We start from the raw sequence: 144,179 nt of genomic DNA, 5'->3' as shown, positions 1-144,179 counted from the left end.
TCAAAGATGTCAAGAGTCTTTCCAAAGGCAAATGTATAGAAGGTAGTGATAAATGGGACCAGCATTTATAATACATATACTTGCTAGGCATTCATATCTCCATATTTAGAGTTTGGCTTCAAGAATTACTAAGCATAAGGAAAGTTTATTAGCTTTCTTCAGAGCTTCCTCCGGAGAACTCATTCAGAATATAAATCCAAGCCTTTTTTTTCCCTTCAAGTCAGTGGCAATACCTTTATTTAGCACAAATAGGCACACAGTAGGTAACAATTGAGGAAAAAAAAATTTAAAAATCTAGATAGCCCTCAAAAAGCCTGCCCAAATCTTTGTGAGGATATTGAGTCAATTTATCACCAACATCCCTTTACTGTGTTTTTCTTATTTACCTTTTCTGTCTTGAGCATAATAAGAAAAAGGCAAAAAGCATTCCATAGAAAAAGGGGGGGAAAGGTGCAAAAAACATAGTCTGGGGAAAAAATCCTCATTTTGAATGTTCAATTTATATGTGTGTGAGACTGGTGTCTAACAAATTGAATATTCAACAGAGGAAGAAGCAAGCCTTCTGATTTTGCCAGTATTTCATAAGAACAACTTTTGTTCTGCTCTTCGTTCATTTCATTTTTGTATTCTTTCAAACGGTACTGTCACTAAAGAAAATTTCCTGAAAGAAACCACTAGGATAACATTCCAAGGCCACAGAATAGCTGAAGAAACAATCTGCAGTAGTACTTGCTCTCTTTTCACATCGAAAATTAGAAAGATAATTTGTTTCTGACAAGCATCTCCTTCACTTTCTTAGCAATTTTTATCACCAGTTTAATTCTTCCTTCAGCATTCTCTGATCTATTCAAATGAGATATTGTAGCAGTGTTTGTTTTGCAGTGTGTGGATCCCACACCACCCACCAACCAAATTTACAAAGCAAGTTAGCAAACTGAAGTAAACCCAAAGCAGGCAATACCCGCATGAAGTAAGCAGAAGCAACATTTGTGTCCTCTAGCTAGACAGTTAAAGAGTAGTTATGAAAAACACAAAGGAAGGCTGAGAATTGATCAGGAACTTTACTGAAAGCAAACAAAATAAAAGTCTAAATTCATTAGCACTGGTTTGACAATCATGACTTACTGCTCTTCAGGCTTTTGATTTGGGACTTTTAATTCCAATTAGAAGTACATGCTCTTCAGTGTTTTTCAAGACATTCTAGAAGACAAAGGTTCATATCTTACAATTTATTTACACATCTTTCAAAGTTCCTACTCAACCAACAGCACTTAATGTTGTTATATCTACATAAATTTCATCTGGTTGCAATGACATCAGAATTAGATTCTTCACAAGAACTTTTAAACTGTTGCTGAGGAAATTTTAAATTTATCTTTGGTAGGTGACAGATATACTTTTTCTTGCCCTTTCACTCCAACAAGTATGAGGAAATAAAGACACACCCCCCCCATAATTAAAAACAATAAATTAATTTCTCTATGAGTCAAAATCTAGACTTCTAAAATCTAAAAAAAACCATGTGCAATATAGTTCTTTTAAAATTGTGTTTTACAACCTCTTTTTCCTCTCTCTAACTCACCTTTTTTTTTTTTTTTAGATGTGATATCTGGAAAACTGTAGCAAACTGGCTATTTAATTCCAGTAAGCCCCCCTAGGAAAGCAGCTTTCAGTTCCAGGAGAAAATTTTTACTTAATGGCTAAAAGACTTCCAATTTCATGATCCAGAACAGGCCAAGAGCACTTAAAAGTCAACAATATCATAAATTAACCACGTAAAACTAAAGTGCTGAAGTATCTGAGGTTGATTTCAGGCATACCAAATCAGAAGTTAGCTCAGACTTCCAAACCCTGTTTAATTATCTTACAGAAATTCTGTCTCAAAAGACAGTCTGTACCAAAATACTACATCCCTCAAAACCCACCACTAAAACCTTGAACAGGTTTTTGCATTAAAACTCCAGACTTATTTTTTTTTCCCTTAACCACCCTTGTGCTAAATCAGACTTAAAATAGAGTTTTCGGGGAGAAATTAGAAGACGCTCATAAACTATCCCTATCTTAGATTGACTCTGGCATTTTACAAGGATGTTAGAGCTAAGTCTAGCCAACTCCTGGGTGGAAGATTTCCTGACGTGACCCATTATGAAAAAGGGTTCAACCACTTTGGAGTAGAGGCAAAAATGGTCCTTTACTGAGGGGAGAATCGGACTTAAATAGGGTCAGGAGGGAAGGAACTGGAAAAAGGGGAGGAGTTTGGGAGGAGCATGCAAATACAAACCAATGGAGGGACAATAAGGGCAGAGATATTCAAACAAGGGATTACTAACGAATTAGATACTGCAATGCAGCATTTTTGAGCCAATCACGAACAAGGGCGCAAATTGAGGTACCAAACTCTGAGGGCCATATGGTAAACTGACAATCAAAGGGATATGATAAGGCAATAACATTCCAAACATTCAACCTTAACATTAATGATGAGTATAAAGTACTTTAACAATCCAACTCATTAAACAAAGGTAGAAAAGGTGCATTCTTCTGGTGTTCCAAGAATTTCCTCACAGATTTCTATGTTTGCCTTCCACTGCTTGTAGACACAATCTTCCACAGCACACTTCTGGTCTCCCACAATTTCCAACCCAGGATTCTGCAGCGAGTAGGGCTGGTGAATAGGTCACATTTTTTCTTTCAGCCATACAAACTGATGTCCTAATATGGTGCTAGGTGGCGCTATTCTGTGAACAGATTCTTCTTCAAAAAAAATAACTCTTTATCACTGAATACCTCTGTACTGTTTGACAAAAGTGTGGCATTAACCCATTCTTTAGCAAATCCAGGGTATGAACTACCCTAGTCCCAAAGTAATTTCAACCAGTCTGTTCTGGTTCAGTTCATATATCAAACTTCTGCTGCTGCTGTTAGAGAGGATATAGGTCTTTATGTGTATTTAAAGGTGCTTTTGCTTTCAAAGTATGGTTACATTAAAGTTAATAAAGCCTTTGAAAACATTCAATAGAGAATTCATTTGTAAAAGTTCTATGAGAACTCTTAGAAGCAAGGCTCCAGATCTGTATGAAGATTTGTTTAATGAGAAAAAAAATTAAAATCTTTGCCCTGTGCCATAGTAATTCAGACTCATGCTGCCCTACTCCCTAATAGGATGATTCTTTCTTTGCAGTGTACCCTTCACACCTTCCTTCTTCCCCTTTCTTTGCAGGTATCACTTCTGTAAAAGGATTCATGAACAAGTATTCACCACAATAGGATGCCTATTTCTTTAGGGAACTGAAAGCAAGAAACTTGAAGTATAGTCCAAGTGTACCATTAACATGCTTTTACATTTTTTATCTATGTGCCTCAGTTTCATCTAGAAGAAATTTCACATTTTGACATAACTAAACTGTGGCATCCAAGTGTCTCTTATTATCCCTTCCCTGTTTCACTGATAGGCAAGCAGATCTGCCGTTTTTGCCAAAAAATGTAAAACAGCAAGGAGGGGAAAAAAAATCCAGTTCCTTATCTTGTGATCTTCCAAAATTTCTTTTAGTGTCTTGGTGTTGCTGTTTCTTAATGTAGTATCACTTTCAGATGACACTTCCATCTGTAGTTACTTGTAATTCCCGTGTCACCCCAGAATACCCTTGGGGTTACTAATCTCTTGTATTTACATCAACTTCTTAACTAAAGTCTGATATTTTTCATTTAATTCTTGCCATCCATTCTTACTGGCAATTTGATGACATTCTGGCATTAAGCACGCAACAGGACTGGGCTTACTAACAATGATGTTCTTAAGTACTGCGCTTTATTGAAAAAATCCTCTTAGAATAGGCAGCCGTTTTCATAACAGGAAACCCATGGAAATCTGTACATATTAAAGCTATATTTTCCCAAGCATTTCAGGCCTGGCTTACTACAATAGTAGTAAGGTTTTCACTGTCTTTACAGAAAGTATAAATACACTACAACAGAAAGGTATCAGATTTATCATGAATATATTTCATAAAAATGAGCCCCCTCTTTAATAAGCACAAAATGAAACAAAGAAAGAGTTCAAAATTGGAGGGAATGGCGGAAGGGGCAAGGTCAGAATGATTTTTGTTTTGTCCTTTTCCCACACCTCACCCACACCCCCTTTCTAGGTTGGCTGTTTACTTATATATTCTGTCCTGCGTAAGGGCCTTTTACATTCCTCTTCCCTGGTCTCCAATCTGTCCATCTCACATGAAAGATAACAAGAATGGGACAGGTAGCAAAGGCAGAGCTTGCTATGGCTTAGATAGCAGAATAATTAGCCATGCCTCCCCTCCATACGCTGCAGCCTGTGCAACTTTGCCTCCCTTTTAGAGGGGTAGGCTCAGGGCAGGAGGAGGAGGAGCAGGCCCCAAGGGATACATCTTCACGCTCCAGTCAGTTTGCAGACATCAGCCAGCATCATGGAGCTGCTGTACTAATAGGATCCCATTTGTTGTTGTCTTCAGCCCCAGAGTAAACGTCTGAGTAATGTTGAATTCACTTAGCTGTAGAGAGTTTCATGAACTTCAGTTCATTCTCAGGCCTGTTAATAGCAGGAAAAGTCCAGCCTACAGTTACACAGGATTCACTGCTTGATGACATTAATAAGATCCAGATCCAAGAGGTAGAGACAGATGTGATGTTCTGTATCCTCTGCCCTGCAGGGTGAGTATACTGAAGCTTTTCCTCCTCTTATAATGCTCCCTCTATCCACTCAAGTGCTCAGAGTGAGAGGAAAAAAAGGAGAAATAAGTGCCCTATTTTTGCATTAGTATGAACTTGTAAACCTCCACTGAGCAGATAAAGCTTAGAGAGACCGCTGCAAAGGTGCTCCAGACTCACCAACTTTTTAAACAGATACGCTCATTAAGACCAGAAAACGAGAAGCTACTTACAAATAGAAAAAGCTGAAAAAGATAAACACATGCATAAGGGGCTGACACAAGGGTTTTCTTTGATAAAGTCAAGATATTGGAAATACAAACTGCAGCAAAAAAAACCCCTGAGGGTGCATTAAGCTTCAAACATGCTTCATGAAAGTGACTTCTATGTCTACATTGTGTATTACACTAAAAATGAGTTTTTCATGAACAAACAGATGTTACCACAATGTTTAATGAAATGCCTTGGTATTTTTACAAAATATCAGCTTCACAACTGAAAAATAGAACAGAAGTATCTGATGAAAGAAGAACAAGTGCCTCTTTTCTACCTTTCTCTTTACAAAAAATTCTTCCGTTTCTAATGTGAGCAGTTACATTAAGAGCAACAGTTTGCTTAGTGCCAAATATAATTTCTGAGTTATACATAAAGTGCATGCCACAAGCTATTCAGACTAAACAATTTCCATTCTCTATTCAGAAAACAGTGAAAATCAGGTTTGTGGATAAGCACCTTTCACTGATGGTATTTCTTTGAACAGAGTTTAGCAGGATCAAGTCCTAATCTGTGCACCTGACATCACAACATCAAGACAAATCTGCATGCTTATCCTAAAATATAGCTGAAACACACACAAACCCCTTACAAACACAAAAGCCCTTACGAACTGTAGCTATTATTGTCAAAAAGTATATGCCTTTCATCTCATGTAATGGGATATTTTGGTTTATTAAATCTAACTTGAAAACATGAAACAGTAAGAAATAGTTAACCCAATAGCTTATCTACTAAATTCAGATGGCATTGCTATAGTTAAAGGGAATATCAATAGAAGGCACAAAAGATAAAATGAACTAAATTAATGAGAATGAAAAATATATTTGTTACTGCTTTAGACCAGTAGCTTCCACCAAGATGTTTCTTTGCTTACTGAGAGATGAAGAACAATTATCACTAGGACCTTTCTAGTCATGGGTTGCTTACTATCCTTATAAAAAGGATTAGTTATCTACTTTCAAAACAACCTTCATGTAATACATGTCTCCCTATGACAAAAATTGCATTTCCAAAATGTGCATGACCTACAGAGAGTTTTAGTAGCTTTTAGTTATTAGTTTAGCAGTTATTAGCTATTAGTTTTAGCAACTGTGCTGGTTTAAAGGCAAACTGACAGGGGAAATGAACCCAGCTCAAAAGAGAGATTATAAGTCAGAATAACAATTTAATAAAATAATACAATAAGTATGATAGGGGGCCCTCTGGTGGTCTAGTGGTTAGGATGCAGCGCTTTCACCGCCGCGGCCCGGGTTCGATTCCCGGTCAGAGGAGTCCCCCGGGCAGATGGAGCTCGTCAGCCCTGTAAGGCCATCCATCTAAGAGAAGGTCACTCTAAACAAACCTACGTCCTGAGGACCTCACTGCCACCGTCCAAGCTTGCTCGGCCCCAGCAGATGAACCTTAGGATTAAAGGGTGGGCTCAGCTCAGCGCACGCTGTGTCTCACCTAAAAAAAAAAAAATCCACTGCGCAGGCTCGAAGGGCAAAGACCCTTCCCAAATCTTCGTTCGCGAAGACTGGCCATACAAGTATGATTATACAGACATACAATTAGACTTAACCCACAAAACTCAAATGTATAACCCAGTACCCTGGGGCATGAACAGAGTGGTGTTTGTTGGGCCCCCTGAGTCCAAAGTAAAAGGAGAGGGGAAAACCTGTTGGTGAGAGTGCTGCTGCAGTCCGGTCGAGAGTGATGGTCGCAGTCTGGTTGAGAGTGTGGTCTGCAGTCTTCCTCTGGATCCCACAAGTGGTTAAAAAAGTCCCAAAACTCCAAGATTATATATCCTCAGGTTCAGGCAGGAATGCTCAGTACCTCCTTCAGGGCAGGGAGTTCCACAATGGGTATGAGGACAGGAGCATTCTCTTATCTCACAGGTCTCTTAACACCCAGTTTGTAGCCTGAGGAGTCAGGCTGCTCTGGGCAGAGGGTGCAAATAGTCTATTGATAACAGTTTCTGGGAAATGGCATGGAAGGCTCTAGAATACACAGTTCTGGGTTACACCCATACAGTGATGAACTGGTCCCAGCTGTTCTAACTAGGACAGCAACTAATTCAAAGTTGCTATGCAAGCTTGACCTTGACTTTAATCCTCTCTGTTGTGTGCCTGTATGATGCCGTAATGGAGGGATCTCATTTAGGTGCCGCATTGTTAACATTGGTAAAAAAAACATTGCTTTCAGAATGAAAGCAAAAGAATAAAAAAGTATTTCAACATGCAGAAAGTTCAAATGTTGCAGATGGTTCCTATCAAAATACTGATATCTGGATATAGTCTTATTGGAAAGCTAAATATTTATAAAATAATTTGGGCTTGGATTTAAAGGTCATCTAATTAAACAAAAAAGTAACATTTAATTAGTCACAAATGTTCTTAAAATACAGTTTGTGCCATTTGCAATTAGCCTGTGAAAAGCTGATTCATGCTTCTCACATCCGACAAAGTGTTACTTTTGATTTTTAAAGAAATAAATGGTTTTAAGCTGTATCAGGCTACCAATATTTAAATATAAATCGAGAATTGGCTTTGAGTCATATTTGGCATGATCTCTTACTTTTCTTCCCAATGGTCAAAATTATTGCTGAATTTCCCAATAACTCTCATAGCAATTCTCCTGGGACACAACCAAAAAAATTCTACACAGATTCATACTCTGGAATCCTAAGCAGAGCCAGTAGGATTGCAAGCTATCTGCCAAAAGGTGACACGCTGTGATGTGTCTGTTTGCCATCAGGACACTGCTGTGATAAAAACTAATATTACAGTTATCCCAAACACCTTTTCAAAGCCACTGCTCTTTGAACATTTAGGTGGCGTTACTTCAGAGAAACATTAATCAGAATGTATGGACAGTTAATTTGATCCCTGCAATTTAGAACCTTGGTTGCAGAGCATTTGTAAAGCAACAGGTAACTAGGTGGTTTCAGAGGAAGCTTTTTCATGAGACAAGGAGAGGCCTTTTTTTTTTTTAAAGGATGGAACTAGTTGTATCTAATCACTGTACTAACCACTGTCCTTCTGTTGGTGCTGACAACGTCTACAGGAAGGGTGATTACAGAGTCCTGCACTTAAATTTTTATCCAATTGACAAATGATGTGCAACTAATTAAAAAATGTATATTAACAAAAGTATTCCCCTAACTATAACAAGCACACAAGCTAACAGAAGTTCTTAGCCTGATAGAGCAACATTTTACAAAGCCTTAATAGCATAGTCGTGGCATGATTAAACACACGAGTTTCAATTAATGTAGAATTACTTTAACTTAAAAATAGTTTAAGCTAAGAGTGCATTCAGCTTTAGTTTGCAATGCTCAAATCTACAATCTGCAACAGGTGTGGGTTTTTTTTCATCTAAACCTCCTTCAGTTGTACTTTACTTCCCTTTTCCATTTTGGGCATAGCTCTGCTCCTGAAAAAGAACTAAATGACAAGGATGTACAACATATGCTCAAATCTTTTTCTTAAGCATATGCCCCATAGTAATACTTGAGTTCCAGTTCCTGCTCCAGTGATAGTCTGCAGCAAAATTCCCATGGGTAGAAAACCACTGCCTGGTGTCCTCTTGACACAATGTATAACAATATCCAGCAAGCTTAATACTCTGCATAATATATTTCAACAGCACAGCCACAATTATTTTAGACATCTAATTCTTTAAGGCTTTCTGTGTTATTGTAGGGAATTTTGGCCAACCCCTGCACCGCCAAAGTAAGCTTGAATAATTTCTGTCAAGAGTTCAGAACTCGCTACAGAGTAGGCTGGGAGTCTACAGAACTCCCAACAGTCTACAGAATTCCTCCTACTAGCGACACACAGAAAGAGGCTGAGATTTTTGGTCTGATACAAACAAACTTAATAGTCCTTAAAATATTTGCTGCAATTCATGCATTTAATAAAAATTTAAATCCATGTGTTACAGCAAAATATGCATGCCTATTAGGGCTGTGTCCCTCTTTCAAGGATTTCAGTCCCTACCTAATTAAAGGAAATTGCAAAACTCTTTCTCATTTCCCTGGGAGAAGAATTAGATCTTCTCTTATCTTTATCAGGGACTACAACATGTGATACATGTTTTAACATGAGAATTGTCCATATCCAAAAGTGGTTTTGCAGTGGAATTAACACAAAAAATGAGGCCCATAACACAGAATCCAGAGCAGACAGTCAGAACTATTCACTCAACCCTTAGCATTTGGCCATCTTATTTAGTCCCAACAGGCTTGTTATAATCCATTTCACAGGCTTTAGGATGTAGGAAAGATCCAACAGTCAACAACTGCTAGCTGAAAAAAATAACAAATGTGCAAGTGAAGCAGAGCATCCCACTTGTTTCATTAACAAGCCCAAAGCACTCGCGTGCTCGGCTGTCCTGCATGATCACACTGCAGGACATCACAGTAAGCAAAGCAGCTCTCACCCCAGTTGCTTTGTCTTTTATCAGACTGTGCTGTCCCTTCTTACCAGCAAAAATAGAAACATTCTCTGCTTGGACACACGTTATAAAACACTAAAATCTTGGTATACAACCATTTATAACACTTCCATAATTAGCTGGAGCTCTGGCTTGGAGGGTGTTGGGGAAGGAGCAGGAGGAAAGAAAAAGCTGTGTGTTAAATATTGTTAAGACTTCCGCTCTTTTATATGTAACATCAGAAAGAGAGAACTGCATAAAGTCGTTCTCATGGTTTTCATTATCGCATATAGTTAATCAAAAACACTTCAACCCCAGGCAACCAACACACTGCAAGGAGAATATTAAAAGGGTATAAAAGCATCCTACTCACTTGGAAACTAATTAACTTGGTTAAAAATGAAACAGTTTTTTAAAAAGTACTGTAGTGTCAGAAAGGGCTTGTTGATACCTCAGATTTACTATGTGCGCACACAAATTAAAGCCAATTTTGCTTCTATTGAAGCTAATGGCAAATGTCCGTCTCTAGGGCAGGCAGATCAGGCCTTCAGCATTAGACTTAAATCTTGAAATAAAGAGGATAACTACATAGTATTAAAAATTGGCTTAAGGTCCCTGATGGTAGTTTAAGAGCAATTTAGACACTTAATTCCAAAATAATAGTCCTGAAAATCTTTGCTCAACAACTTCCTAAATTTTGCAGTGCCTCTATTATTGTGAATATCTCTTTCCACTTTGGAGCAGACAAAACAGCTTCTTTCTTGTGTTATACATTGCTCCCTATTTAACTTACCCATGGCCAGATATAGACTGAACACCCTGGAGCCAAGACCCTTCCATTGAGCTGTGGAGGTCTACAGTGCAGGTGCCCCATTCTGACATTGTCATCAGAAATCTTTCTATGGCCAAGGGAGATCATGTCACTGTAGTTAAACGAGTTCAGGTACAACTTCCCTTCTCTCAAGATTTGCTCAGAAGAACTATGATATAGATTCTACTCATTCTCTTGAATGAGTAGACATTGATACTTAGAGGTGGGGAAGAACTCTATGTTTGGTGTCACTCTTCCTATTTCTGTTAGCAACCAGTCATTCTCTGAGCACATCTACTGAACACCAGTGGAAGCAGGATCTTCATAAAATGTAGTAACAAGTCCTTTCATTCAAAAGATGCATGGTATAACATCCCTTTTACTCTAAGAGATGAGAGCACATATGAAGATTATGAAAAAATAATTTCTATCTCAGAATATTTGAATTCATGTCCCCAGATGTGCCAAAGCCCTCCAGGTATTGGCTAGTCTGATGACTATGCGAGGTAAGGAATTGATGGTTTCAGACCCTCTTACTGGGACTGTTCCACAAACAAACAAACAAACAAACCAAAACTAGGAATTGATTGAGGTGGATGAAGACAGCAAGAAGCAGCAAGGCTTTTTGCAGCATGGTGTACAAAACCCCAGTCTCCTGAACAGGCTCCAGAAGTAAGCAAATGCACCCTTTCTTTTCTGCAGGAAACTTGTCTCTCAGCACAAGCCCATGTTCCCAGCTCTCATGAGGTGGTCGCCTCAGTGTCCCGTGCACTTGGCACTCGACAAGTTTTTCAAATTGAAATCCTAACTAAAATAAATAAAACATCCAAGAGCAGAGCAAACAGAGTAGTCAAGAACACTTTGTTCACCCCATTTCACCTAGACTAGCTCGGGTGACTCTAATCAGCTGGTTTGGATTCTATCTTGAGTTTTTTCTCTGTATGGAACCAATATTAATTCTGGGTTATTTTTCAGGCACCTGTTTGATAGAGGAATGCAGCTTCCTTAAGATGTGCTCAGCCTCTGCCGATCTTAGACCTGGCCTTGCACTGAAAGCCTCCTGTTCAGACCCCATTTATATGAGAAGCCAATGAAATTCTCAGCAAGGGCTTTAATATATTTTGAGAGTTTCTGAATAATGGAGGCCATAATTTGAAATTCTCCCTTGCTGACATAGATTAAAATTAGAATAGGCAAACTGAATAAATATCTATATTAAAAAAAAAAATCACATCAAATCCTACATTACAGGATTTTTAGACATAGCATCACAATTATTTAAACAGGGATCACAAGCAGTACAGAATAGGTCACAAGTCTAAAATTGTTACTGATGCCTGTTGAGTACTGGGATACTTTAAGAGTTATTCTGTTGCACTGATTAATAATAGAGCACATTACAGTGTTTTTATTTACTCAGCTTTCTCTCACATGAAACTAATCCACACATACATTATTGATAAATAATGCACACCTCTTCTGTTCACAACATCTAAATTATGCCGAATTAGGAACAGCTGACAAACAAATAGACATAACTGTTTATCCTAGTAGACATCACTATATTTGTAGCTAGCAGACTTGGTGTACTGCAGTTTTTAGTAAAACCTAAAGATAAATAAATAAATGGAGTATTTCACTAGATGCCACAACATTTGGCTTTCACATTGATACCTGTCTCATTACTCTTTTTTTTTTTTAGATAAAATATATTAGAATTAATTTAAATATATGCAGAAGAGGCTTTTGAAATAATGTACCCTGATAAAAAAAAAAAAAAAAAGACACTATTTTAGAGTAGATTAACTTGCAAATGTTTCAGTACTGCAGTGCACAATAGTTGTTCCATCAACAAGAAATAACCTTCTACCAGTGTTCACTCCTGCCCTGCTTTTACAAAGCAGTGTTTATTTTCATCTAGGAACTAAACACATCATTGTCAAGCAACATCTTTCAAGAGTCATGAAATATTTAGCACAATATTCACCTGAGAGCATCACCTAATACAGATTTTCAAAGCAATAATCTTAGGTTACATTTGCATTGGGTTTCCAAGAGGAAGTATGAGTTTTCCTGTGCAGATACACAAGGCCAAATTCACCACATCAGTTCACTTAATTCATGACTGGAATGAATTTGGGCTACCTGGAGCCGTCTGAAAATGGTGATATAGGAATTAGGCCTTATAACCCCCAAAAGATGGCAGGATCAATAGCGGAAGTGCAGCTACACCAATGGACACACAGCATGGACAACAAACAGGAGCCACTGTGCAGCAGGAAAACTATTACACAGTTGCCATCATGGTAAAGTCGTAGGAAGACTCGCACAGCTAGAGCGCTCTAACAGAGGGCTATAATTCATCTGAGTTAAACTATATCTGCATCTTCAACTTTATCTAGCAGAAAATAATTACCTGTGAAAAGCCCCACAGAATATTCATTGTTTAATAATACAGTATTACAGAGAAATAAGTTTGTTATATGCTATATGTTCTGCCATTTATGACTGGACAGCTTTGGTGAGCAATTCATAGGGCCAATGACGTATATTGTGGGGTTTGAGGCTTTTTTGATCACTGGGGCAATACAAGTATGAGACAAAAGCATAAAACCCTAAAAGCAAGCCATTCTTCAAATGCTGAAATCCAAATCCCATTTTATTATGCTGTCAATGAACTGCCGAGATTCTCCTTTGCTTGTTAACATGATAGCAGACAGATGAGAAGAAATAAAAAGTACTGGCGTGTGAAAGGTAAATCAAAAGGGGAGATTGAAGGGATTTCTCGAGTTACTCAGGTGAGTTTTTAAGCCCCAGCCAGTGACCCAGCCAGTGGTCAGAACGGTGCAGGTTCCGTTTGGTTGCTCCGAACGCTTAGACACGGTATCCAACTGTCTGCCCAAAAGGCTGAGAATTTGCAGTTTCTTTGTAAGCTTACTGCACAATTAACAAAAGAAGGGAATTTGATACTAACTAAACAGAGAATGAATAGTCAATAACATTGTATAAACTTTTTCAAGTCACAAATCTTTATGCAGCATGAGCAACTTCATGTTACTGGAGTCTTTAACTGCAAAGTTCCCTCCACTCATTTTTCAGCTGTAAAATGTATTTTTCTAAAATGAAACCCTCACTTGTTGGCAGATAATGGCATCAAATCCCTAACCTATAAAAAGAAAGGTAAACCATAGACTAGAATTTACTGTAAATTAATAAAATGAAGAAAACTGTGGTTAGAGAGATCCTTAAACATTCTGCAGAACGGCAAAATAATTATTTTATGACTTTCAACATGGGTGGCATAATATTTATGAAAGATATTATTCCAGTGGAAAAAAAAGAAGCATATTTTTTCATTGCTGGATTTCTAGTTCTTAAATTTGAAAAAGTAAAGTACCACAACCAGCAATTTGAACAGAAAATTAAAACATCTAACAAGTTCCATGCTAACATAACTAAACAACTATGAAACGAGGTGGCATGTGACAAAGAAACACAGCAGACAAAATGCAAACACAAGGATATTTGTACAACAAGTTTGAATGCAGTTAACTAGATTTTATAGACCTAAACCTGAATACTCTTGTAGTGGGAACATTATTGTTTGCATGATGGTGTATATTTCTCAGAATGCACTAGCTGTCAAGTTGAAGTAATACTTTACATACCGTTTTCATAACTGCAGAGTTAGCTTCAGGAAACCCAGCTGTTCAAAATAAAGCCTGGACTAGCAGTGCCATCTAGCATCTTTAAAAAAAAAAAAAAACAAACAACAAAAACAAAATCTCTGTGCACTTACAGAATCGGTAGGTTAGCATTTATTAAGACTATCAATCTTTGCAACAGATCTATGCATCAAATAGTAACCCTAAAGTGAGCAACAAGATATGTTTTGATAATCAGTGTATTACCAAATATAACATTTGTACACATCACAAACCATCTGGACAATAAAAGTGTCAGACAGAACTCTTCAGCCTTTGAAAGAGTTCAACAGAAACTGGGAAGAAGAGGGCTGCATTTACTTATGCAGTGTTGGGTTATAACACATGGATAGTGTGAAGCTGTGATTAAATGGGAAGAAGGAACAGCAAGAGGTTGTCTTCTGGGAACAGAGGCCAAATACGCAAACTGGATCCGCTTCTTAGGAAAGACTGCTTGCTGCCTGGGGCTTGGATTAAAGATGTGAAGAGAAATCTTCCTACTCTAGTACTGCTCTCAGATTATTATTCCGTTTTCTGGTAAGTAGTGACAAAGTTGCAACAGGAAGTCTGAGGGCAATCCGAAGAGACTTCAGGGCCCTGGGATGACTGGCTAAGGGATCAGAAGCACAAGTGGTTTTTTTCCTAAATCCTTCCATTTGCAGAAATTATGAGAGAAAAATCAGGGAAACACAGTAGAACAATACCTGCCTCCAAGCCTGGTGTCACCAGCAGAATTTTGGGGGTTTTGATCACAGGTCAGTCTGTGGCACCAGGTCTGCTGGAAACAGGTGGGGTACACCCATCTCAAAAGAGAAAAGGATCTTTGCTCAGGACTTAGCAGGACTCATTTCAGGACTTGATGAAAGACCTTTAAAGTAGATTTCAACAGTGAAAGGGTAAAACCAACTCACTAGGGATAAGCCTGGGAGTGGCATGCTGATGTTAGAGGGATGATGGTCTAGTGGAGTCCTTCAGTCTGCTGTCTAGGTGGAATTAGGGGATGGAGATCCATGTGACAGCAAACATGCAAGGGTCACTATGTGTGAGAAACTACAGAAGTGCCTGAAAATGGTGACACAGGAACTAGGACTTAGAACTCCCAAAAGGTGGTAGGATCAACAGCCCAGCAGAAGTGCAGCTACACCAATGCGCACAGCATGGACAACAAACAGGAGCCTTTGTGCAGCAGGAAAATTATTACACAACCACTATAATGGAAAAGTGGTGGGGAGACTTGCACAACTGGAGTGCCCCAATAGAGGGCTATAAACTCTTCAGAACGGATAGTGAAGGAAGAAGAGGCAGTGGGGTAGCCCTATATGTTAGGGCGTTTTTTGATAGTCTAGAGCTTAATGATGGTCACAATAGAGTTCAATGTTTATGGGTAAGGACTGGGGGAAGGTCAACAAGGCAGATATCCCAGTAGGAATCTGTTACAGAGCACCTAACTAAGACAGAGAAAAAGAGGAAATATTCTATAAGCAGCTGGGAGAAGTCTCACAGTTGCTAGCCCTTGTTCTCATGAGGGACTTACCAAGTTCTGCTAGAAATACAATACAAAGGAGAGGTAACAGTCTAGGAGGTTCCTGGAACATGTGGAACAGAAGTTCCTGTCATACTTTAGCCCAGTTGGCTGGTTTAGGCTAGAATATATAACTCTAACAAGGATTTAAATGAGGAGATCAAGTGCACCCTTTGCAAGTTTACCAACAACATCCAAGTCGGGCAGGAGTGTTGATCTGCTGGAGGACAGGAAGGCTCTGCAGAGGGATTAGGACAGGCTAGATCGATGCGATAAGGCCAACGGTATGAGGTTCAACAAGGCCAAGTGCTAGGTCCTGCCTGTGGGTCACAACTACCCCAGGCAGTGCTACAGGTTTGAAACAGAGTGGCTGAAAAGCTGCCTAGTGAAAAAGGACCTGGGAGTACTGGTCAACAGCAGTTGAAACATGAGCCAGCAGTGTGTCCAGGTGGCCAAGAAGGCCAATGGCATCCTGACCTGTATCAGCAATTGCATGACCAGCAGGACCAGGGAAATGAATCCAGTGTTGAATCTTGGGCCCCTCACTACAAGAAAGACACTGAGCTGCTGGAGCGTGTACAGAAAAGGGCAGTGAGGCTGGTGAAGGGTCTGGAGTAGAAGCCTTATGAGGAGCAGCTGAGGGAGCTGGGCGTGTTTAGCCTTGAGAAAAGGAGGTTCAGGGGAGACCTTATCACTCTCCACTACCTGAAAGGAGGTTGTAGTCAAGTGGGGGTTGGCCTCTTCTCCCACGTAACAAGTGACAGGACAAAAAGAAGAGTCTGATTGGATACTAGGAAAAATTGCTTCATGCCAAGTACTGGAACAGGCTGCCCAGAGACATGGTACTGTTGCTATCCCTAGAGGTCTTTAAAAGATGTGGGAAAGTGGCACTTAGAGACACAGTTTAGTGGTGGGCTTAGCAATGTTAGGTTTACAATGAGACTAAGTGATCTTAAAGGTCTTTTTTAATATAAACTATTTAATGATTCTATGATTCTATTATTTCTTAAGTAATATAAATACACAGAATAATATATATATATAATAATATATATAAAATACACAGAATGTTTCAGATGACAAAAAATTGCTTATGCCAGTAAAGAAAAACATCTGTTTTGCATGGCTTAATAAATGAATTTCTCATTCTGAAATTCAATAGACTTCTGCACAGGTATATATAGACATGTAACAATACATATGAAATACACTCATTTGATCCTTTCTATATGGAGTTAAAAGACTCTAGATTCTCAAAAGTGTAACTGAGCAAAATTTCACCCACTTTTGTTTGTTGAACAGAATGAATTGCTTGGCATTGCATAAGACAAAACATGAAAACAAATACTGCCTCTCAGAGCCTACAATGTAGAAGACAGGCTCTGAAATGGCAGGATGTACTGGAAAGCCTTGAAACACATTCATTAATTATTGTCATTGTTAGGAGCAAGCCTTTAGAAAGAACTTGAGTGCAAACAAGGATGGGAACACACTGTAGCATAAGAAGCTCAGAGAAAGAGAAATTAAATGAATTATTATACAAGTCCAGCCATGGTAGCCCCTTGGCAAAACAGTACAGATAAGAGATAGAGATATATGTAGATATAGATATAGGCACACAACTTAGCCCCATAGGTACAAATAATTTCTATATTGCATAAAACAGATGAACTAATTGTACCACAGTCTTGATAATGAGATTATGAATCTTTCCATTAAAGCCTCTGAAGAATCATTACATTCTTAAAAATAATTAAGGCCTCAGTGACTTTTAAACAGATTTCACTTGTCATTGTTTTCCCCTGTTCCAGGATTTTTGTGTGGACATTCCCTGAGAAAAGTTTCGTTGATCTAGAACTCTAAATTTAAGATACAGCTTGAAATACCTTATGTTATTCTACTGATGAAAGAAAATTCTTTCCCCATCCCAGCAAAGTTTTGTTGGGAGAGAAACAAAAATAAAACGCAAGGATTTAAACAAATACTTTTGGAGAAAAACTAACCCCAACAAACATAGATGCCAGTCTATGACACATCACCAGCAAACTTTCCCCAGAAAAACACACAAAACAATCAAGACAGCTTAATACACATTCTGGCTCACATCTCAAAACTAAAGTTATGTCAATGTAACTGTTAGGCAGCTACTGTAACATCCCCTCCACCTATATCAAAATCATTGACCTGTTAGAAGGCCTAACAGAAAATTGCTGTGTCTAGATATATATGTTAATGTTATTTTCTTTCAAGGAGCACATGTCTTTTTTCAGTCAAAAGTCACACTTTACTATTATCTACTTATTGCAACTGGTATTACTTAAGGTTCTGTGAGCTTCAGCTATGGCTCAGCATTCAAGTAAGATTCAAGTACTAGATAAATTTCTGTGATATTCTTATTTTCCATGTCAGGACTTGGACTGTTTGTTTATTTCCCAAAACATTTTCAGGGAAATCAACTCCGTAAAAACAGTTTTAAAACATAATGTATTTGCAGTTCTTTCAAAAAGACCAGCATGTCCTATGTAGAGAAGTGAAGCAGCAAACTGCCAACACTATAGTCTGATGTCTTTACCTTTGTAAAAAAAAAACAAACCAAATCAAACAAAAAAACCACAAAAACAAAAACCAAACCCAAAAATAAACAAACAAATAAAACCAAACAAAAAACCACAAACCAAATGGCAGCAGCATGCTATGTTTTTTCCAGTACAATCACACTAACTTTTGACCAACCAATAGAAAGGCACAACATGCATTTTGAAAGACCTTAAAGAAAATGTGGGGATGGAGACATGGCAGATGTTTTGCAAAGCTCCCTTCTGTCCTCAGTTGATTATTTCAAGTGTGCTAGAAAGGAAACACTGTGAGGTGGTAACCCACAGAACGTTTTCTTTTCACACTCACTTCAATTCTCCATTGAAATGTAAGTTAATATCTTAACTTTTTGCTGTGTTCTAATCAAGAAACTTTTCTTTTCCCTTCTTATTTTATTTCTGTTACAGCATGCTGGTGTGATTGGGAATTCATACCCACTGTGTGAGTCTCTGTTTATGGGCCTAGGGAGGCAAGGTCCCTTGTACACATTAGCATAGCTATTTATGCACATCATATCAGTTTATTCAGAAAACTCATCATATGCCTGCAGAGTTCAGGGCTTGATATGAGTGCGTGCTCCCATTTGTCAAGCATCATCTTTTTAATGATTAAATAGTAAGAATGTTTGCAAAAGAAACAACTAGTAGAGTTTAAAATGGTGGGTGGAGGGGTTGCAATACATTCAAACTAGACACACACACACACAAACTAACCCACTGGCACAAAACTGATTAGCTGCCTAAGGCCACTGAGAGCATAGGCACAGGATGTTTTCTTTAAGGAAGGAGGGGTGAGCTTGACCTTTTAATTTATAAAGGGAAACCACACACCCAGGTGCTGCAGCTCTGCTCACAAAGAGCAATTAGGACATAATCTGGGTTGTTTATTTTGTTGGGTTCAGAGGTCCACGCTGAAAGATCAAAAAAGTATTATAGTCCTTCACTAAGCTCCATGCATGTGATGTTTTTCAACTGCCTTCTGTGTTGGTACTGTTATTTGTTTGTTTGGAAAGAAAAAACTGTCTCTTTTAAGTAGGAAATCCCACTTGAGCTACAGCAAGGCAAATTGCCCCATTCATGTTAAAACTGGATTTTAAAGGAAAGAACAGCTTCCTTGAGAGGGAAAGTGGAGAGGCAGCCACTGACCCTTTCTCTTTTGCAACCAGTGACAGGATCTGGGGAAACAGTGTGAACTTGTGTAAGATGAAGTTTAGGTTGGATGTAAGAAAAAGGTTCTTCACCCAGAGGGTGGTTGGAGCACTAGAACAGGCTGCCCAGAGAAATGGTCAGAGCACCAAGCCTGACAGAGTTCAAGAAGCGTTTGTACAACGCTCTCAGGCATATGGTGGGATTCTTGGGGTGCCCTGGACTGGGCCAGGAGTTACACTTAATGATCCTGACAGGTCTCTTCCAACACAGTATATTCTATGAGTCTATAATTCAATGATAAAAGAAAACATTTAGCCATCGATTACAACACGTACTTTAAGGGACTCTTCTGGGCAACACTGACACCAATGTCACAGCCAAAGTTGCACAATTTCCTCTGCCACTTTCCCAGAATGAAAGAGTCAAGCTCACGTGGGTTTTTTGACCCAAACTGTGCCAGCACACTAAAGAAAGTTCAGCAGTGTTTTAAAAAAACAATAAAAAATTGTTTCTCAGGCTGTCAGCACAGATCAAATAGTGAGAGAAATAGTATATACCATGGTGTACCCAATCTCTGGTACCTTGAATCTCTCCAAAGATCTATAGGTGCTGTCCTGAAAGTGCTTCTGCCTATTAGCACAGTCTCAGGTTTCTTTAAAACAGTCCTGCATTGAAGATATGCACAGTAGACCCTTTGGCGGTGGTACTAGTTCAAGGACAAACTGGACTCTAACAGCTTATGTAACTTTCTATTCTCTTTCTTTTTCTTTCTTTTTTTTTTTTTTTTTTTTTAATGAAGGTGTAATAAAATACTTAAAGGACAAGTGCTTGTGTCATACACCCAGGAAATCTAAGGCCATCAGTAGGACAAAACCTGTCATTTATTATAGGGATATACAACTTTTAGCATACTGTAATGTCTTGGACAATCTTCAAGCAAGAAAAAGATTCTTCCCCTCTACTAAAGTGCTTCGTAGTTGATCTGTCATCAACTACCCACAAGAGAGTAGGAGGGTAAAAATAGACATTCTTCACAACAAATTTCTTTCCAAATCTTTCAGATTCCCTGTCAATGCCTTTTCTGTGGCTGCAGTTCTTGCAGCTACAGGGGACCTTGGCCAACAGGATAGCAGACAAGCCATACACTGGAAACACTCTGAAATCTTAAAACTGGCACAGAGAGATGTCAAAGCTCATCAACGGAGTTACTCTACTGCAACAACTAATCCCTGTTGGCTGGGATACTGCAATTTGGTCAGTACTCTTACAAAGACTTGTACAGAACCTCAAGTTAACACACCGTTAGCCTGATCCAGAAAACACAGATAATAATGGAGACCTTTTTCCAGCTGATGTGACAGGCTGCTGGCTCAGGAATTGTAAACAGCCGTGTTTGTATGAGTACCATTTCTTTCAGTGTGTGTGAATTTAAATCATGAAGGCTATGACAGCAGCACCTTCTTGGAATATGCTGGTATATGGCAGCCAAAAGCATTAGAAACAAACTAATAAAAGGTGTTTTTTTATTAAAATATTTGGTTTCATCACAGATTCTATGATTTCATCATAGAATCATAGAATCAGCTGGGTTGAAAAGGACCTCTGAGATCATCAAGTCCAGCCCTTGATCCAACACCACCGTGGTTACTAGACCATGGCACTAAGTGCCACATCCAGTCTCATCTTAAAAACCTCCAGGGATGGTGAATCCACCACTTCCCTGGGCAGCCCATTCTAATGCCTGATTACCCTCTCTGTAAAGAATTCCTTCCTAATATCCAACCTAAACCTCCCCTGGCAGAGCTTAAGACCATGCTCACTTGTCTTACTGACAGTTGCCTGGGAGGAGACCAACCCCCACCTGGCTACAACCTCCTTCCTAATGTTTGCTGAGATTTAAACTTACAACAACGAGAAATTTTAAATAAAGACAAACTGGCTGTTTGGTCTTGTCTTCATTATTTAGAAATTTCCTATCTCTCGAAGGTCTTCATGGGAAGAAAATAAAACCCAAGTCTAACATCTCAAACTTCCAGAATAGCCCGTAAGCCTGAACATGTCCATTTATTTTCTTTTTTTTTTTTATTTTGATTTTCCCACAGAATTGAAGCAAATTTGTTTTTCTGAAGGAAATGCATATTAAAAAAAATCAGCAGTGTGACATCTGATCCACTGCAACATTTTAACTAACACAAAGACCAGTGATGTAGAGATGTGAGCCCTCACTATATACGGCATTAATATTTTCCACAGATTTGATACTCTAAGACAAAAATTACAAAGGAATCAGTTCTGCTATCCTGAGCTTCAATTAAGAAAAACTACAGCATTCTGTAGGATTAAAACTAATTTTTCTTTCATCAGAGTTAAAAACTAATTTTATAGGGCACAAATAGAAAAGAAATATAAAATCTGTTTCTGAATGCATTTGTTGGTTATGAACACAAATTCAGCTAAGTTTTTGTTCTTTTTAATGGATGGAAAATATTAAAATCTCAAAAATACAGCAAGGGTAGAAACTAAAATATACAAGTTTCAACATTTCATCCAAAAATAAATGTACTAAGCTTCGATACCAATTGTTTCACTTTTAAATAACTGGAACATGATTTAATTGAACAAATGTTCATTTGTGGGGGGGGCGGGAGCAGGTAAGGCTATTGTACAAAAGCCAGTGGATGTCATACTCAAAGCATGTTCCTCCTCATAGTGTGGACTTGAATCACCGGGGCTTCTATACAGTCATATTTAACCATAAGTTACTGGATGCAGGAATTATGTGGAAGATAGATAAGGGTAAGAGGAACTTTCTGTAGCATACCTTAGAACAAAAGATGGATCTTGTAGCCATGATAGTGACTCCTGGCTCTTGTGTTCATGAAAAAAATGAAATCTTTATCAATACTGGCTATAAATCATTTCCATATTTTAAAGAAAGGCTACCACGTACAAAGCTAAAGAACTACAAAGCTGGTTATAACTTACAAAGACATAATTGAGAAACAGAGAAGCAAATTCAATGCTTTATTTCCTAAAATTTTAAACTACATCACATGAGTAGAAGAGCAAATTAACAAATATGCAGATGAGCAAAGTTTTATTTTGTCAGCTATTTTACAATCCCAAATAAATGGACATTGTACAAGAAAGAATTTGCTGCACAGATGAAGTAGCAGACTTGGATTCTGGAGATTTTACTCTTACATCTGCTACCGGCCTTCTGAGTTGCCTTCAACAAGTCACTTCCACAGCTTGGACCTCAATTTCATACCATATAACATAGATTTCCTCTGACAAGCATTTTGTCATGTCTTCGTAATGCTCTCAGTTAAATTGTATTGTTTACATCTTTTACTGATTAAAGGGTGGGTCCAGTTCTGCACATGCTGCATCTCACCTAAAAAACCCATTGAGCAGGCTAGAAGGCTATACCTACATTTGTAAAGCCCTGTAGTGACAGGTGAGGGTCGAAACGGCAAGTGAAAGGTGCACTGGAAGCTGCAGACCCAACCCTGCATGTGGGCAGTTCAGGACATTGGTCACCTGAGTCTGACCCCGGAGATGACAGTCTCGTTCGGCAGCACCCTGAATGACCAAGCAGCTTTTTCAAGGAGAGCACTGCTTGCTCCACATGGAGAGGGGCCTAGAAAAGGGGCCTAACCAAAGCTCATCTCCACCCTTCACCCAGTTGGTTAACCGCAGGCCAACGGGCATCTTCTGATGCGGTCAAACAAAGATTAAGAGACAAAGGCATACACCTGTCTTCAAAGGTGTACCCAAATTGAGACTCGCATGCTGGAACATCAGAACCATGCTTGATACTGCGGATAGTGGATGTCCTGAGCGTTGTTCTGCCCTAATTGCCCATGAACTGTCACGTCTCAACATCGACATTGCTGCTCTCAGTGAAGTTCATCTCCATGAAGAAGGCAGCCTTAGAGAACAAGGTGCTGGTTACACACTCTTTTGGTCAGGTAAACCCAGAACCAAAAGGCATCTTTCAGGAGTTGGCTTCATGTCTAATTGTCCCTAAACTCGAAAATCTGCCAACAGGTCATTCTGATCGCATTATCTCCGTACGCCTTCCACTACACAACAAGCAACATGTTGTCCTCTTTAGTATATATGCCCGAACTCTCCAAGCTGACCCTGACAAAAAAGATGGATTTTACCCAAAAGGTTCCCGCAGATGATAAGATCATTATCCTTGGTGATTTCAACACCAGAGTAGGAAAGAACTTTGAAGCCTGGAAAGGAGTATTAGGCAAGCATGGTGTTGGAAGCTGCAATGATAATGGTCAACTTCTGCTACAATTCTGTGCGGAGCAGCAGCTCACCATCACCAACAGTATCTTTCAGCAGAAAAATAGTCTGAAGACAACCTGGATGCATCCTAGATTCAAACATTGGCACCTCATTGATTATGTCTTGGTGTGACAGAGAGATGTTTGCGATGTCCATCACACCCGCATGGTGCCCAGTGCAGAATGTCAAACAGACCATCGACTTGTGTGCTGTAGACTTAACTTCAACCTTAAGTTCAAACCTAAAAGGGGCAGTATCCCAAGGAGGAGACTCCAAGTTAACAATCTTCAAACAGCTACAGTGAGAGACAGATTCCAGGCAAATCTTCAAACTGGGCTCGAAGATCATTCCATAGATCCCTCTCCTGAAGCACTTTGGCAACATATTAAAAATAGCATCCTGCAGTCCTCTGAAGAATCCTTAGGATTCTCCTTCAAGAAGAACAAGGACTAGTTTGATGAAAACAATCAAGAGATCCAGGAATTCTGGAGGAAGAAGAGAACTGCTCACCAAGCACACCTTGCTCAGCCATCCTGTCATAGAAGAAAAGCAGCCTTTCGTCTTGCATGCAGCAAGCTCCAACAGAAACTTTGTGACATCCAGAACAAGTGGTGGATCAATCTAGCAGGAAAAATTCAATTATGCGCAGATATGGGTGTTTACTGAGGATTCTATGAGGCCTTGAAAACAGAATACGGGCCTACAAATCAGGTCCAAAGCCCTCTACTCAGCACAGATGGTCAAATGCTTCTGACAGATAAAACCTCCATTCTGAATCGTTGGTCTGAACACTTTCAGACTCTTTTCAGTACCAGCCGTGTAGTTCAAGACTCAACAATTCAGTCCATTGCACAACAACCAGTGAAGAATGAATTGGATATTGCCCCTAGTATGGAAGAAACTCTTAAGGCCATACAGCAGGTGAAAACTGGCAAGGCAGCTGGGGTTGATGGAATTCCACCTGGAAGCACGGGGGCCAAGCACTCCATGCTAAAGTTCACGAGTTTGTGGTGCGCTGTTGGGAACTGGGCAAACTACCATCAGACCTTCGTGAGGCAGTCATCATCACTTTGTATAAGAAGAAAGGAGTTAAATCAGACTGCTCAAATTACCAAGGTATTACTCTGCTCTCCATTGCTGACAAAATCCTGGCAAGAATACTTTTGAACAGACTAATACCCGCTACAGTAGAAGGAATTCTACCTGAAAGCCAATGTGCTTTCAGAGCCAACAGGAGTACCACAGACATGGTGTTTGTTCTCAGACAACTGCAAGAGAAGTGTAGGGAACAGAACAAAGGTCTCTATGCAACCTTTGTTGATCTCACCAAGGCTTTTGATACTGTGAGCAGAAACGGTCTATGGTAGATTTTGGAACGTTTAGGTTGTCCCCCCAAGTTCCTTAAAATGATCATCTCACTTCATGAAGATCAACATGGCCAAGTCAGATATGGTAGTGCACTTTCTGAGCCCTTTCTAATAACCAACGGTGTGAAACAAGGCTGCGTTCTTGCACCAACCCTATTCACAATCTTTTTCAGCATGATGCTCCAAAGGGCCATGGCAGAGCTCGATGATCAGGACGGTATCTACATTTGATATTGTACTGATGGAAGCCTATTCCACCTAAGGCTACTGAAGGCCCACACCAAGACCTTAAACCATCTTGTCCAGGAGCTGCTTTATGCTGACAACAACACCCTCGTTGCCCACACAGAAGTAGCTCTGCAGCATTTAACATCCTGCTTTGCTGAGGCTGCTGAGCTTTTTGGGTTGGAAGTCAGTTTAAAGAAGACTGAAGTTCTCCATCAACCTGCACCTCAGGAAGTCTTCCATCATCCCCATATCACCATTGGCCAATCAGAGCCAAAATCAGTCCAGCAGTTTAATTACCTAGGTAGCCTCATCTCCTTGGATGGTAAGATTGATGGAGAGATAGACAACAGGTTAGCAAAGGCATATAGTGCTTTCAGAAAACTCCATAAAAGAGTCTGGCGAAATGAACACCTGAAGAAAAGTACCAAGATCAGTGTTTACAGAGCCATTGTGCTGTCTACTCTCTTATATGGATCCGAATCATGGGTCCTCTATTGCCACCACCTGCGTCTCCTAGAATGCTTCCATCAACGCTGTCTCCGCACAATCCTAAACATCCACTGGTCAGATTATGTGACCAATACATCTGTTCTAGAACAAGCAGCAGTCACAAGTATTGAGGCCACGTTGCTGAGAACACAGCTGCATTGGGCAGGGTACGTCTCCAGGATGAAGGACCACCGCCTCCCTAAGATTGTGCTCTATGGTGAACTTGCCACCGGCTGCCGCAAGAGAGGAGCCCCGAAGAGGAGATACAAGGACTCCCTGAAACAACATCTCAGCCTTGGCCATACTGATCTTCATCACTGGTCTACTCTGGCCTCCAATCAGGAGGTCTGGAGACACACCATCTATAATGCTGCTGATGCCTTTGAGAACGCACGCAGGATCACTCTCAAGGAGAAAAGACAACGCAGAAAGAATCGTGTCTTGCTGATACCATCCAAGGAGTCCTTCTGCTACGCCTTTTGCAACCAGATTTGTCTATCTCACATTGGCCTCTTTAGCCACCAGCACGCTTGTAGCAAATGTGGGTACATCTTTGTTCACGAAGCCTAGTCATGAACTGTGATCTGACCCTTTGTGAAGGTAAAATATGGTTTGGGCATATGGGATAAAATTTATCACCATGATACTACCCTTCAGCAAATAATGTTAACCCAGGGTTATCTGCAGAATCCAAAATGAGATTTAAGACAGACTTATGCATCTACAAATTGAACTTTTGAAAGCTTTTGCTCAGAGATTGTTTAAGGTTAACAGGAACCTCAGGCTTCAATAAAGGTCATTGGCATCTACAGATCAACTTCTAGTGTCTTAAAAAGCATCTGAGCACTTAAAACTGGACAAGATCAAGCAACTGTACACATTAGTATATACTTAGTATCATGGAGTAAGCATGTCTCCTACTGGAATCCAGAAACTAAATCTGCTTATTTCCAGGAGGGATTTAATCCACTGGCTGTTACCAGTCATAGCCACATGAAGGCAGACTTGAATATCAGTGCCTGCTTGAACTGCTGCTTTTTCATAGTTCATTAAGTAGTCATAAAATGCATGAACATGCATAAAACACATGAAAATGCATGAACGTGCAATAACTAGAACCCACATCTTCTAGAGGTAAAGCTTTAGTCCTAGGCCACAGCTGGTATTTTTCTGGACAGAAGTGTATGAAAAGTAGAAAAATTACATTAGAATTGATTAAGGAAAGGAAGAGAAATCGTTTTAATTAAAATGGCTTAAGCAGTTTATTGCATGGTAGATGTAGACCTAAATCCTCTTCAGGAAGAAGGATTTAAAACAAAAAGTCCCATCACATTAGTAAGAACTGTGGATGAAAAGCAACCACCACTTGTGCTTCCAGATCTGTTTCAAAGTACTTATTCTTTTGGACAAAGAAGATTTATCTGAAGTGTCTATAAATTCAAATGAGGAAAAGGCATCTTTCCCCAGCACAGAAACTGCAGATAGATTTCCAACAGAGTGGTACCACATCAAATGCTTTCTCTTAGGTATACAGACAACAAATTAAATGCATCAGGCTTCATCTTATTCTAGAGGAGCCATGCATCCAATCAATTATTGTAAACAGACTCTCACAGTAGTTGCATTGCACAGAAACAGAGCTCACTTGCAGACATGATGATGCCTCCAGATACCTAAGTTTTTGCAGTTCTTACAGTGTTTCAGCTCAGATTCAAACTTCTCACACATTTTCTCATAGAAATGTATGTTTTAAGTATCTTACACTTATCAGTAAGAAATTACATTCTGACAGTCAAGTTATAATCAGTAACTAATCTGAATCAAACATTGTACATGTCTAGTTCAGGTCCTCTACTAACTTAACCCGCTGTCATATTTATTACAGCTAATTCCTAGAATATTGCAAAAAGCTCTTGGTAGGAGGGGAGGGAAGTGAGGGTGTGAGTATGCACACACATTTCTCAAGAGTTTGATTCAGTATAAGTTACAGCTTCCTGAGTTTTTATTATTGAATTATTTCTTTGAACACTAAATATCTGACTATGTGATTTGTGGTGTAATTCACTGTTTTTCATATCCATTACCTAGGCAGAAAGTAGCACAAAATCTGGCTCAATACAATTAACATAATTAAATTACTGACACAATTTAAAAGTGGTAGAAGCTTTATGAGTAAACAGACTGCAGAACTGGTCTAGGACCCTTTAGAGGACCTGGATTGTTAATGCAGCCTTGAGTAAGACTGATAAATAAACAGCATGATGACAGATGAAGCCCCTCTGAGTAAGACAGCATCTCGTGATTATCTATCCCCTTTCTATTAAGGTTGATAATATCACAAGCAAAAGATTCCTTCTCGAGCTCAGTACCAGAGAAGTAAAAGTAACATAGTCTACCTATTATTATCTGCGACCACCATCCCCAGCTAAATACCTTGGTGCATCACATACAGCTCCTACTTATGCTGCCATAGAAGACCAATGCCCAAGACAGCAGAACAAGAGTAGCTGATCAGGTGCTCTTTTTCTCAGCTCTAAGGATGCATTCTTCAGACTAATTGGTTACAAATGTTCACTTAACTAGTGAAGTTATTCATATGTTACAGTAATGCAATAGTGAGTCTTGAAGACTTTAAATGTTGTTCACTTGTCTTTCTAAATCAAAATCACAAAACAATTATTATGGAAAAAATCAGTATTTAAAGCAAATGTAATTTTGAAATCTAGGGGAAATTTGTATCCCAGAATTTAATGGATTGTTAGCATCCTTCCCTTCCCTTCCCTTCCCTTCCCTTCCCTTCCCTTCCCTTCCCTTCCCTTCCCTTCCCTTCCCTTCCCTTCCCTTCCCTTCCCTTCCCTTCCCTTCCCTTCCCTTCCCTTCCCTTCCCTTCCCTTCCCTTCCCTTCCCTTCCCTTCCCTTCCCTTCCCTTCCCTTCCCTTCCCTTCCCTTCCCTTCCCTTCCCTTCCCTTCCCTTCCCTTCCCTTCCCTTCCCATTCCTTTTTTTTTACCAGAGAGCAAACCCTAGCATAGCTAAAAAAAATCCCCGAGGATTAAAAATAAAAGTAGAAGCATTTTGCTATTATGTTATTGATTTTTTTCACTAAGATGTTATCAAATACTCATACTGTCTTATAGGTACTCAGTGTACTGTGTTTAACAAAATGCTAAATCAAATTTTTAGCGGATGTGCACACACAAGACAATTACACTACACTGGCAAAATACAGGATGAAAAAAAATCAGCATACATTGAATGAGCAATAATTACTGTCTTCCTTAGTCTTCACTGGGAATTCTAGGGAATTTCTAGAATTGCCACACACTGATGTACTTTCTGCAGTTTGGTCAGTGCACAAAACCCACATAGAATCTGTTGAAGTCAGCTGCCCAGAATCAACTGAAATCTGAGTCCTGTTTATTCTCTGAGTTTTGCAGAATAAGAGTTTTAGGGAGAGGATCCTTATAAAAAGAAATGGAAAATAAATTATTGTGAAAGGATGAGACAGCTTGCTCTGTTCTTGCTGGTGCCGTAGTTTTGCAGAAGATGTCACTTAGTAAGTAATGCAAGTATTTTGTTGAACTTCTAATTGAAGTCTTTTTGTTTTCTTCATAATCACAAAAACTATAGGAAAAGAATCCAGCAGTCATTTAAACTGATCCCTTCACCAGATCAGGTCCATCTAGAACAACCCAACAAATTTATTTCTACCTTCTTTTTGAAACTTCCTACAACAAAGATCATACAACTAATGTTTCTTTGCAATGCTCACAAAAACCACTGAACAGTGTGTCCATAGTGTCCATAGAAAGTCCGCAGACTTTCTCTTGAGAGGATACATAATGGCTACTTTGGTACCATTCTTTCCAGTTATGACAATGTTAGTATCTTTCAGACTTGAAAAAGTGCCTTTCAAAAATAATTTTTTTAGTCTCACATTTTGGGTAGTTTTTACTCTCCTAAAAGTCTTGATAGTCTCACTCCTGATAAGCAGACTTCTACAAAAAGAATTCGACACTTGAGAAACTTTTTACATGCTAGCTAAAAGTTTGACTAGGAAATGCTGAATAAATCTGCCATAAGAGTACTTAAATGTATATATAACTTTGAACATATGTGCTGTCATGTTGAAATTTGTTGGAATATGCACCTGCTTAGACACAGGCACGAGAATCACACAGAATCACAGAAGGGTAAGGGTTGAAGGGACCACAGTGGCTCATGTGGTCCAACCTCCCTGCTCCACCTAAAACATGTTACTCAGGATTGTGTCCAGATATTTTTTTAATATCTCCAGTGAGGCAGACTCCACAACCTCTCTGGGGAATCTGTTCAAGTACTCGGTCACCTGCACAGTAAAGAAGTTCTTTCTCATATTCCACTCACAGGTGGAACTTCCTGTGCATCACTTTCTGCCCGTTGCTTCTTGTCATATTGGTTGGCACCACTGAAAAGAGCCTTTACACTTACAGACTTTGATGAGATCCCCTTTCAGTCATCTCAAGGCTGAACAGGTCCAGCATTCTCAGCCTTTCCTCAAAGAGAGATGCTCCAGTCCCTTAATCATCTTTGTTGCCCCTCTGCTGGACCTGCTCCAGGAACTCAATGTCTGTCTTGTACTGAACCAGACACAGCACTCCAAGTGAGGCTTCGCTAGGGCTGAGTAGAGGGGTAGGATCAGCTCCCTCAATCTGCTGGCAATGAACTTCCTAATGCACCCCAAGGTACCACTGACCATCCTGGCCACAAGGACTCACTGCTGGTTCATGGACAGCTTGTTGTCCATCAGGATCCTGAGATCCTCCTCCACAGAGCTGCTTTCCAGCAGGTCAGGCCCCAGCCTGTACCAGGAGTTACAGTGCTCGGAGTTATTCTTCCCCAAGGTCAGGACTCTGCACTTGCCTTTGCTGAATTTCACATAGTTCTTCTCTGCCCATCTCTCCAACCTTTTGAAGGTCCTTCTGAAGGGCTGCACAGCCCTCTGGGGTATCAGCCACTCCTCCCAGTTTGTATTGTCTATGACATTTTCTAGATGGGTGGGAAAGGGCTCAAATTTTTGCAGAGCCAAGCCCAGTTTTGTTTGAAGATTTCTAATATATTAGAGAGTCTTATTCATAGATACTGTTTTTTATGTCATGATTCCATGAGTTGATTTGTACTTACTTCTCTGACATTAATCTCAGTAATCTCAGTATCTCTTAATAGATAGAACTTGCACATTTGCTCCTGTCGTAGCGGACAATACTTCTTACACATTAGCTGATGTTAATTGATTTGTTTTTGTCAGAAATACAGGCTGAACATAGTCATTCTTGGTCCCAGGTAATCTACTCCCAAATTTATTCAGTGTTCAGAAATTACTCCTACACATGTCAGTCATCAATCAAAATACTGGGGAGACAATATGCCAGCCTCCACTTCTCTGCAGATGCTCCATGTCAGGAACAGGATAGGTTGTTTTCAAGGTCCACAATACTGTGAGTTTCTGTACAGATCTTCAAGGACAAGTTCGCCTTTTGGAGGATGTATGGCTACTCCCTAGCTCCCATCTGAGGATACTAAGCAACTGCAAAAGAATGGAAAGACATTTCTTCTGGAAGCCACTAGGGAACAACTTGTCCACTGCACCTGTACATAAAGCTCACTATCTCAGACTTCTGGAGGAGCATCATTTACTGCAAACTTTTAGAGAAACAAAGAGCTTTAGTTCCCTCTTTCCCCTCTGCTCAGAGAGCTGACTTGTCATGGTTTATCTGATGATGTGATTTCTTGACAAAGTCGAATGCATGTCCATAGGGAACCATGACTATAAAGATTGTTTGGTAATTAAATTGTATGGCCTGAACCAACACATTATTTGTAAATACTTTTTAAAATTTTTCTAATTGCCATTCAGTAACCAGGAACCTAACTAGCTCTCTCCCATGCTTAGAGTTTTTTGTAGGAAACACTTACCTGCCACTTTACTGAATAACTAACTAGCTAACTAAATAAGTAAATAACAGAATTGTTGAGTAGCTGAAGAGTTTTTTGCCTTTTGGTGTATATCTGACACAAGCATCAACAAGCAAAGGCAACCTGGGGCAGGCTGAAGCAAGGTTTGCCACTGATTTGTTAAACTGTTTGTAAAACAGACAAACAGAAGTTGAGAAGACATTAAAATCACTCATGTGAAATGCTTCAGAAGCTAGGCAAATCTTTTTACTCCTATATCATCTGTGGATATTGTAGGTTGACCTACCTATTCGGCCCTTGCCTATGCTCTCCTCTGCTTAGACAGCATTTTCAATGTAAGTAGCGCTTTTCACAGACAACAGTCAACATTTGCCACAACTAAGTAACTTGCTCTTTGCTGTTCATAATTATATCATTTAGACAGACAGAAAGGGCTCCAAGATTACATTATTTTCACAGAATCACATGAATAGGATAACCTGATGGTTCAGCACTGGAAGGAATATCAGAGATAAGGCAGCATCACAAGCAGAGCAGAAGAGAAAGAAATGGAGATATCCCTCCTTCTTTGGTTTCCTCCCTCCACTCTCTGGGTGCAGGAAGCTCTTGTATGCTTTTGAAAACTGCTCAGGATGAGCTTGTACTATATGGACAGGATTGTATTGTCTTGTCTCTTGGTTTCACAAATTCCAGTCTGCTTTAGGAGGTACATACCTCTGAGGTGCATTAAAAAACCCAAAACTCAAAACAAATTAAAATCCCAAAACAAACAAAAAAGCCCAAAACCAAACCAAACCAAACAAACCCCAAATAAAAACAACAACAACAAAAAGCCATACACACACACACACACACACAAAAAATAGAAAAAAAACCAAATAAAAAAAACCCAACCAACCAACCAACCAACCAAAAAAAAAAACCACAAAAAAAAAAAAACAAAACAAAACAAAACAAAAAAACAAACCACACAAACCAAGACCCAGAGCAGTTTTGTTAGTATTCAGAAATATCCAAAGAAGGTATTTTACCAATTGTTGGCATTAAAAAAAAAAAAAAAGTGTGTCATTTTTAAAGTTTTGGAACTACATGTAGGATACATGAAATGTGATGCCCGTTTTACCAAATCTGGCATTTAGAAGCTAATCATTATCATCAGTAACTGGCAAGATGGTAAGATCTGCAATAATTTGGATCTGTGTGGCCAGTTGTTACCCATATGCCGTAAAGAAAAATAATCTCTTTAAGCCTTGCAGAATGGATGACTGCTCTTCAGAGAGCTGCTTAAATCTTTAACATGCTGCAAACATTTTAAATAATGTTCGAAAGAAGATACCATATTGTTATCCATTGTCCCTGTGTTTTGGTCTCAATAACAAGCTAAACAATCTGCTGATAAATATTGAACTAATTAAGCTGCATTTTCAAAACCCTAATCAGCAGCTGGAGACTACCCTATAACAGATGAAAATCATCTTTTAAAAGATCACAACTCAGCAATAAGCTGACTTTGGGGGACTCATTCTTCAATACAGAGCCTAGAAAAGCAGCAGAGCCTGGCAGTTCTTTCTGAAATCCAGAACTAAATAATGAGAGTTTATCTAGCTGGGCAATTATATCTGAGTCATCATGTTCTTACAAATAGCATTAAGGGCACTAGAGTGCCCTAAGCTACACAGTACTTGGGAAAAAAAATCTTGTATATTTGAGCTGACTCCACTTTTTGGTTTTGTCTTCACAACATCTTTGATGAGACATGTTTTTAAAATGTATGAGAAAGGGTAGAGTATTACAAAAGGTGGCATATAATCCTGCACAGCAATTACGTGGAAACACAAGTGGAATGTACCCTGTAAGAGATATTGTGCTATAAGTCGCCCGGATGATGCCAGGCTCGGGAAGCCCGACAGCTGCCCAGCCTGTCTTGCCACAGCTCCAGCTCTGCCTGTGCAGCAGGAGGCTTGGGGAGCTGTCCCTTGCTTTCCGGCCATGCCCCACGCTTCTCTGCGACCAGAGCTCGCTTCCATCACCCCTCCTCACGCTGAGAGGTGCTTACTCTCAGAAGTAATCCCAGCGACTGCTACAAATTAACTGACAAAGAAGAGGCAATGTGTGAGCTCCCCCTGCAATGTGTAAACTATTAACTAGCTCAGAGGGAGCCCCGCTGGCTACCCTGGTTGCCTGTCGCGAGGCAAGCGTGTTCAGCTGCTGGGCTAATGTTCCTAGCTGTCAGTTCTGTTTCAAATAGTTCCACAAGCAAAGCCTAGAAGTCACTTCTTCGCTCCCTTTCAGTGGCACTCAGGAAGGATGGATGGCTACAGAGCTGCACAGTTTTAGTATGTCTTCCTTGCCTTTCTAAAAGGGATTGTGGTTGGATCCAGGAAGAGTGAAGTTAGCACCTTTCAGGGTATATATCCCTGTTTGTGAAAAAGTATTTATATATCGGTTTGCCTCAGTTATATCCCACAGAAAGACCTTTTCAAGTGAATTTAACAGATACAATTCAAAGATCCAAAGATGACATTTAAGCCCAAAATTCTCTCTATTTCTGGAAAGATTCCTCCAGGGAACGGAAGCTTTAATGTCACAAAGCCAACACTTTGTTTCAGCTGAAGGTTTGGATCCTGGATTAGTGAAAATGTTTATAGTGTATCTTGAGAAAAAGTTGTATAAATAGTTAGATTAAAGGGGGGGGGGGGGCAGGACAGACAACTCCACTGCCATTGGCATTACACATTACATGGAATACCCACAGGTGTGTAGGTTTGTGTGGAAGGAGAGTATATCAGAGTGCACAAAGCTTAGGTAGGATTCTTCATGGAAAACGTAGGCTCAGATGACAATGAGCAGGAAAAAAACCCAACTAACTACAAAGGCCTAATGGGCATGCCTCTTCTTTGCAGTTTAGTTTCTGGCAGTTTTGTTCTCAATCACTCATATTTATAAGAGAATCTAAGTGGTTTGCATTTACAGTAGTTTGAAATGAGAAAGAAAAATCCCTTAATACTAAAGCAACTTCTTGAAAATATTGCCTTTTTAATTATGTTTGTGCCACAGAGTAGGCAAAACTGGCTGCCAGCAGACCATTACTAAACATGGTCAGTGTCCAACCCACACATATAGCTATTTATGGCACTGCACGTCAGTGTCGGGGGTCTGTAGCCTCCTCTTGATGACCTTCACAGAATGCATTTTTTTACTTATTTCTTCTTTTCTTAATAGCTGTATTTATCAAACAAAAATCACACAGATATTTTCAAATGTCATACACCTCTTTGTAATTTCGTCAGATGTAACATAACTATAAACCTATACTGAGTAACTATAATTAGCATTTTAATAAAACTAACCATTTTTTTGTTTGCTTAAAGCACAGCATTCAAAGGGTTTTGCCAATACATCCATGAGAGAGAAACACATACTATTAACGTAAGTAATGAGCCAAAACCCTCCTGGTCGCACAAATATGTCTATTCATAAGCTGATGACCTGTGCAGTCCTAGGAGCTGCTACATTTTGTTTCTGTTTCTCAAAAGAAAAACACGAAACAGGGTATTTCAAGTTAATCATTACTTATCACCAGTGGTAGTGCTAGCTCAGCCAACCCATCATTCTTCAACCAGATCTCAGAGAATGAGTAGTGTCTCACTCCTCCCAAGGACAAGCTTCAGCCTGGGCAGGGCACTTGGCCACTTTCATTAGTAACCCTGTAGGCTGGGTGAAACCAGCTCTGACCGAACTATATTTTGGTTATCTCAGAGACATTTTGCACGTGTCTGTTGTTATGTCTGACCTAGAAATGCAAGTGGTTTTGAAACAAAAAAGAAATGCTGAAACATGCAATTTATTAACTTCTGCTAAACTCTGCTTGAGTTCTCCTGTTTTGGATACTTCGTTGGAAACGAGTATGCACAGAATCACAGAATCAGCTAGGTTGCAAAAGATCTCTGAGATCATCCAGTCCAGTGTATCACCCAACACCACCGTATCAACTAGACCACAGCACTAAGTGCCACATCCATTTTTTTCTTAAACACCTTCAGGGATGGTGACTCCACCATCTCCCTGGGCAGCCCATTCTAATGCCAAATCATTCCTTCTGTGTAGAACTTCTTCCTAATGTCCAAACTAAACCTCCCCTGGTGCAACTTAAGACTGTGTCCTCTTATCCTATTGCTGGTTGCCTGGGAGAGGAGCCAAGGAGTATGCTCTCACCAAATCCGACTACAGGCAGCTAAAAGTGTTATGACTTTATATGCCTTATTCCAGCTACTTACACATAGATGAGTTACACCACGTTCAGTCTTGATCTTTGACAACTTAAGGGTTTATTTAATACCTCATGCTATACATAACATTGGAATAATATTAGTATTCTGACACCTTGTAAATTACATAGAGGTGCATGAAATGGTGACGAAGAGATTACATGGTGATTTTGCAGATTTCTCAGAAAAGAACCCCCTGGAATTATGTTTTTTTTCTCAAGCTTTAAGACATACTTTATTTTGGTAAAATGCAATGGCCTTCAGTCCCTGTTGTTGGTGGGCATGAACTCCACAGTGTAAACATTTCAGCAAGTACCACTACATCTCAAATCAAACAACATGTCTCATTGATGGCTGGTGATTGTGGACACTATGGGTCCCTGCTTCTTCTTTGAAACTCAGAGATTCAGTGCTACAGGCTGAGGCAGAGTGGCTGGAAAGCTGCCCAGTGGAAAAGGACCTGTGGATACTGGTCAGCAGTAGCTGAACATGAGCCAACAGTGTTCCCGGGGCACTCTGGCTTGGGTAAGAAATAGTGTGGCCAGCAGGACCAGAGAAGTGATTCTCCCCCTATACTTGGCACTGGTGAGGCCACACCTCAAGTCCTCTGTCCATTTCTGGGCCCTTCAATCCATGAAGAATATTGAGTGCTGGAGAAGGTCCAGAGGAGGGCAACAGACTTGGTGAAGGGTCTGGAACACAAGTCCTGTGAGGAGCAGCTGAGGGAGCTGGGGTTGTTTAGCCTGGAGAAAAGGAGACTCAAGGGAGACCTTACTGCCTGAAAGGATGTTGTAGCCAGGTGGGCATCGGTCTCTTCTCCCAAGCAACCAGTGACAGGACAAGAGAACATGGCCTCAAGCTGTGCCCGGGGAGGTTTTTAGGTTGGACATTAGGAAGAACTTCTTCATAGAAAAGATGATTACATACAGGAATGGACCGCCCAGGGAGGTGGAATCACTGCCTCTGGAGGTATTTAAGGAAAGACTGGATGTGGCACTTCACCATATGGTGATGTTGGGTCATAGGTTGGACTCAATGATCTCAGAAGTCTTTTCCAACATAATTAATTCTGTGATTCAGTGTTTTACAATACTACTAAGTTCTGCAGTTTGCAACTGACATACAGAGGGAGGCATCTGAGCCATTGATGACATTTGGCCAACTTCACCCTAGTTTCTGGCAGAGCTGCCTCTCTGGCAGTGACATTCCTGGCAGAGCTGCCTCTCTGGCAGAGCTGCCTCTCTGGCAGTGACATTCCTGGCCAAAATTTCTCTCAATTAAAACACAGGCAAATTTCCCAACACCTTGAATAAGAAGAGGATTGGGTCCCATGACCAGAAGATACATGTGCATCTCTCATCGTATTGTAAGCAGCAAATGCTCGTGATTGCAGTCTAGCAACCCAGACTTAAGGGCTAGTAACATCTGAGAGTACGTCCATTATATTAACACTCAAAGACATAGACAGAACTTATTTACAACACCAAAAAAGATAAGGCCTTTACTCAGGGAAATCCTGCAAGGCAAAATTTATTCCAATTACATTAAAATATTCCTTCTCTGATTCAAGTCATCTACTTAACTAGGAGAAACATAAACCAAACAAAAAAATTCCAAATATCCCTCCTTGCTGATAAAAAATAAAACCAACATGACATAAGCTATTACTATATTAAAAATATTTTATTTAGACTACTTTTCATTAAAATTTACCAGTGCAACTAACTTTCCTGAACATTCTTTAAAAAGAAAACAGCTCAAAAATAAAATTCCTAAAATATACTTCCTACTTTCTACACATATATTTCACAAGGGACTTGCTTTATTTCATTCTGTATGTAATTCATCATTTATAAAACTGCAGTGCACATATTTCACAGAATTTTATGGTGGTAAAATGCAAAACAGAAACACTGCTTTAGAAGCAGCAGGTACCATTTCTAGTCTAGGACCTGTATTGGAAGGTAGCTGCTTTTCAAGCCTAGCAATGGAACAATTAATAAAGAAACCCATTAAGGTCTGATTGTTGCTGCTAAAAAGGAAGGTTGAATTTCAGGCCTTTGAAGTAACTGAGAATGATTCAGGACTCATTACAGAGATATAATCTACATTCATACATTTATGTTAGTGATTCAAATCTATTGGGACAGATTGAATTCGGTTAAATAGTGCATCTTTCCTGTGGAACTTTTCTCAGGCTTTCTCAGGCTAACCTAAGAGGTGACCTGACAATACAAAGTAGTGGGATATTTAGGGATTCAACTGTGCTATAAAAGAAAGGCTATACAGAAAGTAGAAAAAAAGAATGAGATATAATCTAAAAAGCTATGTCAGCTTTTCATTCGGACTTTGTTTTGTAAATGCCCTCCTTGTCATCACACAGGATAGAAAGGGACTCTATGCATTGCAGTAGTTTAACGTACTGCCCTGAATATTGCACCTGCCAGATGCAGATATTATACGAAATTCTGCACATGTTGAATTTCCTGTTCTTAACCACAAAATCCAACAACCAATATACAGATAGTCATGAGCTAGAAATACAGAACTCTGCTTGAGTAAATTCAAGACATTATGTATTTTTTCAGGGTTAAATATACTTGTTTGACCACCACTTTTTTCCTCCCAGTAGAGATCCAGAATGCCAATTCATTTTATTTTCCAGCATTTGACAGTAAAAGGCGGGGGGGAAGACGTCTTCAACTGTATACTTTTAAGATACTATAGTACTTATTTATGATTTAAACTGTTGGAATCAACTTCAATTTTAGAAATAACGTATAGTATCCTTTGTGTCCCATGCAGCAATCAAACACTGACATCAGTTTGTAGACATACATGTAAGCTGTCATGCATTCCCAAAAAGGAGGGATTTGCCTTACATTTTGTTTTATTTGCCTATGTTTTTTATTAGTTACCAAAAGGAAGAGCCTTTGCAAAAAGTAAAGCCCAAATAAGATTTGCAAAAAAAGATTTCTGAAATGCTTTCCACTCAGTGCAAATATATACAGAATAAATACACTGAAGTACCATAAACAACATCGTAAAATATACTGATTCTAACATTAAATGGTTTCATTTTTAAGTCTGTTTAAATGTCAGCCCCAGAAGCTGAACACATAAATCTAGGAGCCAACTCTCTCCAGAATAAACACCATAATTGGAGAAAATAATTTTTAATTTCTGTTGTGAAGTTAACATATATATAACATCCTAATCCAATGAATCTGCCTAATTTTAGAACTGTTTGTTCTTTTCTCTCCATTTTCTGTTGTTTCAATTAAGATTTATTCCAAATGCCAAATGGAATTACATAGGCGGTTTTCCATTGCATTCCACTGATCTGTGTTATTTAACTGCCTCTATTTCAAAAAAGTTCTGGGTTTACATATTGAGCTACACACTGTGTTTCTGTACCTCTTCATTTCTCCGTTACTCCATTTTCTTACCAAATGTTTCACTCACTTGTGTTCCAAAACAGTTCTTTAACAATGCCAAATACTGACCAACTTTTAATGTCTTGTATGCTGCCCAAATCCTGTCAGTCAATAATGGTTTAATCTGGTGTTAAAAGATAGTACATCATATGGAAGATGCTTGTTAATTACTGGAAAAGTTGACGGTTCAGTGATGAGCTAGAAATATGAATCCGCCATAACATTCAATATGTGAAATGACAAAAACACTAGGAGAGATGGAATCATAGGAAAAACCAACAACATATGTCCCTCCAGGAAAATAATAGCTTGAAAAATCGCTTAAAATAGTCTTCAAAATGGAAAAATTGTTTCTTTCTGGCAAAGCAAACTGCATTAGTTAAAAAAAAAATAAAAAAGACAGCAAAATATTCAGACGGATTTTATGGGGAAACCTTTGCAATGCCAATAAAACCCCTTTTGCTTTGAAGTCAGATGCATGATTCAGTAAACGACTCATGTTAGCAATTAGAAAATGGTCATTTAGGGCCCTGATTTCTTTTGAGACAAGGAGGGTGAGGGTGGGGAAAGAGACACAATAAATCTTGAGAGGCTTAAAAGGAAGAGGAGGCTAAAGTGTGAACTTTTTATTTCAGCAACGGAAGCGAGAAATCAGTGATTCATTAAAGGAGGGAGAAAGACCTCCATGGAAGCTGGCAAAGAAGAAGGAAAAGGACCTAATTATGTCTCTTCCCTTTTTACTCTCTCTGACCAGCATATAATCTGCTTTTCCAGGGTCTGCCTGTAGTATATACTTCTTTCCAACCTCTCCACCCAACCCCTCCTCCAGCGGGGGGGAGGGGGAGATCTAGCAGGCAACAAGCTCCAGGTGGCTTTCTCAATTACTTCACTGCAAAAGAAATAAAATAAAACAAAACCCTCCACTAGCAAACAAGTTGGGGGGGTTGGGGGTTGTTTTTTGTTGTGTGGTTTTTGTTTATTGGGTTTGTTTGTTTGTTTTGGGGGGGTGGAGAGGGGATAAGAGTGAAGGAGGAGGGAAGCTTCCCTAGAGGGGATTGGTTCAGCTTGGAAGACAGGGAAATTAGTAAAGCATGAGTCTCCAAGCCATCCTGGTGGCCGGCGCTCCGAGGAGAAGAACGCTTTAGGAGCAATTAGCAGCGAGCCGAAGGCGGCGGCTGCAGTGGCCGCCGCAGCCCGGGAGGAAGCGAGGGCAGCTTCGCAGCAGGCACCGCTCGCTCCAGCTGCAAAAAGGTTTCAGATGTCCCACCGCTGCCTGACCCCCTGCAAATAAGGGCTGACCACCAGAGGCACATCCCACCTCTGACTTTTAATCGCTGACATTTAGGCTACAGCCTCCAACCTGTTTACAACCAAAAGGGGAGAGAAAGGAAAGAAAGGGCGGGGGGGACAAGTTGGGATTTCTCCCTCTCTTTCTCTGGATTTTTTTTTTTTAATACTGTTCTGGAGAATTCAAAGCAAAACAAAGAAACTTCCTCCTCTGGGGTTGTCAGTGAGAAAAGGACGAGTTGTGTAACTGGTTTGGGTTTTGCAAAAAGACAAGAGGGTGGGGATCAGAAGAAGGTGCAAAGCCACAAAGTGTGAGTGTGTGTGTGTGTAAAGGTGTGTATGTGAAAAAGCTATTCCGGCACCCCTCTCCGCTGGTTATTATTTATTTTTGTTATTGCTGTTGTTGTTGACTTTGCTGTCATCTATTTTTCAGACCTTTCTGCATCTAAGATAGTGAAGAAAGGAGTGAGGAAGTGAACAAAATAACTCCTGGGAAGTCTCAAACAAGGTTGGGGAGTGTGTGTGTATGTGGGGGGGTGGGGAAGGGAAAAAGGAAAGAGGATTAACCACAGCAACACCCCCCCCCCCCCAAAAAAAAAAAAACCAAACAAACAAAAAAAACACAACCAACAGCTCTTTTTTTCTGAGGGAGGACTCGAAGGATTAAAAGGCAGCAACTTCTGAGGCGATTTGTCCCCTGAGTTATGGATGTTGGTGCACTTACTTCAGGCCTGATCAGAGCTCAGAGGGATCTAACCAGAAGCAGCAACAACCGTCTCTCCACTTGCCTTTTACCAGGTTTTACCCTTCCAGTATGTTTCATTTGATAAGACATTTTCCAGCGCCCAGAGTTTCAGTACAATGTGCAAATGGATACTGACAAATGGTGCCTCAGCGTTTTCCCACCTGCCTTGTTGCTGCTTGCTGCTGCTCTTCTTGGTGTCTTCTGTGCCTGTCACCTGCCATGACCTCGGCCAGGACATGCTGTCCCCGGAGGCCACCAACTCTTCTTCATCATCATCCTCCTTCCCCTCGTCCTTCTCCTCTCCTTCCAGTGCGGGGAGACACGTGCGGAGCTACAATCACCTTCAAGGAGACGTGCGCAAGAGGAAGCTCTACTCTTACAACAAGTATTTTCTCAAGATCGAGAAGAACGGCAAGGTCAGCGGCACCAAGAAGGAGAACTGCCCCTTCAGTAAGTACGGCTCCGCCGCCGCGCCCCCCGGCGCGGCTGCCGCAGCCCCGGGCGCCCGAGCCCCCGGCTGAGGAGAAAAGGGAACGGACGGGAAGGGAGAGGTGAGGCCGGGGAGGGGAGGGGGCGCGGGGCAGGGTGGGGTGGGCTCAGCTCGGCTCTGCCGGGACGCCGCTCCCCGCCAGCCCGTGTATCTGCGGGTCTCTCCAGTTACATTTGTCTTGCAAATGGCCTCGGCTGAGCACCGTTTAGTTTCTCCGCCCGGCCGAAGAACAAATTAGAAAGATTTGGAAGGAAGCGGTGCAGAGTGTGTGTGTGTGTGGGGGGGGGGGGGGGGCATTGTCTCCTGAATCTGAAAATCATTATCTCCTGTCATTAAAATGACTTGGAACAATTAATCGATGGCTCCCACGCACACACACGCGCCCGCCTCTCTCCCCGACCCGCACAACAGCCGCCTGCTCTGCGCTCCCTCCTCCCCGAGCCCTGGGCGGGGTTGTTTGTCCCTGCGGGCCGGGGTCTTGCCCGTGTGCCCTCCCCGCCGCGGGGGCGCCCGGCCGCGCTGGGAGCCGGTGCGCGGCCGCGCTGCCGCCCCCGGGGATGGGGAGGCGGTGCTGCGCTGCGCCCCGCGGCAGCCGGGCTGCTGCGCCGCTATACGCTACTCGCTCCATTGTAAACATCTGGGATTGCCTTCCCACAGACCTCACACGCGTTTCATTGTCCTTTTCTTTCTCTCTTTCTCTTTTTGTTTTTTAAGAAATAATTTCAGAGCAAAAGTCATATGGTTGTCTCCGTAGCTGAAGTTTTGAGCTTTTCTGTAGTACTAATTAGGGGTTTAGTAATAGAATGCTTCTTGTAATGTATTTTTGGCGGTTAGTGCTAGAAATGTAAACTTCATTTAGTTTTCCTGCCTGTGCAATCTCAAACTGAAGTAACTGTAGTAAATCACAATATATTGCATTGTAGCTCTTAAGTGCCTATATCCCACTATAGGAACATGCTGAGAAAGTAAGTTCTGTTATGCAACTCTTGGAGGAAGCAGACTTTCTTTATTGGTGAAGAACACACTTTGGTTCTTGGGTTGTTTTACATAAATCCAGATAAACCTGGGAATAAATCTTCTGTTAAATTAAAACAACTGAAAGTGATTTAAGGAGATCCCTTGTTAACTAATGTATAAAATATGGAGTACTTCAGCAGGTTGTCGTGATGTATGATAGACACTTCCTTTAACTCAGCTGTATATCTATTAAATATTCATATTATAGGCTTGCAAACAATGAGAAAAAGGCTGCAGTGCCATATGTCACTGCTTCACTTGCTTCACCTTGCAACTTCATTCTTTATCATGCACTCTAATGTTTGTAAAAGCTTTATGTGTGAAAGCAGGTGACTCTTATGGCCTCCCTTTGTGTATTTCATAGAAAGGCAAATTCTTGAAAAACACAGCTGTAAGGAAGGCTTGACTTTTATGAATTTGTGTGGAATGAGGTACTAGCACTGTATTTCTTAGATTACCTTTGGGTTTGGAGGAGAACAGCATTTTCATTCCCCTAAAATGGGATTATGAAAGCTTTGTGTGCATCTTTGAGAACATCAAATTCTTTTATGCAGAGCACTGCTGCCAAAAAAACTATAAGGTGCCAGTCTGACAGCGGTGTACTCAAGAGAAGTAACTACTCATCTGAGCAGTCTCATTTAGCTAGCAGAACTGTTCAGTGAGTAAACTTGTACACATGCATGAACTTCTTCAAGATCTTGCCAAGAAGAGGTGGAATACACTGAAGTGCACATACACATCTTCCTACCATTTCAGTCTACATGCAAAAACAACCCCCTGCAACTATGGGAGAGGGGATGTGTGGTGTGTCCTGGTTTTGCAGGCAGTATATGAGAAAGAGAATTGTCCTTCTTAGTGATGTCATGGTTATTGTCACATTTGCAGAGTATCTGCTGAAAAGAGAAGACTCTACTTTGTTTCATATAAAAACAAAACAATGCCTTTATTATACATAATTTTATCTTATCTTGTGCAGTGATGAAAGGACTCCCATCATCTTAAAACTTGCAGCTTGTGTACTGCACTTATATCACAAAGTCAGACCTAGCGTACAACATCTTTCAATACAAAACAATTATAATCTGGTTGGCAGAAGTCAGAGTTCTATGTTGGTCATTAATAGTCATTGTAATATGCAGTGTGAAGTTGTGTTTTCTGTAAAAGCTCATAGTCTAAGACCATTTAAAAATATATTTACTGTGCCTTTATTCAACGGTGTTTGTGTAGCAAAATGTTGCAAGTGCATCACTAAATCTATGCTTTTCACAACTTCACATGTAGAGATCTCATCATAATACTGCTGAAGTCCCAAGATGGACTGGTTCCATGCAAATATATGATTTATCTTTCATATGGTCCAAAATAAGTAGTGACACATGAATAGCTTTCTGCTATGCATAGAATTAGCCAGACAGGCCACTAAATTGTATCCTGTTTCACGTTACAGACTATTTAATCTCTATTATGAGTTTCTGTCCCCAAAACCATGTTTTTCTAAACAAATATAAGTGACTACTGACACACAAGGCTGAAGTATTCTAATTTGGAGGCTAATTTCCTCATATGCTAATGTTTAAAATCAGTTTATGCTGAAGTAAAGCCTTATCAGTAGGTCTGTAAGATTGTGGTATGTTGTGTAATTAAACAACAGCTTTCATGGCTCACTGCCAATTAAGCATGGTCAAGTAAGAACAGTTAGAGAAAGTCAGAATAAACATTCAGAAAACAGAATTCAGCCTCCAGCCTTCAAATGGCTCAAGCAGCATTCTTAGATTTGCTCTACAAATATTGTGTAGAGTGCACTGAATTAAAGTTTACTCTGGCCAATGTATTTCAACTTGATTGCTTTGAATTATTCTGTCACCCACCACAAAGGTGGCTCCTGATTGTTCTGTCAGAAGGCTGGGGAAACTTGCAGCATTTGGCATAGTTAGAGGAAGTCTATCACTGGATAGAAGTAGGACACAGTTTAGGTTTTCTTTTCTTGTTCCTTATATCTGGAAGCTGGTCCTCAAACTGCAACTATTAGCTTGTCCTACAGCACCACAGCTGTGAAGTCCCTTGCCCCTGTTCTTGACAGAGCTATTTATATGCACAAATAAAGAGAGCTGTAGTGCTTTCTGGAGACTTACATACTAGTTTGGGGGAAAACAAATCAAAAAATCCTCCAATGAGCTTTCACAAAAGCTTTCACTATAGCTTGAACCCTGGGACCACCAAAAGAAGCTTAAACCATATATTAAGATTGAGAGGGAACTCATATGCAGATTCTGATTTCACTTGCACCCAGACAGCTTTCTTGATTGAAGATAGTAAAACTCTTTGGGATTAATGGATGGCTTGAACTAGCTATGATAAACTAGTTAAAGAAAACTAGATAGTGTTTCTGAGTGCTATACTATTTTCAGTTGACTTTTAATGCAATTGTTAATAGTACTATGAAGCACGCAGACTTCAAATTTACAGAACAGACCTTATTAGCTGAGGAACAGTAACAAAATACATAGTGCTTAATTAGCAGCAGCTACCTGCAGTCTGTGGAGGGAGTTCTGCCCGAGCAAATTCAACATCAGGCCATTACTTAGGTACGCGTTTAGGGAGTGAAGTCTGTGTCACTGAGCCTGCATATTAGTAGGAAGAATTGCTGGAGCGATTCCTGCGGGCTTTGGACCAAGCAGTGCTATGCAGAACCTACGGTAGATGGCGGCACAGCCACTGCCTGGTGTTACCTCTGCTCAAAGGAGGTGGACATGAAGGGTCTGAACCCTCAACTGCATAAGCTAATTTAGCTCAAGCAAAGCCAAAAGGGCTTACACCAGCAGATATTCTAATAATTGGCCTTCTGAGCATCCCAAGTGGACTAATCCAAGCAGTGCAAAACCACAGCAATTGCAGACTAAGAGTGTTTACCAGGGGAGCTAACAAGAAATAATTAGCTACTTCCCACGAGCTTACCTATTCCAGGCTTTTCTTCTGAGTATGCAATTATCTTTTCTATTAAGCTTTATGAACTGCTGAAGTCCCTGATAGTCTTTGGTTTTGCTTTAGTTAGCGTGGGATCAGCTTAACAACGAAGTGAGTAAAAGCAGGAAAGTTCTGAGCCTCGTTCTGTAGCCCAAAAGATTGTAAACAACCACTTTAATTGCTATAAGTGCTAAACACTACTAATGAGGATTTTGTGTGCATACATACATGATTGATAAATAGAGATTTGTATTACGTATTGGGTTATATACAGAAAATTAGCATTAAATGTGTTTTGATTCAGTATACTCAGTTTGATACTCAGTTTTTTGATCACACTTCAGGTGCAACAAAATAATAAAGAGTGATATACCTTGGCCTCAGCTAGGAAGCTCCAAGCAGATTAGAATAATTGGTAAAATATGTTATTTTACTACTGAACATTTTGTAAGCTAACTGTTTGCAATTATTGACTCCTCATCATATGGTATTTGTAAATTAATGTGAGAACTTTTCACTGTTTTTCTAAAGACTGATGAGCAGGCATATGTGTTTTGTTGTTTTACTCTCCACAGAGTTCTGTTTTATTGTTTTACCAAAGAAAATACTTAAAATATGAAGTAATACTGTTTTAGTGAAGTAATTTGATACTTGGGCTGTTCACTGTGAAATATATAAGTTCTTATGGAGATGATTTCTCACTTTTTTTCTTTTTTTTCATTTTTCTTTTTTTTCTTTTTCTCCCCCCCCCCGAACTCATATAATTTATAACAGCAGTATAAAACCATAGGCACTTAGGATTTATGAATGTGGAAAGAATTGTACTATTTAATGTCTACATGACACTCTCCTGTTACCCTTGCTGCATTCCTGCCTTGTGGACCCTCCATGCTGATACTGTAGTCCTAACATAAATCTGTTCAAAATACATAGTTGTAAGAAGTCTTTTTGTCTTCATAAATCTAACTTATGGCCACTTAGGGGGGGAGGGGGGGGGAAGAAAAATATAAAGAGAGGGACAGCTGGAAGTTTGTTCTTGAAACATGAGAAGAAAGAAAACAAGGGGCATATAGGCTCCTAGATGCCATGCTTCTGTTTTAGTGGCAGGGTTCACAGGTAGTGGCTCGGTCAAAACTTCCCTTGAAGTTTTGAAGATGGCATTAGCTGAGTGAGCATTATAGAATGTGCTTACACTTCTGAAACATCTTGGATGCATTCACTCACAGGTTAAGATCCTCTGTTTTGAAATAAGGCATTTTAAGATGACTTTCAGATGTCTTTGAGCTGTGTGTGTGAATAGGGGCCTTTTCACTTCAAATGAGAGTCAGTTCAGATCCTGCAATAGGGGAGTTTTCATTTATTTCACAGAGTTTTTCATTTTGGAAAAAGAAAAACCCTTCTGTGAGCAAATCTTGTTATACTGTGTGTCTTAAGTTAAAAACAGCCTATATGAACACAGGGCAACAACTCATGTTGTGGATTACTGACTTTTCCTCTTTTCCTCTGAGAAAGTAATGTGATTGCACAAGGAAGATTCTAAATAAGGGGGGGGGAAGTATTTGTAAACAATATTGTATTTCCATTCATAGCTTTAATATTGGGCTGATAGAAATAGTGTCTGCAATGCAGAGAAATTAGTTAGTCAGAAATTACTCAGTTAATTCCTTCTTGGCATTAACATGACATAATGAAACATTGTTTTCTCAGTTTTCTGGACAGCTCGTAACAGTCTCTTCTTCTCCAAAGTTGCACCAGGTTGAAACTTCTGTTTGCTCCTTCTGAACACTTGCTACCGCTGCTTGCAGTTGCCATTAGACACTGAACTACCTTATTCTGGGGTTTATCATTTGAGAGCTCTTCTTCACATTGAACAGCACAAATAGTTCGAGTGTTTATCAGCATTGCCAACTAGTGTCAGCTTGATGAGGCTGAATGGATAAATAGCCTTTGCTTGCTTTGGGCTTTGTATACCAAATTACCAGATCAGAAGTGGAGGATGCATTTGGTTAACCTTAGCACGTGTTTGTTTCTCAGTAGGTAGGTATGCTGGTGCTGCTAGTCTGACTGTTTGTACTTGTCAAACAAATTTTTCTTCTTTTGTTTTGACAACTTACTTTGATGCAATATTTTACTGTCTTGCTGCCTTTCATTGCTCAGGTGGTTTATAGTGAAAAATAATCAATGATGCATGCAAGGATCCTTTCCTAGCTCTGCTAATTGCTTCTGTTTCTTGTGTCAATTTGCTGTAAAATATCTCTGTTGGTTAGAACACAGTAAAAAGGAGACAGGAAACAGTGTTTCATGAAGTTTTGAAAAGTCAGCCTGGGAAAGCTCTTTGTGTTTATGAAGAGAATTAAAATCTTCACGGGTAGGAGTCAGGAGGAAGTGGCTTAATCTTTAATCACTGAATGGTTATTGAAACCGAATTCATTAGCTGAGCAGATTATTAAAAGTGATTATGCTGCTTCATGAGTACAGTGCAATAAATGGAAGTTTCAGGGGAAAGAAATGGTTACAAGTGAGCCAAGTCACACACCAAATAGTGGCTTTAAAGGCACTCTTTTTAAATTAGGTCACTTGTGTTCTTTCTTTGAACATTCAGTTCTAATTGCAACAGTAAATCAAAGAATACACTCAAAGTAGATTCCCATGTAAGGTGGACAACTGGACAGTGCCTTTTTACTGCTGCTAACACGTGCATCCAATTACTGGGTTGATATACTCACAATGTCAGTTGTAAAGCATTCACCTATTTTATGGTTAGCCTAAAGAATTATTAGCCTGTCCCCTTTCACATTTACCTCTAAATAATCTGTCAGTAGTGTATGTCTTCTGCAGTTAAAGAGGAATTTTCACACACATCTAAGAAAAAAGGAAATGTTGAAACTACACCAAATACTGTTATTGCTTTTCTCTTTCCTCTTTCCATAATTTTTGGTGTTGTGCAAAAGAAGAAAAGGTTACAGATACTAGAATCACGAATGATTGTGAATGTTATATAAAAATAAAGATCAGATATTTCATAAACCTTGATTTAGGAAAGCAATATGATGCCTGCTCCTTTCATAGTGGAAAACACATGTGAAGGACAATAAGCTTAGTTGGTTTTTGCAATTCCTGACTCCTCTTTCTACATGAGTAGCAGAAGTGAAAATGGGGGCAGGGGGTGAGGGGGATGAGGAATCCCATTGGTTTTCTTTTTTCTGCCACTGATATTAGAGGTTCAAACACTGCATGGAAATAAGTGAAATATAAGGGGTTTTTTTAGGTTCCTGATGCACAGCTGTGCAGCTGTAGTCAGCATGTGTGGGAGTTGAGGAGGATACGCTGAAGCATTTTGGAAGGATTCGGGATGTTATTTAATTGGAGTTAAGGCATGGTGTTAAGTGGAGCCTGGGTATAAATCAATGATATTGTGCTTGCATTAGAGGAAGTGGGTGGGAAGTGTGACAAGTACCAGAGCAGCACCAGAAAGGATGACAAGAAAGAAATGGAGGCAGCATGTGTCATGAGTGGGAGAGAAGCAGGGAGGGGGGGAGCATGTCTTACCCACTTTGGCAGCTGTGAACTGCCAGTGATGTTGAATTGTCCTGTCTGATCTCGTTGTATCATCTCTTTGCTCACAGATTGAAACTATGAAATCATTAAGATGCCTTTTGAATTTCTGTAACAGTGTGTGTTTGGTGTTGTGATATAAACTTCCAACTCCCAATTTTGTTGTGTCATCTCTGGCCCTATTCTGTCCATACTATTTGGTACATGTCCTGGAGTTCTCTTCTTCACATTACCCTCTTCAAGAGGATTATTAACCTGCTTTATTCCTAATATCAAAGTCAGTGTGGACTACTTGCAAGCAGAAGGATTGGCAAACTTGCCCTTGAAAGTAATAAGCAATTTTTGAAACAGCCACAAGCTCTTGGTGGTTTGTTTGTTTGTTTTTTCTTAAAATTTTCTCTATGATAATACCATGCACTGTGTTTATTGTGAGAAACATATACCTGAAGGACATCAACACTCTAGAATGCTAAGTGGTTTAATTTTTGAAGGATGGAATAGGGTGGGTGTAATGGTTTGGTCTAGGCCTCTTCCTGGCAACCAGGTCGAAACTAAGGAAGTACCTGTGTCTCAATATTCCATGTTATTCTTTACATAAGTAGGAATATAAATAGAAGTTGGAGGAAGTTGGTTGGCCAGATCTCCTCTGGCAAAGTTGGAGAGAGCAGGCTCCCTGCAGCCAATCTCGCTCGTGTGGTGGGAGTGAGGCCTGTGAAGCCTGTTGTTTTAACTATTTGAGAGGAGAGATTTGGTGGAGTGGCTTTTGTTTTCTTAAGGAAAGTATTAAAATTTTGGTTTGATAGTTCTTTGTTGATTGTGTATGTCTATTGTTCTGTTTTTTGGGGGGTGTTGGGGGTTTCTTTCTTATGTGTATATAGTTTTGTAATTGTATATACATGTAAATACATATATATATTGCTTTAGGTCTCTTATTTCAGTTCTTCTGGGGTTTTTTTTCCTTCCCTTTGCTTCCCATGTGTTCATAGACAAAAAGGGGGGGGGAAGGGCTTTTGCTGTGGTGTTGGGCACTTGGCAAGGAGCCAAGTCCAAGCTGCCACAGTGGGATAGAATATTTTTGTGACTGATATGTTTAATGTTAAAAAATATGTCATATTCTGTAAGCTTATCTTCAAGATATGAAATAGTTACGTAGTTACAAGTTTGTTAGTACAAAATATATGTGTGCACAGATATGTATGCTCTATAATGATGACTTCATTTAATGCGAAGTGGATTTTATAGGACTGCGGTGTTAGAGTCTTCTTTTCATAAATTTCTATGACACTTTAGGAAATGCTAAAATTCCTGGTCTTCCTTGAAACAATCTTTTAACTTCAACAGAACAAAGCTTTTTTCTCTGTGTTTCCCAGACCCATTTTTTCTCAAACCATTTTTTCCTATGGTTTTTCCTGGATGTAAACATTAGAAGTATAAACCATGCCATAGAACCGTATAATATCCTGACTTGTAAGGTTCTCACAAGGATTATTGTGTTCAGCTCCTGATTCTGCACAGGATAATCTGGAAGTCAATCTTGGAAGTACCTTTCTTATCCATATGAATTATCTTAGTACCTGTGGCAGGTGTCTGTTGGAGGCAAGGTGATCAAAACCTTCCCCTGAACTGTAACCTTGGCTCATGGCTTGACTCTGCCCTTCTTCCCTGTCTCAGGGAAAGCAGAGTGGTGCATGCAGCTCCCATTCTGATGACAGGACACCTTTCCTTTGTCAAAACACTGTGCTAATAACTGCAATACAGAAGTTCTGTGCTCACTGAGGATCTGTAACTGCAAAACTAATGATAACATGAAAAGAAGCAGCGGAAGAGTCTAGAGCTAACCTCATGAGCCAAGCTGGGGTAGCTTGCTGTTAGTCTACTTCAGGGTCTAGGCCTGATTGCTCAGCTGTCTCTTCAGATGCTGAAAGTATAACCTACCATACAAGATACATGGATGGGTTTGGTGCTACCCTTGCAAGTAGCTGGGTCATTCATCAATATGTACTTTGGCTGAATGGCTGAGCTAAAGCACCACCATGTGTAAACTGGAGAAAAAAGTTATCACAAGCTGAGTTTCACTAGGTGTTCTGAGTTACAAATCATTGCAAACACTTTAAATTTTCACTTTATGTGGTTCTGACAGAAGTAGCTTAGATAGCATGTGAGAAATAGAAGGAAATAATGATTGTTTCAGCTTCTTAGAGGTGAAGATGCTGCTGAAAGCACATGTGCAAGTACAATGATTCTTATGAACAGTAACATTTAATGTCACGTCTGATAGCTTTTATTCATAGAACAGCATCACCTCTGCTTCCAAACATTCATGAGCACACATAAGCACTGACTCACTTCTTAGTGCAATGAGTAGTTTAAACCACTTAGGCAGCTAATATGAAATTTAGTAAGGTTAGCACTGAAGCCCGAAAATGGATTCAATTTAAGAAGTTTTGCTGCTCCTCTTGGATTTTATTTTGTGGGCATCCCTAGTCCTAGGCCAAGAATGATGAAGGAGATGTTGAGATCATGCAGACTGACAGTGATGCTTCCTATTCCCAACATACAACAGGAGATACTGCAGACCAGGGAAAGGGTGACAGTGCTAAAAAAAAAAAATAAAAATCTGTGCTCCAGGTACTATGAATGCATCATTTCTTTCACAGCTTCGTGTGCCTGAAGAACCTGGGAAGTGGTAATTGGAGCCCAGCCTGTATATCCTGTGGCATTTAGACTGTAAAGCAGCCATACATTAGTATGATACTTCGTTTTCTCATGTGACATAAACCAGTCAAGAACAGTGACTTCTAATTGTTTCAAATCATATATTAAGGAGATACAAGTCTAATTTCTCTTTGTCTCTTTTCTGCTTATAAAATGAGGCTAGCAATATTTCCTATATGAGCAAGGGTGTTATGAAAGCAAATTATTTGTGAAACACCAGTAACAGTGTGATGAGTGCCAGCAAAAAAAGTCCACCCAGAGAGTAATAATTCTTTTTTTACTTAAAGGTTTGGATATAAGAAACAGCAAGGGCAGTTTTGTCCTCTTATAGGACAGGTAAGAATAGGGTACTTCTTAACTCTAGCAGACTTAGCTGTTTGTCCTTTGACTGGAAAAAATGTTTTAAAAAAAATTATTCTATAGCTCTTCTCACAAGCATTCTGTCAAGATTGCTCAACAGATTTGTTGCATAGCATAAAACAAAAGTTAATGGCAAAATAGCTCCCAACCAAATAGCATGGGTGGAGCACAAATTGGATCTTCTTGTCAAGCTGAGCTCTAGATCGGATTCTGCTACATGAAATTATAATCACAAGTAATGTCAAAATTTCTTTTGCTTTGAAGTTATGAACATCAGGATGTTTTAGCTCAAGGTTTTCTATAGTTTCCATGATTAAACAGTTAAAATATAATTGTCATTTCACTCCTTACTGTCAGACCTATCAGTCAAAGAAGTCTGAGCATGATAGCCACCTAATATTTATTGTATTAAAATATTATGTGGTTTTGGGAGTACCTTAATTTCCCTGAAATGCTGTCGATGCATTGGAGTTAACATATTGAAATTATTCGTTTGGGTTTTTTATTTTCTATCATTTCTTTAAATTAATGGTACTTCCCCTTTAGTGTCACAGACATTATTCTTTCAGTTTAATTTATTACAATTACTTTTAAATGTCACAACTTTGCTTTGAAATGACAGCCATCGAAGTTAATGTCTTTTCAACTTTAGTGAAAACACTTATAATGAGGCTGACACTTGGCTCATGTGGTATTAATCTGGTCTCTTGGTCATTTCTTCAGTTTCTCCTGCTGTGGTCAGCTCTCAAAAAGACATATCTGCAGCTGGGGAGTACATAAGATTAACTTCCGTCTCTCTGTGGCTTCTTGCCTCAGACCACACACCAAATAATTCCTCAAAGCATTATCCAGATTTGCTCAAAATTCGCCATGCTTGCTTTATTCCTTCAGTTCTGCCACACATGTATTTGTGGACTGTGCTTACAGCTGATTCTGCTTATGAAACAGGAAGCATTTTGCAAAGATGAGGCTTTAGAGACAAACACTATTGTAAAATATCTATAATAACTTTACTGTAGAACTGTTTTTTGGTTTTGTTAATTTTATAGATGTACACAGTAGACCATAAAGGTCAGCAAGACCTAACCTTTTTGTTTCCAACTGTACTCAGGGCATAACAAAGAATGATAAAGCTTTTAAGTGCAGACAGAATCATAGTAATTCCATCGTCCAAAATGAAATTTTTTAAAAAACAAAAACACAGTGCTTATATTCAGGAAGAACTCTAGTGCTGTCAATTATTAAATTCAATGATGCTACAAAAAAACCTGCCACTGTGCAGATGGAGGAAGTGTTAGTCAGCTCTCTTATCCAGGGACCTCCAAACCTTAATCACAATTTAAAATCCTTTAAAAGGGAGTCACAGGTGTGGGATGTACATACCTGTGCTCACACACCAATGCAGACTCAAGAAGTACCTAATGATTAGCAGGAAGACCAGTAGATAAAAACATCTAATGCTTTCCATTACCTTGTGCTTCATGCAAGAATTTGTAACTGAGGTTACTCGACACTTCTCATTAAGTCCATAATAGGGAGGGGAATGTAATTTTGTTGTTTGAGTAAACTTCGGTTTGGCATTTGTTTAGTGCTCATATTGTTGGGTTTTCAGCTAAATATTTTTTCATTGTGGTTTCAGAATCTTTCTGTTTTTCAAAGATCCTGTTATAAATATATTTATATATGTGTGTGTGTGTGTGTGTATAAAGTCTTAATTTATATATGTGTTTGTGTGCCAAACTATAGAAGTTCTATGTGCAAAACTCCCTCCACAGATAGACTAATAATGCAAGAGTAGATTGCATGACAGTGCAACCAATGTAGCACATAAGGTGAAGTTTCCAAAGGATCTGTGGGGGTCCTGACTGAAGGGCACACATTTTGCCCCCAACACAGGAAAGCCATTTACCTATTGGAATGAGTCCAGAGGAGAGTTATTAAGTTGATTGCAGGGCTGGAACATCTCTTGAGAATAAGTAGAAATCTGTGTCATTATTGCACTAATTAGACACATTAATGTCTTCAGAAGGACCATAGCATATGCTTTACCTAGCAAAGGATGACAAATGTTAGGGTCTTCTACATATCTAATAACAATTTCGGAGTTTAGTCAATTAAAGAACTTATCTGTTCTCTTGTTCCAGTGGTAATGAGCCCTAGTCATCATGACCTTGTAATAGAGTCTTTTGCTGTTGCTTTTTTGTTGGTTTTTTTGCATTCCTTATCCAAGCGGTAGATTTGTTTTCTGATTTTGAAGGAGAGCTGATACGAGTCATTTGTCACAAGCCACTAAAAGTGTCAAAATCTTACAGCAGGCCCTTGGTGGCTTGTTAATCTCTCCTTTTTTACCCCCTCCTTTTTTAAAGGAAACAGACACTAATTCACTTAAGCATAATGAGAGCCATGCTTGCCATATAGTCTGCTTGGTCCTACCAGCCCAAGTAAAATCTCTCATTTCTTCACATCCTTTTCTTGGCTCCAACAATTAAAGACAAAGCTGAAAAGCACAGGCAGAGCTATTTCATATGTCAAATGAAAAATGGAGGCTGCCATTTTCATAACAGGAAAATATACAAGTGTGCTTTTCCTTTGTACCCCCCCATCTTTCTAAATTATCGTCAGCAACGTGCAAAAGATAAACCTCTATTTTAAATAGTGAGACCAGATGTATGTTTAACCTCTCACCCTCATTTTTCTAGCTGGCTTCCATTAGGAACAAAAAGTTAATATATTCTAAACAAAAATAACTGATATGGTAAGGTGAACTTTTCAACTGGGTAAGAGTTCTTTAGAAAAAGACAGAATTACAGAGTCCTGTGTTAGGCCAACAGACTGTTTTACTGTAGCAATATTCAGAACAATAACTCCATGGTTACTTTCAATAAGTGGTGGCTGAAATTTTGTTGAATTGCAACAAAAACAAAATAACAAGTGCTTAAATTCTCATGTGTCACAGAAAAAACTGGCAATGTGCTGTAGATCTTAGGCTTACTATTCAGTGCTAGAATTTCTCATCTCTGCAGACATTCGCCAACCAAAACTTGAAATATGGCTATGTTATTTTCCTCTTCTTCAGAGACTGGGACTGAGGCAGAGAGTTCAAAGACCAGGATTTTCTCCTTTATTCATGCTTATTCCAACATAAATTCCTAGCCTGGTGATTCTACTCTGTTCTTTATTTTGTGTTTACAATACAAAGGATGACATACTTTTTCTTAATAGAACTGGGAATTGAAGGATAAAGGGTAATACTATTCATTTTGTATAGTAGAGGATGTCTCCAACATAGATGTACATGTAGGACAGATTAGATGACAAATATAACACTACGTAGAGACACAGAAAGTGGAAGAACAGTCCACAGAAGTGATTGACTAGAGACAATAGACAATTCTATCCAATGGCAGAGGTTTTGGAAAGTGTCCTCTTGTCAACTCTTGGTAAAAATGCCCATCAGCCAGTGGAGTAAATAAAGTTGTCAATGTTTGACAATAAGATGTTCTTAATGAGCAAAGTTAGGAGCTGCATGTAGCCCATAAGATATCCTTTGGAAGAGTTTGGGAACTGAGTTTATTTTATCAGGAAAGATAAATGTTTAAAATGTCATTAATGTATTCACTACAGATACCATCTGTAGAGAGCCTGTCCTTTTGAAAGTACACAGTCTGAAAACCAGCAGATTTTGCATATGGATTCTAAATTCGTAGGTTTAATTGCTTCCTTCTCCTACTGTTAAGTTTGTATGGACGAGTCAGTGTTTAGGAGATATTTGATAGAAGAAAATATATTCATGCAGGAACCAAAGAAAAATGCCTACAGATAGACAAGGCAAACAGGTCTGAAAAAGAGACTGCTGCAATCAGGGAATCAGGGCCAGAAGTGAGTAAGTAGAGGAGAAGCCCTCCAGCCACTTGTTCTGAATCCTCAGCTGGAGGTTACTAAATCTCACCAGCTTATGTTAGCATTTCAAAACTTCCCCCAGGAGAAATAACACTTCTTAGCTTTACTGGCATAAATACAAGATTTCAGCCATTCTGGATGATATTACCTAAAGCAAATGTACACTGGAGTGGTCGGAGAGCAGCTAAGCTCCATCTGGAGAAATCACATAAAGAGTGGCTGGTATGGATATTTTTTTTTTCCTTTAGGCACGATTCATAAAAGGCATGCAGGATATTTTAGAATGGAAAAAAGAAGTAAAGGGAGTGTTAAAAGAGTGACATTTGAAATAAAATTACCAAAATCATGCAGACTCTGAACAGAGAGGACGGAGTTTTGACCCTCTACAGAATCTCAGATCTCAGTTTTATGCATTCCTAGTATTTCTCTGAAATTGGCAAAGTAGTCAATTTATTCTCACTGTGATTTCAATTTCTCTCAAGAACATCATTTCAACACCTCATAAAAGTAATAATACCACCTTAGAACCTAGTCTAGGAGTAAATATGAGTTGATTTTATGAGTTGTGCCAGTCCTGGAAAAAATTGCAGATGTCAGCTTTACAGAAGGCTGAAATAGCCAAGGAAAAGGCCAGTTGTGAGATAAAAAAGAAAAGGAAATTTAAAAATAATTAATTTTGCTGCAAGATGCAATGGGGAGGCGGGAGCACTCTGCATTCCCACAATAAGCTCATTTTTCTGTACCCTCCAACTACTGTATAAACTCTTGTCTTCGCAATGTCTGCATGAATATCAAAGGCAAACCCATATTGGAACCATTCCTACTGGATACCTTCAGCAGATAGTTTCTATGGAACAGTAGCCTATGCACAGTATCAGTGGCATCTTTACCACACTTCCAGAACACATTGTCTTAGACAAGATGGGCATTCCCAGATGGCCTCTCCCGCCTACAAACATCTGTCTGTGGCAGTTTGGGAATTGCAGATAGGTGGGAAATGGTTTGTGGCTCTTGACCTAAAATAGAGAAGTTCTGCAAGCCATGTAAGCCATATAATGGGTAACCAGTGAACTTACCATATAAAAAACAGTCTTTACTTATCTTCCCCTGACTTCTTCTTGTAACATCAATTTTTGGTGGATCACTTCAAAGTAACCAGACAGGCCTTGTGTCCCAGGATCAGGAAGGAAACAGCATTGCTGTGTGATTTATGATGAGTGGGGAGCTATGTTGCAGGCACAGCCTTGCAATAAGCATTTTTTACACTTGCTTGGTGTGTGTCTGTTAGTTAAAAATGTGTCAAATCACGGGAAAGCAGGACAAAAGAAAACCTCATGGCAGTTCTCATACTCTAATAGTGTTATCACCAGTGTTCATTTTTTAAATTTATTCAGAAGTTTAACAAATTCAATTAACACCAGATAGGTTTGCTCACCATACCCCTTAGCTATAGACTGTTCCACAGTCTCACTCCTCTAAGGACTACAAATAATTCTTATTTTCAACCAAAATACTGTCATCAGGACAAGAGGAAATAGCCTCAGGCTGTGCCAGGGGAGGGTCAGTTTGGACATCAGGAAGAATTTCTTCACTGAAATGTTGGTTAAGCATTGCAATGGGCTTTGCAAAGGGATGTTGGAGTAACCAACCCTGGAAGTGTTCAGGAAATGGCTGGGTGCAGCACTTAGTGCCATGGTTAGTTGACAAGGTGTTTGTTCAAAGCTTGGACTCAGTGATCTTGGAGGTCTTTTCTAACCTTAATGATTCTATGATTTTGTGATAATCAGCAGTGCTCTTTCAATTCTTTTGCCCAAGTAGTGTCTTTAACTGACCCAAAGCTTTTATTCTTTACAGTTTACTACTGCAGTGTAAATGTAGAGGGCAGTTGTATTCTCCCCCTTTTTTTTTTGGCCTCTGTTAAACTTAATACACTAAGTTCATTGCTAAACAGAGAACAGCATGCTAAGACACAGCCCACTATTTTCCTATGGGTTCTGAATGTGAAGAAATGTAGCTACATCCACATAGGCTGATAAGCCATGCATGGTGGAGCATAGAAATTCCTGTGTGGCACCCTGGAAACAGCTGTCTTGTTTTCCAGACCATGGTTTAATAGCTTTTCTGGGGCAGTTTAATTTGAAGCATTTCTTACTGGTTGATGGTTGGATCTGTTCTAGACATGCTCTTTTCTTATAAGATAATGCTTTCATTCTGCTGTGTTCCAAGAACTGCTTCTATGTACCTTAAGATCTTAAACTAGAACTGTCCACCAGTCCACTGTCCAAAACCTAAAAGAGGAATGCCAAAATTGCCAAAACTAGTAAACCTCCAAACCAGACCTCACTTCTACCAATGAATGCTGTCTGCCCAATTAGTAAAATAAGTATAGACAATAGAAATGGGCCTGGTTTACAGTGTATTTGACAGGGTAAAATGTTGAAAATGTTGAATTACTCTGTCAAGACTGATGATCTGAATATGGCTAATGTAGACAAAGGTGAATTTAAGACATTTATCATGTAATATTTTACTCTCATTGATTTGCATATAAGACCTCTTGAAATTTGAAAGGAGAATGTTGGGTTATGAGTGTTTTGGGGAAGGAACTTATTTTCCCTACTTTCTTAAATATGTTGAAATGCCAGAGCATTTTCCAATTAGAGTGAATATGAAATATTGAGAAAGACTTTCTTACAAAATGAAAGTCTAAAATAATGTCAGTCTAGATGAAGCATGACATTTTCTGGGAATTAGTTAAAAATATGTCATGAAAACTGTCCAAATTGAATTTTTTTTTTTTTTACTATAGTAAGTTTAACAAGATTTTTCTCTTTCTTTTAGAAATATAAAAAATTATTTTATCATAATATTTAGGAAGTTGAATTTAAAATTTGGTTGAAGCCCATTACTTCTATGGGGAAATGAAATTAAATTAGTGATATTTTCAAATGAAATAACATTTGGTCATAAAAGTTACCTGTAGCTTGTAATTCAAAAAAAGGAAAGAACTGGAGAATGAGCAAATAAATCCTCAGAAGAGAGTTGTACTGTTCTTTGCCAAAATAATCAAGCTTTTCACTACTGACGTGATGGTAAAGGTAGAGAATGACTATGTTGTGTTTTGCACAGGCCTGTGTCCAAGTTCTTGATTCAGGCAAGAAGTTTGACAGTTTATAAAATGTCTGAGTTAGTACTTGAAGCTCAAGGCACTGAAGCCTGTACGACTGCAGGAATAGACAGTTCCAGGCAGTGAATATTAGCTTCAGTCCCTAAAAGTTATTGAATTAGAAATACTAGAGAATTGCGACATATACCCGTAACGGCTTAACACTGTGCACGAAACTGTTGATCTTGAAAAATCCTGCCCATAGATAATTCTCTGTGACTGCTTGTTTGCATTTGACATGACACAGGTCTCTTGCTTCTATGTTGATGAGGGGAGAAAATAATGTGTTGACAATTGTGGTTTTTTTCATATTGTGGCAAATCTTTTCAGTACAGTGTTTCCTGAAGCCCTTAGGTATAATTTCACCTGTTTCTGTCACTCTAAGATGGATATATCAAACAAAGCTAATCTTAGTCCTCCCCTGATGCATCAAGATGTCACAGAAGAAGCGTGGACTGTTTCAGCTGATATATGGAGTTAATGGGCACCACATGACTTTTTTTTTTTTTTCTGTTTTCATTTTCTTTTACTGTCTGTACATCTGGCTTTAATCAGTGACTTCTCTGTGAAATGTTTCAATTGTGCCTGAACAAACTCTTTGCTCTTCTCTGATATGGACCTGTGGATTATAGGTGGAACTACATTAAGAGGCTGCAGAGGTTAATTACGCCTGAAAGTTTCCAGTACTCTCCACATCAGTTGACACTCTCAGCACACTACATAAACTGTCTGGGAGAAACTATCGTTAGCAAAGCATGAGAGCTGCACTTGTCCAGTCCCCACACTTGCATGTCAAAGCCTTCATACATGCTTGTACATTTTGCATATGTCAGTCATGCATTCAAATAAATTTGTAGGTCAGCTGCACATCCTCTGTGTGATATTTCTTTCATATATACATGCAAAAAGATTCCTGCCTATCCTACAAACATTTGACAGCTAAACAGGCATTTCTAAAACCTTTCTTTTTATTTAATGTACCTAATCTTTCTTTTTTTAATAAAAGCTTGAAGTAAATTTAATAGAACACCTGCATATATTGAACTTGTCAAAAATGTTTGAGGTTCTGTGAGGGTGTTTTTCCAGTTTAAGCAATATTTTTTCTCTCTTCTATATTTAGCCAAAGACTAAATTTTATTGGTAAAATAGTAATACTGATTAAACAGAAGTGTTGTCAAGATTGCAGTGTGAACATGCTGATAAATCGTTCTCTTTTTAATAGAATTCATGTAGGTGTTAGGTTGAAAACAGAAAGCATAAGGTTTTCAAACAAATACAGTCCTCAGGACAATCATGTCTTATATAAGATTACTTTATTACAGACCAAACTCCAATGAAATCAGTTATCTGCTATACAAAACAAAGAAATGAAAAGGCAAGTAACTGCTTCCTTTTATCTCGTTACAATATTTTCTTACATTCCAACACCATTTTCTTTACTCCTTTTGAAGAGAAGAGGCAGCTTTACGCTTTGGAGTGTGCAGGAACAAGTTGAGGAAGGGTTGGAAGGTCAGCCAGTGAGCTCAAAGTGTGGCAATTCACTTCTGTCTCACCTCATTCCTGCTTCTTCAGAGCAGCAGCACAATAATCTTTTAAATCTGTTTGATATGGCTCGTATGCTTGAAGCAACTTCGACACTGCTTGCATAGGAGCTGTCTTGAATTTGCCTATATGAGATCACAGAAGGAAAAAATGATAGGACACTCAAGGAACTCTCCAGGTTGCTAGATTTAATTACCAGAATTCCTAAGGAATTCTTTTGTACCAAAAATAATTGGATCATCATTTTTTTAAGTGGATTAGATACAAAAATATAATGTGAAACAGCCATTATGGTGAAATATGATGTGGGACATTTTTAGCAGTCAAAATGTGCTTAGAAATGTATAACAAATGCCAACATGATACTGTGAATTGTGAAAAGAAAAAGACGTGAGTTCTGCTGTTTGCTGTTGCCAGTAAATGTCTACTTTTGTTTGGACATTATTACTACAAAAGCCAAGATAAGATTGTGATTTGCCAATTGTTGCATTGTGCTGTCCAACTCTGGTTTTGAATTAAAATGCACATATGCCAAAGAATATGTTTATATAATTTAGTATGTTGTGTAATAAAAGAGTGTTAGGTAGTTCAGTTAATGAAATTAATAAATTTTGGCAGAGTTGTTAAATTGAGTTTATATTTAATGTTGTTCTTTGAAAGAGTGGGTGGAAGGAGACTTGAATTCTACTTAATATTAATTGAAACAGACTAAGCTGTTGGTATAATAATGCCTGTAAATAGCAATTAACTGCTATGCAATAGTAGTTTTTTCAAAGAAGGCAACTTGGAAAGAGCTTGCTCTAATATAGAACAGTCTAGAGTAGAGCTTTTATTCCCTGTAAGCAAGAACCTCTGGAACCAACATCCCTTTTGGACAGGTTAGATGTTGCTGGTCCCAGGGGAACCATATAATGGGGGAAAAGTCTTTTAACTCATAGTGCAAGTCAAAAAAGATGAGTTTAACATTCAGTGGTGGAAGCTGGCCCATGAAATATAGCATAGTTAAAATAAGTGCAGCCTTTTCCATTTTTTGTAAATAGAGTTCATATACAATTTTAAGGATCTCATTTTTTATACTGTAGGCACTTGGATAATTTTCTGGAGTTTGAACATCACTTGAATGCAGGACTTGCAGAATCAGCTTTGAGTTCCTTGTGAGTTGCCCAGGCACTTTCAGTTGGACAAAATCTACACACCCCAACTTTTATGAGTTGTTTTTTGTTTATTTTTCCATTATCAAGATGACCAGTTATATGTTTCATAAGTAGCTTTAAGAGTGTGGCAAACAAGGTCCGTTGGTCCCTTGTTTGCTTTGACACACTTCATGAACATTAACACTTAATTAGTCATTGACTTTGAGTAGCTTGTTGGCTTTGTTTGTTTATTCCATTCCATCAGTAAGTAGAACAGTGTAAGACATATTTGGAAACAGAACATAATGCGAAATGCGCATGTTGAAAATTGCTCATTATAGGTAACAAAAGTTAAAGCATTGCACCACTCCTGAATTCATGCTCATTATGCACTGAGGAATGACACTCTTGTAAAATACATATCAAAAAAAGCAGGACAGATTGAAATTGTAGCTAGAAATATAATGGAAGATTAAAGGTGAAATTAGACACTTTTCTAGGCAAAAGAAAGCCAGTCAAAATTTGAAAATGCAATGTACTTAAGCTAGATTGAAATAGAGTTGTCTGAAAATCAACATTAGCACTTGTAAAGAGTTTGTACCCTCAATCTAGATGTATACTGCTCTTTCTTCTGAGCATTTGTTTTCTAATTTGGGTTCCACTGAATAAAAGCATTAAAAAGATTTCCATGGTGACAAAAATACCAGCCCTGTTCCTTTTTGAAAGACTTGTATAAACACTTGCAACAACTCAATCCCAGGATGTTCATTAAAGTCAACGTCTGCTAAGCTTCACAATTTCCGGCTTTACTGTGAATATTTCCAGTTGTTACAAAGTAGATAATTAGAATTTTTTTCCCCTTTTGTGTAGCATGTTGTGCTGTAGCAATAAACAAAGAAGCAGATAAAGATGTTTTGAAGTGTTATTATTTTGATCAATCCAAGACAAACCTTGACAGTTTGTATTTGTATGAAATCTTTCCCATCATGTTTATTTTAAATTAAAAGAACTTTAAAATCTTTGATGCCTTTGGGTATCCACTGATAGTGTAGTGTCCAAATGTGCAAACCTTTTCACACATTTACATATTTATGTCTGTTATCCAGAAAAATGTGTCGAATAATTTCACACTGGTCACATACATTACAACAAAATAACTAGGAGTAGACAAGAAAGGCAAGACAAGGCCCAGAATAAAAAAAAAAAAAAAAAACAAACAAACAAAAACAAACACTTAGATTTCTGAGAGGGTTAATTATAAATAAAAATGTCATCACTTGACATACAGAGCATGAACTTTTCCTTAGCAGAAATATTTATATAAGATGACCCGGTCTGACTGCCCAGCTGTAGGTGTCTTGTAATGTTATGGGTGTAGAGAAACCATAAAAATCAAAAAGAGAAGGGGTGTGCGTAAGGTATTACCTTACATGAGGTGATTTGCTGTAAAATAGCTTTTTTGGAGGTTTTTTATGGGTTGGTTGGGTTTTCATTGTTGTTTGGGAGGTTTTTGGTGTTTTGGTTTTGCTTTGATTTGGGGGTTTTTTTGTTTGGTTTAGATTGGATTTGGGAGGGGTGGGGGTTGGGTGTTTTTTCAGTTTGGTTGGTTTTGGTTTTGGTTTTTTGTTTAAGTAATTTTTGTCATTATATGGTTGCTGGTTTTTTTTTTCCTGGTTGCAGTTGTTTTGCCTAGATACACACGGAAATGAACTGCAGGGGATTTGGAGGAAGGAATTATAGTAATTTACAGAAGTTAGTCACGCAAAATAAAAGCACAGGCATTTCTGTTAGAAACCTGGCTTTAGCTAGTGTCTGCCTAGCCACTGTTGAGTCTAACAACTAGCAATGGAGCCTGGTATTACGAAGTGCAGGGAATCATCAAAGGTAATAAAATTGAGATCAGACCAAAGCAGCATCTGGGAGTGAAGTTTTAAGTAGCAGACAGGAATGTGTACTAATTATTGCATTGTTAATATGTTGCATGTGTTGGTTGAATAGAGATGGTGTAACTAAGGGCAGGCAGTAGCACAGCCAGTAGCCCTGGATTTTATCCATCACAGATTCTGTATTAAATCTCCAGCTGCTTTATAACTTTCCTAATACAATATATTCCCATGCAAAACCTGTCTGTCCAGCTGAGCACACCACTTCTTTCAGATGTCACCAAATTTATGTAGCAGCCTAGGACCAATTTGTCTTCCTGCTAAACTGGATTGAAAGCTTAGAAGAGACAGCTGGACAGTGTTTCACTGCTACTAAAATATTTGCATTGTATACATCAGACACTCAAGTTCATCAAAGTGCTTTGATGGCTCCTTTCCTATATATACAGGAGGAACATTTAGTTGACATGATGCTGCAGCTCTGGCTTCAAACGCAACATTCCAAAATGTCTTTTATCCTTAGAGAAGACTGTTCTTTATTTATATAAATCATGAGATGTGGAAAAAGTATTGTTTTATTCTTGGTACAAGGTGTGCCAAAGAAATACAGAACAGATTACTATATGTCTACTATATGAAATATCAAAGCTATGAAATTTAATTTAATACTAATCAACCTGTTGAACAGAGTAATATTTAATATTTGTACTTCAGATTTTCAAAGCTGTAGCAGCATAAGCCAATTAATGTTCTGGAGCCACAGGAAGCAATAGAAATCCTGTAGTGCTTTGAATATGATGTAGCAGGATAACATAATCAGTTTACATGTCTACATGAGAAATAGTCTTGGATATTGGCAGAAGTAATAGTGTGGTAGAGTGAAGCCATCTTTTTTCTCTATGTAGTCTTCCGAATTTCAGGCTTTTTCCATCTTTAACTGTTCAAAATGCAGAAAATTCGCCTGTTAACATCTCTGCTGTTTGCGTCATTCTCAGGTTATGTCCTGCTCTGCTCCCAGACATCCTTGGGCTATCTGATATCAATGAAAAAAATCATAGATTTGTGACAGATGTCACGGGAATTTTTCCCTCGCAGATAGAAGCCTTGTAAAGCTCTTACAAAAATTTTTATTTCTCATAGCAGTCTGGATGTTGTTCTCGTGGTAGGGAAAAATTTTGATTTTTGGTAAGTAATCCAAAATGGAGTTTGTTAAGGGCCTTTTTAAGAGGTATTATTGAATACTTCATTGGTAGTCTACTAATGTACTTGACAATCCATGACAAAAACTTTTGGTTAGAGTTAGTGAAAAGTAGGGAGGCACTGAGGGACCTCACATTACCGTTGCTTCTACCTGGGAAGGGAATTGCATCTGTGATTTGATCAAGAGCATACATCAGGACAGTTGGGTTTTGTTGTGGCTCTTCTTACAGAGCCATCAGAAAAGAAGACGGCAGGGCATAGGCCACCAGCTGGGTTATGGTGTTCTGTATTCACCCAGTGATATTCAGTCTGAAATGATCCAGTGACCAGATGCTATCGCTCTTAAGAGTTTGTATTTGAAAAGAGAAAGGGAAAGTTTGCTGTAGCTCTTCTGGGCTTTGTTCATTCTCCTGAATGTTGTTTTTGCCAGGCTATAAGGGCTCCGATAAGGTATTCCCTATTCAAGTTTTGTTCTCAGACTCTAGTGGTGAAAAAATCTGGTATTTAATTTAGATTTTTTTTCAACTCTCTAGATTTTGAAACCTATCTTGTTACTATGTATATTGCTCTGTAACATATTTTACTTTGGACATAAATGCCCACCTCTCTGATTTCAGTGATGACAGTGGTTTGGTCAACCTCCATGGTGCAGAATGGGAACAGTTTTGAAATCTTAAAATGTTTCCTGGGCTAGAGAGATGGTTTCCCACCCAGCTCTCACTAGCAGTCATGCATTTTTTCATGGAATCTTCATATGGCTTTGTGGGTGGTAATGTGTAGAGGGCAGCTTTCCCACCACAGCAGTTTTCCTCAATACAGATTTATTTCTCTTTTGCTCTGCAGAGTGTTCAGTCTTAATCACTGCTAAACTTAGGCCTGGTGTTTGTATTAACTGTATGAGGAAATAGCCTATACTGAACCTTACAGCTCTTTGGATACTCATTTGTTACTTTTGTCTTGAAAATTGGATAATTATTTCGAAAGTTTCCTCATCCTGACTAGAGGCAGAATAGAATGTACAAAATTCTGGCACCAAGACTTTAATTACGAAGTCCAGCCTGGAGGCAAATTGGTGACTCTGAGGGTTGAAAACCTCAGCCAGGCAGAAAGCAAAGAACCAACAAAATCAGAGTCCTCTGGCTGACTCCTGCAGATGAGAGTGCTGCAGTGCTCTGTGTACATAGTGGGGAGCAGAGAGCAGTCAGCTTTTGGCATTCTTGTCAGCTCTGAAGTTAGCACTCCTCAGAAATTCATGGCACAGAAGTATGAGAGCAACAGGGTCATCCTGAAATTGATAAATACCAGTTCAAAAATGTCTTCTGCTGTAGAAAGATTGGCCACACTGAGTGTCACATATCTTGCTCTGTTAAACTTGTGAGCTGAATGCAGGATTTGAGATGCATACCTGTCTTTTGCTGTTAATATGCTTCAAGGGCTGAGAAGTCTTTTGGTTCCAGTCCATTACAGGCTGATCTTAGCTCAGTTAGAAGACACCTTTCAGGCAAATATCTCTTATTCTCTTATTTTGAGGAAATAGTATAATCACATCCTGATGGAAAAACAAAAGAATAAAGAAGGCATGGTTCATATATCCTGTCCTCTCTTGAGACCTAGGATGCAAGAAGCATTTGTTGCACCCTGTGACCTTTGATTGCAGCCCATTCCAAAGTCTCGAGATAGCAGGTGACTCCTTCCTCTTCCCTTGTTGGGATGCATGGAGTACCCTTATCCCACTCCCATCATAGTCATGGGGTCTAAGTAAATTGTAGGCATTGCTGTGCTAAAAGTTTTTCTTCATTTCATGGATCTCGTTGGAGGTTTCATACCTGCAGGCCAAAGTTCTTTTTAAACTAGTACTTTTTAACAATATTGTATGATGATTTCATATAAAATGTAGAAGCTGTTAGAGGTATTGGTGTTCATGCAGAAACTCACACTGGCAAGCCAATGTGCATCATCTGGCTCAAGTCTGAATTTTTGTTTTTAATTTTAAGACTGTTTTCAAAGTATTATTCTCCTCTGAGTGCTTAAAATTGCGTGATCATTATCGTCTCACTGTGTTTTATTATTTCACAAGTGCTACTGCCTAGAATGATAGAAGTACAAACAAAATAGGAGAAGAGGTTTATGTCTGAACTCTGGATGCAAGTGCTACACACTGCCATTCAGATGTTGCCATTCAGCTCGCTCTAAGGGATACTGTTTAAGCTAAAAAAAAGGAAGTAGATAGTACCATTTAATAAGGTACATTAAAGCAAATCAGTCGGTTGCAATTCATAATTCATTTAATTTTGGTTCATGTCATTAAGTTATCCCTGTGTTTCCAACCATTAGAAAACCAAAGTTGTAAATTTAAATGAAGGAGAGGTGTATCTCATGAAATTATAAAGGTTGGAAGAGACCTTCAAGATCATCAAGTCCAACTGTCAACCCAGCACTAGGATAATCACCCCTAAACCGTATCCCCAAATGCCACATTCAGATGCTGCTTGACCATTTTCAGAGACAGTGACTCCAGCACCTCTCTGGGCAACTTATTCCAATGCTCTTTCAGTGAAAAAAGAAACTCTGGTATGTAATCTGATCTTCCCCTCACACAACTAAACACCATTTCCTCTTATCATAGAATCATAGAGTGGTTTGGGTTGGAAGGGACCTTAAAGATCTTCTAGTTCCAACCTCCCTGCCATGGGCAGGGACACTTTTCACTAGACCAGGTTGCTCAGAGCCCCATCCAGCCTGGCCTTGAACACCTCCAGGGATGGAGCATCCACAACTTCTCCGGGAAGCCTATGGCGGTGCCTCACCAGCCTCACAGATTGCCGCTGATGTCACCACTTGTCAGTGATGTCCATTGGGACTCAGAGGCAAAATAATTAGGGCTCTGAGCCCTTGGCAGAGCCAAAACAATTGGCACTCAGAGCCACTGACCACTACCCTCTAGATGGGACTGTCCAACCACTTTCTTATCCAGTCTACTCATCAAATCCACTTCTCTACAGTTTAGAGAGCAGGATGTTGTGGGGAACTGTGTCAAAGGCCTTACAGAAGCCCATATACATGACATCTGTAGCCCTTCCCTTGGCCAGTGATGTATTCACCCCATCATAGAAGACCCTTGGGTTGGTCGGGCAGGACTTTTCTTTGATGAAGCCATGCTGGCTGTCTCAAATCACCTCCTGGTCTTCCCTGTGCCTTACCAGTTTCCAGGAGGATCTGTTCTATGATCTTCCCATGCACAGAGGGGAGGCTGACAGGTCGGTAGTTCCCAAGGTCCTTTCTACCCTTTTTAAAGATTGGTACAATGTCTCCCCATTTCAGTCACCTGCAGCTTTCCCTTACTGCCATGACTTCACAAACATGGAGAGCAGCTTGCCAACTACATCAGCCAATTCCCTGAGGACTTTGAGATGCATCTCATTGAGTCCCATAGACTTATGTACATTTAGATGCCCCAGGTGGTTACAAACCTAATCTTCTCTTACAGTGGGAGAGACTTTGCTCTTCCAGCCCCCATCCTGCTGTCCATCCACTCGAGGTGTGAGAAGAGAGGTTACCAGTGAGGCAAAAAAGTTGTTGAGTATCTCAACCTTCTCCTCATCTGTTGTTACCAGTTTTCCAGTATTGCTGGGGGTGGGGGGCTACACCTTCTTTGACCTTCCTTTTATGGTCAAAATTCCTGTTGTTTTTTATGTTCAAAATTCCTGCTGTTTTTAATGTTCCTTGCCAGGTTTAGTTCCAGCTTCACCTTGACCTTCCTTACCCCATCCCTACACAACCAAACTTCATCCCTGTGCTCTCCCTGGGTCACCTATCACAGCTTCCACTGTCTGTTCATTTGCTTCTTTCTCTAGTTTGACCAGCAGGTCCCGACTCATCCATGTTGGTCTCCTGCCTTCCTTGGCCAATTTCTTGCTCCTGGGGATTGCTAGCTCCTGTGCTGTAGGGAAGGCCCTTTCACTTGAGACATGGCAGAAGAGACCAACCCCCACCTGGCCACACTGTCCTTTCAGGCAGTTGTAGAGAGCAATGAGATCCACTCAGAGCTTCCTCTTCTCCAGGCTAAACTACCCCAGTTCTCTCAGCTGCTCCTCGTAGGACATGTTTCCTAGACTCTTCACCAGCTCCATGGCCCTTCTCTGGACAGGCTGCAGCACTTCAGTGCCCTCATTGGAGTAAGAGGCACAAAACGTAACACAGGATTTGAGGTGTGGCCTCACCAGTGCCCAGTACAGGGGAACAGTCACTGCCCTGGTCCTGCTGGCCACACTATTGCTGATACAGGCCAGGATGCCATTGGCCTTCTTGGCCACCTGGACACACTGCTGGCTCATGTTCAGCTGCTGTTGATCAGGTACCTTTCCTCTGGGCAGCTCCCCCAGCCTGCGGTGCTGCATGGGGTTGATGCAACAGAAGTGTAGGACTCAGCACTTTGCCTTATTGAACTTCATACCACTGGCCCCAGCCCATCGATCCAGGCAGTCCAGATCCCTCTGTAGAGCCTTCCTGCCTTCCAGTAGGCCAACACTCCCACCTAAAACATGTAATAAAGCACCTAGTGCATGCAACTTTCTTCCTAAGAAAACAACGTGTAAAAGAATTTGATTTTCTACTGCTGGAATTGAAAATGATTTCCCTAAATTATGTATGTTTTGTAAGCTAAAGACATGAGATGGGTTCTCCTCTATAGTACCATTATCCTGATTCAGTCTTCTTATTAAAATAAGTACTGAATATTTTTGAAAGTACACTTAAATGATGTCTGGCTGTTTTTTCATGGTTTCTAGTTGCTTAGTGGTTTGGGCAATTTTCTTTGTATGAATAATTTGGATTCTGGGACCAAAAGGGCTCATTTTTGAGGTGCTGTACAAGCACTAAAAAAGATATTTTCACTACAAGTGAAGTCTTCCACCTGTGTCTTTAGAAGCAGCAAGTATGACAGGAGCATTAAGAGGATGCCATGAACTGTCATCAGACTGTGGATTTCAGAATTTGTTTTAATAATTGTAGGACCTTAACCTTACAAAATGAGGCATTTTTTCCTGCCTTATGAACAAAAGGATTCCTTTTCTACTTATAAGTTTAGTGTAAGAGAAGATTGAGTAGCAGTGTAAGAGAAGATTGAACTGCAACATGCTCTGAAGCAAGCTGAGCCCCAGGCACATTTGCGAAGTTTGTTGAAAGGAGTAAGAGGAGGCTGGTTTTTGATGAAAACTTGAAGAGTTTGACTGAACAAAGGAAACTGAGCACTGAAATGCAATAGAACAGGCCCTTGACCCTCTGCTTGAGTAATTTAGTGGCAGTATATTAAATACTGCAAGTGGCTGCAAGGGAAACAGAAAGTTCAGCAGTTCATGCATGTTAATGACTCTCATTTAGAAGGAAAATTTTCATAATAAGCCTTAAAAGAGAAAGCAATAAGCATAGTTCTGATTGGTTTTTTGGTGGGAAGCACTAGAGAACTCTTTCTTACATCTAAGGCAAATGTTTTCTTTGCAATGTAAATCAAAGTTATCTTTCTATGACACTGTGATGCAATGCCTTATCAGTGATAGAGTAACAAAATATACTGCTTTCATTTTATTTCCTAAGTTGGCAATAGTTAGTTTTCTGACACAGACAATGTCAATATCCTGTCCTCAGCAAATTTTATGCATCTGTTTGTTGTATTACACCACAGTAAGAAGTAGCAGCTGGAATTGCAAGACCTGATAATGTTGTTCTTCAATTTTGCTGTAGTTTTGCCATTGACTTTATTGGGATTAAGGCCAGTTTACATTTCACTAGAGCGTAAACCACTGATTTCTGAAGAAGAATGGTACTTCTAAAGCAACACTTTAACTGCCTTTCACAATCTTCAAGTGTTAAAAGTGTCATGCAGATTTATCTCATACAAAATAATCCACTGAAAAAAATAGTGCTCTTGATAGTCAGAGAAGAGGCATTCCCAAGGGTGGTCCTTGTACATAGCAGATCTTAGTAAAGATTACTTCATTAGCAGCAAGGAAAACCTTCACTTTTTTTCTTACAGTGGCATTTTATTTTAAGCAGTTACTATAGCCTACCAGTGTGCAAACTGAAAAATTTGAGACTGATTCTTGCATGCCTTGGCTTCAGGTTTATTTATCTCTGTTGAAATTGCTGAGGTCTTTGTGTGTGTGTGTGTGTGTGTATTTTTAAGTAGCCTCTTAATATCGTGTTACAGAAATAAAGAAGAAAAACATTAGTTCTTTGAGGACTACTAGCAATGTTCAACAAATGACAGAAGCTCTAAGCATCCCCATTAGAAAGTCACTAAATCACTGAAATTCCAGAAATCAGATACTTCATTAGGCTGTTATATACCACCAATCCTTTACATATAGTCCCACTCACAAAGTCCAAACAACCTCATATCCAAGAAACTTTTTGAACTACCCAAATAATATTAATAAACAAGAGTAAGACCTCATAGTGGTATAAAAGAGGATCCTCTACTAATTCCAGAGAGCAGCTTTGATATCAAGTAGATGAGGGTTTGATCCATGTATTTGATGAGTTACACAAGCTTTTGCTTGTCTTTGAAAGTGGGAAGTATTTTTGGTTTTGGTATTCAAACATTTCCCTTTTAGAGGTCAAATAGAAAATGTCCCCTAGTATATGTTTGCTGAGAGCTGTTGATTAAGTGATTATATTTTTTTTTCCTTTCAAGAAAAATATGTCCTTCATTGTAGATTGATAAAAAGCAACTGCTGACTGTATCTGGCACAGACCTAGATAATCAGCAACCTACATGAATACATAATTTTGCTATGTTTTATCTTACAGACATTTTCTGTTTTGTGTGTATATTTTCAAATGTGATAAAGTAATATATATCTAATTGAGAGTTGAGTTTGAGTTGTGAGGAAATGGATGTCACTGAGATATGTGCCGTTAAAGGATCCAGACTGAAGTTCATGGAAACGTTTCCACTGACTCCAATGAACTTTAAATCTGGTCCCTAATGAATGTCAAATTCAAGATGCCTTTTCTTAGATTACTCAAAAATACTGTACTGCACTTTTGGTTCGCAACTGGAGAGTAACAATAGTTTCAACACAAGACTTTCAATCCCCCTATGTAAATCATTAATTTTGGTGAGTAAGGTTTGTCCATACACTGATAATGTGATATTAAAAAGCAGGTACTTCTTTGTGAGATGAGAAGAAGGAAAAATCTTTCATAGAGCTTATTTTTATTTTGTTCAATTTTGAACCTCTTGTCTTCAAAAGCTATTCCTTACCTTAACTTTTAAATGGGATTTTTAAAATCAGTTCCAGATAAATCAACTTCTAACTTGGCTGTCTTGGCAGAATACTTGTTTAAAGTACAGTTTCTTAGAGCATCCCAGCTGTGTAAATGTATATTGTCTTTAAGTGATCAAATTACCTTGCACCACTCATCAGTCTCATAAAATGCTTCCTGTATACTACAACAGCTTTATATGTCTGAGATTTCTCAATGTCTCACGACCAAATTTAATTTGCTTTGTTGTCCAAGTTACTATTGAAAGCACTGAAAATGCATCAGTTCTCCTGAAGTCCAGCCAGATAGATGAGATCCCATTTATTTTCCTTCTCCAAAAAAAACCCCAACCACTCATCAAAGACAGTTATCAGATTACCCTGACATTATGTCCTTTTGGAAAATCCGTGTTAAATTTTTTGTCATTTTCTGTTCATTTCCATACATTTTAAGTGAATGTTGAAGAAGAGAACAATTTTATACTATGATTTTTAGATTATGTCAGAATTACTAAGAGTAGTATTCCTCCTCCTGAATCGGAAGTAGATTGCAACACTGCTGGGTTTTAAATTTTTAATTTTTTCCCTGATAGTAGCCAGTGGTAAAGCATCCCATTTCTTTTTTTGATTCCACTAAGTAAAGAATATGTAATGGACAGGTGTGGCCAGCTACAGGACAGAAGTCTCACGATACCACTTTTTTACTAAAAACTGCCTTGAAGGCCTTATGTCTTTTGAACAGCTCACCAAGTGGTGCTTTTCTGAAAAAAATTCTCAAATTCATCTTATAGGAAAAAAAAATGTCTTATGCAAGCAAGTGGGCACTGTAAAGAATCACATTCTGTCTTTGTTTATCAGCAGATAGAAGTGAAATTACAACCTTGCTGTCTTCATGCAATTCAAAGGGTGAATGCACATGCAAGTAGGGGATGATACGGACAGAAAAAAAAAAGAGACAAAATGGTTCTTCTTATCTTGTAATTATGCTTCATCTGAACTTAATATACACAAGGCTTTCTGCAATTCCTCCAGATGTCAGAGACCAAAATCTTTGAGGACAGCCATTAGTCCAGTAGGGCCCTCTCAGATAAAGCTGTGTTCAGATTAAGATGCTAGCAAGGATGAGTTCAAAGTCATGTTGAAATTGCTATCCAAGATCATTTTTCAGGAGGATGCAGGCTTATCTCTAAGGCAAAGCAAGAAATTTGATGTTTTGTCATCCATTCAAGCATACAATAATTTTTATGGATTACTAAAACTTGGAAACATAGAATGGGAATCTTCTGGGGTACTCTAAGAAATAGGGATACAACAGTCTCCTGTCTTTTCAGCTTTTTTATCTAAAATGAACCACATTTTAATTCTTAGCTGTACTCTTTAAATTTACTCCATATGCTGTTACGGACTAGCATCAAGAATATTCGTTAGAGACAACTATTAATTAATCAGTAGGACTTCAGCATACAGTTTCATCAGAGCATGAATAAAAATTTCTAATGCCATGCAGCCATGAAAAATATAAACACAACCCCCTAGTGTTCTGCATTAGAGTTCCTGTAGAGGTGGAGTAGTTATCATTCCATTCTGAAACCATTAAGAGCTCATTTGAAATAAAATGCATTATTCTAGTCAAGAAAAAGATAGAAATGGGAACTGAGGCAGACATAAAGCTGTGGATTGCTCTGCAGTGGATAGACCCAGTTTTACCAGGGAGTCTGGAAAAAAATTACTTGTTTAGCCAAGGAAAAGAAAGGCTGAAAGAGGATTTAAGATCTCCCTGTTAATATATCTAAACAGGAACATAAAAAGGAGTAACTCTACAGAAAAGGAAAGAGACAAGATGACTCTTTACACTGAAAGAGACTAACAATACAGAAGAAAATGGGTCAAAACTGACCCTTTAAAATTTGTGCTGGAATTTATATTTTTTTTGTATGTACTATACAGGAGATTGAAATGCACTTTCAACAAAAAACTAAGCAGGAATTGAGATTTATCAAGTTGTGAAATAACTATACAATGCAGTTGCTTTGCACAACAAGTAACCTAGCTCAGCTTTACTCTTGCTTTATACTACCATGATTTAAAGCATTCAACAGGAATGCTTAATATAGGAATAATCATTTTGCATTTGTTGTTTTGGTAATTTTGTTGATTCTCAGTGCTTGGTACTGTTTAACACTCCTCTTGCTAACCACAAAGTATCTACAGATTTGTATATGCATAGTTATATGCCTTCATAAACAGTTACTTTAATTCATAATTTTTCATTTTTGGTTATGCTAGAAAATGGTGGATGATGAATTAGTTATTTGCAAGATAATCATTTACATATGGCTTTTGTCAAGCCACATTTGGAAAGAAATCAGCATGCAACTAAAAAATTCAAAACCCACAATTTAACATTGTTTTGTTAGTTAAATTACATTAAATGACATTATGTTGGAAGCATAAAAAGCACATTATGTTGGAAGCGTAAAAATTTGTCAAAACATGTTTTGCATTAATTTTAACTAATTTATTAAGCAAAATAAGAGTATGCCGTTAGTGTACTAAACTGGCTGATTCCAATTATTGTCTTTTTTTAAAAAAGTAATAGAACTCATCTTCTGACACCTTATTTTTAGTTATTGATTTCTTTCCTGTTACAAATTCCACTATCTTTCAAAATCCCAATCACTTCTTAATTTTGAATGGATGACTTATTGACATGAACAAGTTGCATAAATCATAATGAAGTTATTTTCTCCACTAAAACTCTAATGCAAGGTGTTTCATTCACATGCTTTGATACTCAAGTCTTTGACACCTAACTTTATTAGCTAGTGCACTACTCCATTTAATATTATGATTTTAGTTTCAGAAGTGCATTTAGACTTGTACACCCCACTACAATCAAAGTAGTATCTCTTGACGTATCTAAGAGCCAAGTGCACAATCAGTAGATACCAAGGGGGCTTAATATCCTAAAGGGATAGAGGGATGCAGTATTAAAAGAAATAATACATTATTTTAGTGGAAGCAGATTTAGCACAAGAATGAACTGTTTAGATTTAGGCTAGTCTTAAAAGTCACTGTGCATTTATCTTCTATGCCCACCCTACTGACAGAAATAGAATATTACTGCAATAAACAAGGCAAAATAATGTTGCCTTGGAAACTGTAGGATGAACTGCAAATGTTTTTGTATGTTATATTATCTACTAATTCTGCAATATTCACTAAACTCTGATTTTTATTATTCAGGTACCTGAGGCTTTTTCCAAGGAGATTTTTTGCAGTGTTGGCAAGACTTCTAAGCTGTAAAGTGAAAGTATTTTATGTGGAGAAGTCAGAGAGCGAACTTGGAATTTAACTATAGCTGACACTTCTCTACTAAAACTGCTGTCACCACTGTATTTGCCAGCTCTGCTTATGGCTCACAGGAGGAAAATCTATGAATTCCAGCCATGTTATTGCCCTCATTGTCAGACACTACATTTCATAATCACATTTAACAATTCCTTTTCAGCAAAGCTAGCCAAATGTTTCAATCTTTTCTTTATTAATGAAGTGTCTCTTGTAGAGACATATTTTCTGATGGTGCATTGGTGGTGTATTTGCAGTTAGTTCATTAGCATTCTGTGTGAATACACTTCAGCCCTGCTGAAGTGCACACTGGAATATAGTCCATCAATTTCAGTTTTAATTATTTATTGTCTTTTATGTCACTTGACAATGTTCCTGCTTACATATAAAATACAGAAAAACCATACATTAGGACATCTGGCAGACAATTTCTGTGGTGTGGAGAGAGATGCAAACACGTACATTAATGAGCTTAATATTTATCAACTAGATTATTGGTACTAATTCTATATATCTTAGTGATGTATAGATGTAAACATATGTGTTATCTGATGTCACCAAAACCAAATCAGTCATGTTTTTCATAGATGTATGCTGAAAGTTGGCTAAACACAACTAAGCTGAAAAGATGATAATTAGTGAAAAGCTCGGAATATTTTCTGAAAGATGTCATTCCCTTATTCTACCTGTAACTGCTTTTGCTTGGCCTGCTTCCAGATGGGAAGTAGCTTAGACAAGGTCTGTCCATTAGACAACATTGACATCTGTCCCGTGGGTAGAAATATGAGAAGGGAAGAAGTCTCATGCCTGTGCCAAAATATATCAAATTTTAAGAGAAGCAAATTCACTCTGTGCCTTTGGATACAGGAAGTCACTGTCACTTTGCCTGCATGTAGAATTCTTTAACTGTTCTTTTTCTACATCATTTTCTGTATCAGAAATATTAATTACTAGCTAGTTCACTTTATAAATACTCAGTACAATTTCAGAGTATGAACAATTCGATAGCTATGCAGCAATTTGGCTTCTGATGGGAAATATACCACAGGTTTTGCATCCAGTTAAATGTGCTTCAGAGTTTAGGAATATATTTCTAAATTATGTGTGAAATGCTCAGTGTGTATATATATATATAAAGTCTCCATACATCAGTACATCAGTAGCTAACATTCATATTGTTGGATCTATATTTTTACATCAGAGACATAATGAGGTACATATATACACAATGTTTACTGTGTTTAGTTCATATGAAGAAATACATGTGTAAAAAAAGCTTTTTCCTACATGCAGTTTAATGTTGTGAACAAAAGAAATGTGGATACTTACAGGTGCATAGCTGAAGATATGGCCTCTATCAGTTCAGTTTTATTGCTGAAGCTATTTGTTTTTCTGGTGTCTTTTAAGTAAAGGGTCACGTAAAACTGTTTGTGGCAACTTAGCATTTACAACCAGCTACCAGTCTATAAATACTATCTGAAGACATGGTAAGATAGAAATAAAAGTGGAAATATCATTGCTCAACTGGACCAACGGCCAGCAAGCATCTAATGCACAGGGGGAATGCCTGAGCACAGAGAATCAGAATTAGTCAAACAGAAAGAGTCAAACACTTACTCTGAAGAAGAGACAAAGTATTTCTTCACTATGGTATTACAAAACTTTTTCAATTAGCTGTAAACAAGCTAGCCTGAGAGTTAACAGCACTAAAGCCACAGGGCTCAATCCCCCTGCAGAGCTACCACATGGGCACGGTGAGCACCTAGAAATCATAGAATGGCCTGGGTTGGAAGGGACCTTAAAGATCATCTGGTTCCAACCCCCACGGTGCTGATTCCTTCGTGCTAAACACAAGTACAAAATAGGAGAAAGTTCCTCTGAAAAAAAGTGATACATATATGCCCAATATATGTAAAATTATGTAGTATATAAACGTTTACAAATACGTAAATAAATATGTACCTATTTACAAAATATATAAAATTGAACGTATTATTTACTTGGTTAAGGATTTTTGTATCAGATACAGAGTAATGCCTTTAAAGGCATTACATTAAAATTGAACAATTTACATAAAACAGTGTAGGCTCCTAGCCTGCGTGGGAGTTTGTCAAACAGTTAAGTTTGCTCTCTCAGAGACTATGTCTTAACAAGCAGACAAAGTGTTTTTTCATTTAAAAAATTGTCTGTAGTGCTTCAATTGTTGCAAAATCTTTGTAGTTCTGTTTTCATTGTTCTGGTAAGTGATGTTACCCAAATTTCTCTGGTCACAAACACCAATGAATTCCAAGGACTTCAGAAGATCTGTATTCAGTTTACACTGTGGTATTTTAATTTCTCTCTAGCAGTCAAATTCCTACCTCAAATTTTTGCATCTATTTCTACACTTTCTAGAGTGTTATCTGTATTTAGTAGTTCCCTCGTACATATGCTATATGTATCACTTTCAGGAGAAGCAATTATATTCAAATTTGGTTGTAGATAAGATATTTTATCTTGAACAACTTTTTTGCTTGCTTAGGGGTAGGGTTTTCTGCATTCTTCTGCCTAAACTTGGGGTTTTAACATCTGATTTGTAGAAATTATTTTTTCACAGCAAATCTTGTATTTAGTGTACAGCCTGTATATTCCTGATGTCCCCAAATATCTGTAGTTTTTTTCCACCACTGTGTGAAAGATAAATGGACACCAATTAACAAAAAAATGTTTAATAAACTTAGCTGTAGCTATTATAGCATTTCGTGTAATGGCTAAACTGTATGAGGCAGTTCAAAGTTGCTAGAAAGCTTTTGTTACAATTCAGCTTTTTAATTATATGTTTTCTTTGAACTTGTGCTGCAATGGGGAAGAGGAGGAAAAGGCTGTACTGATGTCTGAAACACATCAAAGGCTTAAGAAATTAAACATATGAGACAGATGCTTTTCTTAATGTCTGCTGCATCTCATTTCATAATCTTTAGCAGCATAAACAGCTTCATGATTTCACAGAATTACTGTTTTCATGCTTATTAATGTGAAAATTTGATACAGTACAAAACACTTGTTTCAAGAAGGAAATCTCATCTTTATCAAGAATTATAGCTTAAAAATACAACTTTGGAGAAAAAGAAAAAAGGCAATAAATAGATAATAAATTGCTAGTATACAGCAATTCTTAAAGTTCTTAAAGAACAGTAACTTCCACTTTTGGCATATGTAGTATTTGGCTAATTATGTACCCAGATAAGCCATCATCTGTGGTTAGACATCAATATTTAGGGAATCTTCTTTTTTTTTTTGTTAAGTGGTACCAAATCCCAATGCAAATTTTTCATTAAAGTGCTTTCATTCTTAATGATTTTCCCTGGCTTCTGCTTCTACAATTTTATCTCTGTTGAATCTTGAGTATTTTACATTAGGTAGTCATGTGTTGGTTTTGGTTTTGGTTTTGTTTTTTCAATTAGCAGAAACCTCAACACAGAAACCTCAACCCTAATCCTAGAAGTGAGCAAGGTTTGCCAGTAAGGTTTGTAAGACTAAGTCCTAACATAGGCCCAACTTGGACTTCAGTTCTGTAGTTTAAGTTAGAAACAGTAGAGTAAAGGGAGTTTCAGAATCCCCTTTCCTGTGTGTGGGTAACCCCAGGTATTCTTCCCCATGAACTTGTATTATCAGCTTTTGATTTCTAATATCTTGTCTTGAAATAAAGTGATAATTATGGTCATGATAGTCTAATAAATTGGCTAATAAATATGAAATAAATTGACTGAAGAATGCCGCTTTCTACTGCAACAACTCTAAGGATGTGCATAGATCTAGCCTGTTTACAATTATAAAGTTCAAATAGTAGAAAGGCCTCTTACAGCAGAAAGAGCTGGGTACTATCCTCACTTCTGCTTCATAACCACAAATTTGTTACAGTACTTCACACATACTGCTTTCCATTTGTAGACCTCATTGCAAATACTCATCTATAAATATTCCCAGCTTTCCTCCTCATTCAGAATATGATATACCACTGGGATTTCCTTATCTCGTTTAAACTGAAAATGGGCATGGACTAAGACTGTCTGTTTTGGTTTATTCCATTACGGTTAAAGTAGTGGCCTTTAATCATTACCAGCAATATTAGTGCCACAACAGTGTTTACATCTCAAATATGCTTCTAATTTTCCCGGTCAAAGGCAAATTCTTCGTGATATCTTAATGTTTTTTTAGGTAGCTAATGCCAAAATGCAAGGTTATGATCTTTATCTGAATATTTCCCAGATGCATGGTAAGGTGAAAGGTGGAACAGCTAACAGAACTTGACTTCCTATCTGTGTTAGTCTTAGTTAGGTGAATTCTAAGTCAGGCATAATTAGAGAATGAGACCCCCAGAAGTCTTCACCTTCACAGCTGTTTGAGATGAAAGTTTAGTGCTTGGGTGAGTAGAACATAATCCACATGCTGGAAGAGAAATCAGAATCAGCTGTCACTGTCTTCTGCATATGTTTTAGAGTGCCCCATTAGCCACTTTCTTGTCAAAAGTCAGTGGTCTTCTCTGAGCCTATTGCTTCTAATTCATTTACAACTGAATCAGCATCGGATTCTAAATCTGATGCCAGTTTCACCACGGTGCCTTCCACTGAGGTTTCAGTTTGCATATGACAGATCCAGTTTGGAAAGATATAGTTGATAGAGATGGATTCTAATGATCTTCAGTCATTCAGGACAGCCACAACAAAAGGAAGAAATAGAACAACATAACAAAATTTTTAATTTAGCTCCTGGGGTTTTGACCAGATGACCTACAAAGCCTTTTCCGACCTAAATTACTCTCTGAACTAAAAAGTGTCTAGAAATCTCTGCTATGTCCCACAACATTGGAATTATTAAGCTGGGAATTGGAGCTTGATATTCAAATAATTTAACATAATTAGAAAAAATATTTTTATTAATTATTGTAGTCTCACCAGATAAAACAGCGACATAGAACTCAGATAGCGGTGTCCTGTTTCAAGCTTTGCTAGTATTTTGCCAAGTCAGTGCTGCAAAGCAATCAGTCCTCTGAATCAACTGTTTATTGGCTTCTAAAACTGATCTTCCTGGCCCTTATAGCTAACGATCCTGGAATGAGGGTCACACTCCTTCTGGGTATTGCATTATGCTAAATGTAAAAAATAAGGGAAGTGTCATTCAGGGGCATGTCTTTTAGCACTTAAAATGGGTAATAGCCTGTTTTTAATGTACATGACAAAAATGTTTTATAAGGGTAGAGTGGGAAGATATTATAGGGTGGTCCTATAACAAATCCATCAGTGATTTGCCTTAGCCACTTGTTACTAAGAGATAAGGCAGGTTTTTTGAATAAGTGAAGTTTAAGTATTACTTGTCTTCTTCTAAGTACTTTTGCATCTGCTGGAGATTTTCATTCAGTTCTGTTAATAGCTCAGTTTTCATGTAAACGAAGATGTAGCTCCTATGACACACTAAACAAGCAATCAGAGAAGTGAGAAATTTTTAGTTTTGCGCTAAAAATGGTAGGTGTAATCCACCACAGGCTACATATGTGCAAGAATGTATTTTGTGTAACTTTCAGAGCTATGTATTTTTTGTTAGAAGTAGCACAGACATATGGAATTGCTGAAATATCAGCTGATGATTACAGTATATTTAGTGATAGCACTGATCACTTTATGTGTTCTACGAGTTATATGTCTAAGAAGAGATAAGGATTCATAAATTAGAGCACACTGCCCATTAAAATCTTTCTATTTCTGAGCATTAGACTTAAGATGTTTTTGAGAAAATAATGGTGAAACAGCTGAGAATGGTGATAGACTGGTCACTTATCAATTTTTCTGACATATCCTGTTGAAACGGGATTTAAGGAGGAAGGGTAGATCTGGCATAAACTTACATCACCATCTGGAAATTTATCATCTTCCTGACAGTGTGTATCCCATCTCTCTCTCAAAATGTGGCCATGGATCTCCCTTTTATGTGCCCCATAGCACTGGAATTGTTGCATTGGACATCAGAGATTGGTATTTAAAGACTTAAGATCAGTTAGAAGGGTTTCTGAGGTCACTAGGCACTGGGTCTTGTCAGCTGACATTTTTGACACTGGCACCAAAAGCTTTCAGATCCTTTAGGCAACATGCTAGATCCCCTTGCACCAGAACTCTTCCACTTTGATACTAGACAACTGAGAAGGTAGTTTGCCAACTGGAATTTCATCATCTCTGTTTTATTAAAGATTTTACAGAGCACTTGCTGTTGACGTCTATGCATGTGAAACATGGAGGATCTGGGAATTAAAAATCACCACAAATAGTGTAAAATGATAATACTCTATTGTTATAACAAAGAAAATATTTGCAATATAATTTCTATCCTGATACAAAAATTTCTTCCATCTTTCCTACCAGAGGCTGGATTTTTGTCTTCTGCTTTCTCTGAAGGCTTTTATTTTTTCACAGGCAACTGACAATGTAACTGGTGGAACTTGGTGGGGTTAGACTGTTCAATTGCTCTGTAGTTGCGTAGGAGTGAATTATAACTGAGCAGATACATGATAATAAATTCAGTGTTGTAACTGTTGTTTATACAGCAAGGAGCTCCCAAAGCATGGTCTTGGCACACACAGATTTCAAAATAGCAAAATATATGAAGTAAATAAATAGACTGAAAGATGAAAGGAAGCCACTGTGATTCTTGGTCATATGTTTCAACTTACTCTTTTTCTATCAAGTTCTTGTGTTAGTCTCTACAAGGAGAGAAGAGGCTGTGTAGGCTTGAGGGGGTAAAAAGGCACCAGAAAGTAAAGAGTAGAAAGAAAATAATTCAGTAGAGGTGGGCAGAAGAACATGGACATTAAGAATGAAATTTTCATACATGGTATCTTCATGCTTTACTTTGTAAAATACTTGCTGCATATGAGTCTGATTTGTGAAGTGCCACAAATTTGTAAGTCTTGTAGGAACTACAGTTGGGAGTCCAGTTTTCAGACACCAGATCTCACGTACTGTAGGATTTACTAGTATGGAAACTCATGGATTTACCAGTATGCAAACTCATTGTTTATTTTGTTTTAAAGTAGAAGTCCCCACAAATTTCAGTATAACAGGCCTAGTACTGTTATCATAATTATACTTTTCATTACAGAAATCAATGTCTCATGTATAAACAGCACTGGCTACAGTGTTTGAATGGTTTCTAATAAAACAAAAGGGGAATATGGTTAGTGTTGCAGAGGTCAGTTAGGATCAATAAGCACAAAATAAGCAAACAAGGAATATGAGGATGAGGGACATAAAGTTCACATTTAGAGACAAGATGTTCAAAGTATATATAACCTATAAAGACAATGCACTGTGAAACAATTATGGTCTTGATGTTTTTGTGAGCAAAATCAAAATGATCACACTCCTATTGCCTAGGGCTAACACACATCTGAACTATCTTCTTCTGCTTTCTGGGCCTTTTAATGGTTCTTCACATTTCTTCTGGAATTCCAATGCATTGGTCAGAAATACCATACCGTAGTTCTGACTGGTTTCCGTGTAGCCAAAAATTAGCTGCACACCATGCATGCTGCAAGTACATTTCCTGAAGTGCGAATACTGTACAGAGTAATGCTCTGTAGTGTAGAAAGTCTAACATTTTCAGTTCAGTTGAACTGTGTGTGGAAACACAGCTTTATAGACTTGAAAGAACTCTCAAGAGATCATGTGGTGCATCCCTTTGTCCTACAACATATCTATCAGCAACTCAGCTGTACACTTTTATCACCTACTCTTAAAGGCTGCATACACTCTAAAGTATCTTTAATGAATAAAGACCGGTTTTACCACATTTATTAAAATATTATTCTTAACATGCTCTCTTACTCTTCTGTGCTGTTGAACCCATTATTTCTGTTACTTCTTGCATGGAATGTTTTCTCTTCTTCCCAAAAATTTTTAAATATTCAGAAGTTACTATTACACTTTCTCTTCCCAAATCTCCTCTTCTTAAGATAAACAGGATAACTTTATTTAACTTTCAATTATAAATCATATTTTCTATGCCTATCACGATGCTGGTTGCTCTCCTTGGACATATCTTGAAATGAACATAGAGCTTAGATGAATTCTTCCATATGCTGGATGATATGAAAAGATTTCCTTTTGCATTTCCAACAAGTTTAAATATGTTAGGAAGCTGTTCACTTTTCATGTTGTTCCCTCAAGCCCTCATTGTACACCACTAGCCACCCAAACACTTTTCTGCAAAATAGTTATCTGGTTCTTCTTCATCCTGTATTTGCATTTCCTCTAAATACAGTTTTCTTGCCTGTTTTTCATCCCAATTAAAATACACTTTTATGAAACTATTGTATTTATGATAATGTGATTGTGTCAAAAGCCTAACTACACAGATCTTTTCATGATATGACCTAATACACTGTTATAAAATTAAATTAGATTTAATGATATTTACTCCTGACAAGTCTTTGCTGGCTGTTTCTCTGCTTTCTTCCATTTCTCTATATGGAAGGAAGTATATGTAAGAATTAAAGGGCATCTCCACTGCTTCAGACTAAAGGTCAGTCTGTTTTCCTGTCTCTGACTGTAACATTATCAGAAGCCTGAAGAGGAGAACAAGCATACAGTGGTAACTGCCTACGATGCTTCCCTAGTGTGCATCAGTAGGCAATTCAGAGACTAATGATGGCATTGATTTACTTGTCCTAGGAACACATTTTTTGAATTAATTGCTGATTGCTTTTCAGCTCAGGTAAACTGACATCCTGCCAATCCCTGCTGTAATCTAATAAGTGCAAAAAAAAATCACTTCTTTTGTTTTAAACATTAAATTATTGTTTTCTGGCCAGTCATTTCATTTAACACTCAGTGTATAGGTACTCCTTTTCATTTTCTCAAGGTTACCTACAGTTTTGTAGATTCTCCCTACTGAAGCCATTTCTATTCTACCCAGTGAAGCCAAACACTTTAGTTATTCCTCTAACGATAGTTAATCCTTATTTGTGATCATGCATGTTTCTCTTTCTTGTAGCTTTTCCAGTTCTATTCCATCTTTTATGAGATGAGAGACTAGAGTAACATTTGTGTTCAAAATGCAAGCACAGATGGATTTAAAATTTGTTGCTGTATTTTTCATTTCCTAAACATTCCCTACTCCTCTCCTGCACATGCCTAGGTTTTTTTTAATATCTAAGACTAAGACGTCTATTATAATAGAGAGCTGGACCATAGGCCATTCCATAACTCATTCTGTGTTCACAAACCTAATTTTACTATCCCTGTGAGCACCACTTTTTACAACATTCAACTACATTGAATGTTATCTGAATTTTACCTTATCAGCTTGGATTCTGAGAATGTTCTGAAATTATTCCCAGTTTCTTCAGATTAACTACCCTGAATAATTTAGTATAATCAGAAGGGTTTGTCATGGCATTACGCTGAAGCATTAAAGAATATGTTGAGTCCAGGCAGTGCCACTGATTACTTTCCTGAGAACTATTATTTTTCCCCCAATTTATTTAACCTATTATTTATTTAGTTAGTTATTGTTATCTATACATCATCTACACAACATATGTATAGAAAAATTGATGCTTCCTAGAATGTAGTTGTGGAGTTGGTTCATGCACAAGGAATAAAATATGATACATATTTTTACATTTAGTATCTGTGCACAGGCTGTACAAGGAGCATGTGTGCCATTGATTTGACATTGCTCAGAATTTTCTGTCTCCCCTGCAAAATCCCATCATACAAAAATATGGCAGCTCTGTTCTTTAGCTGTTCATCTCCATAGCCGTCCAGGCAGCTTTTGGATCCAGCACTCCTGATTTGCACAGCACACATTAGTTCACACTTAGCTCTTTTTGGTACAAACTATTTCCTTCTGGGATCAACTTCCACAAAAATTTTAAGATAATTCACTGTAGGGGCTATATAGACAAGACCAAGCCAGTCTTAATTCCTTTGCTTTTTAACACCGATGCCAGGCCTTGCAAGGCAACGTCTACAGGACCTTGACATCAGACTATTCAAACAACAAACTGGTGTGCTGTCACACAGGCTTCCCAATATGTCAAACACTCAGAAAATCCACAGATATGTCTGACATATGGGTAAAGTCTCTAGAGATAATAGTCTGAGGAAAGTTGAACTAAGCCCTCTCAGGGATGCACCAGAACAACCCTAGAAAGTGTGAATATGATTGTCAGACAGTTTTCACCTGCTAGGGACAGGTGCTCTTCTCAGTGTTAGTGGTGTAAGCAATAGTATCTCTGAGCCTGACATAGAAGTACATAGAGATGGGACATTCTTTGCCAGCCCTCTACACACACCCTGGCCCAGATTCTGCTGGGATCACAGCAGGAATCATACTCACTGTCAATTGAGAGTCAGTTGGGATTGATTCAGGTTAATTGGCTGAGTGTGATTTTGTGCTGTTACACTCCAGTGACCAGAAATGCCAATTTAAATACAGAATGTTGCATAGAAAAATTGGAAATAATGTATGAAACCTTCTGAATTGTGTTGTCTTTTAAGTGTCCTATGCATAGTTTGTGAGTGCTTGTGCATAGAGAGACTTACATAATTCAAGGAAAAGAAAATCCAAAAAGATTTCAGCAACACAGGCTGGGGAACCATAGTTTGTATGAAAGGACAGGACATGAGTTGCAAGCACATGCAATTAGATCACATAATCCTGTGTGCAAAACTTGCTTGTTAGCTGCTATCTGAGGATCTCAACAGGGAAGATGGGAAACAATGTAGAAGGAGACTTGAAGATAACAAAAGCAGAAAGGTATGAAGTGATTGTGCTCTTCAGATCAGCCTTTTAAGTTTCTGTGCAAGATTGACGATTTTGTCATCCTGCTTTTTGATGAGGTGTTGAATGAATGCTTAAGAAGACAGCACTTATCAGTGCTCATCAAAGTTTAAAAAGAACTGTTAGTACTAGCAGTCTGAAGATACCAGGTCTAACTAGGTTAAGAGACAGTCAAGTTTAAAGATGAAAACACTGTCAAAGACATATATTAGGTGCTTGCACTGTAACAGGCCATAGTTTACCTATGTGTGCTAGAGTACAGCCCTTTGTTACAGGCTTTGACTGCATACCTTTGATGAAGAAAGAAGTGTAAAGAATAGGTAAGACACACTATAAATCTAGCATTAAAAAACTGAGAAGCTAATCACATAGCATTGGAACAAGAAAAATACAATTATTGAATGGTTTCTTTTTGATTTATTTTAATTTAGGATGAATTAATACACAGAATTATTTATGCCAGAGATTGCAAAACAAATTAACTAATAAAGCAATGAACTGGTGATCAGAGGTCATTAAGTTAATTTCAGCTGCTAAACTATGGCCTTAATATCTTCTCATATAGTAACAACTTGCAATTAATTTCTCTTTCTTTACTCCAAGGCTGTCCAATAACAATTGTTATAATAATTGTGTCGTTCAATAAATATTTTGTCAGAAAAAGTTTAGACAGTACTTTGTTTGCAAAGTACATACCGGTTATGAGTTATTACTATCACCAATCATCTTAAATCAAATACAACATTGCCCCAAACTATGTAAATATAGGTAGTATGGTCAGAGGCCTGCCTTTTACGTGGTCACATCCAGACCAGTTAAGAAAAAACTTCTGGAGAAAAAAAGCTTCAAGGGACAAAAAAAGATAGGAATTTTAAGATAAAGTGAAACTCTTTGCATTCATTTTCTTAATACCAATCACCATACCACACAGCTCCCCTAATCTGTGCTTCTCAGATGCTCATTCTGTTCCTACAGTCATTATAAAATTTCCTTTAAAAACTGATTATTATGTTCAAGTAACATTAGGAATATTTGTGGCATTGCAGAAGAAAACTATTGAAAGTGTTGATGAGTAACTGCCACCAACTATAATTATGTGAAAAAGAGTGATCATTATAGCTGTCCAGGAGCAACCTTTTATTATAAACATGTGGATCCCATATTTTAAAATACCATGGATTCCTGTGTGGGGCAAAGACAGACATAAACCATTAGAACCAACAACTAATTGATGTTGTGGATTACTGTGTTTGACAACTTTCTCATTTGCAGGCAAAACACTAGAGCATCCCATTTTTTCAGAGAAACCTTACTCATGGTATTTTAAAGAGGAGCTTGTAGAACCCATTAGTAGATCATTATGCCCATAGAGATTTAGTCAATGCACACTGCCAGGCTTTGTCATAGATTTTCCTTCTGTATCCTATTTTCACAAGAGGGTAAGTATTTGAGATGAGCAAATGACAGACCATATTTTTCCAGTCCTGTTTTCTTGCACAAAGGGGAGTCAAGTTGGGATCCATCATAACATCAAATGAGGTCCAAACTGAACTATAACTGTTGAAAGAAAATGTTGTCCCATATTGATGTACAGATGAGCAGCTTTAGCTAGAACACCCACAGTATGTGTCAGACACTCTCAGTAAGAGGCAACAAACCTGTCATTTGGACAAAGATTGTTGACAGAGAAGTAGCAGAGGACATCTGCAGCACACCAAGTTTCCTGTCTCACAACTTCTATACAAGGCCTCATAGGCATTTTTTTCATCTGTTTGTGCATACTCTGACCACTTTAGTGTCCAGGCTCACTTCCATCTGCTCATACCTGTCAGTGCCTAAATAGTGGTGGCCCCATTTAATTGTCATTTGTGCCCCATTTGCGAGTATAGGCACTGTATCTGCTAGAAGCTCCTGAGTGAGCACCACCTGACTGCCTGAGCAGTGAAGACCTGCTGATTCTGAGATTGCAGGTGATGGACAGATACTTCATCTGGCAGTCACCATGCATTTTGACTGTTTCTTCTGCAGTGCAACTAACTGTGTGTTATCTCTCCCTAGTCTGTTAGTGTGGGCATTAAATGGAACAGCCTTACCTCTATCCAGTTTCTTCCAATTATTCACTTTGAATCTTACACAAATGATAAAATGCAGGAGGTGAATATAATGATCATGAATGTGAAAGATAACTTGGGATTCCACATGGGTTGAAATAGGCATGCCCACACAGCCCTGAGAAAATTTACTGAGCTGTTCTAGTCACTTAGAAGCTTTCCATTCTCCTGTGAGTTTCTGTGAAGACATAGAAATTTAAGATTTGGCATAAATCCTGAGTGCCTGGTCCTGTCTACTAAATGGAAACATACATGGGCTGCCAAGTTTCGATTAGGATTTGAATTGGGATCCAAGTTTCCTTATAAACACATGAAGTAATCATTCTGCTCAAGTCAGTACCCATCAGGTCTTAGTTAGAACATTGGTCCAGTCTTGGGCACCTCACTTAAAAAAAATTAGCCAGTTGGAAAGAGATCAAAATGAAAGCAACAGGAGGTCTAGAAAACATATACTACTAGAAATAACTGCAAAAACTTGGATTGTTTAGTCCTTAGGGGTTTAGGTTGATTTGTTTTCTATTGAGAATTATTTCCAAGCCAGATCATTCCAATGATTTTGTTTATAGTGCTGCTCCACAAACAGTTATATTTGAAGGGTTAGTGAACTTCAGCACAGAGGCAGGAAAAAATATCAGGGGGAAGGGAGGGCTGAAACTCCTTAAGCCATCTTTGTCAAGAGGTCTAACAAATCACATAACTACAACCCTGCATCTAACTGTATGTACTAGGTTGGGGCGAGAGTGTTTTGTTCTCCATTTTTTCTCTTGGCATATGCATCGCTATTATTCCTTGGTCAGTATGAGTCGTCACTTATAACTTCTCTGTCCCAGAAACAGATCAGATAATTAATTTTGGCACTGTCTGTATCTAATCTACAAGTTACCAAATCTTGCAGTCAAGCATACTGAGGTCTTCAGACCCTTATTTTTTCCATCAACATTCATGCAGCCGTTTATATGTCTTTCCATCTTGGCTCAATACACAGAGTTCAAGAAATTTGAGCTCTGATTAACAGAACTAGGTACAGTTGGCTGTATGTGTAGCCATCCCATCTCAACGGCATGAATTAAATCCATGTGAAGGAAGCAAACATGTTTATCTTCCCTCCTGCAAGATAGTTCTAGCACTTTGGCTAAATCTGATTACATGCTTGTGTGTTAGTGATGAAAGTGACAGACAAGGTGTCCGTGAGGAAACGTCTAAACTCATCGTAACTGACAGCATGGATGTGTCCTCAAAGTCACTTCTAGCACTTCCTTTGCTTCAGTTTAACTCATCTAGCTTTGGAAACTTAACAGAGGGAATTGTTGTATTTAGAACTGTTCCTTGAAGTTGCCTCTCTTCACTGATGAGAGGGAAAAATGTAGGCTGTGATCTTGAATTAATTGTTTCTGTTTGCATGTCAGGATGTATACTAGCTAAATTGATTCCTGCCAATTTTGTAGCTAGACTTAAACTCCTCCTTTACTAACCAGCAGGTCTCACTATTGCATCACTGAGAGGTTCTCTCATCCATGTACCCTGCTGCTGCCACCCTTCCATTTACTTGGTCTACAGAGAACCACTGGTTGAATGGTCTACGCTCTGCTCTGAAATTAAAGCCATAAAAGCAGTAGATAATGAAAAGAGAATTGATTTAGACCGTGTGGGTCTGATAATGGGCTCTAATAATTAGTCTTTTATGTGATCTTTATGCGCCATGGAGATTTCACATCTTATGCTGATATTATGCTAGTACAGGAAGGCTCAGAGGTCATGTTCCCACAACCTTCCAGAAGTTTGGATGTGTATATCTCAGGCTTATCCAAAGATGTGGAGATTGGACAGGAAAGTTCACATTTTGGCTATAGTTTATCTAAATATGACACATTAGCAGATTGATGACACATTAGCAGATTGCTTTGTGGTCTTGCAGTACATTCACTTCTGATTTAGAGTAGGAAGGATAACAGTCTTGAAAAATATTAAATAATAATAAAAACCACAGAACAGATTTAACTTCAAATAAACTTCTGCTTTTAAGTCAAAGCTCAGGTTATGGTTCAGGTTGGTTATTATTTGAGATTTCTGCCCTTAACTGTGAGATTTGCATCTTCAGCTGCTTTCCAAAGTCAAGCGCAAAGTCTGTAAGACTGACTTTTGGTGGAACTGTTTTGGTTCATTGAAAAAGTTTTCAAAGACAAGCCTAGCTTGCCCTCTTCAGTTTTCTATGTTTGTTTTATCTATTACTCCACCATCTTCCTCCTGTTATCAATAAATACAAATACAACATATATATTATATAAATATGGTATAGCCTGTCATTTGGGGATGTTTTCAGCTTGCTTTGCACAGGTGTAATTGGTGAAACAGAGTGGAATCAGAGGCAAGTGGCCTCATAAACCTTAGCACTTCACTCTTTCATGACCTCATCCAACCAGTCTTCTAATTTCTTCAAACCACTTTTTTTCAAGCTACCTACTAAAACCAGCTTTTTGAACTACTTTATCTTCAACATTATGCCTGAACACCAACTTGCTTTGACTCAAGCCAGTGCCAGTCAAAGACGCCCTTTCAGAGAAGGTCCCTGGAGGGCACATAAGCCAAAGTTCTGAAAAGCCAGTTTAGAGGAATAGCACCAGATTCTGTCTTTTCCAGTTACCCACCAAGAGCTGCAACTGTCTTCATGTACCCAGCAGCTTCTTGTAACCATTTGGGAAGCTGGAAAGTTTCAGAAACTCTCAGTCATCATCACATTCCATCCAGTTGAACTCACTCTTCATCTGCAATATTTTTGTGAACAGAAGAAAAGGCAAGGGAGGGAGGAATTGCCTGTGGATTGCCACATATATGGGATAATCTCTGAAAGGGGTAGGAAGGTGTATGGTGGCCCTGTTCCTCGACATTGAGAGGACTGCAACTAGTGTTGCAGATGTTTAAAGTGCATTTATAAGAACTTATTACATAAGTGAGACAACTTCAGGTAAAGCACCTCTGTCTCACTCTGCAAAGAAGTTGAACTTGGTCCCAGAATCAAGTGTTTCTCATTGGATCCATTGCAGTACTGCCTTGACAATAGATCTGATACGCTGTCAAATAGTCTTTCCTAAGAACTTCTTGACATAATTTCACTCAAGTTCTAGGATATGTTGTAATTTTTTTTGCTTCATATTACCAGCATTTTTAAAAAACATAGGACATTTGGAATTAATATATGTAATCATATAAGTGCAATTTTTCACTTATATTTTTTCCACTCCCTCTGTGCAAAGCGAGGCAACCAGTCAGCCTTGTCATATGTATAATGAACACTTTTATAAACTATAAAAATATGGTTTATTTAAGTTACATATATTCGGGTTCTGTTGGGAATACGTTTAAGGCCTTTGGGACCTCTAAAAAGAGTACATGCATAGCTACAGGGCACATCTCAAGTTGATATTTGAAATGTTTCTAATTATAATTAATTTGAAATGGTTTGGGTATTGAAAGCTATGCTTTTAGAGTGGATGTGGTCAATGGGGATTAGTTTTAATTGTTGAAGTGTGCAGAGTTATGGCTGTAAAATAATACTGTGCTATCTGTTTTAAAACCATAATGGAGGCCACAGCATTTTTGGCTTTTGTAATTAATTTATTTTCCTTTCCAAGTTCCTAAGAAGCATGAAAACAGAATAAATAACTACTAACAAGAATTTCCCCCCCAATAACATTTTCTTTTGCGCTGCTAATTATAAAAAATAATTGCAAGTCACATTATATCATGGAAATTATTTGCTTTACACATCTTCTTGTAGTGAAGTCTTAAGGCATGGAAATACCTGAGCTCAAGCAATGGTAGAGAATCGGATACAAGAAGTATGCAAGGAAGTGTGTTGAAATGCCATTTTTAAGCCTTCAGAGAAAAGAAAAAAGAGCTCCAAAGAAAAGCTAACATTGGTGAAAATAGGAGAAAAAAAAAGAGAAGGGAAGTGGGAGGAGGGGAGGGGAAGAGAAGGTTTAGGAAGGGAAGGGAAGGTTTGGGAAGGGAAGGGAAGGTTTGGGAAGGTTAGGGAAGGGAAGGTTAGGGAAGGGAAAGTTAGGGAAGGGAAGGGAAGGTTAGGGAAGGGAAGGGAGAAAAGAGAAGAAAAAAAGCAAAGTGAAGAAAAGCAAAGAAAAGAAGAAAAGCAGCAAAGAAAAGCAAAGAAAAAAGAAAAGCAAAGAAAAGCGAAGAGAAGCGAAGCGAAGCGAAGAGAAGCGAAGAGAAGAGAAGAGAAGAGAAGAGAAGAGAAGAGAAGAGAAGAGAAGAGAAGAGAAGAGAAGAGAAGAGAAGAGAAGAGAAGAAAAGAAAAGAAAAGAAAAGAAAAGAAAAGAAAAGAAAAGAAAAGAAAAGAAAAGAAAAGAAAAGAAAAGAAAAGAAAAGAAAAGAAAAGAAAAGAAAGAATGAGTTGGATGATTTGATAAAATTTTCTATCTCTATTGAGTAGGTTTGACAAACCTCTAGAGATTTTTTCTGAAAATGTGAGGAGAAAAGCAGTTCCTGAGAAAACTGAGGAAGTAATAAATATAATATGTCTTAAAAACAGAAAGAAAACTTAAAGACCTAGAGACAAGTCAGCATAAAATATATGTTGATAAGCACTTAAGAAATTTTTAACCCAAAAGAACAAATCTTCTAATGATAGGGTGACCTGCTTAGTAGATGAGGGAAAGGCTGTCAGTGTTGTCTAGCCAGATTTTAGTAAAACCTCTGGCACCATTTCTTATAGCATTTTCCTGGAGAAACTGGCTGCTCATGGCTTGGACAGGTGGACACTTTGATGGCCAGGCCCAGAGAGTGGTGGTGAATGGAATTAAATCCAGCTGGCAGCCAGTCACAAATGATGTTTGCCAGGGCTCAGTTTTGGGGCAGTATCTGCTTAACATCTTCTTAGTGATCAAGGTGAGGAGATCCCTCAGTCATTTTGCAGATGCCACCAATTTGGGCAGGAGTGTTGATCTGCTGGAGGGCAGGAGGGCTGTGCAGAAGGATCTGGACTGGCTGGATCGATGGGCCAAGACCAGTGGTATGAGGTTCAAGAAGGCCAAGTGTCAGGTCCAACCCCCGGCAGCGGTACAGGCTGGGGAAGAGTGGCTGGAAAGCAGCCCAGTAGAAAAGGACCTGGGGGTTCTGGTCAACAGGCTGAACATGAGCCAGCAGTGTGTCCAGGTGTCCAAGAAGGCCAATGGCATCCTGGCCTGTATCACCCATAGCATGGCCAGCAGGACCAGGGCAGTGACTGTCCTCCTTTACTGGGCACTGGTGATACCACAGCTCAAGTGCTGTGTCCAGTTCTGGGCCCTCACTGCGAGAAAGACATTGAGGGGCTGGAACGTGTCCAGAGAAGGGCAATGGAGTTGGCAACAGATGTGGAGCACAAGTACTATGAGAAGCAGCTGAGAGAGCTGGGGATGTTTAGCCTGGAGAAAAGGAGGCTCAGGGGAGACCTTATCACTCTCTATGACTGCCTGAAAGGAGTTGTGTCATGGTGAGCGTCGGTCTCTTCTCCCAATTAACAAACAATAAGTCAAGGAAATGGCCTCAAGTTGCACCAGAGGAGATTTAGACTGGATATTAGGAACAATTTCTTCAAGAAAGGATTGTCAAGCACTGGAATCAGCTGCCTGGGGAATTGCTTGAGTCAACCCCCTGGAGATGGTTAAAAGATGCGTAGATACAGCACTCAGGGACATGATTTAGTGGTGGACTTGGCAGTGCTGGGTTTACAGTTGGACTCCATGATCTTAGAGATCTTCTCCAACCTTAACAATTCTATGAATCTGTGAATTAAAAAATTAATCAAAGAAAAGTAATAATAACATTTTTGACTATCGTGACATAAAATATTTGTTTATTGGAGAGAAGCATTAGAGAATCATAAATTTTCAAAAGATCTTTGAAACTGATGTCTCTAATTATATTTTATTTACCAAAATCAGCAACCACATCTAAGTGGTTGCTAAATCTTACACTATGAAAAAGGAATTAGGAGATTTTCACTGCTAATCTGAACAGAACCATCAGCTTCCACAAGGGTCTTTTCAAGGTATCTTCCGCTATGAACTTGGAATAGTCATAAATACATTGGAGGACCGAATAAGAACCCCCAAAAAATTGAGAAATTAGAGAAATTATAAAATAAACAAGAGGCCCCCCTACCTGGGACACATGCAAAGTAAAACATTTAATTGGGAATAGTCCAATTCCCTGCTATGGAAAGAGGAATGATAGCTTTAATTTCTCCCATGTATCTAAGGGTTGTGCATCACAGCTCAAACATGAATCATTATTATTCTATACTGTAAAACAAAGGGAAGTATATGTAAATGTATGAATGTGCATATATTTTTTGCTGGAAATATGAAATTATCTTTCTTGTATCAACATTGTATCAATAGGAGCATTATAGCTATGCTGTAGGCACAAACAACAGGACTTTTTAAAGGTCTAGAAAACCAGAAAGCTTTAATGAAAGCATTGAAAAACTGGGCTTGTTTAGAGAGCAGAAGTCAGTAAGTTAATAGGCAGGTGTGATAATAATTCCTGAATATATAGAAGGTTACTACAAACTAAAAAGTACAAGTAATGTCTTTTTCGTGTTAGTTCACAATTTAAGGAAAAATTAGTTTGCTCAAATTACAACAAGGCATTTAAATTGGATACTAAAAACCTTTCTAATTTAGGTAGTGGAACAGGTTACTCAAAAGGTTAAAATCTTACTTTTTGAAGTTATGTGAGAACAACCATCTGTCAAGAATAGCCTTCCCAAAGCCAGTGGAGTACCCACAGAGGTCTGGCAACCCTTCAGCCATGTCGTCTATGACTGCACATGGGCTCTTACCTCCAAGCCTGCAGCACTTGCAGAGTATGAAGTTTTACAGTTAATCTTAAAATCCCATGGAAATTATACTTTTTATTGGAGTAGTATAGGAGTCCAATCATGGCCCATGACTCTACTACATAAACATTGAGGAAAATACAAATGTTTTTGTGCCCTCAAAAAAGTCAGATTCATTAGATGGTGAGAACATTGTGGTTTTAAGCTTCATACTACATGTCTCCATTTCCTTTTTTAATATATTCCTGCTGAATTTAATAGTGTTTTAAGAATAATTAAATACATATTTTCAACGTTACATGAAATGCATTTTATTTATTTTTATTTAAATTCAGTCTATTTCAAGAAGAGGGAAGTTCTTAAGACTTCTGCAGATTCACATCAGATGAGTGGGTGCTCTCGTGCTGAACTTTGCAATTTGTGTCTACATCACTGAAAGCAATGAAAAGTTTTCTATTGCCTTTATTGGATTTCTATCAAATTAGAGATTCTTCTCCTGAGAAAAATCTGTAAATAACACTGAATAATTTGCAAACTAGGTAAAATCTGGGGTGTAACTGCACTTGTAACTAGCTTGTAACTCCACTGAAGTCTTGGGGGTCTACAGAGAGTAGCAAAATACCAAATTAGTTTCATGTTACCCAAGGGGTAACAGATCAAGATTGAATTCATTTCAAAGAAAAACATCCATTAAAATTTCCACTGCCCCACCCAAAACCTACTGCAGAATATGCAAAATTGTAATTGAAAATTATGCATTTTTCAACTTCCAAATACACAGAACACACTCAGTGAGAATAAATCCGGGATCACTGGTGATGATAAAACAAACTGATAACAGTTTGGAAGAATTCTGATGTATTTGGCTATGATTAAATAGCATAACTATGTATAATCAAGCTACTTATTGTGGATATAATGTAAATGTAGTAACTTTTCTCCTTATTACTTGTAGCTGCCCCACTGGGAATATAACGGAGTCTGAGGTTGCAAACAAACTTTACCAGAACCTTTAACAGAAAAAAATGACTAAATTTTCTATAATTATATGGTTACTTTTGTCGTTTTAAGTATTGTACTGAAGAGCATTGTATCTCCATCATTCAAGTGCAAGACACTTAAAATGGGTTAATTCAGTATAAGTTTCTTATTTAAACACTGTTCTCCTTTAGCTGCTAGTGTAATAGTCAGTTGAAATGGTCTAATATGGTTACTGTTACAAGGATAGTATGGCAAAATCTAAATCAGTTTAATCCATTTCAACATAAAATAATGGCATTTTATGCCAATATAATTTTTGTTTCTTTGTTTGTGTTTTGGTTTGTTTTAATTTTTTGTTTTGTTACTGGTGGTGTTAGAAATGGACCCAGACTAGTTCAGGTTACTGCAATACAGTTCTGTAGAAAGAATTAAGTGAATTCTTCTCATCACTTATTGGCATGGAAAATACAAAAAACACCGTGTCACTTATGGTGTTGCAGCAGTGTTCACACCACATTCTTACCCTCTAATAATTTGTCATCCACAAAGCTTAAGGCAGTCCACTTAACTCTGTTTGATTTTGAGCACAAATACTTCAGCAGATCTCCCATTCAAGAGCTCCTCAGTGCTCTGTAATAATGTTTTCACAGAAAATCAAGAAGGCAACTTTGGCTTTTCTTTGCTGTGAAAATGAGCAACATTTTAAGAATAGTACAAAGATAATAGGCCTTGGCTGTTGTGAACTCATTGATCTGCCTCTATCAAAGCCATGGCATACAAGCTGACTATCAACACCTAATTAAGGAGCCCTCACAACTTTTCTCGAGATTAGAGATAATTCTCCTTGTCTTACATATGGAAAATAATATATTATTTTGCAACTCCTTTGCAACAGTAGGCCAGTTACCCTTAAAAGATCATAGAAGATCACAGAATCATCAAGGTTGGGTCATCAAGATCATCCGGTTCAACTGTCAAGCCAGCACCACCACTGTAACCCCTAAACCACTAAACCATATCACCCAGCACCAGATCCAGATGCCTCTTTAACACCTCCAGGGATAGTGAATCCACCACCTCCCTGGGCAACCTATTCCAATGCCTGACCACCCTAACAGTGGAAAAGTTATTCTTATTTCTAATCTGAATCTCCCTTCTCTCTGCTAAAGGCCATTTCCTCTGGTCCTCTCATGGCAGGCGTGACAGGAGAGACCAACCCCCACCTCACAACTATACTCTGTATTTGTACAGAGCAAGGTGGTCCACCCTGAGCCTCCCCTTTAAGTAGCTCTTTACCTCACATTTCCTTGATTACAGAGTTCCCCTGAGTTCACTTTTTCTTATTTCCACCTAAGCACTTTGTACTAATTCTCAAGCTAATATTACGTGTAACTATGGAAGTTGTTTTTAGAGTTTCCACTTAAGTAACTGGCCATATCTCCTCTGCTTGGCAGTAGATAGGCAGCTCCAGATGTCAGAGGGACCTTTGCTCCCAGTAGTAACTTCTACTGCTCCCAAGTCAGTCAGTATGCTCCTGGGCAGAAAACAGAGATGAAAAACTGTATCTCCCATCACTAGTTCCTTGAACCAGCCAGTGTCACAGAAACAGTTCATTTTAAAGGAAAAAAAAATTAATCATATTTATTACAAATGGAGCAAAATGTTTCTGATATATGAAAGACAAAGATAGTGTGGCCATTTGGGTTAGTCTTACTGTATCCCAAATTGTCACAACACCTGCAAAAGTGAATTTATCAGCTCAGTACTACCAACAGATTTAGTTTATCTGAATGTCTTACAAGGAACAAGTTGTTTATAAAGGGTTTTGAAGATTGGGGGAAATCTAGTATTCTACTGACATATGCTATTCTATTGACATATGCCATATATTTAATTTAATGCTGTGGTTCTGATGTCTCTTCTGATAAACTTTAGTGAAATCTATGCTAAGAAGAATGGAGCTGTTTCAGTATCTACGTGGTTTAGAATGCAGGGTTAGCAAAATGTTAATGGAAAAAATATTTATGTATATTCTTGCAATTGCTTAGAGAAGAATTTTGCTAAAGTTTATTGGTCTGTCAGTCCGGAATATTAAAAGTTTAGTATTTTTCAGATTTGTTGGCTTTTCTATAGTGAGAAAATCCTCCTAAAAAGTGATTAAATAGCTCAATTTTTTTTTTAGGCATATTGGAGATAACATCTGTAGAAATTGGAGTTGTGGCAGTTAAGTCTATTAAGAGCAACTACTATTTAGCCATGAACAAAAAAGGAAAAGTCTACGGCTCTGTAAGTACCTTTTTTACATTCCAAATGGGTTGCAGAAGTCAGCACCATTCCCTATCTTGACTACTGAAAACCCCACTTGTCTGTGTATTACTGCTAATTAGAGCTGAAGTGAGCTGTTCATCAAAATTTCATTCTCTGATAAACCAGGTTCACTCCTCTACACAAGCTTCCTCTTGTTTGCTAAGCTCATATCATACCAACACACATTCTGGGATTTATTATACTTACTGCTTCAGTCACATTTCTTATTAAGGAGAGGTCAATGGAGATGGTCCTACAAAATGTAGTCTTGAAGGCTTGTTTTTCATTTTTCTTCATTACAGTCACATTTAGCAGTAATTCTGGGAGGGATAAAGTGTACTTGAAGTCATGGAAACTTGAACTGATCGAGTAAACACACCAAGTCATCAAACTACAACTTTGAAGATTTCTAGAGTAGCCAGCTTTAAATTGACTGTGTTAATTAATACAAAAGATTATGGGCAGTACAGAGAGACATGAACTTGTATATCATCAGATATGCTTAATCTGAGCAGAATTTGGTTAACATTTGGAAATTTTCCATGTATACAATATTTTTATTTGTGTTAAGTTTGGGGTTACTGATACTTTCAGGGGGAAAAAACCAGACATGAAAACCATCCAAATAATCAAACAAACAAAAACAAACCAACCCAAGAAAACCCAGTAACTATCCAAATATTTTTAGTAGAGAGCAATATGATGTATAAATCTAACAACTAAACTCAAATGTATCCTCACACGTCTACATGGTTACACAAACACCAGATTCTTCCGGTATTACATCTGGTTTGGTTTGTAATTTTGCAATGTTTTGTCAGTTCCTGGAAAGGTTATGAGCCAATCTTCAGGTTGCTCAGTGTTCAGAACATCCATAGGCTTTGTAGACAGAAGGTCACAGATAGGAACTGGATTTATCCTCAAGTGATGCGGTTAAGCCTCTTCCTTCTGCTGAAAATAATGAATTAATGCTAATCTTAAACTAAGACTCAAGGGGCTTGAAGCCATTTGGCCTTCATTTTTAAGGAAACACTTTTACCAGGTGGGTTGAGTTCATACAAAAAATGAAAACTGTCCTCCCAAATCTGCACTGTGGCTAGTCACTCCTGGTTCAAAAGCGACCTTCTAAACTCTGTGACGGTGTCAAAGAATTATGTTAAGGAAAGATCAGAACAAATAAATGTTCCTTAAACTCCTTTAAATGTACATTTTCATTTCTGAAATTACACTGTTCAGAACTACAGGATGATCAGGGCTTAGTCCTGCTCTATTGAGAGATATAACTGTGTCCTGAGTTATTCAGTATAGTCATTGTAGGTATGCTTCTGTATATAGGTGATGGTTTTAGCATAAGTCAATATCTTCAATTCACACGTCTCAGTTTACAGTGTGAAGTTTAGTCATTTGTGATGGGCCAACCCAAAGCCCAAGACAAGTTTTCTTGCCCAAGTTGTTTGTCATGGCTGGTATGGTGAGAGTCCATAACCCTGTATACGTACAGAAGAAGTCAAAGCAGCTTTCATGTACCATAGGTGGAAACTGCTGCCAGAAGATTCAGTAATTCATAATGTATTAGAAATAGTGTTGACAGGAGGATACGACTGTGGAAAGCCTTTTCTTTAATTCCAGCTGAGATAATTTTTCAATATTCACATCATAAAATCACAGCATAATGATTTATCAAAACCTATTCCATAATACTTTAGCAATTTCAAGAATGCTTCTGTTATTATTTTTCCCAGACTCCCAAGATTTGCAGTTAGCCTCATATTACTACAGTGTGACAGCTTGCAGATGGATATGAATACCAGAACCAATAAAAATTGTAAAAACACTCTTGAGCATGTGTACAATAGACATTGGTGCAGGATTATGCTAAAATTTGTTTCAAATGAGCAAGGCAGTCCTGAGTAGCTCTCAGACCCCTGCCAATGAGACTTCTTAAGCATATCGCAACATCATCTGTTCTCTCTCTATTGTCTAAGAATAGAGGTAAAAGTTTGGATTTGAGTACAATTCTGCATCTGGGAAAACAAGTTAAGTAAGACCTCTATGTTTACAAAATACTTTTCCATTTGACTGACTCTGGTTGGAACTAGGGACCGAAGGAAGACTCACTATTTGGTTTCTTTAACAAAATAAGCTGCCTGCAGATAGGAGAAATTACTGCAGTTTAGAACTGTGATTGGTGGCGATCTGCCTTTTTAATACCTTGACACTCGAGGTGGTATATTACAGAAGATAAGTATTAAATTATCTATATAGCTTTGTGAATACAGGCAGTATCAGTAGTCGCTTTGTAGAGAGTCTTCCCTTGATAGTGTCTTCCCCAGCAATCATTGTTTAAATAACTAGTAATCCTAAAGAACAACTGAGTTTGAATATGTGCATATATGAACATGAACACATGCAATTCTGTTAAGTATGTGTTCTGTGATCTTAGAGGCAACTAAAACATTAATTATTAACACAGAATTCTTACTGTATCAAAGTACTGAACATTAACTAGTTTTAAAATTCTAATTAAAGTTAATAGGTATGGAAAATATATTTTCAATAGTCTTATATCCTTTTTATTAATGTGGATACTTTCTATATGTGTATTACCTGAATATCTAGGGATGTTGATTGTAATAAAAGATACAATGTCCCTGAAATTCTTAACTGTACCATGAAAATTGTTTTATTATTCAGATTTCTTTCTTGTCTTGTTCATAGATAAATTAAAAATAGTACATGCACTTAGTATATCATACTCTGAGATTCTGACATGTTTCTGCCTGAGCTGTGAAATGACATCTTATTTTCTGAAATGCAGAAACAACGAAATGCTAATTTTTCATTTTAATTTAATTATGTTGTAATCATTCCACTTTTAAAAGACCTCTAAATGGAATATAAGTAGTTTGTTAAAATTAGATGGATTTGTATGTAGGAATTACTTGTTTATGAAAGCAAAGCATTCTTGGCTTCAGTATAGAAAAGTAGATCTGTGTAAAAGTGCATTTAACAACATGCTTCCACATGTTTGTATTTTTTATTCCTTCTAACAAATTGACAACTGGTTCTCCTTTAAAAACAGAAAACCTTAATCCCTGGTACTATGGAAAAAACTACTTTCAAGCTGTTTTAGTCAATAAGATGCAGGATCATACATGATTCTTTTTTAGGCTAAGCCCATCTTCAGGTAAACAAGGTAAAAAGGCCTCACATTCATTGTAATAGCAGCATAACAGTATTTGCACCCATTCAAAAAGCCCTATTTCATGATTAGTGTGCTTTAAAGGATCTTACTTTAAATAAGAAGTACGGCTATACCATACTTATTTGTTTAACATATGGTATCAATATCTTGTTCAAGATATTTAAGGGTTATATTTGTTAGAACTGAAATATGATTAATGATTTCAAGATTACCTCCTTATACTTTTGAGTTTATGACTGAGAACTTGATTTAATATTGTTGACATATTCTAACACAGAAATTTAATTTCAGCTCTGACTAAATTATATCATTTCACTGCTATAATTATGCACTGAGTAACTAATTATATCTTTTGTTAGTTTCACTTTTTGCTGTCTAACTGATTTTGCTTTAAATACTGTGGACACAGTGAAACTTTTATTTAAATACACTGTAGAATCCTAAAGGAGTGTCAGTGAACACTAAAATCTTCAAAATATTTTTAGAAAGTATTTGCCTTCAATGTGCTGCAATTCTGAAATGTTATGTTTGTTCTGAATTTGTGTATTTTTTTCCTCTTTTAACAGAAGGAGTTTAATAGTGATTGCAAATTGAAGGAAAGAATAGAAGAAAATGGATATAACACGTACGCATCCTTAAATTGGAAGCACAACGGAAGGCAAATGTTTGTGGCTCTGAATGGGAGGGGAACCACAAAGAGAGGACAGAAAACAAGAAGGAAAAACACTTCTGCTCACTTTCTTCCCATGGTGGTCATGTCATAGATGAACAAGCTGGTTTTTTGATGAAACTGAACCAAAGGCTGTTATGTCAAGAATATTTGGTAGTTCTCTTAAAGGGTAAAAGCAGAGAAAGAGCCCAGACATCTATCTGCATGTTTGAAATGAGAGCAGGGGAAGCCTTTGAAGGTTTTGTACTTATTGCTAGCACATGAAATACCTTTATTTAGTTTGTTGTTGTATCTTATAATCAAAATGCAAGCTGGATCAAAGGGGATGGAATTTATTGCCAGTGTGAACTTTTTTTTTTTTTAATCACTGCAACAGACCTTGATGGACATAAGACAATCTGTTGCGTGATCTTCATGGGGAATGCTATTTATGGAATACTAACTCATATCAAAGTCCTTAATTGCTCATTCAAGCCTAATGATTCAATGAACAGTTAGACACGCAAGCATTTACTGGAAGCACTTGGGTCATATGCACAAATAATGACATTTCTGGAGAAGCCTTTTGGAAGAATGGATAGGATAAGCAAAGTAGTATATAACTGTTCTAACAAAATGAATAGTATGGTTTGCTTGTATGTTCTAAATTTGTTTCTTTTTATTTCTCTCTAAGTTATTTATTTAATAGGATGTTAAATATCTTTTTTATTTGAAATATTTTCCTCATTTGCTTCTTTGTTATTTTCCCTTTTTCTTAGTACTTCACAGAGAGGTTGATAGAGTAAGATGTCAAAACCTCAGAAGTACTCTGAGAATAGGTATTAGACAAGGCTTTAAAGGCAGAATTTAAAGTGTATACTCCGTCTTTTTTCTAGACTATCTTGCACTTAAGCAAAAGACCAAACAAGCAGTGCTTGGATTTATGGTATTGGCTTCTTTATATTGGAGAAATTTTTGTAGTTATAAGCACTCAAGAACAAACTTCAAGAAATACTTTGTTCAAAGGGTCTTTCTGCTATTTTGAAATTGAGAGGAGGGACCACATCTGTACTTGGATGTCAATGCATCTGTGTGTATATTCAGGTGACTTTGATTTCAGTTTGGAGCTAGGATCTAATGCATCGCAATCAGCGTGATATTCTGTAGCACACATTGGGCTGGAACCTAGATGTGGACAGCCCTGTTACAGTCACTGAGATTGCAAATGTTAAAATTAAACACTAGTGTGTAATTCCTAAGTATAACATTTGGCCTCTGAAAGCTAAGCAAGAAGGCAACACAGTCCTTCACTCCTTTTTCAGATAATGCTCTCATTCACCTATTTGCCATTGGTACCAACTCGTAGAATCACGTGCATATAGTGAGAGCAATATCTAATTCAGGACTGAGAGACAGAAGATCCAAAATCGTGCTCATGCATTTTTCAGAGATTATTACTCACATGTATATTATATATGAGAGCCAACTGAAAAGCTGTGCTGGTTTCCAGCTTTAACATGACTTTCATAACCATCACAGTAATTGAAGGCTCAAAACACATAACATCTAGCACATTTTTATGAAGTGTTACTAGTCCCATGGCTTAACTTGAGCAACTGCAGTATAATAAAGTTAAGCATAATATGAAGTCTGTTCAATTAAAGGTACATAAGGTTTATGTTTTGCTTTACTCATTAATTTTAGAGAGCTCTGGATAGCTCACCATTGTAACCATATTGAGATTCATTTTGTTAGAGCAGATAAATAGAAAACAGTACATCAAACAATTTGTACCACTGTCTTCACCTTGTATTCCATTAAATAAATAAATAAGCCTTTGCAGTGTCTTTAGTAAGAAACAAAAGTAGTATAATATTATTTTGTTTTAAATACTTTAAGTGATAACTATAAGATTATATTGATGCTGCAGTTTATCTTCAATATTTCTTGTTGTGAAAAAGTTGGTTTTATTTTTATTGTTTGGAGACTGTATTTTGGTACAAAGGAGAGCCTTGCTTAATGTGTCTTTTTGAAAATGTTTAACCTCTATAAAGCCTGGTGTTGTTGGAATCTTCTATAACTTATTTAAGTCAATGTTTAACCAGCACTCCAATCTTAATCTGTTATTTAAATATTAGCTGGGGTTTTCTTTTAAAAAAAAAGGCAAAAAAAAATGCTTCCCCATAAAATACAAAATGGTTGTATTTCCTGTCCTTAAATAAAGTCAGCTGTTTTAAAACTAGGAATTCATTGAGAGACAACATATTTTTAGTTAATAGCTGATGCTGTATTGCATGGTACTTTATCTCCAGATTTCTTCTTCACAAATGACATTTTTCTAGAAAGAGAAATAAGAATTTCAGATTCTAAAGGTAGTTGCAGCTCACAGCAAAACAATTACTACGATAAAAATGAGCTTCTGTTGTTTAGATTTGTAATCAGTAATTAAAACGGACAAGTCATAGTGGACCACCAATCTTCAGTATGAGCTTGAACGAATGCAGTATTGAATGACCTCTTAAAGAACATTTAGGGTACAAATGAAATTCTCTTCAGACAGAATTACCTAGATGACTTGGTCAGGGGAGGATTATGCATAAATATTATCATAGTACTCAAAACACTATGCTGCTCAAACGACAAGGTCAGAAAATATCACTTTTCCAAAGCGAGTCAGGAGCCATTTCTGAGATGAAAAGTGGTTTCTGAAAATTAAGCAAAATGAAAAACGCTTGAAGGAATCAATGATTCCTGTGTGTTTGGTATACTGTAATACCCACTGTAGTGGGAGCAAACTGCAGACGTTAGAGTATCCCAGATCCTCAAACATAAGCTCTGTTTTCTGTCACCCTCAGCATGACACTCCTGAGTAAAAGGAAAACAGGGAAAGGGGTTTAGAAAAGAAAAGGGATACAAAAATCACTGAGCAACAATGTATAGTATGTTATATTTAAATAAAAATAATAAAATGTGGGGATTAGAGAATAAAAGCATTGTCTTTGTTTGTTTTATTAATCTGAAATTATACTGCACAATAAAAATAAAAAGCTAAAAGATCTGTTGTACTACAGGCTGTGGTTTCATGCTGTATAGGCCCCAAACAAAACAAAAATCACTTGAACATGTCTGAGTATTTTGAATATTTTGTATGTGTGAGTCCACTATCTCTACACTAATAACAACCAAATGCTTCAGATTCTTCCTGTAAGTATTTGAATCCACCTAGTTTTATACAGTGGAATAAAGCAATGAATTTAGAGGAAGCATATATTTGATGAAAGAATGAAGGGTTTAGGAAGAAGAGCATGTATTCATATTTTTAAAGTAACTTTAGATATGGAAAAATAGTTACATTTTATATAAGACTTCATGCAAAATACATTTCAGGTTATAAAGTTCACTAAAGGTTAGTAAGCTTTAGAAGTATATGAGCACAACTTTGTAATTCCTGCCCCTCCTGAAACTGATTGTCTCTATTCACACAGTCATAACTGTTTCAACTGTTTAATCTTGAAACTAATCATGAAGACACCCCTTTTATGAAATGTCAAGTATCATTATTTAATCTGGTAAGTTAAACTGTGGGGCAGAATTCACCTTCCTAGTTTCCTATTAAGTTGAAGAAAGAAAAATACAACACAACAAACACTTTCTGCTGCAGCTAGTCAATGTCTAATTGATTACTGATGGTATTTTTCAGAAACAGATCCTACACTGAAACAATTTCAGTGGAACTTCAAGTAACTGATGCAAAGAAAAGTTGTTTTCCATGGTATTGTAGGCAAGAAATAGAATATGAACAATTAATTGGCTTTAGATCTTTATTATTTATAACTGTGCTTACGTTCCCAACTATTTGAATCCCATGTTTAACTGTATGGAAGCTTTCTTGAAATAAGTTTAGGATTTTCTAATGAAGCATGGTGAATCTCAGGTATCTGATACATGTATTTTCACTTGCTAATCCCAGAAAAAAAAAGAAAAGTAATATGTCTTTTGTCCACCCAAACGGTGTATGAAAATATGCTCCTGTGAAAGCCGAAATAAAGGAACCATGACAAAGCCTCAAGTAAATTATATGAGAGCAGTGATCTCTGAGTTCCTGTGGAGAAGGAGAGGAGAATTTCCACTCCTGAAAATCTGCACCAGGATCTTTAGTGGTGCCACTTTATGCTATTTAGTTAAGGTGAAATAGAATCATAGAGTCATAGCATCATAGAATATTAAGGCGTTGGAAGGGACTTTAAAGATCATCTAATCTCAAGCCCCCTAGCATGGCCTAGACACGTCCCACTAGACCAGGTTTCTCAAGGCCTTATCCAGCCTGGCCTTGAACACTGCCAGGGATGGGGCATCCACAACTTCTCTGGGCAACCTGTTCCAGTGCCTCATTGCCTTCACAGTAAAAAATTTCTTCCTCATTTCTAAGCTGTATTTCCCCTCTTTCAATTTTTATCCATTACTCGTTGTCCTATCACTACAGTTTCTGATGGAAAGTCCCTCTCCAGCTTCCCTGTAGGCCCCCTTCAGATACTGAAAGGTTGCTGTGAGATCTTCATGCAATCTTCTCTTCTCCAGGCTGAACAGCCCAGCTTTCTCAGCCTGTCTTCATAGGGGAGCTCTCCAGTCCTCTTATCAACTTTGTGGCCTCCTCTGAACTTGCTCCAACAGTTCCATGTCCTTCTTATGCTGGGGACACAAGAATTGTGTGCAGTGTTCCAAGTGGGCTCTCACAATTGCAGAGTAGAAGGGAGGAATCACCTCCCTTGACCTGCTGGCCATGCTATTTTTTATGCAGCCCAGGATTTCATTGGCTTTCTGGGCTGTAAGCACACACTGCCAGCTCATGTTAAGTTCTTCATCAGCCATCACCCCCAAGTCTTTCTCCACAAGGCTGCTCTCAATCACTTCTCCACCCAACCTGTAGGTGTGTCTGGGATTTCCACAACCCGCATGTAGGATCTTGCACTTGGCCTTGTTGAACTTCATGAGATTTGCATTGTCCCACCTCTCAAGCCTGTCAAGGTCCCCCTGGATGGCATCCCTTCCCTCCAGCGTGTCGACTGCACCACACAGCTTGGTGTCATAAGCAACTTTGCTGAGGGTGCACTTGATCCCACTGTCAGTGGGTAATCACACATGTAAATGGATAAATGGATATGCTGGTGGTGATATCAGAAATACACATCCTATCAGACCAACGTCCAAATATGAGGCTATGAGAATTGCAGTATCTGAAAAAAACTCACACAAAGTACCCAACTGTATAGTTCTGTGCAAAATATTTAGGGGACTGATACTGATATAGGTAATTTATCACAGTATAATAAAAACAAAGTCTATATTTACATCAAAGCTCAGACTCTCTGGTTATCTTGTGATAATGTAATAAATGAAGAATCAAGATATTACAGGGGTTTTGTCACTACGGAAAAGTAAAGTGTGTGTACCAAGTTTCAGACGACTACTATTTAACCATTCAAACTATTCTATGACTTTGTTTAAATTGTATGATTTTTTTGATAATGCACCTGTTTTACTAATTTCTTAATGAACTTTTAACCCTTTCAGTTGCTACAAGTCTTTGCAGAAGTCGAGTTAAACATTGATCTTCTCTTGCTTCTGCACTTGTTTTCTAGATATAAATAGTTAAAAAAAAAAATCAACATTTGATGTTGTACATGCAGGAACTTGACTTATTCAGTGAGTGGAATGAAAAATGAACCTCTCTGCTACATTATTTTCAAAATGCCCAGCTAATTTGTATACTATCTTCAAGAATACTCTTGAATTCTCATTTGCCTGTGTTTTCAAAAATGTACATCACTCATACTACTCTATGCAGTGTATGTCCAGTTATGCTTATTTCCTGTGATTTCTTCCTTCTTTGCCATACAACAGCAAGATTCATAAATGGTTCACTGAGGTAGCTCGCACTACTGGCGTCTGCAGTACACTGTCATTAATACCACAAACATAAGACTCTCATTTCTCATTCCATGTAGAATGACACAGAGATCTGATGATACAGTAGTGTTTTGATAACCCTTGGCTCCCTTGAAACTACACACATACTTACTAGTAAACATGCAAATTAGGTTCAAAAGTTAAATATGCATTGCAAGGATAGGTTAGGTTAACAGCCACTGTGTACAAGATACATTGCAAATGAAAATATATGTTCCGGCTTCTTTCTTTTTCCGTGGTTCACTCAAGGAAAGGGAAACATAAGGAAAGGATATAGCACTAGTATTTACAACCTTCATTACTTTTCTTAAATGGTAGCCAATACATGACCTATCCTGGTATCTGACTGAATCTTATTTCTATGATGAAATATGATGAAGATATCAACAATCTTGTAAAGGAAGGATCGGTCTCTTTCTCTTCCTTATTGTCAGCCAGTGCAACTCACCAAGTGCTACTGATATAGCATGCAGTTTGTGCTCACTTAAATATAAATTAAGCTATAAGATTTCAGCTTTGGAAGAAGAGATATGGCTCTGCTTATCATGTTAAATGAGTACTGTATCCTTTGCCTGACAGAGACAGATAAGATTTAATCCATTCATTTATTTAACTAATTGCTTCCTAAATGCTCTGAAGTGAACGATATACTGTCAGAGAAAAGTCATGCTGATAGCTGTAATTATTACATTTCTATGGTAATTAGGAGATGCAGTAGGAAGGTACAGTGTCAGAATGGCTAAAGAGCTTCAGTACAAAATCCTGCAGCAAGGTTCAGCCTATATTCACACTGAAAGCCAGCATCAAGTTGTAAATGAATGCCTGAACCTCCAAACTGTGGAAGCCATACAGAAGCTGTGGTTGGCCCTTTGCTGCCCTTACTGCTCTAGTGTCTTAACCATGCTCCACATTAAAGTCACAACAAACTTGAATCTGATTACATGTACAGATGTATAATGAAACAAATTCTATTTGCAGTCAGAAAGTGACAGAGACCAAGTTTAAGTCACCTATGGCAATCTTGTGTTTCTTCTCCTCCACTCTTGTAACATTTTCCCTAGAATTCTTGTCAGAGGCCAACACAAATGCAATTTTTCCTCATTACAGATGAAATGCAATACAGCATGAAGTTTGTAACACCACATCCTATGTATAGCAACTAAGGATGAAAATTCACTTGTGAAAAACGTCAAGTGGAAATTCTCATGTGGCACCTTGCAAACAGACATTGTTGAAAACTGCCTGTGACACACAGGATCAGATGTAAGAGCAGACTACTCTTCAGCACTTATGTGACAGGTACTCTCTTTAGGATTAGGCCCTACATTTATTAGATTTTTCTCAAATTTGTCATCTATTTTGCTATAAAGAACTTCAGTGAGTTTCAGACACTTAGTTTCTCAGTGAACAAGTTTGTCAGCTTGTTCACTGAGAACTTTTAATACAAGGCACAAGGTTTCGGCCCAGGAAGTGCTTGAGCTTCTTAGTGCTGAACTTTGGAAGTGTACTCTAAGGAAATACTATAAAATTGTTCTGTTCTTCTGCTCATCCATCTGGCTGCCCTTTCAAGCTCACTGATAGAGGCAAAACATTTTAGAAGATGATTTTTTTTTTTCTTTAACCTAGAGAGACGTGGATTTGATAGATGGATTGCTCTGTAGAAAAACAAATTAGTTGGATGGTCACACTCAAAGAGTTGCAGACAACGTCCCAGGAGGAGAGCAGTGATGAGTGGTGTTCATCGGGGACCAGCACTTTTTAACATCTCTGTCAGTGCCATGGACAGTGGGATTGAGGGCACCCTCAGCAAGTTCACTGACGACACCAAGCTGTGTGGTGTGGTTGACATGCTGTAGGGAAGGAATACCATCCAGAGGGACCTTGACAGGTTAGAAAGATAGGCCCATGCAAACCTTATGAAGTTCAACAAGGGCGAGTGCAAGGTCCTGCACCTGGGTCAGAGCAATTCCAAGCACAAGTACAGACAGAGTGGAGAATGGATCAAGACTAGTTCTGGAGAAAAAGACTTGGGCGTATTTGTGGATGAAAAGGTTGACATGACTGGACAACGTGTGCTTGCAGCCCAGAAAGCCAACCGCATCCTGGGCTTCGTCAAGAAGCGTGACCAGCAGGTCAAGGGAGATGATGCTCCCCATTTACTCTGATCTCATGAGACCCCACCTGGAGTACTGTGTCCAGCTCTGGAGCCCACAACACAAGAAGTATATGGTTCTGTTGGAATGAGCCCAGAGAAATGCCCTTAAGTTGATCACAAAGGTGAAACATCTCTCCTGTGAAGACAGGCTGAGGAGTTCTGGCTGCTCAGCCTGGAGAAGAGAAGGCTCCAGGGAGACCTTAGCATAGCCTCCCAGTACTTAAAGGTGACAACTTTACAAGAAGGCTGGAGAGGGACTTCTCACAGGGGCATGTAGTGAAATAAAAAGGGGAATGGCCTTAAGCTGAAGGAGAGTGGGTTTAGATTAGATATTAGGAAGAAATTCTTTGCTATAAGGTTGGTGAGGCACTGGAACAAGTTGCCCAAGAGGTTGTAGATTCCCCATTCCTGGAAGTGTTTGAGACTGCCCTGCATGCAGCTCTGAGCTACTTGGTCTACAGAGTGGCATCCCTGCCCACAGCAGCGAGGTTGGAACTAGATGATCTTAAGGTGCCTTCCAACCCAAACCATTCTATGACTCTTTATGACACCATGATTTAGTCTCTCACAATGTGGCTGTTCTCATACTATATTTGACATGTCAGTAATTCCATTTTGCCTTCTAGACTTTTAAAAATTGCCCACACCGGAACTAGCCTTATGAAGATCAACACATAAGCAGTACTGGAGCAGAACCTCAAAATTACTGAAGAAGTTGTTCTGTTTTCAGAAACATTAAATTAAATTAATTCTTCAAATATGTTAAGACCAGTCAAAACTGGTTGCATTGATTTTTGATACATGTTCAGCTGGCAATTCTGTTATGTTAATAACTAGAATATCCCTATTTTCACCACAGATAGTTCAAGAACAAAATTATCAAACTGAAGTAAGGGAAATTTAAATTGAATATTTGGAAAAACTGTATTAACACTAAGAGGTCCGAAGTAAATGTATTTGGATAATTGTACAACTTACTGATTTTTAAGCTATCAGGCATGGTTTACATTGTTGATTCTGCCACAGACAGGAGGATGGAGCAGATCTCTTACAAAGTTCGTTATAGCAATATTTTCTATGATTCTATTAACCATCTACTGAATCTGTAGAAAAACACTATATAATCATCTGCAGGCATAACTTTATTACCAACAGGCTCAAACTCAAGCCAGTAATATGTAGAGATCCTATTAAAATTACCCAGATCCATATAGTTGCCCCCTTGCCTCCCCAGTTATTTTACGCAAGTGTGTTGCAGTGCTTAACAGGAAAAAAAATTAGTTAAAATCTTTCTAAATAAAAGAAATCAGAGTGACTAAAAGTAGCTCAAGCTTTTTCAACAGAGCACAGACTCTTCCAGGAAACGTTGGCAAAATGGTATTTGGTCCCATCTTACCATTATAGAGAGATGCAGTCTGGGTCTGACTCAAGCTTCCACTGGATATTGATTGCAGGAAACAAGACTGACAGAAACAGTTAAAATATGCAAAGCTCAATATCCACCTCCTTTTGACATTCAGTAATTTGTACAAAAAGCAACAGATAATTTTCGTAGATAACTGCTGTATTTTTCAACAGTTCTTGCGAGTGTAATGCAACAGTGAATAAACCTCTCCATGAACCCACTCCTCCTCAAAATGTATGTCCTACTATCAGTTGACTTATGGATACTATCCAAGAAACTTTACTTATTTCAGCTTTAACTAGCAGCAATATAAATTAAACAGTAAACAGAATAATAAAATGTTTGGGGTTGGAAGGGACCTTAAAGATCATCCGGTTCCAACCCCTCTGTCACGGGCAGGGACACCTCCCACTAGACCAGGTTGCTCAAAGGCCCAACCAACCTTGCCTTAAACACTTCCAGAGATAGGGCATCCACAGCTACTCAGGGCAACCTGTTCCAGTGCCTCATCATCCTCACAGAGAAAAATATGTTCCACAAATTTGTGATAATTAATGTAAGTTTTTGGTCTGAAGCATCTTAATAATTTATAGTGTTCATTTAATGTATATTTTCTTGTGTTAATTTTTAAAGAAAGCGTGGTATTTGATCAAATGGGAGACTGAACCTGCATTATATAGAGCCCTCTATTTATACTGAGGCGAGCTCAGTCACTCAGCTTCTTCTTCTCGTTCTCTATCACCATTTTATATAAGCTCTGAAATAAAAGAATGTTCATGGAAAGAGGGAAAATATTCAATATTCATGACTATTCTGTTACTGCTTAGACTCTGCAAGCATGGCAAGGATTCAGCATAACTAAAATACAAGGAGAAGAGTGTGAAATTATTCTTCCAGTTAAGTGTAGCACTAAGAGATACAGATATATCATAACGTATATAGTATACACATTATTCTAAATGCCATTTTCTTTAATTAATTCTATGTCAACATATATGACATGCAATAATATTTATATCCAGAAGTTTTAAATAACACACACTAGCACAGAGGCTTGTAGGCTTGGTAGTTTCCTGCCAAACTCATTCTATGTTTTTTATTTCTTTAGTCCCATGGGAGCACCAATGTTTCTTCTCCAGCCCAGATAGGAAGTTTGCTTAATCAGCAACCTTCAAAGGTAGTACCCATCTCTAAGGTTCACAACTCTTACCAATCCGTCTGACGAAGTCTTGTACCTCAAAGTCATTAAGGTAGGTCTTCTCATTTCTCTCTATATTTAGCAGTTATCAGTTTGCTATTCATAGTGAAAGTACAATATTAGATAAAGCTACTGCTGCTATCAAAACTCCATTGTTTTAGGTGCCAAACAATAAAAGGTAAGAGAAGACACATTAATAATCCAGTATGATTATGACTGTCTTGTCAAGTGATATGGTGGAGTATGACAGAGAACAATAAATAGGTGAGAACGTCATCATCAAAGTATCATTGTGCATGCTTATAATACATATTAAGGAGGATGGACTTATGGTCCTTACTGAAAAAGTAGAATTCAATGAGTGGTTTATTAGAAGATAAAGTAAAAACTATACAGATTTTCATTTGGAGGATTTTGTTTTTCTCTATCCAAAGGAAGGAATGTGGACAAAATTCCTGCAGACATATTGAAGGCAAAAGCAACAATCACAGTGAGTATCATGAGACCAGTAAGTCATGTAAGACCTATGAGGGAAAGTCTTAATGGGACCTGATCCTTTATGTGTGGGAAAAGATAGAAAGACGTTGAATGGGTACCAAGCCCTGTGATAAAAGAATGATTTGAGAGCCATGTCCTTAATGCTCATAATAAGGGGACTCAGTGCAGCTGGCATCTGAGCCAAACAGCAGTAAGATATAATCTTTGAAGTGTGTGACCATGATGGTCTTTTCAGAACAAGGCACATCTTTGTTACTTAAAAGGTTAAGGAAGGAATTAGAAGTAAATTGATATTTACCGATTTGGAATATAGTATCTAAACAAGATTTCATTATTTTATTTTAGAAAACAAAGTTAGTGAGAAACACATAATAATTGTGCAAATACCAATACTAAATTTATTTCAGAGAAGCATAACATGAACCTTGCCAATGCATTGTAATGACCAACATAAATGCTCAGTGTTGTTGAGAAGTAGCAGGATCATCTATGTCAATCAAGAGTTGCAGGAAGGGGAGGGTGGATACAGCTAGAGCCACACAAAACTTTCATTGAAAATGTTTTACCTCTACTTACTTCTCGTTTAAGCAAATTGCTAGCTCAGAGCTATGATACATAGAATGAAAAGGATCATATCAACATTGTAGAGCAAAATTAGAGCCTTAATCTTTGCTTAGAAGGTATGCCCTGAGTGTGGCAAGGTGATATAAGGAGTTTTATGAACAGGGGATCACTGCAAGAATAGGCTGGGACAGGCATTGTAACACAAATGCAACAGAAAAATTTAAATGGAAGAACAGCAGTGGTAATAAGGAGTATTGGAAAGAATGAGTTAAATTAAGTTTGCAGAACCTCACGGCAAAGTTTCAATTTAAGTTTTGGGCAGTGCCTGAGCCTTAGGGAGAAGTTCAAATTTTCTTCAAAATCAGTACTCCAAGCAAGTTACTATTGGGTTCTAAATATTAAATTAAATGTGATTTTTGTTTGTTTCAGTTCCTCACAGATTGTCCACACTGTAAACATTTTACTGGTAACATTATTGTGTTTTATATAAATATGGAGAATTTTCTTAACATGAGCCAGATCACATTTTAAACAAGAACCATGTAAAAAGGATGGCCCTAATTAAACAGAGGACTGCTGGCAGTACTATTGCAATACATAGAAATCTTGTGCCGTTTCCTGTCTTTTTTTTATTGAGCGTGAAATCCACAACAGATTTCCTGCCACCTAGGTAGAACTGAACAAGGCACACTCTCACACTAAATCTTCCCTGCAAATGTATAAGCCAGTACTGTACAAAACCACAGCATTGGCTAAGGGTGTATACAGAAGTTTGTGCTTACTTGTGCCAACCCAGTCAGTTCTACAGGGGACATTGAGACAGTTTAACATGCACGGTAAACCAGATCTCTATCACTGAACATGCTTTATTAAAATAGAAGAAGTTCTTCACTTTGGCAGCTCTTCTCAGCTGTCACACATCAGAGTTCACTTTTTGGAAGAATGGCAACTTTAAGCAGTAATGGAAGTAGTTAACATGGTGAAAAAGGACCAGATAGAACTCACGTAGTCAATGTTTCATATGTTCAGGTAAACATTCTACTCTCCTCTAAATATTGCTTCCTAGAAGGACCAATAAAAGGCAGAGGAGAGTAAAGATCAGAAAAAAATAATGAAGTCAAGACAAAAGAAGAGTTGAAGTAGGAAATGCAGGAAGCTGGCTGCACAGTGGAGTGGTAGACCTGGTTTAGTGCAATTATCTGTACTTCGACATACTGTGTGCAGTGATCATGAGAACTCCATCAGTACAAGAAACATTCTAATCATTCACTACAAACACTTCATACTGTCTAATGAACCACTGCTTCCACCCTCTTGTGACTGTTGTGCCTTTGATCATGAGTAATTATTTGAACGGTAGTTTTTCATACATATTCAATTATAGAACTTTTCAGCAATTGCACTTGCAAAAAGACAATTATCGTCTTTCTTCATGTGCTCAAAAAGAATGAAACTAGAAGGGAATATCTCTTCATCTTCACAAATTTCTCTATTGTGGCTATATTTTCTCAACCAGTTTGTAAATTACTATGGCTTAATTTGTGTTCAAGTAGAGTATATCCTCCTGAAAATTATCTTATCTTGACAGGAATATCTGAAGAGGGGGTGAGTCCAGTTTTGTCCTAGTTACTGCTTTATATAAAATTTGCAAATCTTAGTTTGTTTTACTTTTTTCCCCACTGTAGCTAAAGTGCAGAAATAGCTAGTGTTTTACTCTCTGTAAATGATCAAAATCAAGTCACTCTATGTTTTGAAATAGAAAAACATGTTCCAGTCGTTCAGCATAAGGCACATTGCTCCTCCTCTGTTAATGTTTAAGACTCTTTTTTTTGTGGCAGCATCTATAGTGCCTATTATAGCATAGTCTCTATGTCTCTAGAGTCTCTAGAGTCTCTACAGCATCTATAGTCTCTTCATATCATGCAGAAGCAAATAACTATTTCTAGTTTTTTCCCCCTACTTAAAAGTCTGAGCATGAAATTAGTTCATCTTCTGCCACAGAATGTTTTTTTATTAAGTTAGTTTGTACAGATATGTAAGAAAATCATGTTTATGTCCAGGGCAGTAATTAAAACCCTGAATAACATCAGGTCTAATATGGAACTCCTGTCTGTTCAGTTGGTTTTTTGTGATTACTGCTTTTTGCCAATCGGAATATCATTTAACATGTGTTTTACTGCTGCTTTGTAATGTTGATTTTTTTTTTTTCACTGCAATATGATATGATGCTTAATGGAAAGTTTATAAAATGTAGTGTATCTACACGGTTACTTTTATCTGTCAACCTCGTTATCTTTTTAAAGAAAATCTAATTTACTTCATAAGGTCTACATTTCCTTTGAGACCTATTAGCTATTACAATGCCTTCATTCTCTCTTTCACAAATCCTGTAGCAGAAATTATATAATACTGGCTGGTTTATATACCACAGGGTTGTCCCATATGCTTTTCTGATGATAATTGCAATTTTGTATGCTATGTATCAGGGATATGATTTAATTCAATGATTTTTAATATAGAGTGTGTAGATGTTTCCCAAAGAATCCAAAGGATTAAAAAAAAAGAACCTAATATCAATATGCCTAATTTGCTGAATAAAAGTTAACATACTCATTTCCACTGAATCTGCAAAGAGACTGAAAATTATTCATCTAATCATTAAGACAATAGTTTGCTGCAGGAACATAGCATATAAGAAAATCCATGCTTGTTTTGTTGCTTATGCATCATTAATCGTGAGTCACCAACAAAAGTTGACAGCTTATCCAATAAAACAACCAGGCAATTAATTACTGAATCTATTAAAATTTACAGTATATTTTCTATTTGCTACTACTTATTACTACTAATATTATTTTATCAGTGAACTGGAGATATAAAACTGATAATTTTCTATTCCAGACCTCTTGTCTAAGGTATAATCCATTACCTAGACCATCTCTGACAGAAGTTCATCCAACAATTTCAACATATCTGTTTATGGAAATTCTTCTGCTTTTTCAAGTAGCCCACTTGAGTGTTGAACTAGCCTTTTGATGTGCAAGTTTTTCTTAATATCTTATATAAATGGTCCTTGCTACCAATTAATCTAAATAATTCGCATTCTGTCTATTACAGAGATGAAAACACTTGATCACTGTCCTCTTTGCAATAACCTTTATGTATTTGAAACCTGTTATCATAGCCCTTCTTCATTTTTCTCTTTACCAGACTAAACAAATGAAATTTTTTCATACCTCCTTGGAAGTCATGTTTTCTAAACTGTTTATCATCTATATTATTTATGACAAATTATCTCCAATTTCTGTTCTTTCAGAAAAAGTGTCTCCTCCCCTGCAAGTGCTCAGCAATAGAAAGTAGCATGAAATAAACACATCCTAAATCAAACAAGAGACATGCTTTCAATAACTTTCTGGAAAGACATTTATCTCTTTTGTAAGTGACGTTCACTTGCATATATGTCCCCAACTTCTTTCCTGCATTTTCCAAGCCAGTCCTTTGTCCATTTCCTGTTCGTGTAGTCAGTGAACAATAGGTAAGATAATTTCCAGTGACCAGTGACCTCACTTTCTATTAGTTTCACTGACACAATAAGTCATTAGCTTATTATGGATTGCATGGAAAACATCTAACCAGTACAGATAAATATTAATTCAGACTCAAAGCAAAAACTTGTATGAACTAAGAATTTCCTCTCTCTGCCCTCCAACCCTACTCTCTGTAGACATCTATCTACATCCTATTCTGCTCCTACTCTAACAATTTAGTTAACATGTTTGCTTTTTGAGATCCAGAAAGTAACAGTCAAGCTAAATTGGCTCAGTTTTCATATAAACCTCATATAGACAAGTGTTTAATTTAGTTAGTTTACTCTAACATGTAACACATGTAACATGTTTATGTTACTCTGACACTTGCCAAGCCTCAGTGTCTAACAGACAGCTAACTGTATCTAAATAGTCTAGAGCTATTTTACACATCCCAGGTATTGTGTTTTAAATATCTCTGAATAAATGCTTACCCTGTCTTTTGTAACAGGCCCTTTCTGAACAATACTCCTAATATTATGCAATAAAGAAAATTCAGGAAAGTTGGTCTTGGTTATGAGCAGATAGTTAGATGAGTTCAGCATTAAAAAGCTTCTCAGTTGTTTGCTTCTCTGCCTTAGGACAGGAGTTAGGCAGTAAAATGACAGAAGACTGGCTGGATGGCCAGGCCCCGAGAGTGGTAGTGGATGGAGTTTCATCCAGCTGGCAGCTGGTCACATGTGGTGTTTCCCAGGGCTCAGTTTTGGGGCCATTCTTGTTTAATGTCTTTATCAATGCTGAGGACAGCACCAAGCTGGCTAGGAGTGCTGATCTGCTAGAGGGTAGGAAGATTATGCAGAGGGATCTGGTCAGACTGGATCGATGGGCTGAGACCAATTGTACGAGATTCAAAAAGGCCAAGTGCCAGGTCCAGCCCTTACATCACAATAACCCCAGGCAGTGCTGCAGGCTGTGGGTGGAGTGGCTGGGAAGCTACCCAGCATAAAAGGACCTTGGGATGTTGTTCAACAGCAGCTGAACATGGGCCAGCAATGGCAACCTGACCTGCATCAGCAATAGTGTGGCCAGCAGGACCAGGGCAGTGACTGTCCCTCTGTACTGGGCACTGGTGAGGCCACACCTCAAGTGCTGTGTCAGGTTCTGAGAAGCTCACTGCAAGAAAGACATTGAGGGGCTGGAGCATGTCCAGAGAAGAGCAGCAGAGCTGGTGACAGATCTGGAGCACAAGTACTGTGAGGAGCAGCTGAGGGAGCTGGGGATGTTTAGCCTGGAGAAAGGGAGGCTCAGAGGAGACCTTATCGCTCTCTATGGCTCTTTGAAAGGAAGTTGTAATGTGGTGGGGGTCAGTCTCTTCTCCCAATTAACAGCCAATAAGACAAGATGAAACCACCTCAAGTTGATATTAGGGATGATTTCTTTACATAGAGGTTTGTCAAGCACTGGAACAGGCTGCCCAGGGAACTGGTTGAGTCATCCCCCTGGAGATGGTTAAAAGATGTGTAGATATGGCACTCAGGGACATGGTTTAGTGGTGGACTTGGCAATGCTGGGTTTATGATTGGACTAGATCATCTAAAATGTCTTTTCCAAGCTAAATGATTCTATGACTCTGGAAGCTTTTTATGGAAAATTAGTGTCACATTTCAGGATACTTAACTCGAACTCGACAGAGGAGAAAAATGCAAAGAATATTCATAATTATATTTCACCCAGAAGTTGTCTCTGAGAACATATTTTTCTGCTATTTTTTTTTTTCAAAATATGAATTACCTTTCATTGAACTTAGTAAACAAGAGGTCAAATTTCAAAAGTGAAAAAATAATGTTGTTCAAAAAACATTCATCAATAAAAACACATTGTCTTTAGAAGATATCGCAGCAGCTTACTCTGAGCAACTCTAGAATGGCTACGCTTTGAAGAAGGGTTTTACAGGGGACAAGAAGATTGAATTTCATTCTGTTATTCTCCCTGTGATGATATGTCAAAGTTGAGACATATAAAATAGTTATTATGCCTACTCCAAGCTACTTTTTAAGATAAAGAATGCCCCGAGTCCAACAAACGGAGCTTAGGACTTTGTCCCTGATCCCATCCTCATCCTTGAAGTGAATACAAGTTTCCCTCTGCTTCCTTCCTCTCTAGCCACACCAGTTTGGTGCCTTGGCTCTACAGTAGCAATTCTCATAGTGAGAGGTGGGACAATGGCCATCTCCTTCATACCTTCTAAACTGATGGTTACGTCACTTTCTCAGGAGAGAGAGAATGGGAAATGCCCTGAGGTTATTATATGAAAGGTGTCTATTTTCTTCCCTACTTGTATTTTTAAAGAAAAAATAGATACAAAGTCGGTCACATGTGAGGTATAAAGCCTTTAACCTAACTATCTGTGAGAGCTGGTTCTGTACTCTGAGTCATACTCCCACACACACACTGAAAGCACAGAAGATGTATGTATGGCCAAAAGACAAAGAGCGTCTGGGACACCTCTTTCTTGAGTCAGTTTGGGATCTACCACACTCATGTGCAGACCATCAAGAATCCCAGTACAACTTAATTCCTCCCCTTGATTTTGAGGGAACTTATATTTTTCATTCAGGTTTTGAATTTGCAAGGTACTTCCAAGGGCGAGTGCCAAGAAATTACCTTATTTACATGTTTTTCAGAACTGATCACTATATAGTTAGTAGGTAGGTTTTATAAGTAATGTATTACTTGGCTTTCTTTAAGGTCACACCCCATACACTTCTACGCTTGCACCCTGCAGTGTTAATTCCACATATGAAGAGAAAGATCATCATTATCAGTTCACAGAAACAAACAAACAAAATACTATTTCAGACAAAACCACATTTTCTTAATTTTCTGTTATTCAGTGATAGACAATTTTTTTTACTCTAAAAAGATACAAAGATACTTGGGGGATTTCATTAACCTGTTGAATAAAAGCAACAGGTCTTCAGCTGCAAGGTCTTTAATTTTTTGCAAAATTTATAGTTAAAAAGAAGGCAATCTTCATTTTTGCAAGGTGTATTTTAGAAAATATTTTAAATACACCTGCTGATATTTCCACTGCATACAGTCTGGTTTCCTCTCTATGCCACTGTTCCAGAAAAACAAAAGATTAAAATACTCATGATACAGGTCAGAAGGGGTTGGAAGTGAAACTGATCTTTAAAACACAGTGGATTGTGCTTGGGTGATAAATGAGCAGCATGAACATTAGCTTATCTTTAGACTAGAAATCTGCAAATGCTCTGATGTTATGGTGCATGTTAGGAGCAGGCTGCGAATATAAATGTTGCCTTACAGAAACCTGCTTGATACTGAAACTAAGATGCCAAGACTGATGCCCTGATGTGATTTAAATCTGTGTCTTTAATTACAAAATAACTGTTTAGCTTTTAATTATTTAATGCTGAATCAGAGCCTCAAAAAAGATCATTTTTTCAACTGCATTTCAGCATTTTCTTAGAGTCATATGAGCACTGAAACATTAAGGAACCTCAGATGACGAAAGCAAGTTAAACAATATCAAAGTTCTATTTTATTTGGCTTTGACAGAATGAAGCTCTCTTTCTAGCCTAAGTTAGGGAGAACAGGGAAAACGCAATAGTAAATGTACAGCCTTACACTCCACTTGTGAAGGGCAACTGTTGAGTGCTAGATCCTCATTTCATCTCAAACCAAAAGCTATACCTCTTTGAAATGTTTATTGTGGAAGACAGGAAATCTATTTGGAATATTAACCACAGACTAACTTTTCAAAAGATTTTTCTAGTGTTTAAGCATAAAGATAATCTTGTGGGTAAGGCACTGGACTGGAATTCTGACCTCAAAACTCAGCTGTATGGAACCTCAGCAAGACATGTAGAGCCAGATATAAATAAAAGTGCCTATAAAAAACAATTCAAAAGCGTATCTATCTGTGACAGGTGGTAGGTGACTGCATCAAAATTTGTAATCTGAGAACTTGTTTGGTTATTGCTTAAATTCCATAGGCACTTTTCTCTTTTTGTCAAGATTCCCAATACCGTATGTGTTGTACCTCTTATTGTTAACCACCATGTCAGTCTCAAGCTGCCTCCTAAGTATGTTTTTCTTCTGTTTGAGGAACTCGTGGGAGCTGAGGATTTGGGCTGCTAATCTTGCATCATCAAAACCAAATCAACAAAATAATAGGTCACACAGGGACTAGCAGGGTTGTTTTCCTTATCTATCACTCAGAAAAGTGTTCTCAGAACTTTTGCAACCACGACATTTTCAGGGATTCATCCACCCTCGTGGGACAAACGTCTACTCTGTCACTTCGTAATTGCAAGGAAATAACTAAACACAGTAATTTAACTAGTTAAATTAAAAAAGTTTCAACTGGTTGTAAGTTTTTGCTTCTAGTACTTCAAAATAGTTGGTTGCCCCTCACTAGTGTCAAAAGTCTACAATGCTCTTGACCCACCTACGGCCCATTTGGCCACTAACTTCCCATACAAACTAGCCTACAGATCAGTTCATCTACCAAGGCAGTATAAAATCTATGTTCAAGTCCGTTCTGTTTTATTGTTCTGCACATCAAATAAGACTGATATTTCTTATAGAATCAAATACTAAGCAGTTAAGATTTCCCTTGAAATTGTAGATCTAAACTGCCTTTCCTATTACTTTGTTCTTTCCATATTGCAACCTTTTCCTTCTGCCACAGACAGAATTATGTACAGCAATTTTCAGGGCTCCCAAGGATAAATATCCAGGACCTCTACACAGTTAACACTAAGATCTGCAGAATGTTCTCTCTACTTGAAATATATGTCCTGAAGAAGTGAGCTGTCATCGCAATAGGCACCAGAGAAGCCTGGCTATCCAGCTTGGACTAGGTACTAAGGCTAAAGATGAACAGAACTGTCTGAAGACTTTGATCTCTTCAGGAAAAGTAATGTCTTTATTATGTGCCACTTCCTTCCACAAAATGTCTATAATCTTTACAGGAACTTATGTGGCAACAAATAACAATTAAGGTGTTGTTATTAAAAAATATGGTTTCTCTTAGTTTAGGCACTATTTTAAGCAATTGTATTTTAATATCAAAAACAACTAATGGATATTTTCTACTCTTTGCCCTCTACAGAAAGAAAGCAGTTGCTCATTTGTTATTTCTCTGGTCCAACTGGACTCACTAGTATGAATTAAGGCCTCAGAACAAGATGCAATTAATCTAACTGAAGGCAGTTAAATATATTTCATGAATCTGATACCAAAGCTCTAAAGTACAGCTCCTCCATTCTGACCCTGAGGAGGTCTGTATGGGGTTTATAAATTCTTGTGTTTTACAAGTCATTCTTCAAATGCTTTGTTTGATACTGTTGTTCAGTGCTTAGGATCAAAACATTGTTACTGGATGTTCATCCCAATTCAAAATACCGCGGCATTAAACATTTTCAGCCGAACATAGCATCTAGAGAATGTTCCATATGTTTGGCTGACAGAGAACAGCTTATAACACTATTGCAATTACCTTCTCTACAGATGGCACATGCTGTATGGATTACAATGTTACTTGTTCTGTTGCTGTGGACTCAGTTTGAATTGTCTGTGAAACATTTGAACCCTAAATCAATTCTTCTCCCTCTCAAAGAAAAAGAGAAAATATTTCAAAGGGAATTTTTGCAAAATGGCAAGGGTCAGGGGGGCTAGGGTAACCTTTCACTTTGTATCAAGGACAGGAGGCATGCTGAATAAAACAAAGAGGAAGCCGCCTAAATAAAACAACTTTTTCTCTCCTGACCTCATACATCAGAAAGAAAATCTTCATGGAAACAAACTATAATGGAAGGCAGACTGTGTTCAACCATGTCTTGTATAGATCTCCAAGGATGGCAATTGTTCTCAAGAACAACTTTTCCAACATCAGTGGAAGACTGAACCAAACTCTTACCTAACACATATTCTTTAAAACCAAATTGTTCATGGCTAGGAGAATTGTAAAATATTATAGCAAAATGGTTTTCAAGCTGAGTGTTGAGCCAGATGACAAAGTAGTGTCATGGCTTGATCAAGTCTTATATAACTGTTTAGGTATGTGGGAACATTAGATGTCAGTTATTCTTGCTCACATTTATCTTTATACATGAACTGATCATTACAATTACTTTTGTATTTGTATTTAGACAAACCCTTCTGATAAAAAGGTCAAATGACTTTTTTCAAAATTTTATCTTTTAATCTTGATCTTGTGTTGCAATTACTCCCAGAAGTTATTGTGGTTTCCTGCACAAAATTATATCCCTAAGCATACCAGTCCAGCATTTAATACAGACACAGGACAATAAAAAGTCAGCAGCAGGAGACAATATGTTTTATATGTGCAGTTAACTTTACACAGTGCTGGAAAATATTGGCAAGTGGCAGTTAATTAGGGTACCCTTGGATTCTTACAACATATCACAAAGAAACACAGGCACAAAGCACTTATTTACTGTAGTTGATTTTAGCAACTTTTTTTCAGAGTTACAGTCTTTACATATTAGAATACAATTTCATTATGTTCTAATTTTGCTAATACAATTACTATTTCTTTCTTGCATTCTTTGATTACTTTTAAATAATTTCAAATTAATAATTCTATGAAAAGTTTGAGACATCTCAGAAATAACTACAGACATATTTGATAACAATATTTTTACCATGTAGGCTCTGAGTCTGTGAGTTTTCAAACTCAACACCAAAGGGAGAGGATTTTCTGCTCCACTGCACAATATCTAGATCTGGAAATAGGATCAGTGACGGAAAGAACCCTGTAAAACAAAAGGTAGTGTATAGATATATCAGCAGTAGGACATTTCAATTTGTGGCCTGTTGAGACTCCATCTTAACATGAAGCTGCTGGAAATGCTGAGCTGGACGGCTTTCAGTAAAAAAATGAAGAAATTATCTGATGGTCATACCTTCTTATTTTCTACTTAGTGGTGCACTCAAATTCCAATGATTTATCCCCATCTAGCTAATATTGTGTGCAAAACTTGTATGCAGAAACCATATCTCATTTTATGTCCTGATAAAAATTTTTAACAAGAAATGAAACTAGCAAAGTCATATCTCTAACTTAATGCAATGAGAGCAAAAACTTACCTGACAGTAATTTTCTGATTTAGTAACTTGTGCAAGGATATTTTTATGTATTAAAACACAGAATAATATTTGAGACACCTTCTGAAAATTATAACTGCTACCTACACTGTAGCATACCATTGTACAATGTAATCCCTCACTGTCTGAAAAGGACTAGTTCAGGATCTGATTGAAAGGTCTTTGCAGGTACTAAAGGAATTTCTAGAAATATTTGATCAGAAATTTTCAGCTTAAGGTGAAAATGGTAAAAAGAGGCAGCTGAAAAATACCTTAACTTATTAAAAACACTTGACACCTACAAAAAAATCCTCCAGAGGAATCAACTTACTTTTTCATTGATTCTAGGCTGACATTTCTTTAGTTTTATGATTGCATTTTATTAGGAAAGTAAATCCATAATATGTTAATCCCGTATGAATTCCACAGAACTTGACCATGCTGTACTTTCACCAGTGTGAATGTATCTTAACAAATACTGCCTTTACTTTTAGTGAGTACTACAGGCAGCATAACTGTGTTTAATAAACAATAATTTCTGTTGCTACTCTAGCAGAAGTGTTCTATTGAGTTATTATTATATTCAAAACTGTTAACTTTTGAGTAACACATTTTTTTCTTACCAGAACAATATTTTGAGTTTATTGACAATGTGGGTTTTTTTGCCAGCTTGATTTTAAACTACTGACAATTGTCGCATTGCAAAATCTTCAGAAAAATAGCCATTTCTGCCATTCTCTTTTTAATTTTCTTATTTCTACCAGGACTACACATAGCCACAAAACTGCTGTTGGCAATTTGTAAGCACATATGGGGATATGGAGTGTGTCTACAGTTCTTTTAACCCCTCCTACTGAATCCATTCTGAATAGACGAATAAAAAATTCTGGGATTACTCTTGTGTTTGGATGTTTTGTCATAAATTTACATTTGTTTTCAGTTCTAAAGGAAACCACAGAGAAACAAACCAATATCTAGACCCCTCTCTAACAGGAGACACTGTTCCACTAACTTTTGTGGCACCTGTGCTGTCTTATATCTGTTTAGGATCTATTTCACTGTGTCTGTGTTAACTCCAAGGTAGAACCTGAACCTGTGTTGAGCTCTCCTGCACAATGAAAGATACAAAACGAGCAAAACAAAAAAGATGTTTCCATGTGAGAAACTGATGTGTGTTTTGTCTTCTAAACTTGCTCAAGGAAAAATGGCTCTTACCTTTGAACACATGAAGGTACTTTCAAAGTTCAAAATGCAATTCACAGAAAATGAAGGCAGCACATATTTAAAGTTACATAAGCCAGTTTTATAATGTTTAGATTCTTCATCCAGAAAAAGTACTGAAAAGTTCTTTGTGACAAACTTTCACTAAAAACTTGGAAGAAAGGAATTCTGCCCTGTACCAACCTGCTAGAAACCTTTCAGTGTGTACCTGTACTCACAGATATGTATGGCTCAAGGAAAATGCTCACTCTTGTATTTTCAGTCTCTCTCATATTAAAAGAAAAAGGAAAAGAAAAAAAAAGAGAATTGTGCCAATGGGCATTCTCTGTCCTTATAAAGTAAATAGTACATTGATCCAGATATTTTACAAAGAGTTTACAGTTAGGCCAGCAGTTCAGAAGATTAATCCTTGGTTTCCAGACATTAGTTTAGTAGATTAGGGTGCAATAAAATAAATTCTTTACTTTGTTTATGCTCTGCTAAAAATTAATTACAATTTGAGAACAAATACGTACTTTCCTTCGGGCATTTAGAAGTACCATTGCTATGTAACAAGATAGTGTAATTTCACACTACTGGAAAAGCAGGATGCAAATATTGATCCTTACCATATAAACTGATGTTATCTTGACTAGCATTTGCTTATGACGTCTGGAAGAATGCTATCCTTCTTTGTAGGAAGGATACTGTAATGCTATGGGCTTATTTTACTTTAATTATGATGGACAGTCTGTCAGACCGCAAAGACGTAAATAATTAAACTTGACTTTGATCCTTTAACATGGTTCTTTCTCTCTTCCTTTTCAGAGCTGATGTATCTTTGTTTTTCCTACATTTTACTTCAATAAAAAGTGTGCTAGATAGGCAACTCTTTCCTGAAGTATATTTTTAAACCTTCTAGTTCAGATATAAATAGTTTTACAGATATGTTTATTTGTCTTATCTCCAACTAAAGGGCAAGTGTAAAAAGTTTTATTTTCGGATGGCGTTAAGTCACTCTCTAGAGGTAATAACCCTGTTGACCATCAGAGGGAGTCACTCAGACTAAGAGAACAGGTGAGAAAAATCTCACCCTTAATTTTTCCTCAGAATGAAATATGTACTTTCAGATGTATCAATAGGCATTCTTTGGACACATGCCACTTTGTAGCCATGGGGAAAAACCACACTAAGATCAAGTGATGTGTAATTTTATATGCTATGGTTTCTGTGGGAAGCATTTTTCAGAAACTCTATACGCATCACAAAATTTACGTTTTTTTAGCTGAGCATAAACAGAATGAGTAAGGAAGATTATAAAGTACCTCTGATATGACTAAACTTTAGATACCCTTGGAAGTGTCTTCTAAGCACTACTGAAAAGAAAATCTACTCTGAAAAGAAAATCTTGCTCCTACTGCTTCTTACATACAGTCTCAAGAACTGGAGACCCGAGAGTAGTTCTCTTCTGCCCATGAAAAGGCACAGAGTATTTGAACAAACTGTGCATTTTGAGCAAGTTAAATCTGCTGAAGCATTTGTAGTCCCTTATGTCAAGTTTTTTAAGTATAGCAGTTTTAAATCTACATCATCCACTGACATACAGGATCCAGTCCATTATAGGAGTGAACATTAACTGGTAGTTAAATTTACACAAGCAAAAGCTGAAGTAGATCTCTTCAATACTTCAAATTGGCTGATGATTTTTTTATTTTCTTTTTATAATACTTTTGCATCTTAATCTACTACTGAAAGAGCGAGGTAGCTTCATGGGGTAAAAAGAATTCAGTAAAAAGAGAGTGAATAAGCCAGAAAAGCTGAGAAGAAAAATTGTTAAAACTTAGAGAGTAGATTGAAAAGTATAGATATTTTTTCAGTTATTCTTTTACTGGTCTTTATTGTTCATAGTGAAAAGATACAGTATATGAAACTCTAAAGAGTTCAATGAAATATGTTGGTTTGCAAGTTGCATGTAGGACAAATTAATCATGTCAAGATGTACAGCAGTGTGCTAATGTGATGATTTTGTCTGGAATAGAGTTAATTTTCTTCATAGTAGCCAGTACAGGGCTGGTTTTAGGATTTTTTATAAGAACAGTGTTGAATATACAAGGATGTTTTAGCCAGACAGCGTCAAGGTTTTTCTGAGCCTCACCCCACCCCACCAGCAAGGTGGCTGGGGGTGCACAAAAAGATGGAAGGGGACACAGCCAGAATAGCTGCCACCAACTGACCACATGGATATTCCATCCCATATGACATGAAGCTCAGCATGGAAAGCTGGGGGAAGGAGGAGGAAGGAGGAGATGTTCATAGTAATAGCATTTGTGTTCCCAGGTCACACTTATGTGAGACAGATGCTGCTTTCTGGGAGGTGGTTGAACACACCTGCTTGCCCATGGGAAGTGGCGAATGAATTCTTTTGTTTGTTTGTTTTGCTTTTTTTTTCCCCCCTATTAAACTGCCTCTATTTCAACTTACAATTTTTCTCACTTCACTCTTCCAATTCTCTTCCCCATTCCCGCATGAGGGAGAATGGGTGAGTGGCTGTATTGGGCTTAATTGCCATCTGGAGTTAAATCATGACATCTATTAACCCACTTCTGAAGATACTGAAGTCTCTCAGCCTTTGGTCTCCAGACTAACGTGGCATCCAAGAAGTATATGAGCAATCTGCCAATGTGCACCATTGTGCAGATGTCTCAGTGCAGCTTCCACATGTTCCAGTTTTAAAACTGTCTGACATTTCTGGTTGAGTATGTAGTGGCTAAACATGTGCAGGAGCAATTTTTTCAAAATGATGCATTTAGTTATTTTTAAATGTTTGTTTCCCTGAGTACCCAAAAGTACCAGTCCACAACCACTACAGGGTGGATTGGAAAGGCTTGTAAAATTACATTTAAAAAAACAATGCAATGCTTCAGTTAGAGAAGTGTGGAAGAACATCTGAAAGCAGTAACTTCCTTTTTCTTTCTTTTTATTTTTATTTCTGTTTATCCATTTGCACTACTGTAATTTGAAAAAGAACCAAACAGGTTTTTCAAATATTGTGAGAACAAATATGCTGCTGCATTGAGTACCTAAGCATCAGGCCAGAAAAACATTTTTACAACCACATTATAATTCCCTGAAATATATCAAATGTCTTATTAATGAATGGGCAATAACTCGGGTTTTAAAGCAGTTCTATTCTGCTTTGCATTGTTGCATTTATATCCAGAGCTTCTGCACTGTTTGAGTGTGCAAAAGGGCAAATAGGTTGCCATCATTGTTTGGAGAATACCATCATTGTTTGTGGAACTCTTGTGACCCGAATGGAAAAGTCTCTTTGACTTTTGGGCAATTTTCTTGAATACTCCTATCATGTTTTAAAGTAATTTTGTTCAGCACTTTGAGAATCATGTTTTAAAGTAATTTTGTTCAGCACTTTGAGAATAGAATGTTCAGGTTTTTTGCTTGCCATATTTTTCTTCTTGTCTTACCTTTTCCATTTTTTCCCACTCATTTAGGCCTCTCCTATTCAAAGGCTCTCTTTCTGTTGGAAACAAACCAGAACTGATTGACAGTCAATAATAACCCCTTGAAAATATCTCTGCATCTATTTTTCAATAGCTTACAATACTCTTAAGGTACTCTATACAGGATAATTAAAAATGGAAGTGTATTATTTTGAATAAAAGTATAAAATAGCTGTACCTTTTATTTTTCAAAATACAGGAAACTGTGAAAATATATTTAACAGAATGTATGCAAATTTGAACCATAATCCACCAAATTAAAATCTATTACTTATTTTCATATTGACTTACTTCATCATCTCATAAAATTGCTTTGCCAAATGCAGTTGCCCTGTATCATCAGGGATTATATACTAAATTGCGAGGAGAAAAACCTTACAGACTGGTATGCCGTAGGTCCACCAAAAACTGCACAGTATATGGTTTGTAAAATGTCTGCCTAAGGCTAATGCTACTGAAACAAAGGATGATATTATTGCTCTTGGAATGACAAGTCAAATTTTTGCCTAAATTATGTTGCTGGATGACTCACTGCTGGTTTTACATCATACAGAATAATTTAATCCCTCAGGTTTGGCTAAATTAAAAATTACACGTCATGGAGTGATTTTAATGGCTCTTTGATAGAAATTTTACATTAAAGGATTACAGTTATTTCAGTTTCCTAAGAATCAATACACAATATTTAATGTTCTAGCTAATACTAAATTACTAATTTAATAGATTATGGAAGGATGAGCTCATTATTTCCACTACTCTTTTACTTGTACTGAAAACATCATTAGCTTTAATGTATAAGTATCTATCACTCTATATCCTACCTCCCTCTGTAGAAGGAGAAAATACACAAACCAAGAATGGAAAAAAAAATGCTTTGTGGAAGATTTAACCCCGAAATAATGGAGCCTGGATGGGAATGGAAAAGGTTATGGTGCAAACAAATTAAGTTCATAACCATTATTGCATCTGCAGACAGGCAGTGCTCAGTACTCATTGGCAAGTCTGAATGTTTCAGACAACATAACCAAAATTAGTGAGTTCAGGACTTTGTGTTTCATGAAAGGATGGAAGGACTCTATTTAAATATGAACCCACTCAAACATTGTGGTTGTCATGCTTGTTTTCATTCTAGGGGAATTACAGAGGAAAACAATCCTGCTACAAAAGTGAATTCAAAATGACTCACAGAAAATGACATGTAGAACAAGAAAAGAAATATAAAAAGACACGGACCAAACAAAGAACAAATAAAATTCAGATGGAAAACCAACAGGTGAAAAAAAAACCAACTAGTAACAAGTATCTGCTTTTGCTCTCTCTGGAATCTCCCTCACGCCTTATAACAAGCACAAGATTATTTTGATTTTAGCTAAAAAACCCTCACATATTTTAAGCAGTAAGTTTTTTATGCACCTTCTAAAGGACCTCAGTTTTCAGCCCTTACCATATCAACTGATCTAAGATACAAGCAACACAAGTGTAGCTCTTCCTGTCATTTGACAACGCATTATACATTTGAACAGTGAGGCCATAAAATTCAAGCAATTTTGCAGCTTGATTTGGTAACTGCTTTTTTGCTTGGGTGCGTGATCAAGAAGCTGAAGCTACATGCTAATGTCAGGTTGTGCCTGAGCCAGTGTCTGTTGTTTTATAAAAAATGGAAAGTGTGTTTCAGAGTCACATTGAAGGACAACACCAAGTTTCAAAATACTTTCACAAATCATGATTCAAGACAGCTTGTGCTTGTAGAGATGATGTCGTAATACACAAAATACCCAAAGCAAATTGCTCAATTTTAAGTGAGGTGTTAAAGGAATAAAAATTGCTGAAAACCTACAAAGCATCTCTATCAACCGGAAAACAGCCACAATCTAAGCTGACAAATACCAGAAAATGGTCTGCTCAAACCTAGCAATGCTGAATGTGAGCATCTTTTAGCCATGCATTAAGAAACCTAATTGATGGTCTCATGTCTGTTCTCCTGTCGTCATCTAGCTAAGCAGTAGATGCAGTGGATTCTGTGGGTATCATCCTATACTGCACAAGCATATACATCTGGGTCAGCACTAGAAAACTCGAGGTCAAAGAAAGGTATCTTACATTTAAATTAGAAGCCTGTGGGTTTTGTGACAGTTGTTTGTCATAAAAACCACAGTTTTGATCTGTCACAGACACATTTCCTGCACAAAAGAGACCTGGCAAAAATAAATGTCATCGAATCACAGAATGGTTTGGGTTGGAAGGGACCCCAAAGATCATCTAGTTCTAACCTCCTTGCCATGGGCAGAGTCATCTCCCACTAGACCAGGTTGGTCAGAGCCCCATCCAGCCTGGCTTTGAACACTTCCAAGGATGGGGCATCCACAACTTCTCTGGGCAACCTGTTCTTGTGCCTCGCTACCCTCACAGTAAAGAATTTTTTCCTAATATCTAATCTAAAGCTACCCTGTTTCACTTTAAAGTCATTCCCTCCTGTCATACATGCTGTTGTAAATAGCCTCTCTCCATCTTTCTTATAGGTTCCCTTCCGAATGATTTCTGGATTATTAATAATTCTGGTTATTTCAGAATTTTTTTAAGAATTGTTTCTCATAATTATGTTAAATATGGCAATGAGGATCTTCATCCTGGGATTTTGGAGGTCGTCAACTGCCCTAGCCCAGATAAGCACAATCTGAATGCTAGAAAAGCACAGAGACTGGTACCACATGTCATGTTGTAGGTCACTGCCTTATTTTTTAGAGTTAGGTAACTCGCTAGTATAGACAGGGTTCACATAAGGCTGGTTGGAAAGTCTCAATGCCTGGAAACGTTACACGAATTGGCAGGGTGAACAAAATAGTTTCTTTCTAATTGTTACATATCTCTGCAAAATATTACAGAAACATAAAAATTATAAATACATACATATCTGTATCTAAACCTATATCTATCTATATCAATACAGATATAATGCATTTACTTCCCTAGAAATAGCAGCTCCAGCAGTAAATCCAAGCTGCCACCAACTTACAAAGCTTCAGAGATTTGAGTGACGAGCTTGCTAATCTGTTTCTTATTGTTGTATATTTCTAAAATTCATTTCCTTCTTAGGTCCTATTCTAAAAATCACATGAAGACAGGCATTCTCCAAAAGTTTTGCATGTCTTTGATTTTGGACAGACAGACAAAAATAACTTATTTTCTTGTGATCTATTAGCACATCTGATTTTAATAATTTTCCAGTTCAGTCATAGCTTAAATCAGAAAATAAAAATATTTCAGAATGCACAAGGCCTTTTGTTATTTTGGGTATTCATTCTCTGCTAATCATTATGGTATCCCAGGTGCTTTAATGCTAAATATATCCCTCGAATATTCTAAACATGAAATTGTCTCTCTTTTGCCCTTTACAAGGAAAAAAGCGGACAGAAGTGGATACACTTCATAAAGGGTAAGGTGAAATGCAAGTGAACAAAGCACCTTTGTTCCCTTTCAAAGAGTGTCAAGTGTCAATAACTACCTGCAATATTCTAGCTTTCTTTCTCATTCTGTCATAAGTCAGGCCAATAGTCTGCGATCTTCTGACTCCCAGACCAGTGCTATAATCGTGCCTGTAACAATGTACTCTCAGATGGTATGCCAATATATGTATATATGTGATGTCTCTCTGCATATACCATGTACATCCATCTCAAAAAACATTGATATGCCACTTGTAGCTCACTTCTCAGATACTTAAAAAATTAACAGTTCAGAAAAGAGTTATGGGATTTACATATTAATGACGTTAGACATCAACTGGGATAAGTCTGCATTTCGTTGATGTCAGAATTTCATGGACTTATATTGGCCAAAGTCAACTCTAAATGGTTGTAAATATATACGTACATATACATATATATATATATATATATATGTATATACACGCACACATATAATATATAGGAGTTCATAGAATCATTATGGTTGGAAAAGACCATGTCCAGAGGTACCATATGTGTATTATTTTAACACTCCCAGGGATGCTGATTCTGCCGCTTCCCAAGGCAGCCTGTTCCAATGCTGGACCACATTTTCCATTAAAAATTTTCCTAATGTCTAGTATACTCTGGAGTAACTTGAGGCCATTTTCTCCTGTCTTATCTCTAGTTGCCCAGAAAAGAGGCCAACCCCCACCTCACTACAACCTCCTTTCAGGTAGTTGTAGAGAGTAATAAGGTTTCCCCTGAGACTCTTTTTCTCCAAACTAAACACCACCAGCTCCTTCCTCATCAGACTTCTGCTCCAGATCCTTCCCCACTTCTGTTGTCCTCTGGACACACTCCAGCACCTCAATGCCTTTCTTTGAGTGAGTAGCTCAAAACTGAACCTAGGACTTGAGGTGTGACCTCACCAGTGCCCAGTATAGGGGGACAATCACTTCCTTGGTCCTGCTGGTCACAACATTACTGATCCAAGCCAGGATACCATTGGCCTTCTTGGCCACCTGGGCACACTGCTGGGCTCATGTTCAGCCATTGTCAAACAGCACCTCCAGGTCCTTTTCCACTGGGCTACTTTCCAGCCATTCTTCCCCAGCCTGTAGTGCTGCCTTGGGTTGTTGTGACCCAAGTGCAGGACTTAGCACTTTACCTTGTTGAACCTCATATCATTGACACTTCATTCCAGCCTCTCACGATTCATCTGCAGAGTTTTCCTACCCTCCAGCAGATTGACATATTTCATCAGTGATTTTACAGTAATTTCTACTGCAAGAAATCTTTCTACTGTAGGAAATCGTCGTACTGTAAGAAAAAGCAATAAAGAGGCATTATACTTACATGTATACAGTCTAGATTCTAGATCTAAAAAATATGTACTATAGTAGCCCACAAATCAATTAACACCAATGAAGTCTGCAAACAGGGCCAGCCAGCTCTGGTAGCTGCAAGAATCACACCATGCACCTAGAACTGTTGTACAAATACTTTGACTCTGGCAGGCTGTGACTACTCTCCTGGGCAGCCTGCTCCAGGGACCAACCACCCTCTGGTTGAAAAACCTTTTCCTAATATCCTGCCTAAACCTCATCTGGCACAGCTTTATACCACTCCCTCTAGTCCTGGCACTGGTCACCACAGAGAACAGATCAGTCCCTGCCCCTTTCCTTTACCCTTGTGAGGAAAGTTGTAAACTGTGACGAGGTCTCCCCTCAGGCTCCTCTTCTGCAGGCTGAAGGTTGGTGATTGTTCAGCCTTCTAATTTTTAAGGTCTCTCTGCAGGGCCTCTCTGCCCTCGAGAGAGTCAACAGCTCCTCCCAATGTATTATTGTCGGCAAATGTACTTAGCATGCCTTTAAGTCCTGCATCCAAGTCATTTATGAAGATGTTGAAGAGCACAGGGCCTAAGATGGAGTCCTGTGGAACCCCACTAGGGATAGGTCACCAGTCTGATGTCACCCCATTCACTGTTATCCCTTGTGCCCTGCCCATGAGCCAACTGCTCACCCACCACATGATGTGTTTATCCAGCTGTGTGCTGGACAGTTTGTCCAGAAGAATCTTGTCAGAGACAGTATCAAAAGCTTTACTGAAATCCAAAAAGATTACATCAGCTGGCTTCCGTTGATCAACTAGGTGGGTTACCTTGTCATAGAAGGAAACTAGGCTTGACAAGCAAGACTTTCCCCTCATGAAGCCATGCTAGTTTCACCATGAAGATGACTGCATTGTAGTTCAGGTGATTTTCAATACCTCCCAGACTAATCTTCTCCATAATTTTATCAGTCACTAAATTGAGACTGACAGGTCTATAGTTTCTGGGGTCTTCCTTCTTGCTTTTCTTGAAAACTGGGACAACATTGGTCAGCTTCCAGTCAAGTGGGACCTCTCCAGATTCCCAAGACCATCCAAAAATCATCAAGAGAGCCTTGTGATGACATCAGCCAGCTCTTTGAGTGTTCTCAAATTAATCCCATCAGGTCCGATAAATTTATAGAGATCTATCTTAAACAGATTTCAGTAAATAACAAAACTGAAAAGAATAAAACAATAGGAAAGATTATTTCCTTGCATTCTGGCACTTATGTGACCTAAACATAATTTCTAATTTGGACTTTCTACCTAACCAAAGGTAATTCTCTCACAACACTCTCTGCCTCAATTTTCACAAAAAATATGAGACAATACCTTCAAATTTAATAGAAGCTTTTGGGAATAAAATTCTTGTTACAAAATGGACAACTGTGTACCTTGTTTGCCATTACAGTGAAAGGATGAAGAGGTCATTTTTTTGCAAGGGACTGAAGCAGTGGTTATCAATAGTATATTGGCATGTCATGATGACAGACCATTTTTCTTTATTACTCTTCTAAAATCAAAGTGACTAAAAGAAGCATCTCTAAAGTGATTTCTATTACTTTTTTCCTAAAAAAACCCAATCCATACGCAGTATGACCTTGTTAAAGGATGGCAGAGTCTCTTAAGAGCCTGGGTCCTCTCAGAGCTGTATATTAGGTCATCTTTCTTAGGTACTCCAGTAAAAAAGATCTGGTGTTTTTGGAAAGCTTAGAGAAGGATCATAATACTTTCTTTTAATCCTTTACATCATCTTCCTTGGAATATCTTGACATAATTACTCAGTACAAATAAAGTTTTGCCTTTCTAACTTGCTACGAAATTGCCAAAATGTACAGCCTATTCTAAATCAAAATGAAATAATTTAAAGCAGCACAGTTTTAGGGCTATTCATGATTTGGTTTTTTAGGTCACTTCCTCTGCTTTGCTCCCACTCTGTATCAGAAGATAAAACAAGCTATGCAACCTTCAAGGCAGCTCCATGTGTCAGAGAGTCTCCAAAACCAGCCGAAATCTGCCCTGTGTCTGTGTCAGGAGGCATAGGATTGGAAAGACAAATGTTGTCATAACCTCCACCCACTGGAATCTGGTTGTTGGTTTAGTTAACACATCCTCTGGCTATTTGAACTGGTCACCCAAGAAGTCAACAGTAAGTCAAGTTGTCATGCATTCCTTATTAGTCATTTCCTCCCACAGCTGGATCTTCTGCATTCATGTTTACAAATCAGCTGAAATCTTGTTTGTGCTTTGAGAGTGAACTGAAGACATTAGAGGAATATCTACTGTTGAACTCTACAAACCGAGTAGATTTAGGTTCCCCCATGAAAGCAAACTCCATCAATTTGCTGTTTGCTGGCTTTTTTGCTACTGGTGAATTGCATGGGTTTTACAGTATCTGGGATTTTTTTTTTTTTGGTGAATTTGTTTGGTTTATTGTTTGTTTGTTTATCTTTTTTGGAGGGGGAAGGGGCATGGAGAGATACAGACGACACATCCTCTGAGCCCTTTCTACATTAAGTTCCCAGGCAGGAATTTCAGCTATTTTCAGTGAAGGAAATGCTTGAGTTATTTGATGTAGTTTTCCCTTGGCATAGTAGCACTGATCAGTTATGTTTGTTCATAGAAAGAAACTTTTTTTTTTGCTCAGTGAAACACCTGGTTTTGGACAATATTTCCAGCTAACCAGGCAACTGTTGAGGCTGTGTGTCAACAGAACTGCTTCCTCTTGTTTACTTTCACAGAAGAGAATTAAAATTCTACCTTTACAAATTTCTTCAGTTTACTGAATGTAGAACAGGCAGTGTATGAAAGTAAGAAAGAATGGGCATGATACAGAGAAGGAATCTGGAAAATTTCTAGCCAAAGCCAGCTCATGATATTCCTCTTAACATACTGCATTTCTTGTCAAAATTACTCTTTCTCTAAAGAATTGCCTAAAACATACCCTAATCTGGCCATATCTGACTAGTGTGTCAGTCTTTTCTGCAAAGACTTCGTCTTTTTTTATTTTTCCCCCTCAAATATTCTCACTGGACCTCTCTGGTTTTTGACATTGAAAAAAATTAGCTGTATTAAGAGTTACCTGGAAAGAATGTAGAATTGGGCGGAGAAAAGCAGAAAGATTTGCATTAAAACAAAAGCAAAAACAATTAAAAATGTCCAAATGTCCAGGTGAATTTTGTTTGTCTACTCTGAAAGTCACACTACTTACGCATTACTAAATATTTTTGTAAGTATATCCTTTACATATTTAAAGTCATTCTTTAGAATCAACTACTACCTAATCATCATCTTTTCGGAGAAGTGTTTGTATTCTACATTTATTTTTTATGATGTCTCATTCCCTAAAAATTAATAAATAGAGTACATGAGCTGTGAAGGTCAAACATATCTACTGAGATGGAAGAGCTGAATCTAAGACTCAGAGCTTTCTCCCTACAGCCCCCCTTCATCATTCACTGATAATAGACTTACCATTAACAGATTCTATAAGCAAACTAAGAGATGCACACTAGCATGTGTCACTGCCTATCCGCTATGTATCACCGTGATCAGGACACAACCACCACTAAATTGAAGAACAGGTTTCTTTAAATATCACTGGGAAATTTCATTGGTTTCCTGTCATTTAACATGAGAAGTGACATTTCATATTATTACTTTATGCTAAAGCTCCAGAAAAGAGTCTTCCACAAGACACTAAAGCACTTCTAAATTTATAGGAAAACCAATTCACTGTTATGGGCCATAGAGATGAAAACTCTTTCATGGAAGTTTGCTAAAATGGTGAAGAACCTAATAAAATACTACCAGGCGTCTTAAGTCTTTTTTAATGAATGAGAAGTTAGATGCAAAATAATTCCCGTGCATGTATTGACAGAGTTGCAGCAAAATAGATGCCAGTTTCATTTGTGAATATTATGAGGATGTAAGTACATTTTGCAAATGCATCTGCATTGTCAGGACAACAACTTTTTCTCAGATTTTGTATCATAATAGCTATTTTCTTAATCCAGATAAGACTTGTCTTGAACCAATCAAATATACATTATAAAGCTATTACTCCACCTGTATGAGGGCAGATCAACTGCTTGACGCTGAATGTTTTCTTGTGTGCTTGTTATCAGTAACTAAGTGTCACAGCAGAAAAATATGTCTATTGGCACTAAGAAATTTTTTACATTGACAGTAAGGTACGCTCACACACAGGGGAATGATTTCATGCAAATTCACATTTGTGTTAATATTTCACAACCACTGCTGCTGTTTCTGCTGCTCTGCTTAAGCAGTTACCTTTCTTGTGGTCCACTGTACTAAGGGGCTTATTTCCAGAAACTGATACAAACTGAGTCATGGGATCATCTACTTTGCCAGCAGACGAAAACAAGCAGAAAGAGGAGGGATATATGAATTCCAGTGCTTTGTTTATGAGAACATCCTTCCCACCATCAATATCCACATTCCATTAACGTATGGTTTCAATTCTGCCTTTGCGTTGTGGTTCGAGCACTATAGTCAAAGCATTTATGCTCCAGTCAAGCACATTTCATTTTATATTAAATCAAGTAAGAAAAGATACTACAGCAGTTCCTGTGAAAGCTCTAGCTGTTTAGTAACCTGCTGCTCCTAATCTTTTTAATGGTACTGCAAAGCTTTTCCATTACGTAAGAGCGAATTCAATCTCTGATAAAATATATGGGTAACATCCATGAAAAGTAAGATGTACTCCAAAATGGTTAGGGTTTTAATTATGTATCCAGTTGTTTAAAATATACATTATTTAAACTATCATCCTGTCAAAAACTTATTTGAAAGAGCAAGAAATGAGAAAAGGAGCCTGAAAGAGAACTAATCATTAATAAATCAAAACCTCTATATATGTTCCTTCACTTTCATAGCATATGCACAGTATCCAGGTTCATGGCCAAGGAATAGCCTTAAGAAAATGTTTGGAATGTGAACTGATATTGCAAAGGAACCAAAGAATCTATTAAGAAGGTATTTGAAGGTATTTGAAGCTATACTGTGGCTTGAATTCCTAGGGTCAGCAAGGGTATGCTCTATGTTAGTTTGAGCCCCACTGGCTGTGATACAAGTGTGAGTACAGTTTACATGCAGACACCACGTAACTACATAAATGTAGGTATCTCAATCTGAAAGATGAATTTCACATTAAAGTTCTTAAGACCCAGCTTTAATTCATCTGGAGATGCATCAAATAGATGTCTTTATTTATGCCAGCAAACCACTGCCTCTATAATCCTAGATACATTTTTATAGCCCATCAGGAATACTGTCAAAGTTTACTACCTATATTGATTTTCCAACACTAAGAATTCATAGATATTTTTGCAGAGCATTGCACCACCACGTGAATACATAACTCTGACAGCAAATGCACACTGAATCAGATCCAAGGACTGGATCTGCTACATTTTTTCTGTTCCTTGAGTTTTTGAGATTGGCATAACCTGTGGCCAAGGAAATAAAATCACCTTGATCTGCAGCTCTAGTATCTATTCTAACAATTAGACATTCTTGATTAATGTATAAAATTTCAGTAGACAATTGATCATAACTGGTATTCTAACTGCATGTTAGAATAGAACTGAACTATGTTCAGTGATTCCTGAACATAGCACCAAATCTGTAACTATCTGTGAATCTAATAGGCTGTCACAATCTAGCCCCTAGCAACAGATAATGTAGATTCCTCTGTGGAAAAAGGTTTGATTTGGTTTGAATAACACACAATTTCTCTTATGAGGATGGGAATTACTGAAGATAGAACAATTTAAGTATTGGGAAAGAATAGTAGCATGATACCTGTCCATATCCAATTTCTGTCATATTTTCTGAAGTTTCCTGTGACTTCTGGAAAATTTGTTTCTTGCTAGAGGGGTATAAAACAGGATCAAACTATTGGTACTGCAGAACCAGTATTTATAAGATTGCACCTGGATTCTGCATTGACATTTTTCTTGTTTACAGCTGATGCTGGGTCTAACTTAAATCTGCTAGTGAGAGTCATAGTGTCATAGAATGCCTTATACGTTTGTTAAAGTGCCTTCTCTGGTCAATATATATGATCTATTTCTCCTTCTTTAGAAATTAATAGAACAAAGATAAAATCATTGGCTTCAGTAAAGAAAAGTCTGGAGGGGTAAAATCATTGGCTTCATCTCAGTAAAGAAATGCATCGTAATTCCAGTTTAAACCTCCCCCAGTGCAGTTGTGAACTGTTCCCACACATATGTCCCTACAGGGAGAAGAGCTCAGCACCTCCCTCTCCATTTCCCCTCCTCATGAAGATGCAGGGAACAATGAGGTCACCCCTCAGCCTCCTTTTCTCCAAACTGGAAAGTCCAAACTCCTCAGCCACTCTCCAGGACATCTCTTCCAGCCCTCGCATCAGCTTTGTTGCCTCTCACCTTTGCCTGCTGTGGGACAAGTTCAAAGGTCTTCACATCCTTCTCCAGCTGTGGGGCCCAGAAGTGCACACAGCACTCAAGGTGAGGCCACACTAAGGCCAAGCACAACAGGATCATCCCTTCCTTGGGCCAGCTGGTGGCACTGTGTTCGATTCACCCCAGGATGGGTTTTGCTTTCTCAGCTGCCCTGGCACACTCTGCTGACTCAAACTGAGCTCTGCGTTAGCCGCCAACCCCACATTCTTCTCTGCAGCTCTGGTGCCCAGACACTGCCTTCCCAATCAAATAGGGTGCTCAGCTTTACTCTCTCCTAGGTGCAGAATCCAGTATTTGGAGTTGTTAAATTTCATGACATTAATAATTGCTCAATGCTCCAGTCTATTCAGATTCCTCTGCAAGGCCTCTTGTCCCTCCAGCAATTTAACTACATCCACTGCCTTCCCTTCATCCACTAGACTGATCTTAATCATGGAGGGATAGTAAAATAGTTAAAGACCTTTCTCTTTGTGAACTCATGCTAACTGTGCATGATGATGGTACTGCTCATTAAATGCCAATAGTACCCAGTATAATCTTCATAATTTTTCCAGGAACTCCAATTAGACTAACAAAGAAGTCTATAATTCTTTCCTGGTTCCAGCCAGGATGGGGTTAATTTGTTCAGTAGCCAGGAGGGGGTATAGCTAGGACCCAGAAGTTATTCTGTACCCCCTCACCTCATTGCTGGGGACAAGGGGAAAGGAGTCTATTTCCAGAAGGAAGGGCTCTTTTATGGTCAGGGCAACATGGCAGCAGTCAGGTCATGAGCTCTGCTGTGAGCATTTTGGCACATGACTCACTCTCTCTTTTTTACACTTTTTTTAATCAATATTGTTGTTGTTGCTGATCATCTTTTTATCTCATTGGTGTTTCTAGTAAACTGTTTTTATCTCAACCTGTGAACTTTACCTTTTGTGCCTCCAGTTCTCCCCTCCGCCCCGCCACAGCAGAGAGAGGGAAGAAAAGTGGGGGAGCAAAAGAGCAGTGTGTGGTTTGGAGAGTCTCGGTGATGGCACCGAATTGCAGAGCACCATTCCTAAACACAACAAGTTCCCTGGTTTGTCCCTTCATTTTTGTAAATTGGATAACACTGGCTAGCTTCCAACCTGCAGGGACTTTCAAGACCTTTAATAGATGATCAAGAGGGGTACTGCCACAACATTCATTAGATCCCTCAGTACTCTTGAATGAATTCCACCAGAGCTCCTGAAATTGAGAACATTCAGCTCGTACAGCTGGTTTCTTACAATTTCAGTGTTCACAAGTAGAAAGTCACAGTTCCTGCACTTGTGGTCCACTGACTCAGGGCACCAGGAAGCCCCATATATATCAGTACTATTAGAGGTTGAGGCAAAAAGCCACACTGAATGCCTTCACTTTTTATTCATTCCTATCAGTCAGCTGACTGTCTTCAATGAGTAATGGTCCAATGTTTTCTTCAGACCTCCTCTTACTATTAGCGTACTTTAAGAAACCTTTCTTGCTGTCTGACACAACAATGACCAGTCTCAACTCTAATTCAGCTTTGGTCTTTCATGTCTTCTGCCTGCATACAATGAATCACAGCTCTGTAACGTTCCTGCGAAGCCTGACATTACTTCCACAGATCACATAATTTTCTTTTCCTTTTGAGCTCCACTAGGAGTTCCCTGTTCAGCCAGGGTGGTTTTCTGCCTGCTTGACTGACTGAAAATACAATGGGATTGCCTGCTCCCGTGCTTCTAAAAGGGAGGTTCTTAAAGACAGACCAGCACTGATGAACTCCTAAGGCCTCAAAAGCAGATTCCCAGGGCAGTCTGCTAGATGGTTTCTTGAATATGTTAAGGTTTGCTCTCCTGAAGTCCAGGGTGGCAGCTCTACAATTCTTTTTTCTCCTTACATTGAAGATGTTAAACTCAATCATTTCATGATCACTGTGGCCAAGACAGACACCTACCATCACAGCCCCCACAAGTTTCTTTGCTATTCAGAAATAGCAAGTCTAGGAGGACAATCTTTCTAGTTTGCTCACTTAGCATCTATGACAAGAAGCTATCTCCTACAACCTTCAAGAATTTGAATAAACAGACACAAAAAGAGAGGGAGAAATTATGTTCCCATTTACTAAGTTCATTTGTTGAAGAGAATCAAGCATTCTGGAATATAAACAAAATTGTTTTAGATAAGCGTGTCATCTGAAAGTTTCTTGTGGGCAAAATAGCTATCATTTCCTGGAGTGGAGCCTAGCTTCACTCTAATAAAAGTGACTCCAGTACTATGAGAAAGAACTGGAGACTGGAAATTAAAAAAAAAAAAAATAACAACCAACCAAACAAACAAAAAAAACCCTAAACATTTGACCACATTTCAGTCTTGTGGTTCAGGAAGTGATGGGGAGACAAAATTAACTGAAATCCTGCCAAAGCTTGCAGAGGAGCTGTCACTTCCTAAAGAACAAGGCATGCCTCAAAACCACTGCGTGGTTCTTGTACTCACCAAACAATGGACTTCGTTTATATGAGCAAGGTATTCAGGAGCATAGGGTGCTATTTCCACAGTTCAGCTTCCTGGGATTACAGTAACTGACCCCTAAACAAAATGTTCCAGCAACTTGCGTCACAACTAAGAATTTTTAGTCAATACTATATTTGAGGATGCATCATTTTCTATTAATTCTTAGGCTTCTCTCTACAAGCAGCTGAAAACACATATTTTCCTGTAGGAATTAAAAGTTGGGATTCAAATGCCAAAAATAACACAAAGGAGCTACATTCTCAAGTTGTTTCTGTTACTCTGAATATTGATTATGTTCCTAGTGGTAGCAGCAGTTACAGTGCCTCAAAATAGGTCGTAGTTTGTATTCATAAGTAAAAGAAAAAGTGAGTTTCTACAAGCTCATATTACTTTTACTGGAACAAATCTTGCTTTTGACACTGTGAAATCTCCCTGACAGCACTTGAGTTAATGTAAGTTCATTTCATGGGAGCAGGGGGTTACGGGCACTGGGATACAGATGTCAGGACACAGAAATTAGGATTGCACAGACCAGAGTTTGTGGAGGACTGGGAAGTG

The 144,179-nt window shown here is 38.1% G+C and overlaps 1 protein-coding gene and 3 long non-coding RNA genes across 5 annotated transcripts; 2 read left to right on the top strand and 2 right to left on the bottom strand.

Annotated features, from left to right (window-relative positions):
* The first annotated feature begins 40,329 nt into the window (after positions 1 to 40,329).
* Positions 40,330 to 104,742, top strand: FGF10 (fibroblast growth factor 10). 2 transcript variants are annotated; one of them, XM_032676265.1, is made up of 4 exons: positions 40,330 to 40,450; positions 40,920 to 41,681; positions 98,694 to 98,797; positions 102,590 to 104,742. In XM_032676265.1, exons 2-4 carry the CDS (start codon positions 41,348 to 41,350, stop codon positions 102,785 to 102,787), a joined length of 636 nt encoding a protein of 211 aa, XP_032532156.1. In that variant the 5' UTR covers positions 40,330 to 40,450; positions 40,920 to 41,347; the 3' UTR covers positions 102,788 to 104,742. The 2 variants fall into 2 exon arrangements, with proteins under 2 accessions (XP_032532156.1, XP_032532157.1); XM_032676266.1 differs by having other exon boundaries at positions 40,330 to 40,797.
* LOC116780891 lies at positions 43,599 to 45,716 on the bottom strand. The gene is made up of 3 exons (XR_004354696.1): positions 45,694 to 45,716; positions 44,607 to 44,685; positions 43,599 to 43,628 (listed from the first exon to the last, which is right to left on the bottom strand). It is a non-coding gene; the product is annotated as an uncharacterized LOC116780891 (long non-coding RNA).
* LOC116780890 lies at positions 49,256 to 54,305 on the top strand. Its single transcript, XR_004354695.1, has 4 exons — positions 49,256 to 49,534; positions 51,915 to 52,003; positions 52,260 to 52,308; positions 54,229 to 54,305. It is a non-coding gene; the product is annotated as an uncharacterized LOC116780890 (long non-coding RNA).
* A 13,167-nt stretch (positions 104,743 to 117,909) lies between the features above and the next one.
* On the bottom strand, positions 117,910 to 129,865 carry LOC116781233. The gene is made up of 3 exons (XR_004354826.1): positions 129,806 to 129,865; positions 124,682 to 124,792; positions 117,910 to 117,968 (listed from the first exon to the last, which is right to left on the bottom strand). It is a non-coding gene; the product is annotated as an uncharacterized LOC116781233 (long non-coding RNA).
* Between the last annotated feature and the right edge of the window lie 14,314 nt (positions 129,866 to 144,179).

The sequence above is a fragment of the Chiroxiphia lanceolata genome, chromosome Z (genome assembly GCF_009829145.1).
Source record: "Chiroxiphia lanceolata isolate bChiLan1 chromosome Z, bChiLan1.pri, whole genome shotgun sequence".
Classification (NCBI taxonomy): Eukaryota; Metazoa; Chordata; class Aves; order Passeriformes; family Pipridae; genus Chiroxiphia; species Chiroxiphia lanceolata.
The sequence above is the reverse complement of the archived record's forward strand: the minus strand, read 5'-3'. Positions and strand labels throughout refer to the sequence as shown.

Bases quoted from the DNA above. Each gene is read 5' to 3' on its own strand.
- FGF10 (XM_032676265.1), top strand. From the start codon at position 41,348: ATGTGCAAATGGATACTGACAAATGGTGCCTCAGCGTTTTCCCACCTG. The intron at 41,682-98,693 runs GTAAGTACGGCT...TTTTTTTTTTAG, and splicing joins GAAGGAGAACTGCCCCTTCA to GCATATTGGAGATAACATCT. The intron at 98,798-102,589 runs GTAAGTACCTTT...CTCTTTTAACAG, and splicing joins AAGGAAAAGTCTACGGCTCT to AAGGAGTTTAATAGTGATTG.